At 32.9% G+C, this 128,531-nt stretch overlaps 12 protein-coding genes, 2 long non-coding RNA genes and 1 pseudogene across 31 annotated transcripts; 7 read left to right on the plus strand and 8 right to left on the minus strand.

Moving 5' to 3' along the window:
• Positions 1 to 9,667: 9,667 nt before the first annotated feature.
• LOC103491165 (putative white-brown complex homolog protein 30) lies at positions 9,668 to 22,050 on the plus strand. 2 transcript variants are annotated; one of them, XM_008451000.3, is made up of 14 exons: positions 9,668 to 10,348; positions 10,424 to 10,500; positions 11,208 to 11,489; positions 12,144 to 12,207; positions 12,300 to 12,446; positions 12,661 to 12,695; positions 16,493 to 16,566; positions 17,050 to 17,948; positions 18,389 to 18,685; positions 19,016 to 19,486; positions 19,979 to 20,127; positions 20,436 to 20,725; positions 20,889 to 21,022; positions 21,629 to 22,050. In XM_008451000.3, exons 1-14 carry the CDS (start codon positions 10,116 to 10,118, stop codon positions 21,783 to 21,785), a joined length of 3,309 nt encoding a protein of 1,102 aa, XP_008449222.2. In that variant the 5' UTR covers positions 9,668 to 10,115; the 3' UTR covers positions 21,786 to 22,050. The 2 variants fall into 2 exon arrangements, with proteins under 2 accessions (XP_008449222.2, XP_008449223.2); XM_008451001.2 differs by lacking the exons at positions 20,889 to 21,022; positions 21,629 to 22,050 and having other exon boundaries at positions 20,419 to 20,610.
• An 804-nt stretch (positions 22,051 to 22,854) lies between these two features.
• Positions 22,855 to 31,945, plus strand: LOC103491166 (uncharacterized). Of its 11 annotated transcripts, none has more exons than XM_008451002.3 (9): positions 22,981 to 23,130; positions 24,518 to 24,600; positions 25,651 to 25,807; positions 26,160 to 26,212; positions 29,348 to 29,420; positions 29,595 to 30,223; positions 31,031 to 31,252; positions 31,331 to 31,387; positions 31,576 to 31,945. In XM_008451002.3, the coding sequence occupies exons 2-9, from the start codon at positions 24,547 to 24,549 to the stop codon at positions 31,765 to 31,767; spliced, it is 1,437 nt and encodes a 478-aa protein (XP_008449224.2). In that variant the 5' UTR covers positions 22,981 to 23,130; positions 24,518 to 24,546; the 3' UTR covers positions 31,768 to 31,945. The 11 variants fall into 11 exon arrangements, 10 of the variants coding, with proteins under 10 accessions (XP_050944339.1, XP_050944341.1, XP_050944345.1 ...); XM_051088387.1 differs by having other exon boundaries at positions 23,037 to 23,130; positions 24,509 to 24,600; XM_051088382.1 differs by lacking the exon at positions 24,518 to 24,600 and having other exon boundaries at positions 22,855 to 23,130.
• Positions 31,946 to 41,682: 9,737 nt separating this feature from the next.
• On the plus strand, positions 41,683 to 42,716 carry LOC103491168 (indole-3-acetic acid-induced protein ARG7). The gene has a single exon (XM_017045235.2). It carries the CDS (start codon positions 41,971 to 41,973, stop codon positions 42,343 to 42,345), a length of 375 nt encoding a protein of 124 aa, XP_016900724.1. The 5' UTR covers positions 41,683 to 41,970; the 3' UTR covers positions 42,346 to 42,716.
• Positions 42,717 to 42,853: 137 nt separating this feature from the next.
• LOC103491648 (uncharacterized) lies at positions 42,854 to 46,536 on the minus strand. Its single transcript, XM_008451697.3, has 2 exons — positions 44,606 to 46,536; positions 42,854 to 43,824 (listed from the first exon to the last, which is right to left on the minus strand). Exon 1 carries the CDS (start codon positions 46,154 to 46,156, stop codon positions 44,768 to 44,770), a length of 1,389 nt encoding a protein of 462 aa, XP_008449919.2. The 5' UTR covers positions 46,157 to 46,536; the 3' UTR covers positions 42,854 to 43,824; positions 44,606 to 44,767.
• Positions 46,537 to 51,356: 4,820 nt separating this feature from the next.
• Positions 51,357 to 60,728, minus strand: LOC103491169 (isocitrate dehydrogenase [NAD] catalytic subunit 5, mitochondrial). Its single transcript, XM_008451012.2, has 7 exons — positions 60,468 to 60,728; positions 59,404 to 59,724; positions 59,162 to 59,323; positions 58,988 to 59,062; positions 58,617 to 58,726; positions 58,469 to 58,541; positions 51,357 to 52,033 (listed from the first exon to the last, which is right to left on the minus strand). The coding sequence occupies exons 1-7, from the start codon at positions 60,651 to 60,653 to the stop codon at positions 51,842 to 51,844; spliced, it is 1,119 nt and encodes a 372-aa protein (XP_008449234.1). The 5' UTR covers positions 60,654 to 60,728; the 3' UTR covers positions 51,357 to 51,841.
• A 1,977-nt stretch (positions 60,729 to 62,705) lies between these two features.
• Positions 62,706 to 65,075, plus strand: LOC103491170 (phenylalanine ammonia-lyase-like). Its single transcript, XM_008451013.3, has one exon. It carries the CDS (start codon positions 62,861 to 62,863, stop codon positions 64,967 to 64,969), a length of 2,109 nt encoding a protein of 702 aa, XP_008449235.1. The 5' UTR covers positions 62,706 to 62,860; the 3' UTR covers positions 64,970 to 65,075.
• A 1,857-nt stretch (positions 65,076 to 66,932) lies between these two features.
• LOC103491171 (phenylalanine ammonia-lyase-like) lies at positions 66,933 to 69,295 on the plus strand. Its single transcript, XM_008451014.3, has one exon. It carries the CDS (start codon positions 67,011 to 67,013, stop codon positions 69,126 to 69,128), a length of 2,118 nt encoding a protein of 705 aa, XP_008449236.1. The 5' UTR covers positions 66,933 to 67,010; the 3' UTR covers positions 69,129 to 69,295.
• A 1,572-nt stretch (positions 69,296 to 70,867) lies between these two features.
• LOC103491172 (phenylalanine ammonia-lyase-like) lies at positions 70,868 to 73,393 on the plus strand. Its single transcript, XM_008451015.3, has one exon. The coding sequence runs from the start codon at positions 71,115 to 71,117 to the stop codon at positions 73,266 to 73,268; it is 2,154 nt and encodes a 717-aa protein (XP_008449237.1). The 5' UTR covers positions 70,868 to 71,114; the 3' UTR covers positions 73,269 to 73,393.
• Positions 73,394 to 76,016: 2,623 nt separating this feature from the next.
• Positions 76,017 to 78,624, plus strand: LOC103491173 (phenylalanine ammonia-lyase-like; annotated as a pseudogene). Its single transcript, XR_007822904.1, has one exon. The product of XR_007822904.1 is annotated as a phenylalanine ammonia-lyase-like (transcript).
• Positions 78,625 to 80,272: 1,648 nt separating this feature from the next.
• Positions 80,273 to 82,772, minus strand: LOC103491175 (phenylalanine ammonia-lyase). The gene has a single exon (XM_008451016.3). The coding sequence runs from the start codon at positions 82,545 to 82,547 to the stop codon at positions 80,421 to 80,423; it is 2,127 nt and encodes a 708-aa protein (XP_008449238.1). The 5' UTR covers positions 82,548 to 82,772; the 3' UTR covers positions 80,273 to 80,420.
• Positions 82,773 to 84,385: 1,613 nt separating this feature from the next.
• LOC127150589 (uncharacterized) lies at positions 84,386 to 89,347 on the minus strand. Of its 4 annotated transcripts, XR_007823008.1 has the most exons (9): positions 89,142 to 89,347; positions 88,911 to 88,988; positions 88,689 to 88,813; positions 88,529 to 88,591; positions 88,309 to 88,398; positions 87,157 to 87,350; positions 86,565 to 86,734; positions 84,995 to 85,170; positions 84,386 to 84,572 (listed from the first exon to the last, which is right to left on the minus strand). It is a non-coding gene; the product is annotated as an uncharacterized LOC127150589 (long non-coding RNA). The 4 variants fall into 4 exon arrangements; XR_007823007.1 differs by lacking the exon at positions 88,911 to 88,988 and having other exon boundaries at positions 88,689 to 88,807; XR_007823009.1 differs by lacking the exon at positions 88,911 to 88,988 and having other exon boundaries at positions 86,565 to 86,701.
• A 1,711-nt stretch (positions 89,348 to 91,058) lies between these two features.
• Positions 91,059 to 93,544, minus strand: LOC103491176 (phenylalanine ammonia-lyase-like). The gene has a single exon (XM_008451017.3). The coding sequence runs from the start codon at positions 93,364 to 93,366 to the stop codon at positions 91,231 to 91,233; it is 2,136 nt and encodes a 711-aa protein (XP_008449239.1). The 5' UTR covers positions 93,367 to 93,544; the 3' UTR covers positions 91,059 to 91,230.
• A 4,725-nt stretch (positions 93,545 to 98,269) lies between these two features.
• LOC103491177 (phenylalanine ammonia-lyase 1-like) lies at positions 98,270 to 101,420 on the minus strand. The gene is made up of 2 exons (XM_008451018.2): positions 100,922 to 101,420; positions 98,270 to 100,170 (listed from the first exon to the last, which is right to left on the minus strand). Exons 1-2 carry the CDS (start codon positions 101,314 to 101,316, stop codon positions 98,421 to 98,423), a joined length of 2,145 nt encoding a protein of 714 aa, XP_008449240.1. The 5' UTR covers positions 101,317 to 101,420; the 3' UTR covers positions 98,270 to 98,420.
• Positions 101,421 to 107,784: 6,364 nt separating this feature from the next.
• LOC103491178 (uncharacterized) lies at positions 107,785 to 108,950 on the minus strand. The gene is made up of 2 exons (XR_538019.3): positions 108,664 to 108,950; positions 107,785 to 108,174 (listed from the first exon to the last, which is right to left on the minus strand). It is a non-coding gene; the product is annotated as an uncharacterized LOC103491178 (long non-coding RNA).
• Positions 108,951 to 110,584: 1,634 nt separating this feature from the next.
• Positions 110,585 to 118,204, minus strand: EIN2 (ethylene-insensitive protein 2). 3 transcript variants are annotated; one of them, XM_008451021.3, is made up of 8 exons: positions 117,816 to 118,204; positions 116,398 to 117,096; positions 115,752 to 115,838; positions 115,482 to 115,592; positions 115,197 to 115,409; positions 114,742 to 114,924; positions 111,970 to 114,615; positions 110,585 to 111,402 (listed from the first exon to the last, which is right to left on the minus strand). In XM_008451021.3, the coding sequence occupies exons 2-8, from the start codon at positions 116,644 to 116,646 to the stop codon at positions 111,019 to 111,021; spliced, it is 3,873 nt and encodes a 1,290-aa protein (XP_008449243.2). In that variant the 5' UTR covers positions 116,647 to 117,096; positions 117,816 to 118,204; the 3' UTR covers positions 110,585 to 111,018.
• Positions 118,205 to 128,531: the final 10,327 nt, after the last annotated feature.

The following is a 128,531-nucleotide window of genomic DNA, read 5'->3' on the forward strand; positions in this document are numbered from 1 at the left end:
GTAAAATACAGACAAAGGCAAAGAAGGCGAAACACAGGGGCTGAATTGAAAATATCTTTTAGCATAGGAGACAAATATCAAGTGTCGTTGGAAACATGATAACATACCATAGAACAAAGAATGGAATGCAAGTACAGCACATGAATTTGAATAACATACCAAAGACAAATGCAAGTATACCAAAAGGGAAAGTTAGTCGAATATGGAATGGAAGGAGGAAGGCTCCATTATATAGTAAAGGGAGTATGAACCAGCAGTAATTAACCCCAACAAGAATCCCATAAAAAAGGGGATTTCACAAATTCAGTCAAACTTCAAGCAAGTAGGAGGTAATTTTTTTCAACAGAAGTACACAGTAGGCATGACATTTTTTTCAACAGTAGGCATGACATTTTATTACTTAGGCTACCAGAATAGATATAATTGAGGATGTGAGAGCAATTGAATACAACAATTGAAATGGAAGATGTTCTAAAACAAATCAAAACATGTTCAACATATGGAATTCCAACAAAATTTAGCACATTAGGAGGTAGAACAAGTTTTCATCACATATGGACAAAAAAAAAAGGAATACATGTGAAAAACAGAAAGTCAGGATGAGTAAACAAATTGAGAATACATGTGAATAACAGAGAGTGCGTGCGGATGATAGAACAAATTCGAAATACATGTGAAAAACAGAGAGCGGGGATGATTAATCAACTTCACAGACGAGGCATTAAATAAAAATTAAACATAAGGCCTAAATTAAACTCATCACCGCGAATAGGAATGAATATTGGACCGATAATAAGAAAAAAATCTGCACAAAACAATCAGATTGACCACCACAATGCTCATCATAGGCTTACCATACCTTTGGTGCACACCGAGAACCCTTGCCGTGCTCTGCCATGCCCATACTCGAATTCCTTTCACCGATTTAGTGTAGCATCTACCATAAAAATGGCTGTTCGGTATAAAAAAAGTGTAGTAAACTCGTTCTAGGACTGGAAAGAGTGGGGAGCGGCAAGGGTTTGTTCGACATACGAAGGGTATGGAAATATGGAGAGAGGATGAGAAACGTTTCGGAGGTCACGCACGTTGGTGGCAACCGATCAATGTAACAGAGAGATTAAGAAGGGTTTCGAGAAGAGTAGGGCAAAAAATGGAGCACGAAGAATACAGACATCTCCTTCGAAAGAAGACGAAGGAGATGTAAATTAATTTCAAGACGAAGAGAGAAGAGATCGGTAAACGGGAGGTAATCAGAGAAAAAAAGTGGAGATAATGAGGGGAAAACAGCACGAAAATCGCAAGAAGAACTACGACGTCGGATCGGAAAATGGTAGGGTTAGGAGAGGCGTACGACCGGTAAGGTAGTAGGAGAAGATAGGTTAAAAGGGGATTAGGATAACCCTAATCCCCTTTGAACAAAATACTTGGGCCAAACAAGGTTTGGCCCAAATTCTTTTTCCTTTTCCCCTTAAACCCGAGGCCCAAACACACCCTTATAGTTTACTTGTAATGACGAGATTGGTTAACGTACTCAAAGATCATTTGAAATAAGTACACGATCATTTAACATATATTACCATCATGTAAAATGTATAATCGGAATCATTTAGATAAACTAGTACGATCGTTTAGGTTTAACGAAACGATCGTTTGCATTTCAAACAGATATTGTTTTGATTATAGAACTGTCTATATTATTGTGTGATCTTAACCGATCGTTTAAAACAATCATGTAATTAAAAATGTGATTTCAGTTATAAAATTACTATATTATGGCCATATGGCGACTATGTGTAAAGTTTTATGGTTTGTGGGTAACAATGGTCAAAACGCGTTTTGTCAATAATCAATTTGCATTTATTAACATGTTAGCGAGTACAACAAGAAAAGACGCTTCATTTTTTGTCCCTTCATCTTCATATTCCTTTAAAACCATTCTTACAAACCATTAGATCTTAAGTTTCTCAACTTTTCCTTTTAAACTATTCCTCATTTGTTAAAAACCATTAGATTATCAATTCGCATTTATTAACCTATCAGCGAGTTTAATGAAAAAAATTACTTCCTTTTCCATCAATTCATCTTCATCATCCTTTAAAACCATTCTCACAAGCAATTAGATTTTCAACTTTTTGCCTCATAGTTTTTCTCTCAAAGTTTTCTTCATTCTGACAAAATAAAGGCCTAAATGTTGAAATTCAAGATGCTACTATTTGGACAGAAACAATAAGATTAAGAAAAAAAAAGGAAACGATGTGCAATTTGCTTCCAAAAATATCTACAAAAGACTATGGTATGCTCTTAACAACTTCCTAGATTCCGAGGCTTCTTCTGAGCCAAGTTGGAAGATGATACGTTTCACAAAGGAAGATATCCTCAGTATTTGGTGTACGATTCTTGTGAGCTTGTGCTCGAACTTGATCAACTGTACAACCATTGAAGCTGTGTAGGCATTACCAAACATCAACGAAGACCTTCTTTTTTAAGCCTTTGAATTTCTTGAGAAGGGAAAGAATGTCGAAATGTTTATCGCAATTAATGAAAACTTAGGAAGTAGATGGTTGAGGACAAATCTTTGCAAAAATAATGATGGATGGCGATATATTTGTATTAAAAAAAATTTCCATTTTCATCACGTTATGTGCATCAAAATGTTATGTAAAATTTATATAAAATGAAAACATGTAATAACGTATACAATCAATGTATAAGAATTTTTTAGAATTTCTCTGTTTTTTACCTGTTAAACATTTACATTTAATCGTTTTGCATTAACTACGAGATTGCTTAAATTGTATAACATCATCGCTTAGATGTTGTAAAACGATCATTTAATATAATTAACGTTAGCGATTAGATGTTTTCAATCGGTCGTTTAAAAAAATTAACATAATCGTTTGTATATTGTAAACAATCGTTTATAATAGTTAACTTTGTCGTTTGGTTATTATCGATCGATTGTTAGATCAAAATTTTAATTTTGAAGATCGATTATGCTTTGAAGATCTTTTTGGTTTATTATCAAATCTTTTAGTCACATAAACGATCGTTTATAGAGTACAACAAGATAGGTCATCGTAATATTCTACTATATTTTGTAATCATTTATAGTTTACTTGTAATAACGAGATTGGTTAACATACTCAAAGATCATTTCAAATAAGTACACGATTGTTTAACATATATATTACCATTACATAAAACGTATAACCGGATCGTTTAGATAAACTAGCACAATTGTTTAGGTTTAACGAAACGATCATTTGCATTTCAAACAAATATCGTTTTGATTACAGAACTATTTACATTATTGTGTGATCTTAAATGATCGTTTAAACCTATCGTGTAATTAAAAATGTGATTTCAATTATAAAATTACTGCATTATGGCCACGTGGCGACTATGTGTAGAGTTTTAGGGTTTGTGGGTAAAAATGGTTAAAAAAGTGTTTTATCAATAATCAATTCACATTTATTAACCTATCAGTGAGTACAATGCAAAAAGACGCTTCATTTTTCGTACCTTCATCTTCATTTTCCTTTACAATAGAACAATCGTTTAAAGTCTCGTGGAGACCATGGGAAGAGCTTGCATGCTATAAATAATCAATTAAGATCATTTGACATAATTACACAATCGTTTAGGGTTTCCAATGTTATCCTCTCGAACATTTTCTTAAACTATACTTTAAAATGTTGCTATCTCAACGAAGAACAACAAGATCGAAATGAAGCACATGTTGGAGAGATTGGTCCAAGTAAACTTTAGTTTTTAGAAAGTATTTCGTTTATCAGTTGTTTAAATAAACGATCGTTTAACTGAAATATCTGATCGCCTATCATATTTCAATGATCGCTTATCACATTTACACGATCATTTAGATAGGATACATTATCGTTTGCTTTTGTATACACGATCGTTTAGCAATCGATTTTTTTATTTGTTTATTAGAATCAGAGTCAGAATCAAGGAAATAATTATACTCATCACTTCCAAGATGATCTTCATGATGATTTTAATCATGACAATATGGAGAAAAATAATGATCAGCAGAATAGAGAAGATATGATCAACAATGAACAACCATATGTTGAAGGACGACATACTCAAGAACTTACTGTGGAAACTCAAAGGTTAACATTTCATTCATTATTTACTGCTTTATATTGATGAAAGTTGTTTACATTTTAAATAAGTAACAATTGTATTTTTCTTTTTCTCATTCTTTTTTCTTTTCTCATTTTGTTTAGGGAACAAAAAACAATATCACCTAAATATCAAAAGGAATCAAGCAGTGATATTAGCATAGACGCAGAGATGCAGACTTGCTATTAACTATAAGCAATATATCCGATAATATGAATGCTCAAAGTCAAAAAGAAAAAAACCTGCCAGAAATGATTACTACTCTTCCACTTATGAGTCAACCACTTCCACTTTTTGAGATACTACCATCAAGTACTCTCAAAGATCTTGCATTAGCTCTATTGGAACAAATTTTAAAAATTCACGAACTGCCACCATCAATTTCAGATGTAAATGAAGAATGTCAACTGGTATGTATAGATAACAACTATGTAGTCCTTTGAATTAAGAGTTTGTTTCTTATCTAATATTATGCATTGTAGAAAATACAAAAAAATGATCAAGCAATTACTTTAGTTGAGATACAAAAAGAAAATCAACCAGTAAGTGAGGAACAAATTCACGAAGTGCCACAATCAATTTCAGATGTAAATGAAGAATGCCAACAGGTATGTATATACAACAACTGTATAGTCCTTTGAATTAAGAGTTTGTTTCTTATCAAATATTATGCATTGTAGGAAATACAAAAAAATAATGAAGCAATTACTTCTCTTGAAAATGAACAAGTAACTGAGAAACAAAGTTCTACAATTGACTTAGAATTTGTATTGGTATGTATATATAAGAACTCTGAAGTACTTTGCATTATTATTATTATTATTTGTTATTTAATATTGTGTATTATAGGAAATGAAGAAACAACAAAAACCAATAATAAAAAAAGGAAGCTATGTAAAATAGAAGATAAAAATGTGTCTAATCAACAAGTTAATCCACCCATAACATCTACTAAGGTCATATTAAAACCTACAATACCTGTCTCAGACGTGAAATTGCGAAATGTAGGTAATTATGATCTCGGGTGGCCAGTGGATCCAAAATTGTGGAAGACATACTTATCTTGGAAGAGATCTAGAAAAACAAATAATGAAGAGAGGAAAGTACTGTTCACAATCAGAACGAAGGAATTTTTCAAAACCCTTAAAGAAAACACATGGATACTGGAAGACGTAAGTACTCTTTCCAAATTTCATTTTATATATAAAACTACACGATCGAGTACCATAGTATAGAAAAGAATGTTGTAAACAATCACTTGTCTTTGCTAAACAATGGCTTGTTTTTTGATAAACTATCACTTATATTCACTAAACGATCGTTTGATTTTTTTGTAGACCATGGATTTGTTATTATACCACGTGCAGGATAAGATGTTCCATATCAAGAACCTTTGCAAATATACTTTTACAGCACTAGATTCGTCACTTATTGTAAGTTATTATTCTTTTTTTTTTTTTGTATAGAAGTTAAACTATATGATTATATTTTGACTAATTTTTTTATTTATTCTTCAAGACTGGCATCAACAAAGAACTCATAGTTAGGCAACGACTTTTTGATAATCATCTGCTGACAGCAGATAATAAGGAAGCTAAATAAACAGATACAACAACACACTTAGTACTATGGTCATAACCAGATTTAGATTACTATTTTACTTCAGCTATTGGTGCAATAGAAGATAAAGTAGGTTGGCCAAATGTCAACTACGTGATTGGCTGCATCAACATAAAAAAACACTGGATGGCTCTTGCAGCTGATTTGAAAAAATGCAAGATCTATGTGTTTGACTCAATGCCAAACTATATTGAACAAAGACTAGTTGATGAAGCTGTTGCAATACCTGCACGATGCATCCCCTCATTGGCAATTGCTATTGGAATACCTGTGCAAAGAAAATGTGTCAAGTATGGCCCTTGGCTAGTAGTAAGATCGAATACTACATTACAAAAAGGTGGTTCATTAGATTGTGAGATTTTTTGTGCCAAATTTGTTGAATGTTTATAACAAATGCAGATCATGATTGTCTAAATATGGATAACATGAAACTGTTTAGACAGCAGTATGTAATAGAATTTTGGACAAATAAATTCTATGGGTAAATAAAATGTTTGTTTCAGTTGATGTAGATGTGCAGTTTTTACTTTTGAATTTTAATCAACTTTTGAATGAATGTTTGTATTCGTTTAGATAGATATCAGAAAACAATTGTATAAAGATATAAAAATATTTGTGTAAAGAAATGTAAAAGATCGTGCATATAGCTTTAAACGATCGTTTATATGTACCACACTAATGTCTAAAGGATCGCGTATTTTCCAATTAGTCTAAACGATGATTTAGTAAAGTATATATGTAAACATACAATTATAAAGCATACACGATCAAGTGATGCAAATCACATGATTATATAGTAAAGTCTAAACGATCTTCTTAATACATGTAAACGAAAATAAGCGATCGTTTATATATACCCCACTAATGTCTAAAGGATCGCATATTTTCCGATTAATCTAAACGATCATCTAAGACATAATACAACACCACGTACTTAAGTCAAACCGATTTTGTAAACTATATGTAAACGTACAATTATCAAGCATAGATGATCATATAGTAAAATCTAAACGATCTTCTTAATAAATGTAAACGATATTAAACGATTGTTTATATATATACCAAACTAATGTATAAACAATGTTAAATCTCCACCAACTTTAATATAAAAAACGTTTATACATGATAATGAAAGAAGGAGATTACACATTGTCATTAATTGTTCAAACCTTGCTTACAAGTCCTACTATTATGTCCTTTACGATTACAATTGGAACATCTCGTTAAACTACTAAATTCACCAACATATGGAATTTTTTGTTTTCTTGGTATTCTAGCTTACCGTTTGAATACTGGAGGTAATATTTTCATCACATAATCTACAACTCTCTAATTGAAATAAGATCCAACAGGTTGAATACAACAATTGTATGCTGCTAACAGTGTTTCTCTATAATAAAACTCAGATACATAAGAATAGGTATCTAAATTAAGCATTCATAGAACCACAAGAGCATGCGCACAAGGAATTTCTTCAACATCCCATACTCGACAACTACAACATCCCACATTTAACTTCACAATAAACTGTTGATTTTCATCCGTTACTTGGTATTCAATTGTACTAATTAGATCAACTTAATACATAAAACAAATAAGGACAATTAATAAAATAATAAAAAAATAGATTTTAATCTCTGTATAGATCAGATATATATAGATAGCAATCTATCTGTGCCTATCTCAGGTATAAATTCTTATTTCCACGTAAACAATCATTAAAATCTTCAAAAATCTTCATAACGAAATACATAATGGCTTACATTAATACCTACATATTCTAAACATTCTATCTTGACGTCGTAATATATAATTCTTCACGAAATTTTATAATCAACTAAATAGTTCAAACAAAAAACAATATTTCTACATAGTGAAACTAAAATCATTGAGACGATATCAACAGAGTAATATAGAAGATCTTGATTGTCCAAGATGACAAGAAGATAAACGATGTTATCGAAGATGATGAATATGAAAGCGAATGTTGTCGAAAATTACGAAAAAAGCAAAGATAGATATATAAAAGACGAGATAAATAACTCGAAAACGATGATCGTGAAAAAATCGAGAAGAAGAAGAACTATCAAATTTAAAAGATCGTTAGAAAAGAGTAAGGACAAATAAGGAATTCTAAAAAAATAATTTGCCTTAATAGACTTGTTATACGAACCGTAAATAGTTTATAGTTTTGTTATATTCATGAAAATTTCCCTTTTAAATTTTGAGTTTGATTTCAATTTAGTTCATACATTTAAAAAATGGTACAATTTTGTTTTTGAGATTTGAGTTTTGTTTTAATTTGGTATCTACACTTTCAACCCTTAATTTTTATGTCAAATACACACTTACTTTTAAATTGACATAATACCTGTTAATTAATTTAAAACAATTATTAAGTGAAACATTAAGTTAATTTTAATAGTGATGAAAAATTTAACCTTTTGGTGAATTAGTTAAGTTTAAATTCAAAATTCAACCCCTCCCTAAAATTATGCCAAAATTTAACCTCTCACCCTCGTCGTTTTTTATTTCCTAAATTATTTACCAAAAAATCACACATAATAAATTAAGTTTACGTTATCTTAATTTTAACATTTTTTTTCTAAATTATTTATGAAAAGTCATTAATTTAGATTCTCAAGATTCTGTCATGTACATGTATTTGTTGAGATAAAAAAATCAAACAAAACATCACATATCACATATTTATAAACAATAATTCTTAACTAAATAAAAAAATATTATATTGTTTGAACAATCCCTAAATATATGTCATTAGTTGTAACATTCCCTAATTATTAGGGTACAAAATATAATATAGTGTATTAATTTTAGATTCTTAAGTTGAATTCCTAAAATTCTGCCAAAGATCAATCCATTAATTTTAGATAATTTATTTTGTTGTGTGTTTATTTAAGTTTGGAAAGGGAAAGAAAAAATAAAAAAAATATATAAATTTTATAATATTATAATATAATATATATAATATGAATTATATTATTATTATTATTATTATTATTATTATTATTATTTTATTTTTTTAAAACCCTAAATTCATCATCATCTTCTTCATCTCAGCCGCAGCCCCTGCCTCTCTTCTCGAGATCTCCGACGACAATCTCCCTCTGGCGACAATCTCCTTCCATCGAAGCCGCCACCGTCACCTTAGTTCTCCGTCAAGCTTCTGTTTGTCGTTAGCCCAAGCCGCCACATCTCGAGCCGCTTCCCTTTCCGTCAGCCATATCCTCTACGTCGCGACATTTGAATATGAAGCGAGTGGATTGTGTCTGCTCCAACCTGTTTGTCCACGAAGCTCCGACCGCCGTTGTCGCATCTCCACGAACCCAGCCACAGTTACGATCTTCCATTCGCATGAAGCTTGTTGCACCATCCATCCTTTTCCGTAGCACACTGCCGCACCAGGGTGTGCTCTCCTCGTCGTTGAAGAAGCCTTCGTCCTCGAGCAGTCATGTCCCAGTGTGGGTGCATAGTTTGTATTAATTATAAAGGGTATTTGTGGATTCTGTTAAGGGTATTTGTGGATTTTGTTACAAATGTATTGAGAAATCACATTTGTCGATTAGGCAGAGGCATTTAAGGCATTGTTCTCTCATTTATTATTTAAAATTTATGTTTTGCTATCCAAAGTAAACCTGCTATTCTTTTTGTCAGCCCTTTAAAATATCAAAGAGATAAATGTGAAGATTCAAGGTCTAATATGTAATTTAGCGAAAAAGGGAGAAAAACCGAGTCGGTGAGACCGTAGTTGTTGAACCGTATGTTTTTGGCGGTTATAATGGTCCAACGAGCGGTTGTTCATCTCGCGCCACATTGCATCAACAAAACCGTTATTTGTATCTTTAATAATAATAATAATGAAAAATCATTCTTTTCAAATTCTCGAACAGTTTTGCTTCTCTCCATCTTTTTAGCCACCCATTCCTCCCCGCCATTTCTTCATCCCCAAATCAGGGTTTTCTTTGGAATTTCCATGGCTTCCATTGACCTAATTTCAATAAGTCTTTTAGATTTCTCCACCTCCATTGCAGTTCCAACTTCCGTATCTTCTTCTTCCTCAACCCAATTGCATTTTCTGGTACCCGTAACTTCATTCCCTCTTTTCTCAACTCAACCACTATGGATCCCTTTCCATTACCTGCGTAATCCTACCTTTTTTAGTTTCCTCTTTCCCTTTATGCATTACTCGGAATCTCCTCCTCTTCGCTTTGCGTTGCTGATTGCGATGAAAACCTAGAGGGAGTATCCGTTTCATTGCCATGGTTTTGGTTCATCGCAATTTTAGCTATATATGCGAACTTTTATTGGGGAATTTTAAGCTATAGGAAATGCGTGTGAGGAAGATAATTGGGTGCTGTGTATTTCGTATGTTGTTGTTTATCGTCATTGTTCTAAGTCGATTTCCAACCATTCGTTGTGTGGATGAAGATGATTACCGTCAGAATGGTGACCCGGCATTGCTTTCTTCGATCACAAAGATAGTCAATGGTCGGATCACGAATATGACACGCATTATGAGCAATGACATTGGCAAGAATTGGGGGTTCTGTGTAAAGGATTTGTGCGTATTCATTGTTTTAATTGTTTTTGTTATATTCAAGTTCTTAACTCGACAGTCTCCTCCGCTTTCTACTAGGGATTCCGACTGGAATGGTGCATTCAATTATGAGGGCAACATTGGTTTCTTAACTTCGTGTATTAAGAAGACAAAAGGTACGATATTCTAGGTTCAGTTTGTGTTTGTTTGATTTTATAAGAAGGTTATAGGGTAAACAAGGAAGAAGGAACATAACCCTGATGGAGGGCTAAGAGGCCATGGGTTCATTCATGGTGACCCCTAAGATTTAATCCTAGGAGTTTTCTTAGCACCCAAATGTTGTAGGGGCAGGTGAGTTGTCTAGGGAGATTATTCGAGGCCTATAAGCTGGTCGGACATTCACAGATATCAAAAAAGAAAAAAAATGGAAAAGAAAATAAAAGAAAAGAAGTTATAGGGCAAACACTATATCTTTTCTAATCTTTGATTATATCATCTAAAGAGAGAATTTTAACAGAGGTGGGCACAACAATTATACATCAACTGTAAGAGCAAAACTGAAAATTGAACAAAAACGCAAGAACCAGACTTGGCATAGGTTGGATCGTTTTGGGGATAATGTTCCATATTTACCTATGAATTCAAAATCAAAAAATAAGTACTATAGTAGTTATGACACTAAAATGTAGATGACATATCCCTCTCTTTTAGATGTCAGTGGCTGTCTCTTTATATATCTTCAAGGCCACATTATAAATTCAAATGAAAAAGCTAGTTGAATTGATTGAATTTGCTTATATTATTTTTGTTTTCTATTTTAATTCCTTACTTGGTAACATATTTCATACATCTTACAACTTTTCCTCAATTAATTTCTTAACAGGAGATCTTACAAAAAGACTGTGTACTGCAGCTGAGCTTAGATTCTTCTTCAGCAGTTTTGGCACGAGGGGGGAGAGTCCAGGAATCACGTACACTTACATAAAACCTAACAAGAACTGCAATTTAACTTCGTGGATTTCTGGATGTGAACCAGGTTGGAGTTGCAGTGTTGGCAAAAACAAGAAGGTTGACCTTAAAAGTACAAATGTTCCATCTAGAAGGGAAGACTGTCAATCTTGTTGTGAGGGTTTCTTTTGTCCTCAGGGTCTTACATGCATGATACGTAAGTATGTGACTAAATTACCTCTTATTATTTTTCTGCCCTCCTTGTTCTGATCTTTGATGAAACAGTCCTGTCTACTAGAAGTACTTTCTCTACAGTTTTCCACAACCTCATTACTATTTGTGGATCATATAACCAGAAACCATAAAGAGTAGAATACATACTGAAAGAAGTAATTTTGTGAACAAATACATAAAACTTTGAGCTGAAACTGTGATTACATTGTATTTCCCTAACCAGGAAGATATTTTGATGTACTCTGAACTAATTTTTTTACAGTTTACTTTTTAGTAAGTTGTTATTCAACTTTCAAGCTCTTGCCAGTATCTTTAATGATTCATTGTGGGTTATGTTCTAATTTGATTCACGTAGCTAAAAAGTGGGGTTGTGTTATAGAAGAACTTGAACTAAAAATTTATCTACATTATATTTCCCTAACCAGGAGGATACCTTGATGTAATCTGTACCAAATATTTCTGACAGTTTGTTCTTTATAAGTTATAATTTATTTTCAGTTTCTTTCCTAAAATTTCTGGTAATTCAGTTGTGGGTTACGTTATAATTTGATTTACTAGCTGGTCTGAAAATCTTGAATGAAATATTTGAACTAGCGCCTAACACATTCACTCTTTTCCCCCCAAAAATCAAATGAAGCTTGCCCGTTAGGATCTTATTGTCCTCTTGCAAAGCTGAATAAGACAACTGGAACATGTGATCCGTAAGTTCATATCCCTTGTCAAAGTTGTTTTCTGATGAAATTACTTAATTTTATATAGTCTATATATTTCAACTTTGTGATATGATCTGTAGATATAGTTACCAGATTCCTCCTGGACAACCTAATCATACATGTGGAGGAGCAGATTTGTGGGCCGATCTTGGAAGCAGCAGTGAGATTTTTTGTTCTCCTGGATCATACTGTCCTACTACCACAAGCAGAGTTTCTTGCAGTAGTGGGTATTAATCCTCATCTGTGAACTCTCATTATTAGTCATATATCTCATGTTGAATTGATATCTGCAAGAGTCTAAAAACTTAATCGGTGAAGAGCTTAAGTTCATATTAGTATGTGATATTTACTTACTTCCAAGTATCTAGTTTACATTAGTATGTGATATTTGGTGTCATTCTCATAGTGTCGTTCTAATCTATGTTCCTACTTCTATGTCAGGCATTACTGCCGGATGGGTTCCACTTCTGAACAACGTAAGTAGTGCAAGTTAATTTTTGTGGCGTACCATTTGTTATTATTGAAAGTAGAGATGAAGAACAGACACAAGTTTTACGTGGAAACCCTAGTTTAGGGGAGAAAAACCGTAGTGCAATTCTTTCTTATTATTTTCTTATAAAACTAATGATACAGGGGAGCATTAATTTATAGGCAATAGAAGCCTAATCAAAATAATGAAAGATAATTAGATCAACATAAAAGACTAAAAAACCTTTGGGGTCTCAACATACAAGCCCGCTAATTCTAACGCTCCCCCTCAAGTTGGACTGTAAATGTCAAAAGATCCAACTTGCTAACACAAGACTCGAAGCTCTACTTGAAAAGCCTTTCTGTGAGAATACCAGGAATTTATTGGCTGGAAGTTATGCCATTGTTTCTTGCAATGCTCACAGACAAGAACTGGTTTTACATTGTGCTTGTCACTGCCACTGGTAAAGGACCTCGCACTAAAAGCAATGGAGTCAATAGTTCATAGCACTTGTACGATCCTCATCAAAGCAGATTTCAGAACAGACCACATCAGGGAGGGAATTGGTCTCTAGCCTAGTATTCGCCCTCAAACTACATCAAACTTAGGGTTAAGACCAACAAGAAAGCCATAAATCCTGTAAATCTCTTCAATTCTAGAGTACTACACACCATTACTAGGATTGCTCCAAACTATTTCTTTGCATAAGTCCATTTTCTGCCAAATAAGAGAGACCTCGTTATAAAAAGGATGTGACATCCATGGTTCCTTTCTTGCACTCATGAACTTGTTTCCATAGTGTGTATAGGCGAGAGCATTCTAACATTTGGAATATAGTTTCTAGGTTGTGTCCCGAATATCCTTAGCAGTTGCTGCAACGTACAGTAAGGGTTTGCCAATCTATGGCTCCATACTATTGATCAATGTGAATCCAAGAAGAGAGTCATCTCTCTTCCAGTATCGTTCCTGTAGGTCTCCCGGTGGAGGATGAGGTATTTTCCTTGTCAAAAAATCAAATTTATGTCGTCCTTCAAGGACCATTTTTATTGACTAAGACCATGAGAAATAGCTATTGTCGTTCAATTGTTTCCCTGAAAAATATCCTGTAGGCTGTGCCACTGTATTAGTCGCATAAGAAGAGGATAAATTGGGGAATGAGGTTATTGGATTCTCAGAATACATCAGTAAAGGTGTATGAAGGCTTCACCAGGAGTGTTGGATGTCGCCCCTAAGGTAGCTTCAATTGTTGCAATTTGCTGTCGAAGCCCTTCCAGTTGATGGTGAGCTATACTCGAAGAAGAAGAGGAAGCTTGCACGATAGGATTGGAACGTGCCAAAGATTCACCAACCTCAATTGTTAAGTGAATTTGAGGATTCCTAACCTTTGAATGATAACTAGTGTTTGCAGCAGAACCAATGGGTGGCAACGCATACAGATTTGACTGTAGAAGCAGTGGTGGCTAGACGAAATTAGGTGGTAGCACATGAAGTGGCATGTGGGGGACATTATAGGTCACAGATGAAGACAAGGGTGGTAGAGAAGGATTGGCCAGCGTGATTTGAACTGGATAGGCTGGTTCGGAGGTTCCCAACGGCGGCGCGTGGAGGTGCGTACGATGGAAAGGGTGACAAAATCATGTTGGCTGGCGTTGTCTGAAGGCAGCAGAACCACTCATCCATGGCAATGCTGATCTGAGCATTGACGGCGGCAGCGACGACAATGCTAATTCTGATGGCTATCTCCTCTGTTTGGTTTCCATCAAAAGTTGTGTTTTCTAGGGTTTGGTCAATATCATGCTCTGATACCATATTGAAAGTAGATATGAAGAACAAACACAATTTTTACATAGAAACCCTAGCTTAAGGAGAAAAACCACGGTGCAAATGATTCTTATTATTTTCTTATAAAACTAATGATACAGGGGAGCATTAATTTATAGACTATAGAAGCCTAATTAAAATAATGAAAGATAATTAGGGCAACATAAAAAGCTAAAAAACTTTTGGACTTTCAATATACAACAAGCCTACTAATTCTAACAGTTAACAACTTGAAAATTGAAATGATATTAAGTTAATTCTGTTGAAGTACGTGGCACCTTTTAGTTGATCTACTTGCATAACATTTATCGTGGGTTCTTTGTAATGGAAGTTGCATTGGGATGACCCTTTTTAAATATGATGTATGATACAGGAGAAATATAACTGTAAAAGTAAAGACATGAAGTTGATGGGAAGTAGAATTTGAAATGAAATTTTTTGGTGATGCTGATCTGTATAATTGTTGAAAGAGAAGAATACATAGGATTTACAAAGTACTCCAGCGGCAGACTGCTCTTCCAAAATGAAAGGGCCTCAGACCCTTTCCTATTCTGGATTGGAATGTGATGCCAATCTAAGCCTTAGGAGAGTAAGGAGAAGTAGATAAGGATAAGATAGATCAAGCTGAAAAAAGGCCTATACAGAAAGTGGCTTTTAAACAATTTGGATAAGGATAGTATATATATTAAATGAATTGGAGACAGTTGAGATCGAGCATTTATTTAACCACTTAAAACCCTTTATGATTCCTATTCCTCCCTTATTTCTAACTATGAGTGTGCAAATGACGTTGACAATCATAATGAATAAAAAGGGGGAGAGGGGGATGCCTATCTAGCACCTCTAGATGCTATTATGAAATTAAAGTATTTAAGCAACTACAAACTCATACAAATTTCTCTAGATGCAAATTTGTTGCATGATGTCTTGGTTATCAAGTGAACTTCTGGTAACTGTGGATGAAGCATAGCAAATTTAATGAAGTGTATTCTAAAGAGTTTGATTGATAGTTGGTGATTGTTTGACTTTATACTCCTGTAGTAGGGAGGGCTCTACTTGTTTTATGGTTTTTAGTACAGTTGTACGGTACTGACATTAAGTTGGTGAGACATCATTTAGAGTAGGTGTTTTAACAAGGTCTACATCTCACTTTGTTGATCTGGTGTCTAGTAAGGAAGGTAGCATAGTTAGGATATGATGGTTTTCATCTTTTATTGCATATTTAGCCTTCAGAATTTGGTTTCGGGACAGTTCATTTTGGTAATAGAGAAGAATGCATGCCATATGATGTGTGAGATAATGCACTTAGCTTAGATGATAGCTGGACATAGGGTATTGAGACAAATAGAATAGACAAAATTGAGGGACATCATTGAGAGATATGAATATAGGAGGTGGGAAACATAATGAGCTAATGGTAACATATTATTTACTTTCAACATTTTCAAAGAGCCAACCAAAACTGGGTAACATACATAACTAGAAATTTGAATGAAAGAATTATATTCAAGAAATTCTCAAAGTAATATCCAAGGACAAAAATACAAAACAAATTCCAATAATAATATTTTCCTTTTCTGTTCCATATTCAAATTTCATTGTTAAGGATTTATTGTGCTTGCTTGTATATGGAAAATAAAAAGATCCATGACTGGCAAACTTCCTTAGAAACTCATTAAGGCTTCAAAAGTTCTAACTAGGAGGCTTTTGGATATCTAAAATCATTTAATCCATTCCCAAGATCTGGATACCAGCTTGAGAATTTGACATAACAATGCTATATGTGAATAAATGTACTTTGGCCCAACTTGTAATCTTCACATAAATTTGAAGAAAATGTGAACCAAGTATCTGACTTTTCGTTAAACTTGTTCTTCTTTAAAGTTAGCTTTTATTTGATAAATCTTAAATCACGGTGTAAGCATACAAGGATTTGAACATTTCACTCGATTACAATAAATTATCTTTAGTAATGGTTTGCAGCATGCTTCAAGTTGGCAACCTGCAATCCAAATACTGCAAACCAAAATATACATGCCTATGGGATTATCCTCATTGTAAGTAACTCTTCTTCTTCTTCTTCTTCTTCTTCTTTCTTTCTTTCTTTCATTCTTTTTTTTTTTTTTTTGGTTTCTCCCTCCAGTATACTTTGGAATGAAAGCTGACATCAAATCTTGATTGGATACAGTCTGTTTTGGCTGGGTTTGTAGATATCATTCTGGATGCCATACTAATTTCTTCTAAGATTAGAACTATTCATGTTCCTCACATTGCACTTTAGTAACCTTTCTTTCAGTCGTGTTCAATGACTATTTTCATTTATGATCATTCTATTTTTGGTTTAGTTATAGGTTGGAACACTTCTTGGCATAAAATGAGTAACTAATGTATACATTTATGAAACCATTTTATGCATTGTCAAAACCTCTTATTATGTCCTTTGGCTTATGTAATAGAAATTACTTTTTGTATGATATGCTATTGCATTGATTCTTCCTTGTCATCAACAATGTTCTTTGATATTGCTCACATTTTTGTAGGTTGCATTAAGTACTCTGCTGCTGATCATTTATAATTGTTCTGACCAAGTTCTTACTACACGGGAAAGGAGGCAGGCAAAACGAAGGGAAGCTGCTGCAAGACATGCTCGAGAAACAGCACAAGCTCGTGAAAGGTGGAAATCTGCAAAAGATATTGCTAAGAAGCACGCAACAGGATTGCAAGAACAATTGTCGCGGACATTTTCTCGTAAAAAATCATCAAGGCAGCCAGACCAGTTGAAAGGTTTGGGTCAATTACCACCTGTGCATCCAGGGAGTTTAGGTGCACCAGAACAACAATCTGCTACATCAAAAGGAAAGAAAAAGGATAATAGCCTCACAAAAATGATGCAATCCATTGAGAGTAATCCAAATAGCAATGAAGGCTTTAACTTGCAGATTGGAGATAAAAATATCAAAAAGCAAGCACCAAAAGGCAAACAAATACATACTCACAGTCAAATCTTTAAGTATGCTTATGGTCAGCTAGAGAAGGAAAAAGCAATGCAACAGCAAAACAAAAATTTGACTTTCTCAGGAGTGATTTCGATGGCCACTGATACTGAAATTAAGACTAGACCTGTGATTGAAATAGCTTTCAAAGATCTTACTCTGACATTGAAGGGGAAAAGAAAGCATCTAATGAGGTGTGTCACAGGGAAGATTATGCCAGGTCGGGTTACAGCAGTCATGGGTCCATCAGGGGCAGGAAAGACAACCTTTCTTACCGCTTTGGCAGGAAAGTCAACTGGGTGCACTATGACTGGTTTAATTCTTATAAATGGAAAACCCGAGTCCATCTATTCATATAAGAAAATTATTGGTTTTGTACCACAAGATGATATAGTGCATGGAAATTTGACAGTTGAGGAGAACCTCCGATTTAGTGCTAGGTGCAGGTATGTGAATTTTCATTAAAAGAACTTTACCATTTTTGACCTAAATATCAAATCATTTTCGCATACTGCACGCACTACAACATGAATGGTTTGGTGACTAGAGTGTTTTGCAATTTTTAGGAGTTAGGACCTAGCACTTTATTGGATGCTCTAATTATCCTGAATATTATTTAATTTTTGGATTTTCTTATCTATAAGCTTTATCACCATTTTGAAACCCAAAACTAATTTCCCCTTGCCTTTGGTTGCATGCTCTGTGTAATTTAACTGTAAATAACTGGTGATGGTTCAGATAATGATAATTTTCAATTGTAACTGCCTTTCACCCTCTACAAAAATATAAATTTACACCAGTTGGTTGGGTCTGTTGAAGAAACAAATATGTATGTTTGGTTAAATATTGATTTTTTCCATACTGATGTATCTTTTTTACTTTGTAGGCTGTCGGCTGACATGCCAAAACCTGATAAAGTTCTTGTGGTAGAAAGAGTTATTGAGTCCTTGGGACTACAAGCAGTGAGAGATTCGCTTGTTGGAACAGTGGAGAAAAGAGGAATCTCTGGAGGTCAAAGGAAACGAGTTAATGTTGGGATTGAAATGGTCATGGAACCTTCCTTATTGATTCTGGATGAGCCTACCACTGGTCTAGACAGTGCATCCTCTCAGTTACTTCTTCGTGCACTTCGGCGGGAAGCCCTTGAAGGTGTGAACATCTGCATGGTACTTCACCAACCTAGGTTTGTATAGCATCCCTTCACCAATCCTATGCAGAACTTTAGACTGCTATTCCTCACGATACTTAGTTCAATACTCCGTAAAATATATCTCAGCATATTTATCTTCTTCTTCGTGACATCAAACCTTGAAATCGTAGGTTATCAATAGACAATTCCTCTCCCACCGAATGGGCTCTTCATGTTTTGCCATGAGAAAACCTTCCTCCCCTTCTTCCTTTCTAACTACTACTAATTTTAAAAAAAAACTTGTTAATTCAATATTACTTTTACTTTGCCTTATTTGGTCCTCTACAATCATGAATAAACTTGTTTTCATTTTTGTGGAGTCAGCTATTCGTTGTTTAAGATGTTTGATGATTTGATACTTCTCGCCAAGGGTGGGCTTACTGCGTATCATGGATCTGTAAAGAAAGTGGAAGAGTACTTTGCTGGCATAGGGATCACAGTGCCGGATCGTGTTAATCCTCCAGACCATTTCATTGACATTCTTGAGGGTCTGGTGAAGCCAAAAGGCGTGACTCATGAACAACTTCCGATCAGGTGGATGCTTCATAATGGTTATCCAGTGCCTCCTGACATGCTGAAATTATGCGATTTTGATACGTCTGCAAGCGGTTCAACTCATGGAAAACCTGGTGATGGAGCTGAAGAACAATCTTTTGCTGGAGATTTATGGGAGGACATGAAGTTTAATGTTGAAATGCAGCGTGATCATATACAACAGAACTTCTTAAGTTCTAAGGATCTATCTAATCGAAGAACTCCTGGTATAGCTCGGCAGTATCGGTATTTCGTGGGAAGGTAAAGATTATAACTACTACTGGATCATTCTACTTTGTATGCCTCAAGTATGATTTTAAGCCTTGAGTTTGGGTTTATAATCATATTCTTACACTAACTCAAGGCTTATAATCATATTATTCTAAGAACACTTTAAAAAAAACGTTAATCATTCAAAATAAATGTATAAACAATTAAGATCACTTTTAGAAGCATGAAACCCAAACATTAAAATGATTTATAGTTAAACATATTTTTAACAGATTTAATTATAATTAAATTACTTGGGCTAAAAGCATTTTCTAAAATTACTAGCAAAGATGCTTAGTGAAACATTGACAAATGTGGAACTGTACAGGAATATTTCAAATTTGTGCTTGAAACTTTCCTGTTGGTTTGTCTTATTGAATAATTTGCAACTGTCGACTTCTTTATGTTTGTGTGTGCCTGTGTCTTTTTTAATCTCTTTAAAAATAATAATTGTTCTGTATATGGTTTTTCTTGTTTTGCCAGGGTGAGCAAGCAACGACTGCGAGAAGCTAGAATTCAGTTAGCTGATTACTTGATGTTATTACTTGCGGGAGCCTGCTTAGGAACTCTTGCTAAAGTGAATGATGAAACATTTGGTTCCCTTGGCTATACTTTCACCGTTATTGCTATTTGTGAGTTGCCAGTTGTGAAATAAATAACTTGTAGATTGCCTTTAAATTTACTGTTTATCTTGATTATTGCACCAGTGGAAGTGGTCCTGTTTGTTCTGGATTAATCATAGTCCTGTTTGTTCTTTTTAAACATATATTTAATAGTTAAGATCACTTGATTATATGCAATAGCAAGTAATAACTTCTTCATGATCACAAGTCAGACAATGCATAGTCTGTATGCTTGTTACTGTCTATTAGAAGTTCATCCCACTATATGTCTTATGTCACATGCTCTTTGCTTATTTGCAGCCCTACTCTTTTTGCAGCCCTCCTATGCAAGATCGCAGCACTGAGATCATTTTCTCTTGACAAATTACAGTACTGGAGAGAGAGTGCATCGGGGATTAGCAGTCTGGCACATTTTCTCTCAAAAGACACACTTGACCTTTTCAATACAATCATCAAACCACTGGTTTATCTGTCTATGTTTTATTTCTTCAATAATCCCAGATCATCCTTTACAGATAACTATGTTGTTTTAGTCTGTCTGGTGTACTGTGTGACGGGAATGGCTTATGCACTTGCTATCTACCTTCAACCGGCTCCTGCCCAATTGGTACATACTCTTAATTTACAATGCCAACTAATCTCATGCAAATTAGGATTGCGGCATTATATATGCGACTTGGCCTTTTGGGTATTATATATAGTGTTCATTATTTGGTCTGAAAACAAAAAGTTGATTCTCCATAACTATATCGTAATTCCTCTTCTTGCAGTGGTCAGTGCTTCTTCCTGTAGTTTTGACGCTCATTGCAAACCAAGATAAAGATAGTCCAATAGTCAAATATTTAGGAAAGTTTTGCTACCCTAAGTGGGCACTCGAAGGCTTTGTCATTGCAAACGCAGAAAGGTAATTTTTTTCCTCATCCTTTCGTTCTGTTCAGAATATAGTCTATTTAGCATGTTTGTTAGAATGCAGTCTATTTAGCATACTTCAACTTGCACTTGACAAACAAAAACGCTAGTAAGAAATATTCAAGATGTACCCCCAGTCAATATTGTCATTGAGACTGGATCAATATACAATATCTATGTTGAAAACAAATACTAGACTGTCTTGAAAATAGGTAATAAAAATCATAAGTTGGTTCAGAAATTCAGAAACATCAAATAATTTTAACCAGGCTATAAGTTTACTTCTAAACAGGACTTATATATATAATCTCGTCGCACATTGATTGATATGGCTATAGACGAAAGCAGCTTAAAATATATAATATTTGGTTCAGGAATCAGATAAGAATAACTCAACTGTGTGTTTTTACTTTTTCTTATTGAATGAATTCAGTAATTACTTTTTTAAGCTAAATATAATTAATTGTTTGTGATGGAACCATGACCTTGATCTTGGTTATAGATTTCATGTTAAGATAAAACTAAAACCACTCTGATTTGAATGATTATGCTGTATTATGTATTGAAAAGCTTGGTGTTATGATTGCCTTATCTTCCTCAGGTATTCTGGTGTATGGTTGATTACGCGCTGTACTTCACTGATGGAAAATGGCTACGATCTTCATGACTGGCATCTTTGTTTAATGATGCTCATTTTGTTTGGCCTACTCAGCCGTGCAATTGCTTTCTTTCTTATGATCACTTTCAAAAAGAAATGAGCTTAGTTAGTTCTTTTGTTTTCCTAAGTTTCATTTGTAATGCATGAAAATGTCTTAGCAGTAGGAACTGAAGGCCAAAATTGTAGAAGATTTGTACAGATTAGATGCACATTCTCAAAGTAGATTATACAGGGCATTACATATTGTAGCTTAATGTCCATCTCTTGGTACAGCACCGTTGACATGAAATAATCCAAATTATTACCATGTAATGTATTATTGCTTTTGGTAAGAAATAACAATCTTATGATCAAGAAGTTTGGAATTCTGTTTTCAATATATTTTGATACTGATTTTCTTTCCATAGGTAAAAGATTTATAATGTTTGAATTTCGTTTCTGCGATTTTATAACTTAACAACAAAATGTAAAGTACGAGATTAATAGATTAAGTATTTACCTCTTTTACTGAAGATTTTTAGTTTTATATATTTTTTACGACAATAAGTAAGTGGAATAATCGATCTTTTAATTTTACTATTAATAATACAAATAATTGTCACCTAAATAATGTTCACTTTTAACACTTTTTGAACTAACATTTTACCTATCTATACTTTTATCTATCTGTACTTTTATTACCGAATTTGAAGTAGTGAAAATTTTTATAACCAATTTATTAGATTAAATTTCAGTAATTATTTTTCTAAAGAACCATGAGTTTTTCTTCAAAATTTTGTATATCAAACAGTAGAAATAAATAGAATTGACTCTAAAATTATCGGATGAATCGAGAGATTGAAATGTATTAATAATCGAGAAATTAATACCATTACGTGCTGTATCAGTGTACTGTGTATAAGTCTTAAAATGATTTTCTAAATCGTCTAAAAAACAAAATTTCTAAACATCACACACTTCAATATTGTTATTTTTTTGTGCGTATTTAAATATTCCAATGCATTTATCTACTTTTTTTTCTGGCTAAAAAATTGTAGAGTAGATGAAAAAAGAAAAAGAAAAAGAAAAATCAAAAAAAGAAACGGGAATGCCGAACGGAATGGGATCGACGCGGCAACCTTATCCTGTTAAATTAAACCGGTCCAGAACGGTCCAACGCCGTCAAAACGGCGACGTTACGTTACATGCCCAAGTCAAACCGTAAAACCGCTTACGAGATCCACGTGTATTGGAGCCGGATTTCAAACGCATATAAATTGGTTAAGAGAAACGGGAACAGAGAACGTTTGAATTCCGGCGAACAGAAAATTAAAATCAATTTTCTCCGCAGTTTGGCGGTTTTAAAAAAAACCACATTTCTACTTTTCCGGTTTCGATCCTCCGAACACCATTCGCTCCCCAAATCTTCTCTTCAACCTAAGCTCGGATCTTCACCTTCCTCGCTGGTACTTCTCTTCTCCTCTGCGAATTTCGAGTTGGTTGCTTTCTCGTTTACACTCCGTTCTAGCTTCTGCCACCTGGTTAATGATTCTTAGTTTTTAGTTAGCGAGCTCTTTGACGACTTGTAGTTTGTTTTAATTTACTGTTTGTTTAGCTTCTGGGTGACCGTGGAAATTGAAGATTATAAGTGCTTCCTTTCTGTATTGTTTCCCTATTCTATGGCGTTAGATTTGACTTTGTTGATTAGTGATAGCTAATCACTAATCATAAGTGTTTCCTTCCTGTATTGTTTCCCTATTCTATGGCGTTAGGTTTGACTTTGCTGATTAGTGATAGCTCCTTGCATTCCACCTGCCCTTTCTTCTATTCTTACTTCCACACTCGGATACTTCATTTTCCTGACCTCAGAATTCGAAATTTGAAGTTCTATTCTGTCTGAACTTTATCTTTTTCCCTTCTGTATTATATTCAATTACTGTTTGAGAATATTTCTTTTATGAATCTTTAGTGAAGTTTGGTCAATTTTTAGTTTCTTGTTGTCATTTTCTTTTGCATTTCATGATTATTTGAAGCTTATGCAGCTAATGCAAGAATTAGGATATTTAGTTTTTTATTTTATTTAGGAGACGTCTATAGTGCATATTAACTAGAAAAGGTAGAAGATTTTTACTTGATTATGTTCCGTTGTTATTATTATTATTATTATTATTTGATGACCGATTTAGTTTAACAAGTTGGTTCATTTAAATTCTTCGAATTGTCTTTTTAAACTCGATTAATAAATCTGTGAAATTGCATGTTGTGGGTCAACATGTTCTGTATGGTAATTGTGAAAGCAGAGACATATACAAGTAAAGGAGTGGGTTCAGTAGTTACCTAGAAGGATTTTAGGGAGATATATCTTTAGTTATGTGGCGTGACTGGTTGTAGTATTAACTGTAGTTTACTTTAGTCATTATCAATGCTAGCCAATGGTTGCTAATTAGAGCATAGTTGAGTGGATAAAGTTCCTTGATGGTTTGATACCCACCTCCGTAATAGTTGATGTCGAACTAAAAAGAATAGTAGGCAGCAGCTGCCAGCTACTAGCTAGCGATTATTTTTTTAGAGTCTGTATCCCTTAATGTCGTACCTGGAAGTTCAATCCAAAAGATGAGAAACTTCTTCAAATGTAACTTGTGAGTTACATCATTTTGAAAGAAACAAACTTGAAGTGTACCTTTTCAACTTAATATCGCTGAAGGTATCATGTCCTAACATATTCGAACGAGAAAGTAGAAGACTTCAATGAAGTGTTTTATCTCAGTAGTTGATGCTCGTTCACAGCAATAATTATGTTCATATGCCTTTTTTTGTTGTGTTAGAGCTACTAATTCGTATCAGGACATGTAGGATTGATTGAGCTTAAAAGTAAACAAATTATGGATCAAGAAGTGCATTTCTGCCAGAAGTTCACAAATATGAAATCTCATTGGGTGAGAAGTTTTTTATTATCAGGAAAGAACTTTTACATGTAAATGTTATTCATTGAACACCTCAAATGCATACCTTATATTGCTTGCCTCATCCTTCAAACATTGACATGCGTGAATGATTTTAAGTCTAAATTATTAGAGAGTTTTTGTCATGATGGAGGACAAATACAATGCATGGTTCCAAGCTTCCTTTTTATCATTATGTTTGTATCGTGGAAATATATGACCTTTGATTACATGATAATATGAGTACCTTTACTTGTCTATCCTTCTTAAACGATGAAGATTTTCTTTGTAATTATTTTCCGATACGATCTTCATTTGTATTCCATTTCATAATATCAATGAATGTTTATATTTCCTATATATAGAGATAGAGCAAAGATAATTTGAGCACCTTTGTAGGTCCTCAACGATTTTTATCCCAATATCAATTTTATTTCCTTTTTTTCCTGCATCATATATATATATGATATAGATATATGTATGTACGCATGTATGAGATAGAGAGAGAATGCAGATGTAAATGTGCCATAGAATATTTAGGTGGCTATAACTTATAATTATAAGTAGAGGAAGCTATAAGCGTGGGAGAGCAATTTTGGAAGTAGTTAGTGGAAGAGTTCTCGCCTCTTGACGTGCTTGGAAAACTTGCAATCTTCCATCTTGATTTCAATACTATAATTTGGTAACTTTCATTCAGTTTGTAAGTTTATGGGATAGTCTAGGCCTCTTCAAGGTTTGGGAAAACTTGTAATTTTCGTTCAGTATCACTAACTCTTTTTTTTTTTTTTTTTTTTTTTTTTTTTTTTTTTTTTTTTTGTGAATTTCCATTTTGATTCTTGTTGAATAGCGGTTCTTTCAACACATATCTCCTCTCTAAATTACTCCACCTTACATTTTTGAATTTGGGGTGATTTTTCATCAATTCCAGATTGACAATTTGTACAATAAGATATTCTTCTCCGCATAATCATAATTTTTGCCTCATTGTTTTTGTCTAGATATTGCCTTTCTGACTTGCAACCATTTTCAATTTTCTCTTCATAGGTAAAAGTGGAGGGACCTTTTCTTCCTGCACCACTAAATGATTCAAATGAAGTTGAGGATTTACTTGTGGAGTCTAAAAGCGAGCATGTTTTAGGAAATTGTTTGAGAGTTCAAGATTTCTCTTGCGACTTCGGCTATGGAATACAAACAAACGGTGGTGAATTCTTATGATCTATTCCTTATGCTTTTATTGGTGGCTTGGTGCTAATTTGTACTATATTCCCTGAGCTTCCTCCGTCCACGTTGTTTCATCTTTAGCATTAGTTGAAAACTGTAGTCTTATCCTATTTTCTCTATACGTTCAAGATATAAAAAGGGTCTGAGACTCCAAATTGGTCTGAGGTGAATATGTTCAGGAAACCTTTCCTTGTATGTGGACAAATCCAGATTAGTGATGCCAACTATCAAGTTCAACGCAGACTGCATAGACATTTAATTTTTCTTTCCAATAATTTTTTTTACAGTAGTAAGTGATCTAATCCTGGCCAATTTCTTTTATTATCTATAAGGTGGATTGGATTCTAATAGCAAGCAGGGAGGCGAACATGAACTTAAATTTGGAGTATGCTTCTATCTTTAATGATATTTTCTTGTTTGCCAATTGATCATTTCATGTCATAAAACGGGTCTATTGCCTATATTTGTTACAAGGATAATGAATCATTTGGTACTTGCCTTTTGGTTTTTATCATTCAACAGCCAATTTCTAATCCCATTGGAATTCTGTATATCTAACTTCCCCTCAATCCCCTTTACACCCAATGATTACTCAACAAAGGATAAAACTTACCTTTCCATGGCTCTGGACATGTCAAATCATCTATTCCCCCCAAGCTTTTAATTATGTCAAAGAAAGGCTAGTTTAATTGAAAATACAGGGGGGTTGGAGCCCTCCTTCCTACTTGAGTGAACAAAAAGGTACTTTCTTTGACTATGAGGATGCTTCCCTATTCCAAGAATTTGGGATTCCTCTTAGTAAATTGGATGTGGTAGCAAGGTTCAACCTTTGAGGATCAAATATGAGGAAGTATCGATATTGGTGTTTGTGTGCTAAATGGTTGCTTCTTAGTCTCTTACCTCTATCTTATTAGAAATTTTCTTTCCTCTTTTGAACCCTAAGGGCCTAAGTTTGTCTCCCTAGGAATCTTACATTAAGTTTTTTTGCCTATGAATCCTTCATGAAGTAGTCTGGCTTCATTGCTTGCCAATAAGAATTTAAGACTGGTGAATGACCCAAAAAAGTGTGGAAGAATAGTCCTATGGAGGAAGGAATAGAGAATAGAAAACAAAATTCTCATCACTATTAATTATTTTAATTTTTATGAGAAATTAAGCTTTATTTGAGTGAAAATGGAAGAATACAAAATCAACTGAGAGCCGCATAAAAAGACAAGCCTAAAATCTAACTTCTTGAAGAAGGGAAGATCTTTGTGTGCCTTATTTCTCCATCTATACTTTGTATTCAATAAAGAATTTGCATTTTGTGGCCTTGGTGTTGCTTTCCTATGATCTTTCTTCCTTGATCTCTTTGGGCTTTTGCAACTCCCTATCTGACAGAAGCAATTGATGTGGCAGATCGCCTCTTTATTCTTTGAGAGGGATTTATTATTTTAGGGAGGAGGTCCATTAGGTTGTGGTCCCTGGACCTTTTTATCCTACCTTAATTCACTAGTTGCTTTGGAGGCTTCAATCTTTTCTCCTTTATAGGAGAGAAGATTAAAAGTTCAATAAAGGTTAATATGTTTGAGGGAGAGTCACGCTGCATTCTCTATAGAACCATGACCTTGCTTTCTCCATTGCACTCAGTTCCTTGGATTGTGTCTGAATTCCTTCATCCTTTATCTCACTCTAGCAATCGTTATCCTCTGTATGAGGCAGCACGGGGATCTGAATCATTTTCTGTGGGTGTCAGTTCGTGAGCCACCTTTGAGATTATTTGTGGAGGTCTTTTGGTGTTAGTGGGTATCATAATTAATATGGCCGGTCTTTGTTGGCAGAGGTGCTCACAGGGAGAAAGGGAAAAATGTTGTGGTATGCAAGTTCCTTAGAAATTTTATGGGGTACTTGGCTTGATAGGACAAAGAAATTATCAGATCTTTGGGGATTTTGGAAATCTAAGGAGGAGATTTGGGAATTGGTGTATTTAATGCTTCCTCTTGGGATTTGGTCAATATATCATTTTGTAACTATGACATTGGTCTTGTTTGTTCTTTTGGACTGGAGCCCTTTCTGTAGTTAGCATTAGACTCTTGTTTCTTTGGAAGCCCTTGTATTCTTTATTTTTTTCAATGGAAGCTTGGTTTCTTTTAAAAAAAATGTATTCAAATATCAATAGCGATGATTATTATCTCAAGGTATTTTGACTTCCTTGAAAATAGTATTTTTGATTTGTGCATTACAATGGGACCTTTGTTTGGGGGACTCCAAGATTTCAATTGTCTGTGTCGTTAGTTGGTTATTATTTGTTAAGCCTTTAAAATATTATCTCCTGGGTTATTTGTGTCAGGTTGGATGCGAGACGTGTATCCTTCCCACTATTGGTCCTAATCAATGTGTCATTGTTTTAGCCGATTGAAGTGTGGATGATTGCTAAGGAAGGACAAAGGCATGGGTATTTGAAGAAAGCAAGTGTTTTTTGGTAGAGAAAACGGAAGTTAGAGTGAGAATAAAATTTTGGGTAGAGAGTCTGGAAAGATGGAGTGCCAAGAATTTTAGATAGAAAGAAAGCTAGAGAGTGCTAAAATTGCAGGTAGAGAAAAGTTGGAGTGAAAGATTAGAGATAAATAAAGTTAGAGAGTGACTGTCAAATTTTAGGGAGAGATTAGTTTTTCCCAAAATTAGGGTTGGAATGGGTGAAACAGAAGGGTACTCTTGATATTTAAAATTATAGTTATTTTATAGATTCACCGTCAATCAATTTTCCAAAATCACGCACAATATACTACTCTCAAAATCACATATGTTCAAATTTTCTCCCAAAGAGAACGCTTCCCATGACAGACCAAAAAGGGAAGGACTTCCCCCCGGGGGGCTAGGGAAAATGGAAAATTATGATCAGGTCGTGGGTGTGGATCTTTCTTCAAATGGAATGGCCTTATCTTTTGATTTTTTCTTTTTTCTTAATGGATTTTACACCATTGCCAAACATTTTATTTTAGAAGGGGGTGGCAAGTACCTCTGGTCAAACTTGCTCTCACGAGATGCAAGATGGCTGTGATCAACTCTTTTACAGAAATCCTCTTGAGAGGAAAAGCTAGCATCTGCTAAAGCTCTTCTTTGGAAGCATACAATTTATCACTTTTATAAAATAATCTTATGATTGACTCTTGGGCGTTTATTCCTTGAGGCCACTTATGTAAAAATTTGTTTGGGAGCAATAAGAAAGAATTCTAGAACTCTCACATTTTCTTGTATGTTTTTCAGAATTTAGTTAGATTTTTACTCTGTGGTGTACTTTATCCAAGTCCTTTAGTCACTATTACACTTATTTGATTTATGCTAGTTTGGATCCTTTCAGTAACCTCTGGTTTCCGTAGGAGTTTTCTTATCTACTTTTTTCTATTCCTGCTTTTGGTTTCCTGTAGAGGAAGGAAAAAGAAATGCAAAATAGATTAAACTTGAAAATGTCATAACTCTGATTCAGATTAGTTTTATACAATTGTACTTTAATTGATTGAAATGAGATGGAATTTTATAGGATCTTGATCAGCTGCTGGATGATGCCAATGAAGTAGGGGAATTCCATGCTACAAACAATCTGCCAAATACATGTGAAGTTTATCTTCCCATCATATATTTAACTTTACGTTAGTCTTGTGTGGTTGTATGTTAACAAATTTCTTATGTGGTTTACCTTTTTAATAATCTCGAGTGTCTGTTTTCCCTCTCTTTTTTTCTTTACCCCTGTTTTGCCTTATCTTTGATTATGTATTCTCAAAGCACAGATGCCGAAGTTGCTGAAAATTCTTTCAGACAAAATAGGAGATTTCAATTGGGAAACTCAAGTTCAGAGAATAAATCTCCGGGACCAAGCAGGATTGATACTGATGCTTTTGGAATATCAGAATTATCAGCGACAATGGTAATGGAGGCTGAATTCAATAATACACCTGTTGAGAGGGGTTTAACTCATGAGTTGTCCCCTGGTCTGGGGACCAAAGGTAGGTGTGTAACACCACTTGAAGGCAACATCTGTGGTACAATACTTGATAATAGGAACATCCATAAGTTCAATACTAATGAAAATTATATAGAAAATGGCGATTTATCTGATGAAAATGTGAAGGGTGATATTGTGGCAAACGAACTTGCCAGTTGTTCAAGGGAGAGGAGATTGCGTAAGCCTACACGAAGATACATTGAAGAATTTTTAGATTCAAAGTCTGAACATAACAAGGGAAGGCGAAAACTTCCTAGAAAAGATAAGTACCTAAAAGTGATGTCTACTGAAGAATCCTATCACATTAGACATGAGGTACAAATGATGCCTAGAAGTGATTCACAATGTGGTACGTCTGTTCCAGTGCAGCCTAAATCTGAAAGAAGACATCCAAACAAGCATGTGCCAGTTTCAGTACGAGAGTTTCCTCTTGATATCTGTTCATCCTGCCAATATAATTACCATTGAGATTTCTTGGTCTTATTTTCCTTTTATATATTATTCATTTTTCTAATGGTTCATTTGCCCCAAAGCCTTTCTACATTTAGAGCTGAAACCACTTTAACGAATCATGCATGCATGACTTTTTTTTTTCTTTTTTTTACATATACAATTTTGTCTGTCTACACGTTAGTTATAAATGGAAAATTTTTGTGTCTTTTCCTGCAGTAACATCAAATTTTGCTGCACCTCTGCCAATCACCATGTATTGAACCATTCCGATCATCATCTTGTTGTATATGTAGGCATATCTTTGATAGCTTCCTATTAAGTTCTAATTCAGATGCCAATATTCATCACTGTAATTTTAGTATAAAATTAGAACTTCAAAATATATTGTAATTATAAATTTTGATCGATTTAGAAACAGTCCGACCTCAAAGATGGGGTGGGTCAAGAAGGGACTAAACGGATCTCATCCTAGGATAAACTTTTTGAGTTTGTGGTAATTTGAGTGGCTTTGACCCTGAAGCTTTCTTTGTTTATATCTGGGGCATTACTGACCTGATTTACTGACTGGTGAAATGCATTATTCTGTTGTGCAGTTATTACTTTATGGTCTTCTCCCTCACCTCCCCCCAATGCAGTTGCTTATCTTCCCCCTTCCCTATCCTCTGTATCTTTTTTGGCTATTGTATTTGTCTGTGCTCAAGACCCCAAATACATGGAACTAATTCTACTGTATTTCAGAATTTTAAGTTATTTCATTCTACATCACAGGGATTTCTATCGGAAGATGAATCATCTGCAACTGAGTGTAAGAATGTTTATTCATCTGCTAGAAGATGTAAAAAGTATGATAGGAGGCGCCAGAAGATGTGGACCCTTACTGAAGTAATGCGATTAGTTGATGGAATTGCCGAATATGGAACTGGCCGCTGGACTCATATTAAGAAGCATCTATTTGCATCTTCTCCTCATCGCACACCTATCGATCTCAGGGTATTTCTCCATACTCTATCCATCCTGATTAACTTCACTTTAATCCATTGAATTTTAGTTATCTCGATCTCCCTGCAGGACAAATGGCGAAATCTTCTGAGAGCTAGCTGTGTTAACATACAGAACAAAAAAGGGGTGAGCCCTTCGTCTTTTGTGCTTTGCCTTTCTAGTGAATGTGAATTGTTTATGCCATAGATGGACTTTTTAGTGATGTTTTTTGTTCTTGTTCCAGCTCTAGTGAATTTTATGTATGCAAAGCATTTTTAGCATGCTTTTAGTCAGTTGATAAGGTATTCAATTACCACACTGTTTTAACTATACAGGTTGAAGGGAAGCAGACACATGCCTCTCGTCCACTACCAAAGTCCCTGCTCCAACGTGTTTATGAACTGGCCAATATCTATCCATACCCAAAGGAGCGTGGTCCAAAATCAGTCAAAGCAATTACACCTCCCATGGATCTTATTGAAAGTAACTCTTTGTCATTCAATTGGGGGCGGAAGAAGTATGAATGACTTCAACTTTGGAAGCAGCAGAAATTCCTTTGCAGTCAGAGGTTGAAGTCTAAGTAATACATATAATTAGACGTAAAAAGATCTCTGTTTCTGTTTTGACCCTTTTGTAACGGTGATATGCACTTTGAAATTGGGAAGAAAATCTTTTATAAAAGCCACGGAGCTAATTAACTGAAAATATCTAGTATGATCCTTTCCCTTCCCTCCTCTTCTTTTAAGGTTCGATTTTTTAGGTAAGTCATAAATTAGATCATATACGTTTCCTAATACCAATTGTTAATTCTCGAGAAACTAGAGGAAAGGAAGTCGCGTTCAAGTTGGAACTAATTGCTCAGATGAAGGAGAAATCAGCATACATCTTTTTATCCATTGTACTAATGTTTGCCTCTACTGAAGAAAACAACCACCCTTGTATCTTCTACTAATTCTTACTCACACATGAGTGAGGTAAGTATACTTTTATTATTCCATGTTCTGCAAATTGATTATTACTCTAATTCTTTCAAAGTATGTATTTTTTGCAGTCTCAATCAACATGCCAGTTGACTTCTCTGGATTTTTGTTTACATAATGTATCATTTAGCATCAGTGCCTTCTTATTAATAGCTTTCTCATATACACATGCATAAACATAGACCATTGTCTACACTTAAGGGGTTACCATTAGTAGTCCTTTGGATTTTCTAGACAGATGGTATCGATTACAGCAGGACGGCTCTACCTTCATAACCTGCCTACTCCTTGGAACATAGGAACACTGAAAGCTAGAACATAAAGAACTAGGACCTCTCTGGTACAATATATCAAATATTATATATTGCTCTTCTGAATTTGCAATAGTTACCCACTTCCGCCATTGCCATTATCATTGTCATTTCCTTGCGAGTTGTTGAAGTACTCTCGAGGCAATGAATGATGGTTGCTAATGCCACTTTCTGGGTGCTTGAAATTGCTCTTTCTGCTGTTATTTTCTTCAACTTTTTGTGCTTGTTTGAAGAAATATTGGTTTCCTTGTCCATGAAGTCCTCCCAACGCAATCCTTCTTGAAGTCGCTGAGCAAGTATGACTCAATATCATCGTTGATAAGATAAGTACCAAGAACTTCATCCTGGGGTTTTGAGTATCGTAGACTTAGATTCATCAGAAATAAGGCTGCAGCATTTATAGGACAGTTCTTAAGTTCTTAGATTTGATGAATAATATTAAAAAATTCCCCTAGTGGTTTTATAATTGAAAAGTTAGTATTAAAAATTGAAGTATGGAGTCTCCACCAGAAGACTAAGACAAGATATAAAGTCTTGTATGTATTTTTAATTAATGAATGAGTTTGGTTGAAATGTTATTGTTGGTCTACTTTATCAGCCTCAACAGGGAACATCCACCTTCGTAATGGAAATCTTTACGAAGACCTAAAAGTTAGTTAGGCATAACGATGTTTCCTGTTTGAGTTGCTTCGTGATGTCAGTTTATACATTACAAACACAAACAGTAGTTTCTCACAAAGTTCTGCAGCCAATCACCACTTCAAATAAAATATCATGCTTAAGCAACCTTTTATTAGTGTTATCAGTCTGTGCACGTACTGAAATTTGAGAAAGTGAAAGCAGAATTGGATTAGACAAAACAGGAAACTGTTCAGTTGAAGTGCTTTATGGGAAGGAAATGTTGGCCAAAGTAAAGCTTCGTAGAGACTTTTAGCAGGATCTTAGTAAATGATATAAAACCAATGATTTTCAGCTAGCTTTCCCGTACGATTTCCTGTGACATGCACTTTATTATTTTTGTTAGAATGAATACATGTTCCATCTTATTTTCACAGTCCTCTAAACTATAATATATAGAACTGCTTCATTGGTCTATGAAAATGTTTTGGAACAAATAACTTCATTTGACTGTTTTTAGCATGTCGTGAAGCCACAAACTGAATTTTGAAATTTACATCCTCAATAAGTCACCTAAAAGATGAGATCAAACCTGACCTCTTAGCTCTGAACTCTAGGTAGGAAGGTCGTGTTAATTAAGGTTTGTTTCATTTGCATTTTAAAACAAGGAAGTTCGTAGGTGTTGAATTTAGTTACCCACCCCAAAGTTCTGGATTTGGGAAAGAATTGATAAAATTTCTAAGAGTTGTGATTTGTATATGTCAATTTGATGATATACCCTTGAGAGATGAAGATATTAATTTCAATCACGCAAGTTTCGGAACTCCAGAACTATAAAACAAACTGTATTATCTTTACAATTGTTATAAACAAATCATGATTTTGAGAGTATAATTGGGCACGATTGGTGGGATGAAAACCTCCAACATGATAGTCATTATAGTGTCAGTCATATGTACTACATATCCTAAATCCTTAGACCATTTATCCACCAATAGAGAGCTTGGACCAAAGTCTCTGGCCCATACATAATTGTATGCAACCAATGATATAAATTTGCATCATTTAACATGCATTTGAGTATCTTCTTAGTTAAAGCACGTTGAGATTCTGTTGGATAATTTAGTTTTTGTGGTTTCGGATCTTTTGTCTTTCTGAAAACCAAAACCATTTCTTTTTACTTAACTAATGATCTGTAACTTTCATTCTTCACCTTGTTTCCTTTCTACATTATTACATTTATGAATGAATGTGATGCTACGCTTGGTAATTTGGCGATTGTTGCATGGATAAACTTTGTTTCGGTTTGTTTTTTTAGTTAACACGAGTTAGAGATTAGTTTTGTCAACTTTTGAAATCATAATAGGTTAGAACTATTCTCGACTTATCCATTAAAACATATTAGGTTTGCAAATAATTTTTCTCTATTCAAATTTAATAAAAATTTTAAAAATATAAACATGAAGGAAAACAGGAGCCAACAGTGAGTACTGGCAGATTTAGTATAGGCCTAGGGGGCTTGAACCCCTTCTCAACTTTACCGTCTTATGTACTATATATAAAAGAAAAAACTGTTTAATTTTCAATATTTATTGTTAGCTTAGTAGTTATTATGACTATCAGCTCCTTCCAATCCAATATATTTTCTAAAGGGATTGAAACATGGAGTTTCAAGAAAATCAAAATACCTCATCCAAAACTATGCAATAAATTAGTATTGGATTATGTATAACATATTCCTGGAGTAGCTTTAACAGTAAAAAAATTGCTATGGTAAATGAAGATTTTCTTTACTGAAGGAAATTTAGGAATGATCTTTTTTTAAAAAAAAAAAATGTGTCACAAAATCTTCATTTAGCACTTTAGGTTATGGACAACCTTAGTCTCTAATCTATGGGGAAACATTATCTTATGGGCTTCCACTCTATGAGAATTGACATTTGCATTTTTCTTTATGATATAGTTTCTGAATTAAAAAATAGAACCGTGCATGTTATAGATTGATTGATCGATTGTTTGTTGGCTCATAGATTGAAAGGAGATATCAATTATTTTGTTTTTTATCAACACGTGTGATCTAAATAATAGTATAAATTAAAAATTGGCAAAATCAAGAGTAAATAATGATAAAATATAATCGTGTTACGAATGGGAGTTGGATTTTGTAGGTCCGTTTGATAATTTTTCAATTTTTTTAAAACTTGTTTTCGTTTTCTCAATACATTGGCTTTCATTTTCAAGATTTTGGCCAACTTCCAAACTTTATTCTCAAAATTTGGAATAAACTTTGAAAGCATTGTGTGATGATCGACCAAATGATTTCAAGATGATAGTTATAAAAATATTGTATATATTTGAACATATTTGATCAATGTCATATTACTTATACAATGAGAATATAATCTATCGTAGTTAAAGTAAGTTTCATTTGGTGGTATTGATATGACCTTATTGATTTGGTATATTAACCTTATTCTTTGAGGGTCGAAGGTTTAATATCTCACCATGTAGTTGTATTTAAAAAAAAAAAATCTAGATACGTATACATAAATATTGTAGTATTCTCAACAAATCACTTATCAAATCTTGAAAATAATTTAGACGGAAAAAAATCCACAAAAGTGTTTTATGTCAAAAAAAAAATCTGTAATAAAAATATTATATTTTTCTTTAGTGAGATATAAAAAAATTCATATATAGAAAGCTATGATTACTTAATAATATGTAATAATGGAAATGCATATCTTGTAGAGTGTAGTTTTCTAACTAGAACAACCAAAATGCTAACTATATCAAGATTTTTGGAATATTTGTATGTACATTATTAATAGTGGTTCACGTTCATCCATATGCTTATGGTGTTTGTAGGTCAAATAATCCAAGTTGGTAGTTCTAAATATCCCTCACTCTATACTACACATGTATTTATTATATATTTTTCGTTATATACACATGCACTGTCGGTATTAAAAAAGAATGATATATAAACTAGCAAGTTGAATGCATGCAACTCAATGAACATCGTATAGAATATCACAAAAAATCGTGATAAAAAATTCTAACATGTATAAAAATAATAATAAAAAAAAGAAATTAAATTTTTATTTTTACTATATAGTTCAATTTGAGAAGAATAGTAATAATTTTATAGAAAAAAGAGAAAAGTGAAAAGTAGAAGAAATAAAAGAGGAAAGATGAAGAAAAATATATGTATATATAATTGGGGAAAAACATATGCTTCCAAGGGGGAAGCATGGGAAGTTATTAATGGGAAGATATGGGGCAAAAGTAGTTGAACAAAGGGCCTCAAAATTAATATATATACATATATAAAACTTCAAAATTATAAATGGAGAAAAGAAAATGGCAGCTTCCTGACCTGCAGGGTATGTTATCACTTACAAAGTACAGCTTGTTAGAACTGAGCAATGCACGTGCACACACTACACATTCATCTCAACTCAATCATCTTAACCCTAATTCATCACCATTTTCCTTAATTTCTCAATATTTTCTTTCTTTTTCCTTTTTTTCATGTGAATTTTCGACCACCACTCTCTGGATCCGACGAAGTATGTATAGAAAGTACTTCAATATAATCTACACTTGATTTTTATGTACCTTAATCCTCACATCTGTTCTCTTGACGAGAAGTTTGGTTCCAAATAGAAGTATACAACAATTGAATATGTAATTATTTACAGTATTCTCAGCCATTCATCTTTCAAAAAAAAAGTGATATCGACTACCCAAAGTTTTTAATTTCATGGTCAAGCGTACTGTATTAGGTTGTCGACGAACACGAGCATGAGTTGACCTAATTGTAAATAAGGAATTTGATAAAAAGGGTAAAAAAAAAAAAAAAAAAAAAGGAGTTCTATTCACATGTGATAGTCACAAATCTAAGATACACATACACCCGTATACTCTATATGATCAAAGTGCACATAAACTAATCCAATAATCCAAACAACTGTGAATTAAAAGAATTTGAAATTCTCACGCAACCATACAATGATTAAATGAAAAGGTAATGCATATTGAAAGTTCCAATTCTATTAATGCTGCTCGTTTTTTTAGTTATAACTTGAGCTATACTGACTTCAATTCACTGCTTTAATATAAAACAGGGAGATAAGGATTTTGGGTCCATGGTGTTTTAAACATGGGGTCTTTCTCCATGGATGCCAACTTAGCTATAGCTAAGCTAAGCTACATCTCTATTCTCTCTCTCCTTCTCACTCGCTCCCTAAAGAAGAATCTTCGAGTGTAAGAGAGAGTTTGAGTTCTTGGAGTGGCCCAACTTTCATGTGCTTCATTTCAGTGCCTAAAACCCCATAATTTTTGCTATCTGCTTGTGAAAGTGGGGAAGGGTTTTGCTCACTTCAAAACAAAAACAAAAAGCTTCTTGGGAGTTTGATCTTTCTATTTTATATAACCTTCATTCTTTTGCTTTGCTTTGCTTCAAAAGTTTTCAATCCTATCAGATTATTATATGCAGAGAGAGATGAACTTATAAACTGCAAATTAAATTTGATTTTCTCTCCCTCCCATTATTGCAAAAGTAGATGTCTAGAGAAAAAAAAAAAATGAAATAGGTTGAAATTAAAAGGAGCCCCTTTTTGGGGTAATGATTCTTCAGGTGACCCCTGAAAGTATTATTAAATAAAGAGTAAAGATTAAGTACAATCGAGTTATTATGACTTTTTTTTTTTTATATATATATATAATTGGTAATATGAAAAATCTAGTTATTATAACTTTTTTTATATAATTGGTAATATGAAAAATCTACTTCTACTTATCGCATGTCACATCAATGTGATTTTAAAAGTAACGTAGGACCTTTGACATTATTATAGATTCTATAATTATTTGTCAATAAAAATTTATAGCGTAAACGAAAAGAATATGATACTAATATATAACATTTGAAGGTAAAATTTAGTCCATTACTACGTGTAAAATTTTATTGGATAACTCATTCACAATATAAAAATAAGTGTAAAACAAACAACACTAAGTTTTTTTAATAACTAAATGAAGTATTCAATCTTGTTGTATCCATCTCTCTTATCACAAAGGGAAAAATATCTTTAAAGAAAAACTTACCTTTCATCTTTTAAAAAGAAAAAGTTACTACGTGAATGAAATAAACATAAAGATGAATGCAATTCGAGATGTACCAACTATTTTATTATATTTAATTTTGGTGATTTGTGTGTTTGCAAAGTTGTATATGATAGTGACAATTATGTGTGGGTGCTGGGAGTTTATAGAGATTTGCATGAAGAGGAGCATTTGAGAAATGAGTGAAAGGGAAAAGTGATTTTTGAAGGAAGAGAGAGCAAAGCCAAAATGAAAAGAAACCACAAAGTACTTCATTCTCGTCCTTGGGAGATGAATCAATGAGCTGTCCTATGCTCATACATACATATATTAAATGAAACAAACCAAACCAATCCCCTATTCCCACAAAAATTTTCAAACCGAATTTTTTAGAAAAGAAAATTGTTCTAATTTATTTTTCATTTTTTCAATAAATTTTAAACTTCGCCTTTGTAGTTTTAGTAAAACAACGAGAATATATTTTCGAAAAAATTTCTAACACTATGGTAGTATGGAAGTATCTTATACCTACCACTATTTATTATTGTTAACTATATTGACAACATGTAAGAATGGTGTGAGATCCATCAAATAAATTGATATCGTATTTATTTATTGACGGTTCAAATGTTGAAGTACTTGAATTAAAGACCATTTAGACATAGGAAACGATTGTAAATTGTAAAATATATTGGTAAAAAATAATTATAAAATATAGCAAAATTTTAGAATCTATTAATGATTGATACTAATAGTCATTGTTATGACAAATATCATCATTTACTAATCTTCACTCATACCTCTTAAATCAAAAGAGAAAAAGGAGTTAATTTCTTAAAAAAAACCGTGATAGACGACAAAATAATGGAAATTCAAAAGAAAATTAAGAGTTTAAGGCCCTCCAAATTTCATTTGGTTTCTTGTTTTGAAAGAGTTGAATGGTGACCCTATTATCAATATCATTACCATGAATGAGTAAAAAGACGTTGAGAAAAAGTGGTTTTGAATGTTCTGCAAAGTAGAAATAATGTGAAATATAATCATAAGGCATGGCACAGTAAAGAGGTTTCTAAGCAGAATATTGCAAATGGGAGCATATAGGATTAGGTTGGAATCACAATAAAATTATTGGGGCATTGCCCATCCTTGCTTTTCACCACACTTTTATCATCATAATGCCTAAAAATTCACTTTTATGTTTCAATTCAACATATTTTACCAAAAGAAGAGAAAAAGGGAAACTCGTTATTCCTCTAACATGTTTCATCTTTCATGACTTGCCGCTTGCTTTGTCTCCTTTTGTTGCCAGAGTTTCTCCATATGGAAGGACAATGAATCACTGCCCCCAAAAATCAACGACACATAAACTTTACTTCAATGGTAATTGACATGCACTCCTTTGAATTGAAAAGTTTGCTCTCCCTTTCTTACTATTCTTGCGATTCTACTAAAAGAAACTTAAAGAAATCTTGGTATGAATTATCCATTTTATTTATTAGGATAGCTGTATAACCATCAAAGACCGTTAAGTGACTAGTTCCTGAAAATTTAGAGCCATTGAGGACAAATAAATTATTAGAGTTATCATTTTTATCTACGCTTGATGCAAAGAAAAGATATTTTAAAATAATGTTGGCTAGAAACACAAGTCCCATCAATCCATAATGGGAGCATTTCAGTCCTTTTTTTTATTTCATGTATTGTTTTCATCTCATTATGCACATAAAAGGAAATCATATGAAATGAGAACAAATTAAGGATTTTTTTAATAGAATAACGAACAACCCAAATGATTTTAGGTTCAAGTTGAAGGAAATTATACTTTAAAGCTCTACATAATTATTTGAAGCTACACTACTAGAAGGATCCTTCTGATCAAACTTAGAACTCTATATCATAGGTCTTATCCACTTTGATAAACGAGTACAAGGGACTGAGTCAAAGTACAAAATTATTATGAAATGGGACTACATTTTCCTCGTAAGGAGAATATTTTCAGCTTTCATTCTTTATATACGAACAGACTTGAGAAGAAAATTTAAAAAAAGGGTCCAGATACGAGGAACTGATTTCTGAAAGGAACCAAATCTAGACTTCAATATGAAAACAAACAAAAATATATGTAAAATTTATTGAAGTTCAAGAAGAAAGAGGTTTGAAAAACTGAAATAAAAGTTATGTTTGAGTGAGAGTGGCCCATCACCTGCACCCAGATGTAATGCTGCAGAGAAGCTTATCCCAAAACAAAACCTTCTGCAGCAGATGAAAGAAAAATGGATGCAGCTGCTTTCTCTGCATAATAATAAGATAAGAATCCCATAAGGTAATGTTTCAAATAAACGTAACTGTACGGCTATAGTACACCAAAATCACATTCTTCATAATAAAAAAGATATAAAGATTCTGATGAAGTACTAAACATCTCATGGTGCGCTCAAATCAATCCAAATATAAAAAAAGATAGGAGCAACAATTTAAATACGACTCAAGAACTATGAGAATAAGACAAGTGATGATGTATTTTTTTCATTAGAAATACACACTTTGCTTTATGCTGATTCTGACGTATCAATATTCTCAATTTTAACTATGTTGAAATGATTTTGCAAAATAATGAAACTTGGCAAAGGCTATTTACTAGTATGGTATAGGAGCGTGTCTACTTTCTTATGGGGTTCATTTCTAAGCATATGTATATTATTTTGTAGTTTGTTTCTACTGTAGAATAATAGATCCCAGTAATTTTTTAGATTTAAAAGAACAGTGTTATATCTTTTTTCAAAAAGTTAGTTGCAGTTATGTAGTATATTGTCATTTCCTTTTTCTATTTCAGACAAAAAAAATTTGTAGGAAGTGCTCCCAACACCAATATAACTTGGAGTAAACATCAATATCTATAATTCCCTTGTTTTTACAACGAGAAACATAGTTTTTGGGGCCTAAAATCAAACCAACTACCAAATATAGATGAGCACTCATAGTGATCAAGAACAATGATCAAACAGTTATCCAGAAAGTTACTATAATGAAAATTCATCTTCCATGAGCAATAATGCATGAAGTTTATCAATAAAAAGTGGCTTAGAAGAGATGAATTCACATCTATGAGTGTGAACAAATTGATATTCTACAATATCCAAGCTTAGAACTTAAAAGTCATAGAAATAAGTGGAATCGCCACTAAGCCCAAGAAAGTTATCTCCATCCCCTCTTTCAAATCTTATCTCTTGTCCACTCCAATCATGTGGGTCCATTACAAATTTAACTACAAGAACTTTGGGGGAAAAAATCAGTCAACCATTACACCATGCTTTGCCAAAAGAAGAAAGAGATTTCATATGGCAGATCCATCTATCTCTCTCTTCCCCATTTGGAAAGATAAATATTTTTCTATATTTGAATATATAAAATCTCTCATCTCAAAAACTATGCCATGAATGTTCGTACAATTCGTATCATTTAGAGATGCAATAATATAATAAAGTAAATCGGTACAGCACGGCAAAGGTGCATCTACTATAATATAAAATGCACTGTCAAAGAGAAAATGCCATACAGAAACGAAGCCCACTGCTTAGCTATATCTATCATGTCAACCATTTAATAGCCTTCTCCATCCACTCTTATATATACCTATCAGCATCTCTTTAATACCATACCTCTCTCTATCTCTCTTTCTCTCAAATTCACTAGCTAAAGCTACATACTGAATATGAAGAAGGGGAGGTTTATAAGAGCATGTGCAAACAAATGGAGGAAAATAGGAAGTAAAGTTGTACCTTGCACAGCCTGTGAGCACTGCTGCCAATGGGTTTTGTGGTCTCCTTTGCATGAGGATTGCTTCATCCCACGAGACGTCCCGAAGGGTCACTTGGTTGTCTATGTAGGTGAGAATAAGAGAAGGTTTGTAATCAAAATTAGCCTTCTCAATCACCCTTTGTTCAAGGCATTGCTGGATCAAGCACAAGATGAGTTTGATTTCACTGCGAACTCCAAACTCTGCATTCCTTGTGATGAGAACCTTTTCCTTAGTGTTGTCGATCGTGCTAGCGCACCTGACAACCGGCAAATCCCTTTGCGTCTTTGAAGATAGGTTGTTGTCGAATTTCATTTATTCTGAAGATCTAAATCCTCTTTGAGAATGCTGATATGTATTTAGCCACGATTTGTTGTATACTAATGTAACTTGATTAAAAAAGTAGTGTTACCACTTGGGTCCTAATGCCACTTTATAAGAAAATAGTGCCTTTAGCAGCAAGTTGCTGAAAGTTCTTCACAGCCAAAACAAATCAGTTACCACCAAATATTGCATATGCTTCAACATATTCAACAAGTCACTCGAAACAATTTCCTCTGACTTATGCAACCCGGCAATCAAATGGAACTATTCAAGCCTATTTTGCATCCTTCTCTCACACCCTTCACATAATCAGCCTCATCTGGAACATTTTCTGCAAGTAGTAATAATAACAACAATCCCGTAAATGCTGTTTTACAGTATTTTTAAAGCTTGCAAGCTATTTGCATCATCTCCATAACTAATTTCTACGAGCTCCAACCATCATCTTTGATCACAGTAAGACAATGGGAAACAGTGAACACCATTCTCTGTCCCTCCTAGTCTAGACTACTAGATCTATGAATCCGTCTATATTGGACTTGACAAGCTCTCAGAGCTATGAACTCAATTATGCATATGAAAGTTCAAAATGACAGCTTTTACTGCTTCACACACCAAACAAAATTTGTCTACCGCATATTTTTGTTCATATACAAAGCTACTTAAAGTCACAAACTTGACCCACCAGACATGATCTAAATAATATATAAAGGCGTTATCCATTTTATGTCCATACAATTCAATCTAAAATCTCGAACTACCTTGACTAGTAATTTACTTGTGATAAATTGAATTGAATGAAATAGAAATTAGGGCCTCTAGATCACAGATATGACTAGTAATCAGGTCAATCCCCCAAAACAAATGAACTGTAAAGATTGCCAATTTCTTTGCAAGAGAAATCCAGATACAATTGAACTGATGCATGCAGATAGTCTCAAGGTTTGTTCTTGAGGGATCAAGTCTCAAGGTTCCTAGTGACTCATTGTGGCCTCTTCTTCCGTGGACTCATGATCTTTCATGAGCTTCCGATGCATAGTTAATTTAGACACCAATTTTGATAGACGTAAATGGACCAACCCAAATTTAGCCAAGTAATTATGCCACCATACCTAATGCACTAAATCAGGACTAATAAACGTAAATTGGCCAAGTTGAATTTAAAATAAGTTCATGGGAACTCTGGATTGGATTTCTCATAAGATGCAAATACGTGGTAAATATTTTGTTGTCTTATTCTTACAAGAAAGAAAAATGCTACCCATAAATGGAAGAAATGTAAAAGTTGAGGAAATCATCATAAAGTGTCGAGTTATTTATAACAAGCAACGAAGTATGACACTTATGATCAATAATGTCTAAATCAGTGGCAGGATAAAAGGCCTTGATTTGTTCCAGATATTTCAGGTAAAGGAAAACAGCTCCAGAAATAATCCATTTTCTGTCCTACAAGAACAAAGGACAAATGTGATTTAAAAGGACCATAACGGATGCAACATTTTAACTCCAGGAAAAATTTTCGAGCTCTTTGACCAAGGACCACTTTTGCCCAATTGCCTAGTAATACATCTAGAACCTTTCTGCATATCTCGAACCACAACAGCAAGTATACTACAGAATCAGACTTTTAAAAGTCAGATAAATTGCAATTACTTTAATGCCAGATAACCAACCCACACCCAAAATCTGCAACAGTGATTGACACCCCAATTACATTCTCTAAAATAAAGAAACACCCAAATTGTTGGACATTGCATATGTATACAAGAGCTATGGTACAAAGAAAACCAAAGATCCACGCTCTCAAACGACTTGACTGTGAACCTAAAATTTCACTAAAGAAAAAATTAGCTCTGACCTCTGAGGAAAAACCCATGGCTTTCTATCAAGCTAAACCCACTACAATTTCAAGGTTTTATATATCTTTACCAAAGGTTGGTGGAAAGTAAACACATGTCAAATAAAGCTTACAAACTGCATAGTATTTTTCAGACAATTAACAAGTCAACTACGATTATAGCCGTTTCAGTCTGCCATCATAAAATTTAGAAGTACAACAGATAGTTTCTTGCATAATGAGAATTCACAAATTTACGGCGCGAGAAACCAAGATCATCTCAATTTCTTTTCTTTATAGATTGCAACATAACATCTTCTACAAGCCACTAAATGCGATCTACAAACAAAAGAAATGATTTCATTGCCAATATACAATAGTATATCTAACCTTGTATCAAGTAGCACAACAATTTTCTGTGGACTACAGAGAACAAAAGTGATCTCAATCAGAGGGCCATCAGCAAGGGTTACAGATTGATGTGAATTAATTTTAAAGCCCATATTGATACAATTGGAGCCTGCATTTGAAACTCATTAGAGTTACCTAATACTACCTAAGTCCATCAGTTAAACCCTCTAGTTCTCTCTGACCAAATCTCCTTCCCTGTTCGTGGGCGTCTCTACATCTAGCTGAAAGGTAGAACACCAACCAAGTAACCATAAAATAAACCTCCACGACCGACTGGAAAGCCATGGCAACATATTTTCCCAAAGTTCGACCTATAACCGCCCTCACTAGCGGGCCACAAAAAATAGCTTCCAAACAATTTATTTGAACAGCTTGGTTCAACATGATTGATAACAAATAGCAACCTTCCTTCACTATTTCTCTTCCACTTCGCCTCGAATCTGCAAGAACTGCCCAAGCATCCACAGCAAATAGGAAAGCTAGAAGTGAATCCATCAAAAACCATGTGGATATGAATCCAGATATCTCCTTCTCAAAACCTTTAACCCAAGGAGACATAATTGAAAATGGCATCAATTTTAACCTCACAAATAGCTTGAAAAATGAGTATTTGTTTTCAATCTCACCAAAATACCATAGTCCAAGAAGCTGAGTCAATGCATCTCTCACTGCCCATTTCATGATAATAAACCCAGAAAGCCGTTTGAGCCCCAGCATTGTTCCATCACAAATTATACCAACCAGTGAACTAAACCTCCCGGTTAGGTCATTAACAACTGAAATAAATACCATTCCTAAAACCAATGTATATGTAAGAGTAAAGCTAAGTATAACCCATCCATACACCGCAGACAAGAAACTCACCATAAAGAACAGGGCAGCTGTTTCCAAATTATCAAGCTCCAATCCTTTAACAAATTGTAAATTCACCACTCGGTTCATATCCTGTTGACCGTTAACATTTTCCCTCTCAAGATCTCCATTCCCTTCATCCTGATTTTCAGCACCATCTTCGTTCACATCCAAAGATGTAATCCGAGCTCTAAATGCAACTCCAGAGCGAACAACCTCCGAAACGCTAATCCCATTATCGACCACGGAATCCGAAAACCCTACCATCGAGTCAAAATGCGTGAACATCACAAAACTGCGATTAGGGGAAAATCCATTACCGGCACCAAAGAGCCTGCGATCGTCATCTCCGTCGCCGGAGAATAAGTCGTCGTCCAGCGTTCCGACGCGTTTGAAGTGGAGAAAGGGATGACGGCGGCGGAAGCGGCGATCGGAGTCGGGAGATCCGACGCGGTGACTTTGGTTAGGAGGAGGGTCGAGGCGAGAGAGGAGAGCGTTGAGAGAGGGGTCATGGTCGATGAAGGAGGTGACACGGTGGGTGCCGTTTTCGACGAGTAAGCGGAAGGAGAGAAGGAGAAGAGAGAGGAGGAGGAAAGTGAAGAAGTTGGAGAAGAAGGAGGAGGAAGCTTGTTTGAAGAGATGGGTCGTTGAACGGAGCCGGTGAAGATGATCGGTCATGGCGGTTATCGGAGTTTTTGCTACGTGTTGTTCTGGCGAGACTTGCGGTGGCGCATAACATTTCGAGTTCTTCACGATCGGCCAAGCCAGCAGTTCGTTATTTCTATCCACGCGCTATTTAAACGGTTGTGCATGACGCGCTCTTTTGAATCCAATTCCCAATTCCCAATTCCCAATTCCCAATTCCCAATTCCCAATTCCCAATTCCTCGGTTCGTTGATATTTGTAAGGTAAAAGGAAAATCAATGGAACAGTAAATTACCATTTGAGTTTTTATAGTATAATACATAATTATTTGGTTAATATAGTTTAGTTTAGTACTTCTATGAGATTTATTTAATTTGTATTTAGTTCAGTTTTATTTAATTTATATGGTTTTAAATGCTCCAACGTAGTCCATTTTATATTTATACATATTTTTTGTGATTGCATATAAATTTAAGTAAAATAATTGATTCAATTCAGTATTCTTTTTTTTTTTTTTTTTTCTTTTTCATATATCTTTAATTCATTTAAAATGATAAAAGTCATAAATATGATTGAATGAGGAGACAGATCATCGTATTACTTGGAAGAAACTTTAAAATATAATATTAATTAATATTTTTTTTAGAAAATTTGAACCTATAAGTGAATCTTTTTTATTCTATATATATATATATTATATGTCAATTCAACTAAGTTTATTAATTAATATATTTAGTCACATGTTTATAATATTTGGGAGAAATTATGTGTCAATGGTGTCTTAAGTCGTGTACAACATCTTTTAGTCATCAATAGTCAATCCAAAGAATACAAGTTTAGATATTAGTTGTAATTACACCTTCTAACTTCGAATTATAAAAATTGGTTTTGAAAATTGTCTATCTTATAATGTATAGCGATAGAAATTAGACCATCAAATGATAAAACTGAACTCTCAAATTTATTTGATGGATATAATTCCTAAAATTTTATAAGTTCGATGTTATAATTACAATTATCACCATTCACCAAATATATATTTTTACATTTTTCATTCTTTAAGAATATCATATAGGTCGGGAATATTGAATGGTTGCCAAACATACCTATATTTTCATATTTCAATTTGTCCAACATTAATGCTTGGATGAATCAATACATTGTACAAAAATTCATGATAAATTTTAAAAATACAATTACTTAGAATATTATTTTTCTAAGAAATTTCAAATATATTGTTTTTTTCATTTCCTAATTGAATTACGAAATCCTTTTCCCTAAAGAATATATCAATATCATGACATTTATATAAATCATGTAATAGTCATAGTCACGGCTTCACCTTCCAATACTTTTTCAAAAGTTGTAATTCAAATGTTGTATTGGAGATTTTGGATGGGTTTCACTCAATCAAGCAGGTAAAATTCAAGCCCTCTCATAATTCAATAATAAATGTAGCTACTAGATACACACTTCTTACTATAAAACATTAGTATCCAAAAACAATTGTGAACTTATATCAGATCTTCCTCATTTTATCAGTTTGGTAAACAATGCATGATTTATTTCGATTTTATTTTGTTAGTATAATCATTCCCATATACCATCTTTAACTTTTCTCTTCAAAGTTTGTAATTTTAGATTATAATTAATATACTTTTAAAAATTTCGAACAAATGATCGACAAATATTAATTTTTCTTAAAAAGTTTGAAATTTGGAAAGATTTTTTTTCAAAGCTTTCTCCCTTTTGTTTATTTTTCCTATTCAAAATATTATTTTCATTTAAGGAAGTTCTAAAAATATTTGATAAATATGGTAGAAAAAATTCTCCATGCAACACTCAATTAAAGATATGGATAAATATGAAAAATTGTTAGAATTTTATTTTTAGAAGTGTAATAGTCTATTGCATTTGCATCCTTATTTGAAAAAAATAATTAATATGAGAAAAATACACGTCGTTTCTTTTTTAATATATTTTTAAAAATCTGATTAGTAAATCAAATCCTAACTTAAATTAATGGATTATTAGTATTTAGATTTAACCACTTAACCTTGGTTTCTTTCTAATACAATACTTTTTATAAATAATCCAATCTATCGCTACTAAAATAAAAAATTATATCAATTAAAACTATCTATTTTTACTCTAATTTTGAATGAATTAATATCATTTTTTTCTTTAATATCATACACTTTAAAAGCGTAAAGAATTTATATCAATTGATTTATTTTAAAAAATTAGATACTTTAAATAAGATTATATTATGTAATATTCAATATATATTAATATATTTAGAAAATTACATATTCCTTTGGGAACAAATAATATTCCGAGATTGCAAAATGGAAGGATTTAAATTATGTGCCGATGGTGTTTTCATTTTTGTTGAAAAGTTGGAAATTTAATAGACTAGTTTTAAGCATAATAATCTCTACAAAATAAAATCTATCTTATTCATCTTTGTTTGAAAATAAATGTAAAAACCCACTAAATAATTAATATGAAAAAAATATATATCAATTTTTTTAATATATATTATATCACTCTTATAAAAGGTCAGGTTGATTATAACTAAATTAAGACTTAGCTCAGGCTTGACATACCTAATTCATACATTCTTATAGATAGAGAAAAAGATTAAAGCTATATCTTACTCTGATTTTAAACAAATTAATATCATATTTTTCTTTAATATCGTACATTTTTAAATTTTTTCTTTAGAAAAAAAAAACAAAAACAGTGATACATCATATAGTTTTCAATATATTAATAAAAATTTTGTATCAATTGATTTCTTTTAAAAAAATTAGATAAATTTCAAAAAAAGAAAAAAGAATAGTGATACATCACATAGTTTTCTATGTATTAATAAAGAATTTGTATCAATGTACTCTTTTAAAAAAAATTAGATAACGTAATTAGAATTCACTTTAAACAATATTACATTGGGGTCTTTTCAAAAATATAAAAAAAACGGTAAAATATTGAAAAAAAACTCAGAGACCCACCATATATAATACCAAAAATACTCCGCTTTGTCAATAGCGTAATATATTTGTCATCATCAAGATTTGGGAGATATGGTTACAATTCATACGATTTAGATAAGAGTACAATTTATTTAAATATGACTACAATTTATATTTTCAATTCTATCGTTTAATTTTGTTATACGATCGTTTAATTTCGTTATATTTAAATTTGGTTAAATGATTTTTTTTTCAAAATTTGGTATAGGATGTTTTTATTTCTTTTGTACACGATTAGATTTGTTTATCCGCATAGTTCACTTGTTTTACGTTTTCATTTGGCTAGTCCAATCTAAAAAATTTTTTTTCAAGATTATCTTTTATTTTTTTTACATTAGTTACTCTAATCTAAATGATTTTTTTCAAAGGAGAAAGACAATGGAAAGAAATTGCAGCGAAAAAAAAAGAGAAAAAGTAGAAGGATGATGGAAAAGCGAAAAAAAATGAGGAAAAGAAGAAAAACGATGAAAGATTAAACGACGTAAATAAAGAATTGAAAAATAAGAAAGATGATGGAAAAAAATTATGAAAAAAAAATAGGAAAGAAGAAAGACGAAATACAACGAAAGAAATAGCAAAACGAAGAGGAATGACAAAAAAAAAAAAAAAAAATGGAAGGACAAACCCGCAATATTTAAAAAATGGGGCTATGTTATACGAGCAGTTTGTTAGATTTAGATAAGTTTCCCATTATATTATGTAATATCCTAATATATAAATTAATAAAATTAGAAAATTATATCTTTCTTTGCAAACAAATAATATTCATAGCATTCAAAATCCAACGATTTCAAATTTATTGGAAAATTTTGTACTTTAATTTCAATTTTGGGAAAAAGAAAAGTTATTTATTTCTTTTTAAGAAAATGAAATATATGGTTTCTTTCGTTTCTAATTTAATTTAGTAATTTATTTGTTGTATAAATCTAACATCCTTCTTTTTCCAGAGTTTGTAATGGATCTTCCCGATCACTTTATATTGGAGATTTTGAGCCGTTTCTCTATCAATGAAGTAGGTAAAATTTAAGCCCTTTCAAAATTCTATAACAAAACTAGCTTAGCTACAATTCTCATTATAAAACATCAATATTCGAAAACTAACATGAACTTATCTTAGATGACTTCCTCCCCCAATCTCTCAAATCCAATGCCTATGTCTTCCTTTGTTTCTCCACAACCCAACAACAATTCTCCACCCTCGAATTTATCTTTGAGTTTCCTCCCCGCTAGAAATCCTCAAATCCGAGCTGTGCTCCAACTTTCCACGCAGCAATGGAAAGGACTTCCTATTCCTAAAACTCGATATTGCCATGTATGTTTTTTGTTTAAATGCTCTGCACTCCAAAATCTTACGTTTATCCGGAGATCAAATTCCTTCTAAAAGCACTTTGCCATTTTGCTACACCATATGTGAGGTTTTTTATTCGAAATCTTGATGGTGGAACTTGGATGATACTGTACATGTGGTTATGGTAATATAGGATACTGTACATGATGATTATGGCAATATAGCTCAAGGATAATAAGTGCCGAAAGAATAGGGCATAAGTGGGACACAACCACTACACTATGGAAAATTAAGCATTATTTAATATATAAATCCGCTGGTGCGGGAGACCATAGTTAACGAGTTCGAGAATACAAGGGAAAACGATATTCTAATGCGAGAGATATAGTTTAAAAGAAGTTGGATTTTTCAAGATCAATGCCTACGACTCTTTAAGGATCGGATATTCTGATGACGTGGTTATATAATCTGAATGTGATGTTCTGTAGTATATAGAAACGGAAGAGTGCAATTGCAAGAAGTTGGAACAAAGTTATTGTCGGTGGATTTTGAGGGTTGATTCCTCCCACGGCCAAATAAGCCAAACATTCGAGTTGAACCTTAATTCTTTAAGGTCGGTATTCTATTAAAAAAAAATAAACGATGAGCAGATGATGATGTATATATTGATTTCATTTTGTTAGTATAATTATCATCACCGTTTAGTATTTAATTTAATTCCAATGTAAAAATATGAAAGAATGATAACAAAACTACAATTATCTATTTGATACTCAAAAGTGGAGTAATGAACTCGAAAGAGTTATCATGATTTTTTAACTGTGAGGTTTACAAATTTATTGGACAAACAAGAGGTAGAATTATCCAAAAAATGACACCAAGAAAATGATATAGGAAAATAAGTAACAGCTTATCAAAACATATCATAAATTAATTTTGTATGGCACCATACAATTGTGCACACAGCTTCAAGGATAATAAGATTGCTCTTTTTCGTCTTTTACAAACTATAGTGATAAGACTAACATAGACCAAAAAATGGGAACAAAAAAAAAAAAAAAAAAAAAAAAAAAAAAAAGAAGAAGAAGAAGAAGAAGAAAAAGAAAAAAGAAAAAGCCATGTTTTCGTAGAAATAAAATTTAACAGATCTCAATCATCTGACATTGCACGGCTGATTACATGAACAGGGCCATTTTAGTTTTCCTTTGGTATGGCTAGCAAAGGATCAATGGTTAAAAAATAGTAGCACCCTTGGGATAAAGCTACTTCAGAGTCATCAATATGATCTGAACTTATTACTCTTCAGAGAAACTATGAAAAGATATCAAGGAAAGCCTCCAGAAAAGTTCCTCAGAGACAATACCGCAATGTAATGTAAACAATGTACACCATTCCTCAAAGATGGTCACAGATTGCATCGGTGAACTCAGTAGTTGATGATGAACCACCAAGATCGGCTGTTCGATACTTCCCTTCTGCAATGGTGTTGAGGATGGCATCTTGGATTCGATCTGCTTTGTCCTGAAGCTCTAAATGCCGAAGCATTGTGACAGCGCTCAAAAGCAAAGCAGTTGGATTTGCCATGTTCTGTGCAAGTTTAACCATTCTTCAGATACATGAAAAATACCTTTTAATAAAGAAAGTGCATTTATCAAAACATATATTCAACCTCGTCGATTACTTTTATATTGGTCGAGCTTTGGAAAAATGTGCGAATTTGAAGTCCTGTTAATTGGATTCTGATAGAACTCCTTTCTAGATTTAGGAATTCTTCTTTATTACAGTAAAGAATTACAAACAGAATTGATGAATTATCAATTCTGCAATACACTGACTTGACCTTGCTCTCCAAGAATCAATCGCAAACTTACGACAAAAGTTTCATAATTCTTTTCCCGCCCAAACTACCTAATTATATACAGCAACTCACCGACTCTCTCTCCTTCCACATTTAACACGTGCTTACTAACTATTTGTTTATTTATTTTTATTTCTCCTTTTGTAAACTTACTTGATTGGGGATCTAACATTACTTCCCCCTTTCAAATTTACCTTGTCCTCAAGGTGTAGGTTAGAATAAAGCTTCTTCATTTCATCATAGTCTTCCCAAGAAGCTTCATAATCCGGTAGGCCTTGCCAAGCAACCAAAACTTCCCAATTCCCAGATTTGTCTAGCCTGTACTCTTGAATTTCGTCAGGCTGAGAATGCCATTCAAACTTCTCAGTCACATGCTGTAATGTAGGTAATACGCTCGTTTGATCACTCACAAACTTTTTTAATTGAGAGACATGGAAGACAGGATGAATAACAGCACCAGCTGGTAATTCCAGCCTGTATGCTACCTCACCAATTCTTTCCAGAATTTTGTAAGGCCCAAAATACCGTGATGATAGCTTTTCATTCCTTTTACTTCGCAAAGTAGCCTGTTGATAAGGACGAATTTTTAACACCAATTCACCAATTTGAAATTCAACATGTCGCCTCTTACGGTCAAGCATACAATTTCATCTGTTGCTATGCCAACTACAAATGTTCACGTAACGCAGCTAATGCTATATCCCGTTCCCGTAACTGCTCATCGACAGACGAATTCGAAGTGCCCCTCTCTCCGTATGATAACAAAGTTGGCGGCTTACGACCATACACCACTTGGAATGAAGACATATCAAGTGCTCTCTAATAAGTGGTATTGTACCAAAACTCGGCCCACGACAGCCATAAAATCCATTCCCTTGGGCATTCGTTACAGAAACACCTAAGATAAGTTTCCAAGTCCCTGTTTACTACTTCCGTTTGTCCATCGGACTGCAGATGATACGCCGTGCTTTTTCGGAGTTTAGTACCCGCCAACCTAAACAACTCATTCCAAAAATGGCAGAGAAACACCTTGTCCCTGTCAGAAACAATGGAGGAAGAAAAACCATGCAATCGAACTATTTCCTTCACAAAAATATCCACTACCGACTTAGCTGTATATGGATGTTTTAAGGCTAGGAAATGACTGTACTTGCTGAACTGATCTACTACAACTAATACCACATCACATCCCTTTGCCTTAGATAAGCCATCAATGAAACCATAGAAATATCACTCAAACTTGACGGGGAATTTCCAGTGGTATTGACAACCTAGCCGGTGACAGAGCCAAACTTTTATTACGCTAGCAAATCAAACATGCTTCACAATGTTTTTTAACGTCAGACTTCATTCCCTCCCAATACAACTCGCTATTCTTTTATATGTTCTTAGAAAACCAGAATGTCCTCCCACCACTGAATCATCAAAAGTATTCAACATTACTGGAATTAAAGATGAAGTTTTAGAGATAACCAACCGGTTTTTATAATGCAGGAAGCCATTCTTCAACGAAAATTTACTGTCTTGTGACCCCCATCTTCACACAAAGTGGTCATGACTTTCTGTAATTTCTCATCCTTCTCTACCTCCTCTTTTATAACTTTCAAATCAACCAGATATGGGGCTGAAATAACATTTAACTGAATATCCGGTGGTTTTCTCGACAAGGCATCAGCTACCTTATTTTCCAGACCCGGTTTACAAACCACTTCAAATGAATACCCCAGCAACTTAGATACTCATTTTTGATACTATTGTTGAATAACTCTCTGCTCCAACAAAAATTTAAGTGACTTCTGATCTGTTTTTACAACAAATTTCGCTCTCAGCAGATAAGGCCTCCATCTTTGTACAGACAACACAACAGCCATCAACTCACGTTCGTACACTGGCCGAGCTCTATCCCTCATTGACGAAGTATGACTATAGAAAGCAATGGGTCTTTTTGACTGAACTAACACTGCCCCCACTCCAAAACTAGAAGCATCCGTCTCAATTTCAAAAGGATGGTCAAACTGGGTAATGCTAATACCAGTAAAGACATCATCGCAGATTTCAACTTCAATAATGCTTCCTCAGACTCTTCACTCCATTTAAATCCACCCTTCTTAAATAGTTGGGTTAAAGGAGCAACTATAGATTCATAATGTTGGACAAATCTCCTATAGTAGCCCGTTAACCCAAGGAATCCCTGAACTTCTCTTATGTTTGTTGGACACGGCCAGTCAGCAACTGCTTTAATTTTATTAGAATCAACTTCTACTCCTTCCCCTGATATGGCGTGTACCAAATATTCAATCTTTTGCTGGGACACGTTTTCTTATTAGCAAATAAAGCATGTCTTCTCTATGTAAGAAAGACCTTTTCAATATGCTCAACATGGTCTCTCTCATCTTTGCTATAAATCAAAATATCATCAAAGAAGACCAAAACAAACTTTCTCAAGAATGGTTTGAAGATATTATTCATCAAGGCTTGAAAGGTAGCCGGAGCATTAGTTAATCCAAACGGCATAACAAGAAACTCATAATGACCCTCATGAGTGCGAAAAACCGTTTTTGGAATGTCCTCATCAACCATTCTTATCTGATGATACCCTGATTTGAGATCTATCTTTGAAAACACGGTTGCGCCGTTCAATTCATCAAATAATTCCTCAACCACGGGTATTGGAAACTTATCAGGGATCGTAGCTTCGTTTACTGCACGATAATCGACACAAAAACGCCAACTACCATCTTTCTTTTTGACCAATAGAACTGGACTCGAGAAGGGACTATTACTTGGCCTAATAACCTCTAACGATAACATCCACCAATCTCTCCATTTCTGCCTTCTGTTGAAAACCATATCTATATGGTCTTACATTGATTGGATTAGTCCCTTCTTTTAAATGTATTTGATGCTCAATTTTTCTCCTCGGCGGAAGCTTCTCAAGCCAATCAAACACATCTTCAAATTGCTTCAACATCATTTGCAGAGGCCCAGTTATTGCTCTGCTCAATCTCTTCACAAACTTCTACCGCTCTACATTCAATCAAAAACCCTTCATCCTGATCCACCTAAGTCTTAAACATACTCTTGAGACTAATTCGAGCTTTGGTAAGACTAGGATCCCCCTTAACACAGATTTGTTTCCCTTCGGCAGAAGATGTGAGCGTTAGATTTTTCCAATCAACTACCGTTACCCCCAAAGAATGGAGCCATTGCATACCCAAAATAACATCAACCCCTCCAAGCTCCAAAGGAAGAAACTCTTCCTTCACACTCCAATTCATTAATTGAATTTCTACATCTTCACATACACTTTTGCCTTGTATTGCTGTTCCCGATCCCAATATGACTCCATAGCGAGCAGTTTCTCTGATTGGCAATTGTAACGATTTTACCAACTTCTCAGAAATGAAATTGTGAGTAACCCCACAATCTATCAAAATGATCACTTCTCTTCCTTGCAACTTGCCTCTGACCTTCATTGTACCAAGATCATTTAATCCAACAACAGAGTTTGTAGACAACTCTGCAAAAGCCTTCTGCTCCTCCTCCACTTGCAGCACTGCTAATGTCTTTTCTTTAGTTGCATTCTCTTCAATTATCTCATATTCCTCGCCCTCCTTTATCACCACAAACATCTTCAGTTCGCGTAATTCCTTCATTTTACACTTATGATCAGCCGAGTACTTTTCATTACATCTAAAACAAGGCCCCTTCTCTTTTCAAGCTTGAAATTCGGCATCGGGTAATCTTCTTGAATTAATTTCTTTTCGAACTTCGGCAGTATTAGAACTCCTCAACGTGATGGTTCGCATAGGAAAGGAAGTGTTTCCTTTATTGTCAGTCGCATTGTTGCTAGTCGTTCCTCTGTTAGTTGCTGTGGCCTGAGGGGGATATTTTCCGCCCGCAAAGCCATTTAAATTTGCTTCGTTTCGAATTAATTCTCTATTCTCAACAAGCTGTGCAACTTCCATCATTTCAGCCAAACCTTTCGGTCAATAAAAGGCTACTTCTGCTCTTATCCACGGAAATAAACCATTCATGAACGTATCCTCGATTGCAGAGTCTTGAACATCACATAATGGCGCAACTAACTTATCAAACAAATTTCGGTACTCATCTACCGTGGTTTCTTGTTTAATTTGGAGAAACTTCCTTAATATCGTCCCATCTCGTCCCATCTCTGCTAGATCTAAACCTTACTAACAGTCTTTCTTTCAGATTCGACCAGCTAAGAAACTTTTCTCTTTCTTCTTGAGACCGATACCAATGTAAAGCAAGGCCATCGAAACTTATTGTAGAAACCAACATTTTTTCAGAATCAGAAAGCTTATGGATTTGGAAATACCTCTCAGCACGGAAAAGCCATGAATCTGGATCCTCTCCGACGAACACTGGCATTTCAACCTTTTTGAATTTATTTCGATCCGGCGCAACTTCATCGATCTCTGTTTTTCTTTCATTTCGCCGTCCGCATCATTTTGGTCCGATACAACCGATTTGCTCGTTGTCGCTTCTTTCTCTTTTCCTTTATTCGTCACAAATCACGCGCAATTGATTCATCATTTCAGTCGCTAACTGTAGACCGATCTTTCGCCACGGTTTCCATTATCATCAACAGCATTTGTTGCTGTTTATCGGACTGCGATCGCATCGTCTCTATGTTCTTCGCGATATCGTTTAAACTCAGTTCAATGATCAGCATCTTTCCTAACTCTTTCTTCATCAATGCGATCTCCTGATCGATCATCTCAAGCCGTTCTTCAATTCTGGTCTGAACCATCCTTCCCTCGATCGCGGCTCTGATACCAATTTGATAGAACTCCTTTCTAGATTTAGGAATTCTTCTTTATTACAGTAAAGAATTACAAACAGAATTGATGAATTATCAATTCTGCAATACACTGACTTGACCTTGCTCTCCAAGAATCAATCGCAAACTTACGACAAAAGTTTCATAATTCTTTTCCCGCCCAAACTACCTAATTATACACAGCAACTCACCGACTCTCTCTTATTCAACACGTGCTTACTAACTATTTGTTTATTTATTTTTATTTCTCCTTTTGTAAACTAACTTGATTGGGGGTCTAACAGATTCATTAAGAAAGGTAGAAAAGAATATACTATCTTGGTTTTGGTATGAGATTTCAGGTTGAACTGCATGTTAAACTTCTAAATGACTCTATGAAGTGAAATTTGAAGATAAATGTCAAGGAAAATATGTAGGTTCCCATGAATGCTACCTGAGATTCATTTTGTACTAACATGTTTTATTGTTATTTTGTTCTTTATTGGAACATTACACGTGCTTCTCAGACCTTTGTTCTCCACTTTCCTAAGTAGAAAATTTATTCCTGATTCTGATATATAGGGGGCTACCTATCAAGGGTATTAAGTTGGTATCTAAAAAAATAACTGCGATTAAGAGAAAAGAGGTTACTCTTCATCCTGTATTTTCTATCTGTTCTTTTTTGTTTCAATTTTTTTTAGAAAAAAAGGTTTAAGAGATTTTAGCAATTTTTCATTTAGGAAGAAGTTTTTCCACAAACATTTTCTCTTGCTACTCTGCATTTTTCTACACTTTTTCTAATCTCAGGTCTACACACTTTAGTTTTGTCTTTTAACTTCTACTGGCAATTTAAACAATAGAATGGATTTTAATATCATTTCCTACTAATAATACTCACTTGGTTCTATAATTTAAAGATATAAAACTTATGATGAACATATTCAACAAATGAAAAATTGTAATTTAATATAACCAAGCAATTCCATGTCAAACATTGTAATCCATCTGTCTCAAGCATTAAACTTCATAAATAAATAATATTCTCATGTTTTTTTTTTCACATAAACATTAAGCAATTCCATGTCGGAAAGCGATTAGTCACGTAGCATCGATCTCCAAGGTTGTCAAGATTATTGATAGAAAAGAGGAATTTGAAACAAATTATTAGGGCAAGAACTAAATTGACACTGCTAAGCCCTATGATATGATGCAAATTAAAACCTAGAAATAGTTTAAAAATCTATAAATAACTGATAGCAATACATACAAGTAACATACAGAACAATGGACGTTCTACAGCAGAGAAATGTGATCAAACAAAAGAATAAAAGACAATGCAGACATGCAAGGCATTGATCTTAAAGTTATGAAGCCTAACCTTTCCAGCAATATCCGGTGCTGAACCATGCACAGCCTCAGCAAGAGCAATACCTCCCTCACCAATATTACAGCTGCATAATATAATGTTTTTTAACGTTAGATAATCTGTAAACTTACCATAAAAAATAAAAGTGAGGCATCATTACCTTGGTGTTAATCCTAATCCTCCAATCAGACCAGCACAGAGATCACTAATAATGTCACCATAAAGATTCGGCATAACCAATACATCAAAGAGTGCTGGATTCTTCACAAGCTGCACAAAGTAGAAACACAATGAAGACCAGTTCCATCTGACTTACACTTTGCATAACAAAAGTCAAAATTCAGTGAAATTTTATTGTGTGAAAACTCTTTTTATGATCCCAAATTTCATCATCAAATCAGTTAATTATCAGAAACACATTCTGGAGAATACACTAGAAGTTGTAGATTGACCCTGCCGGACCTCCACATCAACTCTAGGAATTAATTCCCCTACAAGTGCTATGATTATTGAACATGAAGTAACCCATACCATCATACAGCAGTTATCAATGACAACTTCCTCATACTTTATCTCAGGATACTTCTTTGCAACTTCTCGACAACACTGAAAGTGAAGACACGAAGAATATTTTAGATGAGGTCACCAACGCCCGGTGGAAAGTGCATATGAGAGAATAGTTAACAATTTGAAATTTCGTTGCACCTTGAGAAAAAGACCATCAGTTTTCTGCATAATATTGGCTTTGTGAATTGCAGAGACTCTCTCCCTCCCATGAGTTTTGGCATAGTGAAAAGCATATTCTGCCACCCGTAAACTTGCTTGACGGGTAATGATCTTAAGGCTTTCAACCACACCTCTCACCACCTATAGCACGCAAGAAATTCTACATGTAAATCACATTGAGATTGTTTTCCGTTACCTTGATAGAAAACATAGATGCTTACTTGATGTTCAAGTCCACTGTACTCCCCTTCTGTGTTCTCACGGATGGTGATAAGATTTACATTATCATATCGAGTTTTATAACCAGGTAGGCTGTAGCAAGGCCTCACATTAGCATATAAATTAAGTTCCTTTCTCAAGGTAAGGTTTAAAGAACGATGGCCTTTTCCAATTGGTGTGGCCATGGGTCCTTTCAAACCCACACCATTACGTCTCACTGATTCTAAGCTTTCCCATGTGAGGAAACTTTGAGTTCGAGGATCTATTTCATCCCCAACGTAGTGTTCTTCCCATTCGATGGGCACATCAGCAGTTCTAAACACCTGTACAGGTGAAAAATGAAATACATCACACAACGCCGTGAATATCACTTAGGCAATCAAAAAGACAAAGAAGAAAATATCTCTTAAGTTATCCATTTACCCAGAAACTTAAGTTAATGGATGAAGATAATTTTAACATTATATAGTCTAACATTCCCTCTCACTCGTGGACTTAGAATAGGCAGACCCAACAAGTGAAAATCAATATTAATTATGAAAAAAACATCATAGCAAAACAAAGGACCTCCTGCCCCGATACCATCGACCCAACAGCTTAAGCTAAAGGACGAAAGTGAATCTAAATCTAGTAGAATATCATCAAACACAGTCATAAATCACTGATTGACCCTAGCTAATGGATGAAGGCAAATTTACTATTATATTGACTAGCAGTCTTTGTTTTTAATGCTCCGTAAAATGGTTAGCGCAAGGAATTTTCCTCTTATTTTCAAGAGTAACTGAGACACTACTAAGATTTGGAAAAAAAACGGCAGTACTCTTGAATCATCATCTAATAATAGAAAAAAAAAAAAAAAAAAAACCCAACGACATGAGCAAAAGAAACAAATTCTCATAAAATAGAACACAAACTAAATACTCCCCAACACCATACGATCAAACGTTGTAGTAACAAACTCAGATCAATTGTCTCGAATTATTGCAAGGGAAATTCCGACAAGGTAGAAAAAACGGGACAATTATCGTAGTTAAACAGAATTGAGATCATGGAAAGAAAGCAATACCTGTTTGACGGACGCCGCAATTTCGGGACCAATACCATCGCCGGGGAAGAGAGTGGCTCGGATCGGAGTAGTTGCGGAAGAAAAAGCCCTAAACGGGAAGGGAGAGGAAGAGGTAAGGTTAGAAGAAAGGGAGAAGATCTGACCCGATTGGCTTCTAAGGGCGCGTTTGAGGAGCTGCGAAGCCATGATTGACGACGAAGAATTGAAGAAAAATAATCAAAGAGAATGTCTTAACCAAAAATGTTTTGTTAAATAACAAATAAATTTAGTTTTTATTTTCTTTAATTTTATAAACCAAAAAAGGGCCGTTTGAACGAAAAAGCTTAAGATTCTTGGGCTTCTTCGTGGGCTTTTGGGCTGGACTGATGCCCAATTTAAACTTTTGACTCCAAACGAAGAAGAATAAATAAATGTCATTGAAGTTTATGCTAATTTTTTTCTTTTTGAAAGAGAAAGAAAAGAGTTTATGAATAAAAATTTATCATTTCTATAATATCCATAATTGAGTAATTGAATACCATTTATTTATGGTAATTTGGGTGATTGCTTACAAAAATCAGAATCGAGTTTTTTTTTTTTTGTTAAAAATCGAATTTTATTCTAGATTATTTCCTTCTCTGATTTTTTGTCCATAGAATTAATTCTATGTACGATTTTTCATTTTGAAAAAAATACAAAGTATTGATCTAATTTCAAACAATGCAATAAAGGGAGGCAGAGGGCTCAAGCTTTGTAGCCTCTCATTTTCCTTTTTTTGTTAGCTACGCTAAAGTGAGTTTAATGATAGAAATTAACATCTTTGATTTTTTTTAAAAAAAAATTAGGGATTCGATCTTATATTTAAATAGTCATTTTGTTGGAATGATTTTGTCGTAAGATTTGGTATAAAAAGCTTTTAGTATATTTTAGTAAAAAAGCACCTACTCTTTTTCTTGTTTAAATTCTGTGCACATTTGATGAAGGAGTTGAATTAGAGCAATAAGCAATAAACAATTTAACATAAGGTTGTGTTGCAATACTCTATGACGCAATATTGATACATTGATATTTCAATTTAAAAAAGGAAATAACACAAAATCATTTTTAAAATTTATTGAAATTACAAGTTCTAATATTTTACATTTAAAAATATATAAAGCATCACAGTGTAAACCATACTTAAAATTATATATCATTGTCTAATAGGTATCAAATTCAAAACCAAACATTGACATTAACAAATCGATAGGACCACTTGACTTGACTTTATCAAGTCGCTAAACTTCATATTTTGATGAATACAAAATGGATTTTGGTAATGAATGGAACTTCCTCTGCTTGCTTCCCAAGTTTCAACCATATCAGCAGATAAAATTCTCACTACTCAACAAAGTTGTTTTGATCTTGTGTTAGTATAAAAGTTTGACGCGTAAGTTCGTATGTTTATGTATAATATCATCATCTCTAAAAGTGATATTTAGTGTTTTTATCATTGAGTCAACTTTCGGATAAACTTTTTAACTTTCGTAAATAATCAAACTTTTTATTTTGTATATAATTTATCTATGACGTTTTCAAAATTTTAAAAAGTTAATATATATATATTGATCATAAGATTAAATTTGTGTATATCAAGATTAAACCCTAAATTTAAAATTTTATGTTAAGTAGATGTGTGGATTTTTTTTTTAAAATTATCAATAGATCAAGAGGCTAATTGATAAAAAATTAAACGTTTAGCAAATGTGTTAGAATTAAAATTGAAAAATTAACAACTAATTAACTATTATTTTTAGTGTTAGAGAATTATTAGATACAAAATTCAAATATTTAACCTCTTTTAGATATAACCTTAAAATTTTTAGCACCAAACTTGTAATTATCCGTTTATTTCGATTGGACCAAATTACAAATCACATTTAGTTTAGGATAGTTATATATATTTAAAGTCATATAATAAACCATATACAGTACTTTAGTATTAATGGTCAATATGAACATATATTCGACTAACATAAATTTTTACTATAAATTGAGGGTAAAAGTTCAATTCTTCAACACCACAATCTATAAAAGAAAAAGGATAGTTGCAATGAATTAAACGTTAATTAACAATTATCGAGGGTCGATAGTTTGATCCTCCAAATTTTGAATATAGAAAAATGAAGGTTGGGAGGTAATTTGAGTATAGAAAATTAGAAATCTTAAGTTATAAACTTCCACGTTTGAAAATCACTCCCACACTGTACAAACAAAACCCAACTGCCTTATTTGAATCATTTGCTCTCAACCAACCTTCCTCACCAACCGCACACAACGTTGATCCAAATTTCTATTAATAGCATCGTTTTCCTTTCTCCTACAACTCCCACAAAAACAAAAGACCAATATAGTTCTAATTCCTTCAACTAAAAATGGCCCTATTCAAAACCAGCTCCATTCATGACCCACTCAATTGGGGTGTGGCTGCCGATTCCCTCAAGGGAAGCCACTTTGATGAGGTGAAGCGCATGGTAGAGGAGTATGAGAGGCCCCGTGTCCAGCTTGACGGTGAGACACTCACTATCTCTCAAGTTGCTGCTATTGCTACTAGGACTTCTGATGTTATTGTCGAGCTTTCAGAGTCTACTAGACTTGGTGTTAAAGCTAGTAGTGATTGGATTATGGAGAGTTTAAATAAAGGAACCGATAGTTATGGCATCACTACTGGATTTGGTGCTACGTCTCATAGAAGAACCAAACAAGGTGAGGCCCTCCAAAAGGAGCTTATTAGATTCTTAAATGCTGGGATATTTGATAGTGGGACTGAGTCAAGCCATACTTTGTCCCACTCGGCTACGAGGGCAGCCATGTTGGTGAGGACTAATACCCTTCTTCAAGGCTACTCAGGTATTAGATTTGAGATTTTGGAAGCCATAACAAAACTTTTGAATCATAACATCACTCCATGTTTGCCTCTTCGTGGAACTGTTACTGCCTCTGGGGATCTTGTTCCTCTTTCTTACATTGCTGGATTGCTTACTGGTCGACCAAACTCTAAAGCTACTGGTCCAAATGGTGAAAATCTTGATGCAAAAGAGGCTTTTATACATGCCGGTATTACTTCTGGGTTCTTTGAGTTTCAACCTAAGGAGGGTTTTGCTCTTGTCAATAGCACTGCTGTTGGTTCTGGATTGGCTTCTATTGTTCTATTTGAAGCAAATATTTTAGCTGTTTTGTCTGAGATTTTGTCGGGCATCTTTGCTGAAGTTATGCAAGGAAAGTCTGAATTTACTGACCATTTAACCCATAAATTGAAGCATCATCCTGGACAGATTGAAGCAGCCGCAATCATGGAACACATTTTAGATGGGAGTTCTTACATGAAAACGGCTAAGAAGTTGCATGAAATGGATCCTCTTCAGAAGCCAAAACAAGATCGCTATGCTCTTAGAACTGCGCCTCAATGGCTTGGTCCATTAATTGAAGTTATTCGGTTCTCAACAAAATCCATTGAGCGAGAGATTAATTCAGTCAACGATAACCCTTTGATTGATGTTTCAAGGAACAAAGCTTTACATGGAGGCAACTTTCAAGGAACTCCAATTGGAGTTTCTATGGACAACACTCGTCTTGCTATTGCTTCAATTGGAAAGCTCATGTTTGCTCAATTCTCAGAACTCGTCAATGATTTCTACAGCAACGGTTTGCCTTCTAATCTTTCTGCAAGTAGAAACCCAAGCTTGGATTATGGGTTTAAAGGTGCTGAAATCGCTATGGCTTCATATTGCTCTGAGCTTCAATATCTCGCAAATCCAGTGACAAGTCATGTTCAGAGTGCTGAGCAACACAACCAAGATATTAACTCTCTTGGTTTAATTTCCTCGAGAAAAACTGCTGAAGCCATTGACATTCTAAAACTCATGTCTTCTACATTTTTAGTTGCTTTATGCCAAGCAATTGACTTAAGGCATTTAGAGGAAAACTTGAAGAGCACTGTTAAAAGCACTGTAAGCCTAGTAGCACAGAAGGTGCTGATAACGTCCTCTAATGGTGCACTTGATCCTTCAAGATTGTTCGAGAAAAACTTATTGAAAGTTGTCGATAGAGAGTACACTTTTGCCTATATAGATGACCCATGCAGTGCTATTTATCCATTGATGCAAGGATTGAGACAAGTTTTTATTGAGCATACACTTGCTAATAGTGATGATGAGAATAATGCAAACACTCCAATCTTCCAAAAGATTGCTATTTTCGAAGAGGAATTAAAGGCAACTTTGTCAGATAAAGTTGAAAGTACAAGGTTGGCCTATGAAAGTGGAAATGCGTTGATTAAGAACCAAATTGAAGAATGCAGATCTTACCCATTATATAGATTTGTGAGAGAAGAGTTGGGAATAAAATTATTAACCGGTGAAAAGGTGATATCTCCAGGAGAAGAGTGTGAAAAAGTATTCGCAGCTTTGTGTAAGGGAAAAATGATCCATTCTATCTTAGAATGTTTAAAGGAGTGGAATGGTGCTCCGATTCCTATAAGTTAGGCCATTGTGTGATTTGTTTGAAAGATGTCAGTGCCCCTCTTTTGACGATGATCCATAAAGTTTTTGTTATGTTTTTCTTATCTTTACTTTTAAGAATTGTTTCCTACTTGTTCGAGTCTTTCCTTTTCTTTTTCTGTTTTTTTTTTACAATAAGTGCAAGTTTTTTCCTAATAGACAACTGGAGGGGAGGATTTAAACAGTCTTATGATAGTTGAACTAAGTTCATAATTTCTTTCTTTTTTTGCGACAAATACATGTTAGTATATAAATAAAGATAGTAAGTATAGTAACATATTTTAGTACCGAAAAGGTTTAATAACCTATTCAGAATAAATTTATTTTTAATGTGTTTAACTTCCTGCGACTTTTTTTATTGTGCTTTTTTCCAAAATTTGGAAAAATGTCCATTATTGAGATATGACTTTTTTTTTATATATATATATATATATACCATTAATATAGAAGTAGAGAAATCAGAAGAAGAAGTTGGGAAAGAAAAAGAAATAGAAAATAGAAGTAAATGAAGGGAAGAAAAGATTGTTGGGTAACTGGACAGATAGCCCACATAGAAGAAGTGATTTTGAAAAGTAGCTAACAACTTTTTGTCTGTGAAAACACAGCTAAATGTATATTGCATACAACATACCAAATAATTGGACAAAATTACAAACTTAACATTTTGTATTTAAATCATATATGATGTAAATTTTAAAAATTAAACAATATAATCAAAATCAAAATGGACTGTTTCCAAATAGTAAAATTTAAGAATTTAATAATTTTTTATTTTGAATCTCTCGTTGATACACATTCTTTTCTCTTTTTTTAACAAACAAGTAGAAAACATTTTTATATACCATTTTGCTAAATAGATATCTTAGGAGTATTTATTATTGATAAATTATTTTTAAATTTTAGCTACATTTATAAATTCTTTTGTCAATTTGAAAATTTAAAACTATCCTCCAACCAAAATTTATATCTAAATTCTTTGATGAAAAAAAAAATTAAACTAATGAATTGTATGGGAATCTGTAATTATTTGAAAAATAGAAAATATATCAAAAATAATTAAGGCTCCAAAACTATTTCATTTTTTGTTTTTAAAAATTAGGTCAATTTCCTCGTCATTTTTTATAGTAATTTATATTTTTTTAAAATACAATGATTGATTTTTTTTAGCAAAATTCTAAAAGTAAAAATAAATTTTTAATATTTTTTTTAGTTTTCATATTTTGGTTTGGTTTATGAGACCATTGGTAAAATATAGATAATACATAAAGAACTTATTTAGAGGAGGAAATAGAGTATATACTTAATTTTTAAAAATCAAAACAAAAACCAAATGATTATCAAACTAAACCTACCTAATTTTTTTTTCTTTTTGAAAATTATAGATTCTAAAATACATGTAAAGAAGTTCATGAATTTTTAAGACATTATTTTTAAAGTACACAGACTTTACACTTTCAAACATCAGATATATCCTACCAACTTTGGATGTCACATGTTGAATTCAAAAGATAATAATTAAAGAAAAAGGCATATGATCAAACCAACCATTCAATTCTAAATATATCTTTATCTCTCATTTTTTGAATCCATAATTGCGCACCTTCCTTCCAAGTTCCAACTACCATCCAAGAAAATAGTTTTGATGATTTTTGTTGTGGATATTCATTCAAAAAGTTAGAGTAAAATATTTGTTATAAAAAATCCCAAATAAATAACTAAACACATTTTTAGTTTAGTGGCTACCGAGGAAGTGCTTTTGGGTATAAAGTAAAAAGAAAACATATATAACAATAAAAGTCAAGTCATCAAATTTGACCTTTTTGAACAACCGTTTAATTTCTTTTCTCTCTCCTTTGTTCTGCTTCCACGATCCTTCCTCACCAACTCCTCTCTAGAGTTGATCAATTATACCTATTTAAGCACCATTTCTTCCTCCATCAATAGCTCAATCATACACAACAATTTTTCATTCTCCGTTTTCTTATTCTTTTGGATTTCATTTCATTTCTTTCTTTCATACCTATAAATGGCACCGATTGAGACCATATGCAAGAGCTTCACTCATGATCCACTCAATTGGGGTGTGGCAGCCGAGTCCCTCAAGGGAAGCCATCTAGATGAGGTTAAACGTATGGTGGAGGAGTACCGAAGGCCCCTTGTGAAGCTTGGTGGTGAAACCCTCACCATTTCTCAAGTAGCTGCTATTGCTACTCGGGATATTGATGTTACTGTTGAGCTTTCTGAGTCTGCTAGAGCAGGTGTTAAAGCTAGTAGTGATTGGGTTATGGAGAGTATGAATAAAGGCACTGATAGTTATGGAGTTACTACTGGTTTTGGTGCTACCTCTCACAGGAGGACAAAACAAGGTGGGGCTCTTCAAAAGGAGCTTATTCGATTCTTGAATGCTGGGATCTTCGGAAATGGTGTTGAGTCGAGTCATACTTTGTCTCGTTCAGCTACAAGAGCAGCCATGTTGGTGAGAATCAACACTCTTCTTCAAGGTTACTCAGGTATAAGATTTGAGATTTTGGAAGCCATCACCAAACTCTTGAACCATAACATCACTCCATGTTTGCCTCTTCGTGGCACAATTACTGCTTCTGGCGATCTTGTTCCACTTTCTTATATTGCTGGATTGCTCACTGGCCGACCGAATTCTAAAGCTGTTGGTCCAAATGAAGAAAGCCTTGATGCAAATGAGGCTTTCCAACGAGCTGGTATTCCTTCTGGATTCTTTGAGTTGCAACCAAAGGAAGGTCTTGCTCTTGTCAATGGTACTGCTGTTGGTTCTGGATTGGCTTCTATTGTTCTCTTTGAAGCAAATATTTTAGCTATCTTATCTGAAATTTTGTCAGCTATTTTTGCTGAAGTAATGCAAGGAAAGCCTGAATTTACTGACCATTTAACCCATAAATTGAAGCATCATCCTGGACAGATTGAAGCAGCCGCAATCATGGAACACATTTTAGATGGGAGTTCTTACATGAAAACGGCTAAGAAGTTGCATGAAATGGATCCTCTTCAAAAGCCCAAACAAGATCGTTACGCTCTTAGAACTTCACCGCAATGGTTGGGTCCATTGATTGAAGTTATTAGGTTCTCAACAAAGTCTATAGAGCGTGAGATTAATTCAGTCAACGACAACCCTTTGATTGATGTTTCAAGGAACAAGGCTTTGCATGGAGGCAACTTCCAAGGAACTCCAATTGGAGTCTCCATGGACAACACTCGCTTGGCTATTGCTTCAATTGGAAAGCTCATGTTTGCCCAATTCTCAGAACTTGTCAATGACTTCTACAACAATGGTTTACCTTCTAATCTTTCTGCAAGTAGAAACCCGAGCTTGGATTATGGGTTTAAAGGTGCTGAAATTGCTATGGCTTCATATTGCTCTGAACTTCAATATCTTGCAAATCCAGTCACAAGTCATGTCCAAAGTGCCGAACAACACAACCAAGACGTCAACTCTCTTGGCTTGATTTCTTCAAGAAAAACAGCCGAAGCCATCGATATTTTGAAACTCATGTCTTCCACCTTTTTGGTTGCTCTTTGCCAAGCAATTGACTTGAGGCATTTGGAGGAAAATCTCAAGAGCACTGTTAAAACTACTGTAAGCCAAGTAGCAAAGAAAGTTTTGACCACAACCTTCAACGGTGGACTTCACCCGTCGAGATTTTGTGAGAAAGACTTATTAAGGGTTGTTGACAGAGAGTATACTTTTGCCTATATAGATGATCCATGTAGTGCCATTTACCCACTAATGCAAAAGTTGAGGCAAGTTCTTGTTGAGCATGCACTTGCAAATGGTGATGACGAAAAGAACACAAATACTTCAATCTTCCAAAAGATTGCTACTTTTGAAGAGGAACTTAAGGTAGTTTTACCAAAGGCAGTTGAAAACACAAGGCTAGCATATGAGAATGGAGAAGCACCCATTAAGAACCAAATTGAAGAATGCAGATCCTACCCTTTATATCAATTTGTGAGAAAAGAGTTGGGGACAAATCTACTAACAGGTGAAAAAGTGATATCTCCAGGAGAAGAATGTGAAAAGGTATTCACTGCTCTATGTCAAGGAAAGATGATTGATTCTATCTTAGAATGTTTGAAGGAGTGGAACGGAGCTCCAATTCCCATATGTTAGATCACCCTCAACTTGTCTACAGGATCCGTAGCCTTTCATGATAACGAAAGGCTTTGCCTTGTGTGCTTTTCTTTTTTAAAATGTTTTTTTTTCTATCTGTCCCATTTTAGTTATATTTATATATCGAACAAAAATACAATTTAATTGATTACATAATTTGGAGAATCTATGGTTAATGTGTTCATCTCTCTGTATTTTATTTAATTTTCTTGGCTTCCATTCTGGTCATTTTTCAAAGGTCAATTATTTTATTATAGAAAATAAAGTGTAAAGAATTTAGGACAAGATTTACTCTTTTGATTCTTTTGATAGGTATCATTTTGGTCACTTATGTTTTAAAATATGATCATGACATTGCTATTTACATATCGAAACAATAGAAAAAATGTTTAACTTTGAATTTTTCATGGGATGATTTTAACATAAAAGTGATGGGTAGGCCAACATTATTACTAATATAATACATAGTATAATTCAGGTTTAGCACTTTGTGATAACTAATTTTGATTTTTTTTAAAAAAAAAGGTTAACTTACAAGAAAATCATTAGGCATGAGGGTTAAATAAGTGGACTACAAAACCCGTTTAAATTGACTTAACAAAAAAAATGTTTTCTCAATTTTATTTAAACTCTTTAAGTGAAAATTATTTTCAATACACTTTAAAAATTATTACGTGTAGATATCAAACACTCTAATTTTCTCTCAAATGACTTATTTTTTAAATTAAATACTTAAAAATGTGTTTCAAACACATTGATTCTTGTTTATCTCAAGTTGTTGAGTTCGTACTATTTTAAAAGTATAATTGAAGCTAAATTCTATTGAAGTTGGAAGACCATTATTATCTCTTTCATGTCTAATACCTTTTTCACTGTCTTGTCGATGTGACACTTCCTATAAATTCTCAACCATGCATACCCAGTATATTCCTAAATTAACCATGAAATTGTACAAAAATTTAAGTAAAAGAAAGATATATAGAAATTAAGAAAAATATTTGGATAGACTTTGTGTTTTACTCCTTTTTCAACTCTCTACTTGAATATTTGATTAGAAGTTAGATATCGGAAAAGCAAACAAACCTTAGCTTAACTTATATATATATATTTAGAGACGAAGAAATTCCAAATTCAAATTAGATGACATTCAATAAGTATATAGAAAAAAGAATTGACACGTTATCTCACATTCAAGAAGTATTTAGAAAAAAGTTAACACATGACAAACACTTATCGTTAAGGAGAATAAATAATAATAATAATAAAAGAAAAAACAGATACAACTAATTCAGAGAGTACACTGATCATAACATTTCATTACACATAAATTAATCACCAAAACACATTGAATTGAGATTTCAAACACAAGCGGCTACGCTAAAGCCAACAAAGACCATTCGGTCCACTCCACTTGAAAGTTGTTATTTTATTCTTTCAACCATACATATATATATAATTTTCTATATACCACAAAACAAACAAAATAGACTTTCCTTCTCTACGTGGCTTCTTCAACGCCCATCTTCTCCGAATTCACCAAACCCTCATATATTACGCACACATTACTTTTCACACCCACCCACCCACCCTACATAATACTATATATATTTATTATTGTTGTTATTATTATTTCAATCGTTCAATTTTGACCATTCAATATAAAATCACTACTCATTTCTTTATTTATTTTAATATATACTTTCATTTCCCATATTTGATCTCTTTCTCAAGTCCCAACTACCCATTTTGTTCCGTCTTCAAAACCACAAGTTGTGTTCAGTGGCTATTTTCACCACTCTTCCTTACCTAATACTAAGACAGACTCACTTTCGATCTCTTTGCTTTGTGCTTTGATTTTTGAAAGCTTTCCTCTATTTAAACCACCCTTCAGCTTCCACTGCTTCAACACTCTACAAATTGTTTTCATTTCCTTCATCAATAATCCTAAAAGAAGAGGAAAAAGAAACCCATTTTATTTCATTCTCCATGGCACCTGCCCAATTGGAACAATTTGCTCACCAAAATGGGTCGATGGAGAGCTTTTGCACAAGCCATGTTGTTGATCCACTCAATTGGGGTGTGGCGGCTGAGGCTCTCAAGGGAAGCCATCTTGATGAGGTGAAGCGGATGGTGGATGAGTATAGAAGGCCTGTTGTGAAGCTTGGGGGCGAGACTCTCACCATTTCTCAAGTGGCTGCTATTGCCACTCGTGATAGTGATGTAGTTGTGAAATTGGCTGAGTCTGCTAGAGCGGGTGTTAAAGCTAGTAGTGATTGGGTGATGGAGAGTATGAATAAAGGAACCGATAGTTATGGTGTAACTACTGGGTTTGGTGCTACATCTCATAGAAGGACAAAACAAGGTGGAGCTCTTCAAAAGGAGTTGATTCGGTTTTTAAATGCTGGAATTTTTGGAAATGGAGCTGAGTCGAATCATACTTTGCCTCATTCAGCGACAAGAGCAGCCATGTTAGTGAGGATCAATACTTTGCTTCAAGGTTACTCGGGTATTCGATTTGAGATTTTGGAAGCTATTACTAATCTTCTCAATGAAAACGTTACTCCATGTTTGCCACTACGAGGAACAATTACGGCATCAGGGGATCTTGTCCCTTTGTCGTATATTGCTGGGCTACTTACGGGTCGTCCTAATTCCAAAGCCATTGGGCCTAATGGGGAAACTCTTGACGCTGAGGCTGCCTTTAAACAAGCTGGTATTCCTTCTGGGTTTTTCGAGTTACAGCCCAAAGAAGGTCTTGCTCTTGTCAATGGCACTGCTGTAGGTTCTGGGTTAGCTTCTATTGTCCTATTTGAGGCAAATATTCTAGCTGTTCTATCAGAAGTTCTTTCCGCTATCTTTGCTGAGGTCATGCAAGGAAAGCCTGAATACACTGATCATTTGACTCACAAGTTGAAGCATCACCCTGGTCAGATTGAAGCCGCCGCAATCATGGAACACATTTTGGATGGAAGTTCTTACATGAAAGCAGCCAAGAAACTACATGAAATTGATCCTCTTCAAAAGCCTAAACAAGATCGCTATGCTCTTAGAACTTCACCACAATGGCTAGGGCCATTGATTGAAGTAATTCGATTTTCCACCAAATCTATTGAGCGAGAGATTAACTCAGTTAATGACAATCCATTGATTGATGTTTCAAGAAACAAGGCTTTGCACGGAGGCAACTTTCAAGGAACACCAATTGGAGTTTCCATGGATAACACTCGTTTGGCCATTGCTTCAATTGGCAAGCTCATGTTTGCCCAATTTTCCGAACTTGTGAATGATTTTTATAACAACGGTTTGCCTTCTAACCTTTCTGGAAGTAGAAACCCTAGCCTAGATTATGGGTTTAAAGGAGCTGAAATTGCAATGGCTTCATACTGCTCTGAGCTTCAATATCTTGCAAACCCAGTGACAAGTCATGTTCAAAGTGCTGAGCAACACAATCAAGATGTTAATTCTCTTGGCTTAATTTCTTCAAGAAAAACAGCAGAAGCCATCGATATCTTGAAACTCATGTCATCCACATTTTTGGTTGCACTCTGCCAAGCAATTGACTTGAGGCATTTGGAGGAAAACTTGAAGAGCACAGTTAAAAGCATAGTGAGTCAAGTAGCAAAAAAGGTATTAACCACATCCTCCAATGGCACACTACACCCATCAAGATTTTGCGAGAAAGATCTACTTAAAGTCGTTGACAGAGAATACACATTCGCATACATTGATGATCCATGCAGTGCTACTTATCCATTGATGCAAAAATTGAGACAAGTTTTGGTTGACCATGCCCTCACCAATGGCGAAAATGAAAAAAACACGAACACTTCCATCTTCCAGAAGATTACTGCTTTTGAAGAAGAACTAAAGGTAGCTTTACCAAAGGAAGTTGAAAATGCAAGGTTGGCATATGAGAGTGGAAATTGTAAAGTTGCAAATCAGATAAAGGATTGTCGATCTTATCCATTATATAAGTTTGTGAGAGAAGACTTGGGAACAAAACTATTGACCGGAGAAAGAGTGATATCTCCAGGAGAAGAATGTGAGAAGGTATTCACAGCTTTATGTCAAGGAAAGATGATCGACTCTATCATGGAGTGCTTAAAAGAGTGGAACGGGGCTCCTATTCCTATATGTTAGAAGGATATAAGATTGAATTTACATTTTTGCTATTTTTTAAAATTTTACTGTCACATTTTTATGTTAAGAAGTTCATATGATTAATTAATAAAAAGTCAGCATAATAAGACACTGTTGTTGTAATAGCCCCTTTTGTTCTAAAACTTACCTTTTTCTAATAGTTATTTTGAGTGTTAGCAAAGAATTTCTATTCATTTTCAGTACTTTCATATACTATTTATGAATATCTACGATACACCGAATTCATTCTATGTTGCAATTCAACTATTACTTTCAAGTGCTCTTATCCCTTGAAGCATATGCATAATTGATTTTAAATATAGGTAGTAATATACTTTGATTAATAATTTTAAATTTGGGTTTAATTCACTTTAACTAAAATTGAGTATAAGAGAATCATTGATCACGTATAGATTGAACATTTTTTTATTGAAAAAACGTATAATAAAGAGAGGTTGAACTACCAATTTTAAGAAATTGAGTGCATGTTGGCATCAAGATTTAACTTAATCAAAACTTAGATCAATCTTTCCCGTCATTATTGTTTACAATATATTTAAATAATCATAATTAGGGTCAAAATAAGCTTATAAAAGTCACACTTAGGTAACTTCCTTAATCCAATAAACTATATGTCTTCTATTGTACTTAGACAATCAATTATACTACAAAATATTGCTTATATATAATTGAGAAATTATTATTCAAATGCGTTTTTTAATATCCTCGCATAGGGCATCAAATTTATACATAAAATATGGATGATTTTGGATAGGAAGAGGCAACCAACTCAAATAAACACATAACAACAAAACTTAAAAAAAAAAAACAAAATTTAAATTGAAAATAAATATAGTTGTAAATATAACAGCTAGATTTATTATATTAGTATATATAATACTTTTAAAGAAAAAATGTAAATCTAGTAAAATCTATTAAAACTTATAAACAATATATAAAAGTCTATCATCGATAGATTTTGTTATATTTATAAATTTTTTAAAATAAAAATATTGCTAAATATTACTATATACATGATAGAATTATTGTTGAAATATAATTACGGTTGAAAATAACACTATTTCATGGAAGGATGGGTTTTCTTTGTTAGGGTGACAGAATTGAAGAGGTTAATTTTTTTTTTTTTTTTTTCATTTGAGAGGTTAATTTTTCTTTTTTTCATTTTGGCAACAAAATTAAATAATGAATTAAATTATGAGTAAAGATAGGAGACTATTATTATCATATGACAAATTATCTACCAAATTAATTAATTATGATAAAACTAATCTTAGTTACAATATTAATTAGCATCCATTTAAGTTCACCAACCCCTTGTCTCTCTCTCTCTCTCTCTCATCTAATTATTAGTATTCAGCAAAAAAATTTACGGTCTACTTTACTTCAGTGATATAATATTTAATGGGTTGGAATTATTAAACTTTACTATGAATTCAAAGATGAGGCATTCAAAGATGAGGCTTTCAATCATATTTCACATTAACGACCATACTATATATATATATATATATATATATATATATATATATATATATATATATATATATATATATATATATATATATATATATATATATATATATATAGCAAATATGACAAATTTGACCCTCACCAAACTCCTTCAACAACAAAATAAATAATAATACTAACGTATAGTCTATAGACTTCCAATTCTGTGGATATATGGAATGCCAATCATTGCATCATTAATAATCAATCTCCTATTTTTTTCCAATTTTATTTTTTATCTTATGTATTTCAAAAATAGTATTTATTTAAATTTTTTTATTGTTGTTTCAATCTCTTTCTATTCATTTCAAATTACCTCTTTTTGTTTCGATGATTTTTTTAACCTAATTTTCTTAAATTAGTAAACCTCAACATCTTCCTTTTTTTAATTATAACTATAAATTTGTATTAAAAGATTTACATAGTACATAAAATTTTATAAATTGGAATTAAAATAATCAAGTTTTAATAGTGAATATTTTTTGAAAAGTTAAAAAACAAAAATAAATCAAAATCAAAAGAGGGAGAGTGGTATAATATTTAAACTTTGGTTTATTTAGAAAAAGAATTACTAGTTCACAAACTTCAGTACCTTTGACTGATCTAAAATTTATTAAATTCCTTGAAGTTGAAATATTTATACACCAATACTTCACATTTACTGAATAAAAAAATATTTATTTAATTAATTGATCTATCCTAAAATTCAGATGTGCAAAAGTATGGTTGTCATAAAAAAAAAAAAAAAAAAAAAGCCACAATATTTTAAAATAAAATAAAATGTCAATCGATAACTCAACCAAAATATATATCCTCAATTAAAAATATCACAAGTCCATATTTAAATTACTCCACATGTTATATTTAATGAAAATAAATAAAATTTAGAAAAATGATATCCTGAAAAGAAAAGTAATATCTAAGTAAAGATTTTTTTTTTCTTGAAAGAAATGGACAAGAAATTCACACATAACCACCAAGGGCCTAAAAACTTTGACCAATTGAGAATTTTATATGAATCTTCTTTGAACCATTTTCACACCATGTGGACTCTACCAACTACTTTACAGTTAGCTCTTTCTTCTTTCTTTCCTCCTCTTTTCCTTGACACTTATATTACCTAACACACCTCAGGAGTTAGAAATAAATTCTCTACATCTCTGTATAAACACAAGCTAATTAGTTACACAAAAAAATACCTCTATATAAACACAATTTTCCACTACCAATCTCCACAACCCAGAAATCAATTCTCTAAGTCTAAACCAAAAGACAGAAGCTTAGTTCTTCATCTCTAATACCCTTTTCTCTTTTAAATCCATTTTTGTATAGAAATGGCATTTGCTCACTTTCAACAGAAGAACGGTTCAGTGGAGAGTTTGTGCATTGGCCCTAACGATCCACTCAATTGGGGTGTGGCTGCTGACTCTTTCAAGGGAAGCCATCTCGATGAGGTGAAGCGCATGGTTGAGGAGTATCGGAGGCCCATTGTCAAGCTTGGTGGTGAAACTCTTACTATTTCTCAAGTGGCTGCTATTGCTACTCGGGATTCTGATGTTATTGTTGAGCTTTATAAGTCTGCTAGAGCTGGTGTTAAGGCTAGTAGTGATTGGGTTATGGAGAGCATGAACAAAGGGACCGATAGTTATGGTGTTACTACTGGATTTGGTGCTACTTCTCATAGAGGGACCAAACAAGGTGGTGCTCTTCAAAAAGAGTTGATTAGATTTTTAAATTCGGGAATTTTCGGAAGTGGAGCTGAGTCTGATCATACTTTGCCCCATTCAGCTACTAGAGCGGCCATGTTGGTGAGAATCAACACTCTTCTTCAAGGCTACTCGGGTATTAGATTTGAGATTTTGGAAGCGATAACCAAACTTTTGAACCATAATATAACTTCGTGCTTGCCTCTCCGTGGAACAATTACTGCTTCTGGAGATCTTGTTCCTCTTTCTTACATTGCTGGATTGCTCACTGGGCGACCCAACTCCAAGGCCATTGGACCAAATGGAGAACGTATTAATGCCAAGGAGGCTTTCCAACAAGCCGATATTCCTTCTGGGTTCTTTGAATTGCAACCTAAGGAAGGTCTTGCTCTTGTTAATGGTACTGCTGTTGGTTCTGGATTGGCTTCTATTGTTCTCTTTGAGGCAAATATTTTGGTCGTTTTGTCCGAGATTCTTTCTGCTATTTTTGCTGAGGTCATGCAAGGAAAGCCTTAATTTACCGATCATTTGACTCATAAGTTGAGGCACCACCCTGGTCAGATTGAAGCGGCAGCAATTATGGAGCACATTTTGGATGGAAGCTCTTACATGAAAACAGCCAAGAAGTTGCACAAAATTGATCCCCTCCAAAAGCCCAAACAAGATCGATATGCTCTAAGAACTTCACCTCAATGGCTTGGTCCCTTGATTGAAGTGATTCGATTCTCTACAAAATCTATTAAGTGAGAGATTAATTCAGTCAATGACAACCCTTCGATTGATGTTTCCAGAAACAAAGCATTACATGGAGGCAACTTTCAAGGAACACCTATTGGAGTTTCCATGGACAACACTCGATTGGCCATTGCATCTATAGGGAAGCTCATGTTTGCTCAATTTTCGGAACTTGTCAATGATTTCTACAACAATGGTTTGCCATCTAATCTTTCTGCAAGTAGAAATCCGAGCTTGGATTATGGATTTAAAGGAGCTGAAATTGCCATGGCTTCATACTGCTCTGAGCTTCAATACCTTGTAAATCCAGTGACAAGTCATGTTCAAAGTGCTGAGCAACACAATCAAGATGTTAACTCTTTAGGTTTAATTTCTTCAAGGAAAACAGCTGAAGCCATTGATATTCTGAAACTCATGTCGTCTACATTTTTAGTTGCTCTATGCCAAGCAATTGACTTGAGGCATTTGGAGGAAAACTTGAAGAGCACCGTGAAAACCACAGTTAGCCAAATGGCCAAGAAAGTATTGACCATATCCTCTAATGAGACACTTCACCCATCAAGATTTTGTGAGAAAGATCTACTCAAAGTCGTCGAAAGAGAGTACACATTTTCTTATATCGATGATCTATGCAGTGCTACTTACCCATTGAGTCAAAAGTTAAGGCAAGTTCTCGTTGAACATGCACTCACAAATGGTGATAATGAAAAGGTTGCAGACACTTCAATCTTCCAAAAGATTGCTTCTTTCGAGGAGGAACTAAAGGCAATATTACCAAAAGAAGTTGAAAATGCAAGGTTAGCCTATAAGAGCGGAAATTCTAAAATTAAAAATCAAGTCAAGAATTGTAGATCATATCCCTTGTACAGATTTGTGAGAGAAGAGTTGAAAACAAAAATGCTAACAGGAGAAAAGGTGATATCTCCGGGAGAAGAGTGTGATAAAGTATTCACAGATTTGTGTCAAGGCAAGATGATAGACTCGATATTAGAGTGCTTGAAAGAGTGGAACGGTGCTCCAATTCCGATTTGCTAACCCATTTTACAACACAGGAAACAGCCAACACAGATCATGCCTTCAACCAGTAGCGGATCTATAAAATATATTGAGAGAGGCAAAAGAAAAATATGAAAAAATAGATTACATAGCTAAGATTTGAACATGAGTAGAAGGGGGTTGACAATTAAAGTAACCACTAAGCTAATGATAAATATTAACAATCAAATAGCTTTCTTTATATATATTATATAAAGACAATAAAGTTGAGGGGGGCTCAAACTCCCCTGGACCTATGCTAGATCCGCTGGTGCCTTAGATATTTATTCCATTTGACTTGTACTTTCTATTTTTTCCCCTCCTATCTTATTTTATTTTACTAAATTGAATAAAGGCACAGTTTCTATTTGATAAATTGTTACGTATTCCACCATAAATTTTTATACTTTTCTTTTTTATGGATTTTATAACAAAAAAAAAAATCGTGGGAATTCGAAATCGAAATCAATTCTTTTCCAAATTTCAATTACTCAATCGTGGTAAGTTTTTAGTAATTTTAGTTTTGACTTTCCATTTCATTTAGTTCAGATTTTAATTTAAATATGCCTTTTAACTCTTGGTTAAAATTTATTTTTAGATCTACACATTCATAAAAGTATTGAATCAATGTACTTACGTCTTTAATGATAAAAATAGTGTTGAGATAAATGAGATTATTTTTCAAAAATTATTTTGGTCAATTAGTAATTTAAGATAGTAATAGAGCAAGTTGTTTGAGGATGTCTATTTCCATTAAAAAACGTGTTAGATATTATATTAAATTCATGCATTAAATTAAACTAAACGTAGGAATAATTTCTTCAAAACCGAAAATGTACTTAACAAAGAAAAAAAAGAATCAGATATCTGGTCCTTCTTGTGTTTGGAAGCTTTGTGTTAAAAATATCTTTCATATTTATTAAAGGTATAGTAGAATATATTTGAGATGATTATTCTCAAACGAAAACCCATAAATCAAATAAAACAGTGGCAGTTGGCTACCTTTTAATTTTATTATTCTCTGAATTTTATAATTTTATTAGATCGACACATTGTTTCATCTAATTGTTTTATTATGATTAGTTCATGTAGTTTTTTCTTCTTATTTTTATTAGAGTTGAGTCTTCAAAAAAATTGTGAATATCACTCTAATCACAAACGTAAGATAAAAGAAATTATTTTTGCTAGATTTGGTCCTTTTATCTCTCATTCATCTTAGTTGGTTAAATTGTTAAAAAAAAAGTTAACTTTGTCAAATTATTTTAGAAGTTAATTTCATATTCTTCAAAGAAAGATTATATGTTACCATTTACCTTGATAAATGTTTATAAAATCATCATAGGAAGCCAAAAAAACATTAAAAAAAATTAAGGTTTTTGAAAGTCGTTCTTCAAACTCAAGTTAAGTAAGTGTTACAGATTCCTAGTTATCACCACATTGTCTCAAATCAAAGTCATGTCAGTTTTTTCCATCCAACATTCTAAAAAGTTCTCAACTTGAAAGATAATTTTGAAATGTTTATGAAAATCAAAATTATAGCGTCTAATATTGTGCAACTTGGTAAAGAATAGTGGTGTTTTTTAAACAAATGACAAAATCATTTTGTTCTATGGGCATGGTCGTCCTTTGATGATTACTTTTAACCTACCTTGAGAACTAAAAAATAAAAGATAATTAACCATCATCAAATTGATGACATATTAGCTAGACAAGAGGAGAGCAAAAAGTGCTATATTAGAAACATAAAATAAACAAATAAAGATAGGTATTAAAATGGAGGTTGGATGATGGACATCATACAAAACCAAACCACTTTAAAATGGGTTAAATAAAATACTTTTTGTTTCCCATTTAATAAGTTATTGTTGCATTATAATTATAATTGAAATTGTTAATTTCAATTTGTTACAACTTGTCTTTTGAAAAGTTTGTCTTTTTTGTTTGTAATCAAACGTTCATGGAGAAAAAATTGAGACTATTTCTATTTAGTTAAAAATATTTGTCACTAATTTATATATTGAAACAAGTAATTTTTTTACTTGAATTTTGATTGATACAAAATGAAATGAAGATTAAAAGAAATAACAAAAACAAATATGATATTATTTTTATGTTCTATAGTTGTGACTAGTTTCCTTTTGCGGTATTAGCATATAGGAATTGGAGCGCCATTCCATTCCTTCAAGCATTCCAAAATTGGGTCGATCATCTTTCCTTGGCATAATGCAGTGAAAACTTTTTCACACTCTTCTCCTGGAGATATAACTTTCTCCCCAGTTAGCAATTTAGTGCCCAACTCTTCTCTCACAAACTTATATAGTGGGTAAGATCTGCATTCCTTGATTTGGTTCTCAATGGTGGCATCTCCATTTTCATAAGCCAACCTTACGCTTTCCACTTCTTTGGGTAGAACAGTCTTCAATTCCTCTTCAAATGTCCCAATTTTTTGAAAGATTGAAGTAGCTAGGTCTTTCTCACCCTCTCCGTTATTTAAAGCATGTTCGACAATAACTTGCCTCAACTTTTGCATCAATGGATAAGTAGCACTGCATGGATCGTCAATATAAGCAAAGGCGTATTCCCTATCAACCACTTTGAGTAAATCTTTCTCGCAAAATCTTGATGGATGAAGCGTGCCATTAGAGCTAGTGGTAAGGACTTTCTTCGCCACTTGACTTACTGTATTTTTAACTGTGTGCTTCAAGTTCTCTTCTAGGTGCCTCAAGTCAATTGCTTGGCAAAGAGCAACCAAAAATGTGGCAGACATGAGCTTCAAAATATCAATTGCCTCAGCTGTTTTCCTCGATGAGATTAAACCAAGAGAGTTCACATCTTGATTATGTTGCTCAGCACTTTGGACATGACTAGTTACAGGATTTGCAAGATATTGGAGCTCAGAGCAATAGGAAGCCATGGCGATCTCAGCACCTTTGAATCCATAATCCAAACTTGGGTTTCTGCTTGCAGATAGATTTGAGGGTAGCCCATTATTATAGAAATCATTGGCAAGCTCTGAAAATTGAGCAAAAAGAAGCTTTCCAATTGAAGCAATGGCCAGACGAGTGTTGTCCATGGAGACTCCAATTGGAGTCCCTTGGAAGTTGCCTCCATGTAAAGCCTTGTTCCTTGAAACATCAATCAAAGGGTTATCGTTGACTGAATTAATCTCCCTCTCAATAGACTTTGTAGAGAATCGAATAACTTCAATCAATGGACCCAACCATTGGGGTGAAGTGCGAAGGGCATAGCGATCTTGTTTAGGCTTTTGGAGAGGATCCATTTCATGCAACTTCTTAGCCGTTTTCATGTAAGAACTTCCATCCAAAATGTGTTCCATGATTGCAGCTGCCTCAATCTGGCCCGGATGATGCTTTAACTTATGGGTCAAATGATCAGTAAATTCGGGCTTGCCTTGCATAACTTCAGCAAAGATGGCAGACAAAATCTCAGACAAAACAGCCAAAATATTTGCTTCAAAAAGAACGATAGAAGCCAACCCAGAACCAACAGCAGTGCCATTAACAAGTGCCAACCCTTCCTTTGGTTGCAACTCAAAGAACCCAGATGGAATACCAGCTTGTTGGAAAGCCTCCTTTGCATCAAAATTTTCTCCGTTTGGACCAATAGCTTTAGAATTTGGTCGGCCAGTGAGTAGTCCAGCAATGTAAGAAAGAGGAACAAGATCTCCAGAAGCAGTAATGGTTCCACGAAGTGGCAAGCAAGGAGTGATATTATTGTTCAAGAGTTTGGTAATGGCTTCCAAAATCTCAAATCTAATACCCGAATAGCCTTGAAGAAGAGTGTTGATTCTCACCAACATCGCGGCCCTCGTAGCGGAGTGAGGCAAAGTATGGTTTGACTCAGCTCCACTTCCAAAGATCCCAGCATTCAAAAATCTAATCAACTCCTTTTGGAGAGCACCACCTTGTTTGGTCCTTCTATGAGAAGTAGCACCAAATCCAGTTGTAACACCATAACTATCAGTCCCTTTATTCATGCTTTCCATAACCCAATCACTACTAGCCTTAACACCAGCTCTAGCAGACTCAGAAAGCTCAACAATAACATCAGTGTCTCTAGTAGCAATGGCAGCCACCTGAGAAATAGTAAGAGTTTCACCTCCAAGCTTAACAAGAGGCCTTCGGTACTCCTCCACCATGCGCTTCACCTCATCAAGATGACTTCCCTTGAGAGCCTCGGCAGCCACCCCCCAATTGAGTGGATCACTATGGGTATGACACAAGTTGTCTTCAATGTTTTGAAAAGAAGCCATTGTTAGAAAGAATGAACAAAAGAAAGAAAGAAAGAAAGAATAGCACAACTGGTAATGTGTGAGAGGATTTGGGGAGGTGGGTGGGGGTTGTGGAAAAAGAAGAAGAGGAAAGGGGTTAAATAGATCGAGTAAGGAAAATGGTTAGTGTGTGTGATCTAATTTTGAAAAAAGCAAAGGGAATTGGTGGGGTTGGTGAAGATAAAGAAACAATAGATAGTGAAAGTAAGCAATACAATACAATAGAATACAATGGCGCATATCATATCATATATATATAATATATTGTTCAATTTAGTCGTAGGTGCGCTGTGGTGGGCGAGACCAATAGGAAGCGAAAGTTCATCATCAAGTCTTGTGGTTGGTGCAAAGAAGTTGCATATAATAATATATGTATTTGTATTTATGTTTTCATTGGTCAAATTTGGGTGATCGTAGACTTCAATTTCTTCCTTTTTTTTTTTTTTTTCTTTTGAAGCACTTTATTAAATTTAAGTTATTTATTACAAAAAAAATGTGTTTTCAACATTAATCCACCGGAAAAAATATATAAATGTGTTTGATTTCATGCATTAAAATTTTTTTAAAAAATAGTTGTAAATATAAAATTTAGATTCAAAATAATTAAGTATATAACAACATTTTTAAAAAAAAATTACAAATATAACAAAATTTAACAAAATCTATCGAGTCAATCATATAGCAAATATTGATCTATCACCGATAAACTATGAGAATGTATCAGTGATAGAAGTCTATCAACGACAAAATTTGTTATATTTACAATTTTTAAAAAATATTGCTACATACTTAATAATTATTCTAAAAATTATTATCCATCGTAAATATTTTTTTTTAATTAAAGATATTTTTATTTGGGTCAATGTATTTCAAATAACAAGAGTGTGTGTGGTGTGTTATATCCTCAAAATTGAAGTTGGATCATGAAAAATTGAATGGCTTCTATTTATTTAAGAGGATATAATATAATTTGATAAAATATTAATATTTTTCTCACCAAACATTAAATTAGTTACTTTTCAAATCTCACCAACCCTTGACGTCCGTTAGTCATACCAAACATATATATATATATATAATAATAAAACAAAATAAAATAAACCCATTAGTTATTTACAATTTTATTTTCTAAATTGTATAAGTATTTTTTAAACAACACAAGGAAATACCTATCATATATTTGTATGAATTTGGGACGTGTATCATACATTTAAAAAAACTCTTATATCAATTTTCTTTTACATCACCCTCCATACACTAGTAGAAAAAGGACCTACGATGACAGTTAAATGCTGTCATTAAAAGCTTTCGTGACAGTTTTTTGCAGTCATTGATGCGGCAGTCATAGAAAGTATTTTATGACAGTTCCCCAAAACTGTCACGAAATGTGGTTTTTCATGACATAGAATAACTGTCACGAATTCAATATCTTATGACAGATTATAACTGTCATTATTTATTTTCGATGACAGTTAATAACTATCATTGTTTATATTTTATGACATCAGATAACTGTCATTGTTTACATTTTATGACAGCGAATAACTATCATTGTTAATATTGTATGACAGATATTAAATGTCATTATTTATCTTTTATGACACTTATTAACTGTCATCATTTCAGTTTCCATGACATTAATTAATTGTCAATAAAACTTTTTTTATGACAATTTTTTTTTTACATTTAAATGTCTTAATTTTGTTTTTAGTCACTGTTTTGCTTGCACTATTTTTTTATTGAATCTTGTTTTTCATGTTACCCTACCATTACACAGACCAATACAATCACGTATGGAAAGAAACAGTGACGCTTTGATATAAAGAAACATACACTTTATAATTTCGCTTTTAAGTGTTGGTACATATATGGTTTGTTACGAACAAGCTAGCTATTTAAATAAGTACATTTAAACCGGAAATTTTCCTACCAAACCTACAAAAATGCCTATACATCAATGAATTGCCACAAATATGGTTTCGCTGCTCCAATAGATTCGGACAAAACCTAGTAAGAAAATAAAATAAAACAAAATTAATTCAACAATACAACACATTCACTTCAGCAACACAATACACATTCATTTCAACAACACAGCACTTACACACTTCAACAATAGTAACTTCTAAGCTTGGCAATAAATTATTCTTTTCTATAATAGGTGTTGAAACTTAGCAACTCATATTTTATTTAATACCACTCCTTATTGCAAGAATAATTATGACTATCTTAAAGTTAAAAAGTTAATACTATTTCCATGGCTTGACATATCTTCAACAAGCAACCATTTTGAAAATTTTTCCTTCATCATCATAATCTCTATAACCCCATACACCATAAACAAATTAACATAGAAAGGTATACTATCATTCATAAGATTTAAAGACAAGTTAAATATAATAATTAATGCGAAAACATTTACTCATTACCTCAGATTTCTTAAGATCTAGTTAAAATCATTCAAAGAAGAAGAAACAATGGAGAGCAGGAAGAACTAGCTCGAAACTGGAGGTGGTGGCGACATTGGAACCACTTGATTCTCTTCATCATCCTCACATTTGGCAACAGTGGAGCAGGAAGAACTAGCTCGAAACCAAATTCAGTCCTATTACAAAAGAGAAGCTGTTATAGTCATGTTAATCTTTCATTAGTTATTTCCCAAGAACCTAAATCTATTTGAAAAGTCGATACCCGACCTAAAGTGTATGATTTGAATTCTCAAATAAACCATTTCTATCCTGAGAAACTACTAGAAAACCAATTCAAGAATTCAAGAATTCTCCTAAAAAATAAGTAAACAATTCAAGAATTCAAAATAAAATTGGCAAACTCACAGACGTCACTTACATAACAATTAATCTTACTTAAAAAAAACGACTCGCAACCTTGGAAACTACAAAATAAATTATAAATATACTCATCACTTGGTTGAGTTCAACCTGGAGCATAAATTAAAAATTACTACTTGGACTACTAAAGTATGTGTAGAGCTAGAAGATAGAAAAAGAAACAAAAGGCTTCGCCAATGAAAGTAGAAGAGAAATGAATCTTATAACCTAACTTCTACAGCAATTGAAGTTGTTTCTCAATTATCAAGCAAAAACTACAAAGGCAAGTGCGTACTGTATCAACTTTTCATGTTTTATCTGAAGAAGGAAGAGATAAGAAGAAAAAAGAAACAATGAAAACAGAACCTAACAAAGGAACAAAGCAGAAGAAAAGAACAGAAATATGGGAAAATAGTCCAAGAAGCTACAATAAAGACCTCAAATTGCTACAAATAACTTAAAAAGGGTCGTAAAAATGATTTTGAAAATGAGCACCAACAAGAAGCTTTGATCTTGATAATTTCCAAATGGCTCAACCATGAAGAAAGTTATTTTGCTTACTTGTACAAGTGAGGGCTTATAACCCAACTTCAAAGAAAACATATTTAAATCTTGAAAAAGACAGCAAAGAAAACCATAGCTCGCTTGGCATGTTTCTTCTTATATCACTGCTCATCGGCAAAAACTCAAACATCTTCAAACCATAAACTCGTTTCAAATGGAAATTTCAACATATCTATATAAAGAAAAACATCGAAAAGCTAATCGAAATCTCACAAATGTGCAAGAGCGAAACGCTCGAGGAAAAAAGTAAAACAAATGCATACAGAAGTTTCAGCACAAGAGATTACTCGCGAAAACGATAATGCATTTACACAAAAAGGCACATACACTATACAGTAACCACAAACATCCTGAACTCCGAATAATGAAGCAGAAAACCGTTATTCGAAGACTAAATCCTCAGAAAAACTTATATTCCCAACGTAACACATCAGGAAACAACCAAACACAGAGATAGAGAGATTTAAGAATCATATCGAATATCGAAATCCTTCCAACAGAAACGAAAATCAAACTCATAACAATCACAGGAGCATAAAAAAAAACAACGCTGGAACATTGAGGAATTTAAAAAAAAAAAGGCGAAAAGAGAGGGAAAGGATATTACATCAATCACGGTTTCGTGTGTTGTTGCTCTGACGGACTGGTACGTAGGTTCAGCATCTACACAAATAAAGCAAGAAGAAATGGAGAGAGAGTGGAAATGTGAGAGATCACGGATCCTTAGGATTGCGGACCACAGCACTGCATCCATGGTAATGAAGAAAACTGAGGAATCTGTGGTTCAGTGTCAAAGATTGAAAGAAAATTTGAAGAGAAGAAATGGAAGAAGGAAAGCTTACAGTGCGAGAGATGAAAGAAAGAAGAAGGAAAATTGGAGCGTACGTAGTTGAAATACTTTTGCCGGCTAAACAATCATCTATTTATTATGAGAGTTATTCTTCCCTTTCTAGAAATTAAAGCTTGGCAATAAGTTATTTTGCTTACTTGTTTCATCAACAGAAGCCAATAACAACAAATTTAATTGTACTTGATTGCAACTATTCAGAAAGCACACAAGCAAAGGTTCATATACAGGAAATATATCAGTAATACTCATCAACAAAGTCATTTCCTATTTCTTAATTAAGCAGGTTGCTCTATAATTTTGATAGATATTTGTGAAAAAAAGTTTTAATTATTGAACAAAAACTTTATACCTGGTAATCCTTTAAAAACTTCCCAATCCTCCCAAGTCAACGACTCCACTTTGTTTTCTTGAATTCTTAGCACTTCATGACGAACCATTGCGTAGGAAACATAGTTACGAATAATCAACAGTAACTTCATAAACCAAGCCTCTCGTAGGTCCATTAATTTGATAGGAGACCCAAAGGATCATCCCTCCTATCATCTACCATCAAATGAATAATAAACAAAGTTATACAAGATACAAATCAATGATGCCACTTTAAGAACTGAATTTATGAAAGAGTGATCAATTGACCATTTTGAAGTAATAAAGATACAACTGATGAAACTTAAAATAACATATGTAGGCATACAACTGAAAATGCTCTTTAATGCCCTATGTAAGCATAGTTGAACCATTATTAACAGTCTAATTAAAAACTGAAAAAAAATTATTTTATATATCTTAAATTGGAATTTGGAGAGTCAGAATTAGCTTAGCAAAAAAGATTTTCCAAGCATAAGTAAAGAAAAAGAAAGTTATATACAAAATTGTAGAAAATAAACAAGAAAAAGAAAAAAAAAATCTGTTTTTTGGATAAATGAACTGTCATAGTAGACCCAATTTCTTGTAGTGACTTGTCTTCCTTAGTAACATAATGATGTCATAGAGCATTCAAAGCTTCATCTACTATATGTCATAGAGCATTCAAAGCTTCATCAAAATAACATTATAGCTACTTGACATTTGTTTTTCAAGCTCTTCACGGAAAATTTTGAGCTCTTTCTAGTTTACAACTCGTGTATTCCATATCAATTCAAGTAAATACAGATCATTATGCTTCCTCTCCAAAATCTTATCACAACACAATACAATAGCATTCAGAATACAAGTTCATTAAATAATGAACAAGGAGAGAAATGATTGAATGAGGCCACAGTGAGAGCTCAAAGTTTATCTTTCTAATTCGATAAATAGCATTTTGAAAATGAACTATTAGCCCTTCTTTTCTTTCCTTTCTTAGATCAGTTCAAGCTCTACATTAGTTGAGGTTTGTTTAACATAGATTATTGTCCAATAAATAGAACAATGTTGTTGAGGTTTGTGTTCATTATGAAGCTTTTATTTAGAGGTATGAAAATTAAAGAAACACACATAAATAGACATAAAAATTAAGAACCTTATTGTATACACAATCTTTGTTCTGAAACAAGCAACATCTGCTACTGCTGCAACATTGGCGTCACGGGGCTGGCCGTGATCTACCAATCTGTTATTCATTTTCAGTAGCAAAGTTAAAAAAATATAAGATTTCTCTTCACTCAAATGCTAGTTGAAAGGGAAAATTATCTTTGAAAGCTAAGTGTTTGTTTTTTCGACTCATCCTCCTGACTTTTTACCTTGGAGGCTCAAGCTCAGATAGTTCAAGCAGAGTTCCATTCTTTGTAGTGAAATAAACTCTCCTGATTTAGCAATAACAAAGAATTAAGTCTTATTTCATCATGAAAATTTAGACACGCAGACACGAAATAAGAAGAGAATGAAAAGAAAAAGCCTTACATTCCATCATGAGAAACAACACCAACCAATAGTTGGATTGAAGAGGCATGTTCTTCACTAGTTGTTTAATCAGTTGTTGGTATTAATTCATCCCAAATTGGTTAAGAACCATCATTGATCTGCAACTAAGAAAGAAAACGGAAATGACTTCATCACTATCAAGACCCAGTACTCTCTAAAGTTTTCATTCACTATTTTGCCAAAATTGATTCAAGTCTTTACGTCTTTCACTTTTTCCGACTTCTTGGTCTACTTGAAACCGTCATACTCTTTCTTCAATATGTTATTAATCTGTCCAACCTTGGTGCAATTCCCATTTCAACGTCAAATGGTGCGGTAAGCCCATACCTTTTGAGGGAGATGAACTATTCCCGGCAGCCATGAAAGAAAAAGCAAAAAAAAAAAAAAAAATTCTTCGAGGATTCAAGAGAAGGGAGATGAACTAAGACTTACAGAGGGTAGCAGCAGCGTTGACGGAGAGGAGATGAGGCGTTCAAATCGAAACGGTAGCAGCTGCCGGTGACGTTGGAAGACGAAGAAGTTAAGGATAGCAGCAGCGGCCGGCGGCGTTCAGGGAGGAGACGGGAAGGGAGGAATTTTGCGTTTGAAGAAGAAAGGGATGGAGGGATTTTTGCGTGAGGAGATGAGGGTTTTGGTCCCTTTTCTTTCCTTTTTTTATTTTAAAATTAATTTTATTTTAATAAATTTAAATTAAAAAATATTTAATTAATTTTTTTAATACCTTTACATATTATGACAGTAAATAACTGTCATGTATTTGGAAAATCCGAAAACGCCGCCTTTTCCCTCCAAAAACGCGCTCTTTGACATTTAATGACAGTTATTTTTTTCCCTCCTTTCAATTTGGGATGGAACAACTGTCATAGTAGGTAGTTTTTCTTGTAGTGATATTTAATTTGAAATATAATCTGCATACATTTATTTTGAATTTAGAAGCTTCATAAATTACTATATTTAAAAAAAAATTAGTAATGCATTCAATTCTTACGGAAGTGTAGATTTCTTTCAAAGAAAATAAAAATATTTGAAAGAAATGGGATTAAGAAAGAGGAAAAGAAGTGATGGTCAACGCTTGGTTGAAAGGCAAAGGAAAGCGGAGATGAGAAGGAAGGAAGGAAGGAAGGAAGGAAGGAAGGAAGGAAGGTGCAGCACATTTTTCAAATTAGGAAATGCATGTTTTCGTTGACAACTCAACGCCCTTACTTAGGCAGCATAATTAACAATTAATTAACATCATTTTATGTAACTTCCTAACTCATTTTTATTAACAAATTAATTTACATATTTCTCATTTCTCATTGTGATGCACATATTCAAACGGAAAACACATTGCATTCTTTTTTTTTTATATTAACACATTTAACTATTTTTATCTACACTACTTTCTCCTCATATTTTTATAAATATTTTAGTTCATTGTCCTATATTTGAAAAATGTCTCAATATATTTTAGTTTTTAGTTCAATTTTTTTAATACAACAATTGTAGAGACGATGGATCGAATGAAGTATTTACCTTGAAGTGTATGATCATGTCAATCAATAATGATTGTGGAGATAAAAGTTTATTTTGATAATTCAAATATTAATTTAAAGAAGTTATTAACACAACTTTATAGATAAACTATGTTGTAAATTAAAATAAATTGCAGTTATAAATTATAAAATTAACGTCATATGAATAAGTGCTTAATTTGATAAAATATCATGTGCCATCTTTGGTAGATAACCGTTGCTGTCTTCTTTTATAGATTCAACTTTTGAGAGTTCCATTTGAAATGTAGAAGAAATGTAATAAATTCTCAATAATTTATACAAAAATTAAAGTGTAATTGTAAGTGGTTTGTTTGTTTGTTTGTTTGTTTGGAAAAACCTCTTTTTTATTGTATGAAATTGACATTTGAATACAATTATCAGTAATCTAATATGTAGTACACTGTTATTCCTACGTAGTACTTTATCAATAATGATAATAACTAATATTATTTTATATGGATCAAAAATATTTTATAATTATGACCTATTAAAATGACCATTGCTGATTAGTAATTGCTATGCATTATTTATTTATTTTTTTATGTAATATACCATTTAAATTTCCTATATATAATATATACATATATCTAGCACAATATTACATTTAACATTTTAAGTCTATGTGATTTATCATAATTGACCAAAATATTTATAATTCATATAATGAAAATTTTCTTTTAGTGGTATTTTTCTCAGAAGGTAAATAGTATGTTTTTTTTTTCTATTTTTGAAAAAAAAAATCCCTAGATTTGTTCAGCTTAAGATTATTTTTAAGAAAGAGAAAATTTTAACTTTTTTTTAGTAAAAAAAAATATAAGAAATTTACGTTAAATATTAATTACGGAAACTTTTTCCAAATATTACACGTTGATGTATATTTAAAACTGAAAAAAAAAAACAGAACAAAATAATTAAGGCTAAGGGCTTGTTTTTCTTATCCATCAGTAAATTGAACAGTTGGATCCTTCGGTTTGGTTGCAATATAACTAGCAGATGGGGATTGGAGCACCATTCCATTCCTTCAAACACTCTAAAATTGGGTCGATCATCTTTCCTTGGCAAAGAGCCGTGAATACCTTTTCGCACTCTTCTCCTGGAGATATCACCTTCTCTCCAGTCAACAATCCAGTTCCCAACTCCTCCCTCACGAACTTGTACAGTGGATAAGATCTGCATTCTTTAATTTGGTTTTCAATTGTGGATGTTCCATTTTCATATGACAATCTTGCATTTTCTACTTCTTTCGGCAAGATAGCTTTCAATTCCTCCTCGAAAGCTCTAATTTTTTGAAAAATGGAAGTGCTTGCATCCTTTTCATCTTCACCATTTTCCAAAGCATGTTCAACAAGAACTTGTCTTAGTTTTTGCATCAATGGATAAGTGGCACTGCATGCGTCATCGACATAGGCAAACGTATATTCTCTGTCAACTACTTTTAGTAAATCTTTTTCACAAAATCTTGATGGATGAAGTGCACCGTTAACACCTGTGGTGAGAACTTTCTTGGCCACTTGACTTACTGTGCTCTTCACTACATTCTTCAAGTTTTCTTCCAAATGTCTCAAGTCAATTGCTTGGCAAAGAGCAACCAAAAATGTGGATGACATGAGCTTTAGAATGTCAATGGCCTCAGCTGTTTTCCTTGATGAGATTAAACCAAGAGAGTTGACATCTTGATTATGTTGCTCAGCACTTTGGACATGACTAGTAACAGGATTTGCTAGGTATTGGAGCTCAGAGCAATATGAAGCCATTGCGATCTCAGCACCTTTGAATCCATAATCCAAACTTGGGTTTCTGCTTGCAGAGAGATTTGAGGGTAGCCCATTATTATAGAAATCATTGACAAGCTCTGAAAATTGAGCAAAAAGAAGCTTTCCAATTGAAGCAATGGCAAGACGAGTGTTGTCCATGGAGACTCCAATTGGAGTCCCTTGGAAGTTGCCTCCATGTAAAGCCTTGTTCCTTGAAACATCAATCAAAGGGTTATCGTTGACTGAATTAATCTCCCTCTCAATAGACTTTGTAGAGAATCGAATAACTTCAATCAATGGACCCAACCATTGGGGTGAAGTGCGAAGGGCATAGCGATCTTGTTTAGGCTTTTGAAGAGGATCCATTTCATGCAACTTCTTAGCCGTTTTCATGTAAGAACTTCCATCCAAAATGTGTTCCATGATTGCAGCTGCCTCAATCTGGCCCGGATGATGCTTTAACTTATGGGTCAAATGATCAGTAAATTCAGGCTTGCCTTGCATAACTTCAGCAAAGATGGCAGATAAAATCTCAGACAAAACAGCCAAAATATTTGCTTCAAAGAGAACAATAGAAGCCAACCCAGACCCAACAGCAGTGCCATTGACAAGAGCTAGCCCTTCCTTTGGTTGCAACTCAAAGAACCCAGATGGAATACCAGCTTGTTGGAAAGCTTCTTTTGCATCAAGACTTTCTCCATTTGGACCAATAGCTTTAGAATTTGGTCGGCCAGTGAGCAATCCAGCAATGTAAGAAAGAGGAACAAGATCTCCAGAAGCAGTAATGGTTCCACGAAGTGGCAAGCAAGGAGTGATATTATTGTTCAAGAGTTTGGTAATGGCTTCCAAAATCTCAAATCTAATACCCGAATAGCCTTGAAGAAGAGTGTTGATTCTCACCAACATCGCGGCCCTCGTAGCCGAGTGAGGCAAAATATGGTTTGACTCAGCTCCACTTCCAAAGATCCCGGCATTCAAAAATCTAATCAACTCCTTTTGGAGAGCACCACCTTGCTTGGTCCTTCTATGAGAAGTAGCACCAAACCCAGTAGTAACACCATAACTATCAGTTCCTTTATTCATACTCTCCATAACCCAATCACTACTAGCCTTAACACCGGCTCTAGCAGATTCAGAAAGCTCAACAATAACATCAGTGTCCCTAGTAGCAATGGCAGCCACCTGAGAAATAGTAAGAGTTTCACCACCAAGCTTGACAAGAGGCCTTCGATACTCTTCTACCATGCGCTTCACCTCATCGAGATGGCTTCCCTTGAGGGAATCAGCAGCCAAACCCCAATTGAGTGGGTCGGGATGAGCAGTAATGGTGCAAAGGCTGCTGTCATTTGTTTGATCAATGGGTGCCATATATGTTAAGGATGTATATGAACAAAAGAATACAAAGAATGAAGTGTGCTTTGAGATGATGATGAGATATTGATGTATCTCTTGGTTTCTGTGAGAAAGAGGATTAAGAAGAAGGGTTTAAATAGAAAGAAGTGTTAATGGAGAGAGCCAAAGAAAAATGGTGGGGTTTGGGGTTTGTGTGTGGTAAGTAAGGAGCGTGGTGGAAGAGGGTGTGGTAGTTGGAAATAATTTAAAAACAAAATAATCTTATAAATAAATTATATTTGAAATCATCAACATTACCTAACTTTTTCTCTCATTTTCAAACGTCAAATTTGATGACTTTTCTTTAGGTAAAAGTATGGAATAAAATAATTAACATAAAGGAGAAACTATATATTATTAATTCATACATATATACTCTTTAATTGTTGTAGGTTTAACCCATAAGAGAAAAAAAAATAATTAAATGATCTCATCATATTAATTAAAATCTTAAAACTTTTAAATTTTAATTAGTTTAGATTCCTTAAAAAAAATGTATATTTTTAAAATTAGATTGAAGGGTAGAGTGAAATGACCTGACTCCATTAATTAGGTAGTAGAGGTTTTTTCTATATCTTTTCTCTTTTACTTATTGATTGACTTTGCATAAAAATGTTAAGATTTTTAAATAATTGATATATATATAATCATTAATTAAAGATTTTAATATATATACCATCAACACATACATTGATTTTTTTTTTTCTAAATATATATTGTATAAAAGTTTGAATGAGAAAATATAAACATGGCATAGTTGAATTCCAGGTTGATAAAATTTTAATCTAATTAGAAGGGTTGTGGGATATTTAGTTAGCAAATATTATTTAACATTATCAACTCTTATAATGTTGAGTGAATAAAATTTGACCTAAAAAGGTCATCAACTTGCGCCTCCAAAAAGGATTTGGAAATTGAGAGAGAGAAAGGGAGTTGGTGAGAATAATTTAAAGGCTTTTTTTCTTTCTTCTTCTTGTTTTTTTTTTTTTTTTTTTTTTTTTTTTTTTGGAGGAGGGGGGGGGGGGGGGGGGGGGGGGGGGGGGAGGGGTCAATTTGCAATAATTTAGAGAGGAAGGGAGTTGGTGAGCTGAATTTAATGGTTGGTGGAGTTCTTTTTTTTCCTTGGAGGGTTGGTGGTAGAAGTAAAGGAAAACAAAACACCATTATGTTTTCGTTTCTTTTTTCTTCTTTTCTTTAGTTTGGAGAAATCTCATAAAGTAAAATTTTGTAATTTTAAAAGCAATTTGAAAATAGAAAACGATGTATTTCTTTTTTTTTTCATATATTGTACTAAATCGTAGCAGGTTTATAAATTGAATTATAATTTAAACCAATGTTTAACATATGTTTAGTGTATTATATTTATAATCCTTATAGTTACTCACTAAAAGTTAGGTTGAATATAAATCATTTTTTATTTTGTATAATTTTATTACTTCCTATTATTATTATTATGTATTTTATATTATTTTTATAGAAAAATTGTCAAAAATAGAACATTTGACAAAATATTACACTTTTTAGATAATCAAATGTAATGTAATAAATTTTGATATTTAGTAGTTTTGTTCTATGGAGTGGGAATAGGTTGTCAATTTTTTCTACTTTTTAAAAAATATCTATAGAGCAAATGATATGTATTCTATAGAACAAAACTATTAAAAGACAAAATTCATTATACTTTTTCTATGAATAGTAAATATTTTGTTAAACGTTTTATTTTTGACAACTTTTCTTTATATATTACATATTTTAATTTATCAAAATAATTGAATTTATAACCTGAAATACTATATTTATTAATGTTGTTGTTATTTTATATAAATATTTATTTTATATTTTCAAACTCAAAATATGAATATATAGTTAATTAAGTATTAAAATCTTAAATCGTTAGACGGAGTATCATTGAACTAAGGTCTCTTTGATTCGATCTTTGAAAAAAGATTAAATCAATTACCCTGAAATTAACCTCACTCTAGTTTTTTTTTTTACTATTCCCTAAGGTCAAACAAAAAGTCAAAATCCAATGGTGGACTTCATAACAATTTTCACATTGCTAATTTGGTAAATCAGATAAGGAAAGAAATAGAAATAAGATTTTATTTTAAAATGTATATTTAGTGTAAAATCAAAATGGAACCAAATATGGATATTTTAATGAAAAATAATGTGTATATGATTTGAGTTGAGACAGGCTTTGTAGTACCTAAATATAGGTCAATAAGTAGTAAAGTTAAGTTTTATTTAGAACAAATTTAAGCAAAATGAGAGGTGTGTAATATAATTAAGTGAGTTGTTATTGCATATTTGCGCATATAAATAAGCATTGCCATGTATTGAATTCTTCATTTCACTAATTTCATTCATTTTTAAGAGAATATATCCTATTGAAGTGAGTATGATTAATCGCTAGATCAACATCCACAAATTTCTTCTTCTTTTTTTTCTTTTTTTTATATTATTCTTTTAGATTTCACAAATTTCTGATAAACGAATATTTAATAGTTAAATTTCAAGATAGCAAAAAATAAAAAAAATAAACGTATAGTTCAATAAGGTCAGATATTTTGGGAGTAAAATTGATTAGGGGCCAGGCTTACCACAAATTATGTGGACACCCCCTTTACATAGTGCAAATGAGGTCACCAATGTAGGCAGTGGGCCTTTTAATAATCCCTTCATGTAAGTATATATGTTTTGAAGTCCCTCTCCTTTCTATTTTATATGCTCTCTCACGCCCAATTCCTTTTAACGGGGTGTTCGGCGTGTCGATTCGGAATCAAATTGTTGCAAATTAAATGTATGTGGACATATGAAATTGGATTTTGATGCCTCGGCTAAAACTATAAATAATTGTGTTTAAGATGCAAGATTTAGAAATAGAGTTTCAGAAAATCAAGTAAAGTTTGTTTTAGTCAAGTGGCCATATTTTAAACCTTCTTTATCAGAAGAGTTTAAATAAAAATAGATTTTTAAAAAAACATTTGTTTTATGTCAATGCAAATAAGTCCTAAGTTTCTAGTTAAATTGACCAAAAAAAAATGAAAAATGTTATTAAACTAAAAATAAACCATGATTTATGTGATATATATTTACAATTTTCACTATATTATCAATATATTAATATAATAATATTTGACTTATAATTGAGATCGTAATAGATTGGTTATCAATTTTAACCTAGGAAAAACAAAGAACAGAAAAGAGATGATAAAAAAAATGATCTAATAATAATTTATTATTAAAAAACTCCCGAAGAAAATATAATCGAAGAATGAGAAATATATATTTTAAAAAATATTGTTGTGATTACATCAAAGGAGCATTTGGAATGATTCAAACAAAGTTTTTCAAAAATTCATTTTTATTAATTTTGTCAAGGTTAGCAACGGTCTCAAAATTGGTGGTCGGAAGTTCATCGGCGAAATTGTCAGAAATGACACCCAATGGTTAGCTGACGATGGTCATCAGGGATGGTGCCAAAGTTGGAATTAAATCCATAGAAAAGAGTGTAGGAAACCTTGGTGAAGATGGTCATCAATTAATGGTGAAGACAGTCAGCGGTCACCAATGATTAAGACAATTGATTCGTCGTCAACCATCATGACAATCGGTCGCCAAGGGTCATGGCTATTGGTCAATTGACCATCACTACAATTGTTCGTTAATAGGCATGACGATCGATCATTAACGATAACTATTGTTCGCCGACAATCAAGATGTTCACTCGATGACAGTGACGTCCAAACTTGTAGGTCACCTGCAATCATGATGATTGATCTCCAACGGTCAAGACGATTGATAATCGACTATCAAGACGATTCGAAGGCAACGATGAAGATGATTCGAAGTCAACGGTCAAGACAATTGATCGTCATGACTGTCGATCAATCACGATCAGTCATCAATGGTTGATCGTGAAGTCATACAATATTTGTTGTCAACGGTCATCAATACTTACTAATAAAAGGTTTAAATGAATTTTTTTCCAAAACATATGGTATCCAATTAAAAAAAAACATATTCCAAACCCATAATTTGATTTCTTAATTCCAGAAATTTTATTCCAAATGTTCAAACATGAATTTGATTTCAAATGTCAAACTTTCTTAATTTCAAATTCATGGACCAAACACACCTAAGTATTTCCAATGGATAATGAACTTCCGAAGTGTCCAAACAAGAATTATAAACGTTTTTAACTACTCCCTTCTTCCCACCCATTTTCCCAAACCCAAAACTCTTTTTCCATGTTAATCAAATATTCTCAACTACTTTTTTTTCCCCCTTTTTTTCTTAATTTCACAGTCAAAACGTATTTTTTTAGGTAACATGTGAAGTTTGAGAGAATTGCAGTTTTGATTTTTTTTTTTTTTTTTTTTTGTTAAGAATACCTGTTGAAATTAATTAAAGTTAAGTTCGACTTGACATGTTCTTGTTCTTTTGATTGAAAATATTGGAGAATTGAATGGGAAAATGGAATGATAAGTTTATGACATAAATGTTTAATTTGATTGATAATGAACTTAGTTAATTGAAATTAGTGGGTCAATTGCAAAATTTTGAATAGATGATTGAAATTACAATATTTAACCCAAGTCCCAGTTTCGATTTGAAGAAAATAAAATTTTAATACAACTGGGTAAAGTTAAATTTTGATGATTTCTTTTTTTTTTTTTTTTTTTTTGAATAATTTTAAACATATAGTAGAAGATAAAAAAGAAATCATTAACCATTAAAATAGTAACTAGTGTGTTTATAACTCAATTGGTGTCCTCAATTAATTACCCCTGCCTATTATATATCACATAATGGTATAAAAAGATATTAAAATTATTGGTTCAAACCATTTGAATATTCAAACCACAAAACGACATTTAAAATGGAAAAAGGTTTGAAATATATACTATTTCGTTGTACAAAGAAACATAAATATAAAGACTAACTTATATTACATGAAGAAAAAACGAATAAAATGCATGAGAAAGCACTGTTGGTTTTCAACTTTCATGGTCATAACACTCACATTAGCAAATAGGAATTGGAGCACCATTCCATTCCTTTAAACACTCTAAGATTGGATCGATCATCTTTCCTTGACATAAAGCTGTGAACACTTTTTCGCACACTTCTCCTGGAGATTTTGCCTTCTCTCCTGTAAGCAACTCGGTTCCTAACTCTTTTCTTATAAACTTGTAGAGTGGATATGATCTACATTTCTTAATTTGATTTTGAACTGTAGGGTTCCCATTTTCATAAGCAGACCTTGCACTTTCTACCTCTTTAGGTAAAACAACTTTTAGTTCCTCTTCGAAAACATGTATCTTTTGAAAGATTGAACTATTGGTGTTCTTCTCGTCTTCTCCATTTGCAAGTGCATGCTCTACAAGAACTTGTCTAAACTTTTGCATTAATGGATAAGTGGCACTGCATGGGTCATCAATATAAGCAAATGTGTATTCTCTATCAACAACTTTGAGTAAATCCTTCTCACAAAATCTAGACGGGTGGAGAGCTCCATTAGCACCAGCGGTAAGGATCTTCTTGGCCACTTGGCTTACTGTGTTCTTTACTGTGCTCTTTAGATTTTCTTCCAAATGCCTTAAGTCAATTGCTTGACAAAGTGCTACTAAAAATGTTGAAGACATGAGTTTCAAAATGTCAATAGCTTCTTCTGTTTTTCTCGAGGAGATTAAACCAAGAGAGTTAACATCTTGATTGTGTTGCTCAGCACTTTGGACATGATTTGTTACTGGATTTGCCAAATATTGAAGCTCGGAGCAATAGGAAGCCATAGCAATTTCGGTACCTTTGAGTCCATAATCTAAACTTGGGTTTCTACTTGCAGAGAGATTTGAAGGCAAGCCATTGTTGTAAAAATCATTAACAAGCTCAGAAAATTGAGCAAAAATGAGCTTACCAATCAAAGCAATGGCCAAGCGTGTGTTGTCCATCGAGACTCCAATTGGTGTTCCTTGGAAGTTGCCTCCGTGTAAAGCCTTGTTCCTTGAAACATCAATCAAAGGGTTGTCATTGACTGAATTAATCTCCCTCTCAATAGACTTTGTAGAGAATCGAATAACTTCAATCAATGGACCCAACCATTGGGGTGAAGTGCGAAGGGCATAGCGATCTTGTTTAGGCTTTTGGAGAGGATCCATTTCATGCAACTTCTTAGCTGTTTTCATGTAAGAACTTCCATCCAAAATGTGTTCCATGATTGCAGCTGCCTCAATCTGACCAGGATGATGTTTCAACTTATGAGTCAAATGATCGGTAAATTCAGGCTTACCTTGCATGACCTCAGCAAAAATAGCAGACATAATTTCAGCTAAAACTGCTAAAATGTTTGCCTCAAATAGAACAATCGAGGCTAACCCCGAACCAACGGCAGTTCCATTGACAAGAGCCAACCCTTCTTTAGGTTGCAACTCAAAGAACCCAGAGGGAATACCGGCTTGTTTGAAAGCCTCCTTTGCATCAAGACTTTCTCCATTTGGGCCAATAGCTTTCGAATTTGATCGACCAGTAAGCAATCCAGCAATGTAAGAAAGAGGAACAAGATCTCCAGAAGCAGTAATTGTTCCTCGAAGAGGCAAACATGGAGTGACATTATGGTTGAGAAGTTTGGTTATAGCTTCCAAAATTTCAAACCTAATGCCCGAGTAGCCTTGAAGGAGGGTGTTGATCCTAACTAACATGGCTGCTCTTGTTGATGAATGAGGCAAAGTGTGACTCGATTCAGTGCCACGTCCAAATACTCCTGCGTTCAAAAATCTGCATAACAAAAAAATTAAAACGTGACTAACGTTTTATTTAATAGCCCAAATTTATTAAGAAAAAATCATATGTAGTTTTAATATACTTTTTTACGATGAATTATTGTATATAGCATAAAAAATAAAACTATTTACAAAAGTATCCTTATTGATTCTAAATTGAGGTTATTTCAAATTTAGTGATCATTTTAGCTTTCAAATACGACATTAAAGATTACACTTTTGTGATCAAATGCACCTATCTCAAATATTTCGCTCTCCATCTTATACAAATAATTCTATTTATAAAAGCTCGATCATCATAGATGGTATAATTTGATAAATTTGTCATAAGAAAATCTCTCTCCTACAGACTATTAGAAAAACTTTATAAATCAAAGAGACTAAAATCTAATAAATTATAGAAACTAATTTTTTTTTTGTTCAAATTAAACGTAATCTAAAGTTAACCCTCACATCCTAAAAACTTATATCGAATATTAATACTTCATTCAACCCGTCTGATAATGGGTTTGAGGTTACTATGGTAATAATCATAATATTTTTATATGAAAATACATTATAATTTCATGATAATATATTAAAATTTATTTATGCATATATATATATAATAATTATAAATTTATAATAGATTATAATATATGTTCTTTTAGAATACATCCAAATAGTCTATAAATAAAGAAAATATAATAGGTCAGAACTCACTTGGCGGTAAAAATTCAAAGCAGCAATGAAAAAGGAATATTTACCGTATGAGCTCCCTCTGCAGAGCGCCGCCTTCTTTAGTCCGGCGGTGGGAGGTGGCACCAAAGCCGGTGGTGACGCCGTAGCTATCCGTTCCTTGATTCATGCTGTCCATCACCCACTTACTGCTCGCCTCAACCCCGCCTCTCGCCGACTCCGACAGCTCCACCACCACGCCGGAATCCCTGGAGGCGATCGCAGCCACCTGGGATATCGTCAGAGTCTCTCCTCCCAGTTTGACCACCGGACGCCGGTACTCCTCTACCATCCGCTTCACTTCTTCCAAATGGCTTCCCTTCAACGACTCCGCTGCCGCTCCCCAATTCAACGGATCATTATTACTGTTACTACGGGCGCCGATGCAAAACTCGACGCCGTTTTGGTAACCGGATTCCGCCATGGGAAAATATTATTGTAAGAAATATAGAAAAGAAGAAGAAGCGGAGAATGTTGTTTGATGGAGGAACTGAAATCTTTAAATTCAGATTTGGATTTCCTGAGTTAACGATGGAGGTGGGAGAAGCTTAAATAGAAAATAACGTTGGTTCGATTACGATTTTGCCCCCACCCACTCGATTTTGCACTATATTTTAGAATGTTGTTCTATTGCCAAATTTACAAATCTAGCCTCCAACTTATATAATTATAATAAGAAAATTTAATAAGTTTGAGAGTTTTATAGTACAATAGTGGTGCACTCGGATTGAATTTGAGACACAGAATTTTTATTATTTATCCTAGATTGCATCTATTTCTCTATAATTCTTCCATACACCATGTTATTTGATTAAACATTCACATGTGGTATTTTTTTCTATAACACTATTTTGTTTATGTGTAAAGGAAAGGAAAGGGGGCCTTAAATTGGGTGTAACCTCATTGTTCTTGATAACACAACTAAAATCCCACATCGGTTAGATATCCGATCGTGAGTATATAAGTAAGAACTACTATATTCATCGATATGAGACATTTTGGGAAGAAATCAAAAGCAAACTCATGAGAGCAAAGTGGACAATTTCGTACTATCGTAGAGATATTTTAGAAGACTCACTATCTTAATTAATGGTACAAAGTCAAGTTAGGCAATCACTATTTAAGGGAAAACTTGTATTAGTATTTTGTTCGAGGGGGAGAATAGCGCGGACAGCCTTAAAGCACTTTCTCAGTTCTTCCCGTGTAGTGGGCTTGCTTTGCGCCTGTCTTTCTCACTTAGAAGGGGAAGCGTAGCGGACAGCCTTAAACCTTTGTTCATTGATTATTTATCTTTTCTTTCTCCTACGCGGAAACGGAGCCGTAGTGTAGCGGACAACCTTAAAGCACTTCGCAATATTCTTTGCGCCTCCTACGCAGAAACTTGATATTTATCCTTTTCAATATTCTTTTCACCTTTTTCAGTGTAGCGGAGCGGACAGGATACCTACCTTTCTTTCTTTTCTCTTTTCCAGCGTAGCGTAGCGGTGCCTTCGCCCTTTGTATTTGAAGCATAGCATAGCGGTGCCTTCGCCCGCGGAGTGGTGGCTCCCCCGATTAATAGAACTTTGTCTTTGTACTTTGTACTCTGTACTCGAAAATCAAACGGAAATCTTCGATAATACTTTGAGCCTTTGTTTGGAATTTGGAAGCGGTGGCTTTGCCTCGCAATATTCTTTGCGCCTTCTACATATTCTTTGCTTTCCGCAATATTCTTTGCACCTGCAGATTTCTGTTTTCCAGCTAGGCGTCCCTTCTATATATTCTTCGCGCCTTTCTTTTCTCTTTTCGCAATATTCTTTGTCAATATTCTTTTCACCTTCAGATTTTCAGCCGCTACGTGGGACCGTGACTAAAGTCTTACATCCTTTAGATAAAGAGAATAATTATGAGTATACAAGTGAGGACAGTTATCGTTTTGGTTTGAGGTATTTTGATTTGAAACCAAAAGCAAAGACATAATAGTGTGTTTCCAAAGTGGACTCATACCATCATCATGGAGATATTTAGAGGGTTCCATTGTCTAACAATTGTTATTATTGTTATTTGAAGGGTCAAATTTCGTTTGAAAGCTAAACTTTTACGATCGAAAATTTTAACGATAAATTATAATTACCTTGGTTGTGACCCTTTCTCTTCCTCTTCCTCTTCCTCTTGACCCTCTTTCTTCATCTTCTTCTTCTTCTCCTTTTTTTTTTTTTTCTGTTATTTTAAAAACCACTTGGCCAGAGAACAACCGTTCTCTTAAAATAAGACAACGGCTATTGAAAAAATGGAAAACAAAGAGATACTCTAACGAGTCAAACTATACGTCTATACCATTCTTATTTTAGTGTTAACTAAATATTTAATTTGTCACAAAATATCCAATGCCATATTTCGAAAAAATGATCGTATAAATTTTGTGGGTTCAATAAAAATATCTCTAATTAATTTAATTGAAATCGTTCTTTTTTGGTTTATTGTTGATATGATTTTAATATGAAATTTACTTAAGTTAGATATTGGGTGGTTGAGACCGCATGAGATTAGAAATGTACTATTGAAACAAGAATGAGGTCGATATTTCTTTAAAAATTAACAATTATATAAAGAAAATTCCAAAAATATCTTCGCCAGCTTTGAAATTGTTTAAAATATTTTTTTTTCTACGATGATGGAGTACAAAGATAAGTGTAATAGCTAATGTGTAAAAGTAATTAGAATGGATTATGCACGATATTATTGAAGCTAACTACAATCGTTGTTATCATCTACTTATAAAGATATTATTAAAATCGTTGATGTAGCTACTTTTTGTACATTAACTAATACATCAAATTTATATGAATGATATTATTTTTAAAACACAATTACACAGTTGTAGTACAATTTATAAAACATGTCATGTTCAAGTAAGATCGTACTTGAATGTTATTATAAATGATGTCACATATATGTTTAAACTTTACATATTAATTGTCTCGTTACTTTTCATCACGTTTAAAAAAACAAAAATATAATTACAATGATGTCTTTGAATTTTTAAAATAAAAAATTAAATCAAAAAATTTATGAAAATTTTAAAACTGAATCCTTAAAATTACATAATTATATAATTATATTTATTATTATATAAGTTTGAATATTTAGTTTATAACATTTATTTCGATTGAATTTTAAACACTTTTTAGGAGGCAAGAGCTTAGAGGTTAGAGGTTAGAGGTTAGAGATGGGAGTGGTGTGAATATAGGTTTGGAAGTGTAGGTCGGAACTATCACCAAATTTACCAAAAAGAAATTAGGGAACAAAATGGGGATGGTGTATGGGTGGTAGGTGAGATAGTGGCAGAAGACCCCCACAAGGGAGATTAGTTGAAATTCAATCTTCGCCCTTAGTTTCAACATATTTTAAACAATATCTGGCGGCTAACGTTCATGCAGCGTGGCATCCAAGTGGATTGCTAGTGGACGTAGGTTGGTGGAGTGGACATATTACTTTTTTTTTTCTTTTTCCATTTTATTAACCACCAAACAAATGTGCCTTTCAAATTAATTATTCTTTCTTAGAGTATTTGTTTTTTTTTGGCCCAGCATCAGACTGTAATATGAATTTGTCGCTGCCTCTAAAATATATATTTTATGTCAATTGAATTATATCGATCTTAATTTTTTATTATCGTTGTGGGTAATAGAACTACTGAAATGGATTTGAGTCCATTTCAAAATGTTGAGGTCGACCATACTAGTTTGATCGACAATCGATCCCTCACATGTTAGATGATCTAGTAAACCCAAAGTTTTCTTTGATATAGATCGAAAAACATAGTCCTATAAAGTTAGATTATAAAATTAGTATATAAATAAGCTACGTAAAAGGTAAGTAGGTTTTCTCTTATTAAAGTTCCCATTGATTTAAAGCTTTAAACTTCTTCTAACTATCAAAGCAAATGTGTAGCAATTGCCATATTCATGTAAAGATAATTCCTTTTTGTTATGCAATCTAAAACCCTTCCCCATTTTAATAAACCTTCACAAAATCTTGGCATCAATATAGTTAACCTTCAAAAGATTTATATGTTCTTATGTTTGTAACTTTGTCATGTTATTGTTGTTAAATTACTTATTCGACGATCCTTATTAAAAGAGAATATTTAATTTGTAAATAGCCAAATTTAAAGAATTTTTTTATATAACTCAAAAAATTAATTGTAATTAAGATAATAACAAGAATTTAATTCAATTAATATTTTCTTGCATTCGAGGACAAGAGATCTTAAATTCAAATCATCACGTTTGATTGTATTAAAAAAAAATTGAAGGAACGCGAGAAAAATACGAGTGTATATATATATATATATAAAAAAAAAACAAGTGATATTTGAATTTTATATAATGAAAATATTAAATTGGCCAGTGGGTTAATAAAATTTTCTTTAATTGGCGAATATGTTTAAAATCTGAAAATTAGGATCGCAATATTACCAATGTGGACCACACTTATAATATTACCAGACGACATGTGAGCAATATGTTGGAAAACTTTCCCTCTACCAATCGCAATATATAAATCCAAACTCATATCATTATACAAATTCAATAAAAGCTCAAAACACACACAATAATAATTAATCTAAAAAGCTTCAAACTGATGAGAAAACCACAACTTACAAAAGACAACACAAAGTTTGATCTGGACATCCAATATATTTTATAATATATGGTCAAAATCTTAAATAATCTAATTCGTTTCTAATAGAGGCAAAAATATAGTAAAATTTAAAAAGAAAGTGACTATAATATAATTTATCAAAATTGAGTAACTTATAAGAAAGGGTAGCATATATTTATCAAAATGTAAGGACTGAAAAAGTAAATTTTAATTTATTACTTCAGATCTATACGGGTTACCCTTCAGCATTAAAAAAATGATGATTTATAGCATGGGGAAGGAGTTTTTTTCACGTGCTGGATTGAAATTTAAGCGCCACATCTTTGGCAAATATTTTACAAGATTTTTATTTTCTCTTTTGTCATCACCACATCATGACAGCATGCAGTCAGTGAGTGAGAAATGTAATATCACAATTATATAGATTTATGTAACTGATCCGAGATATAATAATTTAATCCTTTCCAAATTATTTTTAAATACAACCAAATAAATAAGACAGATTTTTTTCAAAAAAAATGTCTTTACCCTCTAAAAGAAATTAAATGTAATATTTTATCTAATTTTTTCTAAATTTTTCTATTAGCAGAGAGAAATTATGAAGATGACTGAGCCTCCAAATATCACGGGATAAAAGTTTTTGAATTTTTTTTTTTTTATTTTTATGTATATAAAAATAGATATAGATGGAAGAATCTTGATTACAATTGTTGAACATAAATGAAAGTTAATTTGGCAAATATTGTATCAGGCAGGGAATGTTGTGGCCTTATTGGAATCCAATTTCCCTTTCATTCAATAAATTAAATAGATATGAATCCCTTGCCATTCATTTCACCTACCAAACATTTTAAACGGTCAGGATCGAGGCCTTACCTCATTGTTTTTTTGGTAGCTGACGACCTCACCTTTTCTCAATAACAATAATCTATATATATATATATATATATATATATAGGATATGGTCAAATAATAAACAAAATCTATTAAATAACTTCTTCTTTTTCATTTTTGTTGTGTAATGTGTAATTTGTGTTTAGGGTTGGGTCGAATCTGTGTGGTTGCAAAAAAACAGAAATCTATATGCTTTAACTAAATCACCCCTTTAAATAAATAAATTGGACAACTATTAAGAAAATGATTTTAGGTATCATTTTGTTTTAGGGATATCATAGTTTCTTAAAACGTGGACGTCTAGACTAAAAGTATTCGACATCTGAAAATTATTATCGAGTATTTTAAGATGTCCAAATGAAGGACATCTTGAAAGTTTTTTATGTTCGAGGTATGTGTCTAATTTAACAAAATCTTACAAAGTCACGATGATTATACGAGGATATAAAAGGTCAAACTTTTTTTGTCACTTACCTTGACCAAAACTCACCTTATCTAACATATTTTTCCCTTAGTTATTTAGCATTCTCACTCTTCTTTTTTCTATTTCTTACTACTTTCTTATGAAACACAATTTTCCGATTTTGGGGGAAGAATATGTTTCTTTTAGTAATTGTAAATTCATTTTCAATGGAATCAAGTAAAAATAATTATATGTTAAAGACTAGAAAGAATTTTGGGTAGACTTTCATCATTTTATGTATAGGAACTACGTACTACTCTTCTTCAAGATTTTTTATAAGAATTGTGGTAATGTATGAAAAGTTCCATGCCCAAGTAAATGCAAAGCCAATAATTCAATATAACTATTCTCGTGAGCTTTGATAACAGATTAAATTTTTTGATATAGAAAAAAGTTTTTAGAAAAAATATATAATTCTTTTTTAATATTCTTAAAGATGATAGACGGAGATAGGTGTATGAATGCAGTAGATGCAACAACTCTTTCTCTATAGGACATCTCATGTTTTTTGTTTTTTACAAGGTTGTATCTCTACCCTACAAGAATTTTTACTTTTATCGATGTAAAAGAATGTCTACCAAAGTCCAAAAAGCGTCGGCGTAAGTTATGCAAATGCATTTTTCTCTATTAGCTAGCTAGCAATATTAATATTCATTATTAGCTTATTCTAGACAAGTCAAGGAAGAGCATCATAAATGATTCATAATATTCTTGCATAACGAAACCGTACAATTCGCAGTTTTATTGATAGATACTCGACTTAATTAAGTACCATCATTATGATAGGTACTAAATTTCTCACGTTCTACCAAGTTTAGAACTCTACATAGATATAAGAAATATAAAACTAAATTTATATATGCATGGCAACAATAAGCTCAAACAATATGAACTAAATTAAGTTACAATGTCAAATTCATTTATTTAACTCTATACAAATACTAAAAGTCCAAAATAAAACTTTAGTACCAACAAAGAAAAAACATTCTCGAAAATTCACACACACAACTTAAACTTACTAGTACGAGCGTTGTATTGGATAAATCAGTTGGGCTTATCTTGGGCCCCAAGTGGGGGAGCGGGAGGCCCATAATAAACTGGAAGTTGGACTGCTTGTCTTCGTCTACGGGCCCTTACTAATAGGTAAACAGTAAGGCCCACGATCACAACGAACAACAACATCCACAGTGGAATTATCACCACGTACCCCATCTGAATCAACGGATGCTTTTGTTTGTTTTTTTTTTTTCGAGATTATCTCCTTTTTATTATTTTGTCCTTCGACATATAATAAAAAATAAATATTGTTAACTATATATCAATGTTTTTTCTTTTTTGTTATATTGTAATTATTGTTACAATTGAGAAGATATTCAATTTTATATTTAATATAATATTTATTTTATAAAAAAAAAAATCCTAAATTATGATATATTAATGTTGATGGCTTCGTTCATTGTTAACTTCACCTTTACTAATTTATTGTTCAGATTTCAGAACCGATTTATCTTTAATTCTAAAAAAAAAAATAGTTTCAAAGTTAGATAATACGAGAAGATGAGATTTCAGAAAGAATACAAAGAAATTAAAAATTAAAGATAAGATATAATATAGATTGTTTAAAAGGAAATAAAGAAAAGGAAAGGAAATTATTCGTTAAAAATGAAACTAAAAGAAAGATTGAGAAATAAGAGATGAAGAATAAGATCAAAAGTATAGAATAAAATTAATTAAGGAGAAAAAAAAAAAGGGATTAATTATGCTTACCTTTTTTGTTTCAGCAAAACCTAGGAAGAAGCAAGAACAGACCCAGGAAGGAAGAAGAAGAAGAAGAAGAAGAAAAATTGATGAAGAGAAAAACAAATTTCTAATTTTATATATTATATTATTAATTTGTAAGAATATATATATAAAATAATGTGTTTGTAAAAAAGTCCAAAGGGGTGGGGGCTGTGAGGTGAGGGTTTTGTTGACGTTTCAAAATTTTCATTTTATATTCTTTTCTTTTGTCCATCAAAATCACAAATAAAGATAGAATTTTAAAGTCTAAATAATAAATATGTTAGAAAATTTGTAGTGAGAAAAAGATGATTGGGTAGTTTTTTCTAAATACTTTTCATTTTGCAAATTAATATCTTGGTGGAGAAGTATAAATTTATGAGATAAACTTAAAAATAATCCATATTTGTTTTAAGACCACTAATGTTTGTATTGTTAGAAGCTAAGCCCTTATTTTGGGAGTTTAATGGGGGAGGAGGCCCATATGGTGTTGAATCTTAGATGAGTTTTCGAATAATACTATTTGTATATAACTATTGCTTTTTCCTACACTCTCTTATTGGACTTTAGAAATAAACGAAAAATAAATATTATTTACTTTTTTTTTTTTTTTTTTTGAAGTAACTGGAAACAAATTTTAATGTGATTTGGTTTTAAAAAATTCGAAACAGTTATAAAATAAACCATTTAATTTTCATTATGACAATGTTAATGTCTCAAGTATATCATTTATTTAACAAAAGCAAACTTATATGCCATTAATAAATGTTAAAAGCCATTATGTAAAAAGGTTAATCACATAATCAATTATTTATTAACTTGTAGAATTGTTATTTTTATTATTTTAAGAATATTACCAACTTCAACGTTTAGCTTTTCCTAATTCTCCTAACTGTTGCTAATCTTAAATTTAATATTCCATTTTAAATCACTTTTCCCAAATCCATTCTCAAATTTCCATAAATTCAACAAAATTGGTTGCATATAATTTTTTTTAATAATTATATAATGGAAATTAATTAAATGACCTCCCTTTAAATATTATCACTCCAATTGCTTATATTACTTCATATATATTATATATATTTCTCATATTCTTAAAATATCTTTTTAGGGCACCCTTGTTACAAACACCTAAAAAGGTGGTTTTGTACCAAAAACATCTTAACAATTTAAAAAAAATCCACATAGATTAAAAAAGTCAATAAATAAATTCCTATTATGAAACTAATTAAAATACTTTTTATAAAATATTTATAAATATAACAAACTACTATTGTAGGCAAATAGCATGATCCGACGTAAATATATTATAGTTTGTTATGTTTTGTAAATATTTTAATTTATTTTTCTAATCCTTGAAAATATAATATAGCAATGTACAAATATAAAAGAGAAAAGAGAAAAAGGATAATGATTGATTAGTCACAAAATGAACATTTATAAATTTATTATACAATAATAAATGATATCATGTATCAAAGCAGCAAATGAAAACAGAGACATTCCATGTGGAAGTGTAATGTGAGGCCCCATAGGTTCACTTCCATTATTAATACAATGTCTCCTTAACAGAGAGATATTCCCAAATGGCCTGTTTTGTGCATTTTCCATCAACCAATTCCATTGACATAATGATAAACCAAATAACAAAAATTTAACCACATAAAATTGTTGTAGCTGCCTAGGAACATTCAAGCATCTTTTCAGTTCCAAAAGAAAGAAAACCCAGACTATAGAATATCAAGATATAGAATATCTAGATATGAACCAATTCAGATGATCTGAATCGACAAAAACAGTAAAAAAAAAAAAAGAAAAAAAAGAAAAAAAAAAAAAAAAACCCGAGAGGATGTAGTTATCTTTTGACTCACCGAAACGGGCAACAAAACAAAGTTTCTGCATCATCTAACAACAAACAACAAGATCTAAAATAGCTTTTGTGGAAAGATATTTGAAATGTTTCAGAAAGTTTTGCACAGACAATATATACAGCACATTAGCCTCTGTCTGCTATATACTAACATTTTTTTTTTTTTGAACTTTTCAAAGTCACCTTGTGATCTCTCCTCCAGCAATTACTTTGATACAAGTAACTAGTGCAACCATCATAACAATCAACTTTGGGTTTGCACCAGTTTCCTGAGTTTTGCTGCAACTAAGGGTCCATTGAGTCACATCCTAATCATTTTTAACATGTGAGAAGAAAATTCGCAGCAAAGAGCCTTGATAATGTTTTGAGAGAGAGAGTAAAGACCAAGATGAGGGCATCTCGTTCCGAACCATGAGCTGCTTTCCAAAATTAAACAGCTGGGTGATTTGATCACCATTTTTGGGTAAATACTATGAGCTATAAGGAACGGATGTTGCTGAAAGCTTGCGTGAGATAGATGATACTTCGTGAGTGGCAACTGGTTTATTGGATAATCGACGCTTGTAGCGTTTGAGGACTGAAGCCAAGTTCTCCTTCCCCTTTGGGAAAGCTACGTCACCGGCAGCTGTACCAGTTCGGCCTTTTCGGCAAGAGATGGCTATCTCCACATCCTTGACCATATCCAGAAGCATTGCCGCAGTGGTGCATTTTCCCTTGCCAGGTTTTGCAGCAGGAGGCAACATTCCGTTTGCAATTTGTGGGCTTGACCTCTGCTGGAATGCTTGGGGAATTTGAAGGCAGAAGCATGGCGGCATTGGTACACGAGGCTTCGAAAATGCAGGATCGATAATACCCTGAAAGAATGTTTGTCATTAGAGTTCACAAGGAGTAAAAGAAAAATGACAAGAAAGCAAATCAGTGGACAGTACACCCTCATTTCGCAATCTTCCATGACGGTCTAAAAGGAAAATTTGATTACAATTCCTATGACATGCACATACGAGTTGTGCATATTGTTTTAAGATGGAAAAGCATGCTCCTTACTATTTGTATCTTTCATATTGACTCTAAATGGAGCCAGTAAGAAGCACATTATCAAAACCACCAAACACTCGGGCCAGAAGAGATTAAATCAACATATTCTGAAAATATCCGTATGCAAACGATACAAACTCTCAACCCAAACACTTAGGTCAGATGCATAAAACAATTGATCCCATTAGAATATCTGTAACTCATATAATCCAAAACTACTTCTGGCCGTTTTGATTGCAAAATATGTCTGCCCTACAACTGATCAAACTCTCAACTTATGTAAATGGACATGATCAACTAAGACCAAAGGTATTTTCAGTAAGAGACTTTTACCTGACACACTAGATTATATGCTAGTGATACAAAGACAAATAGACAATGTTTACCTGAAGACGATTGAGTACATAGGTATATTTTCCCCACAGTTCAGGCCGACTTTCCATAAGTGAGAGATCCAGAATTCGGTGAATGCACCATACACCAAAACTTACAATCAGATCTGATCTCCAAATACAACCTTCTCCACAATGAGGTACAGAGGATATAGAAACATTGGAGAAATTTGTATCGTTCTTCATTCCAGAACCTGGTCTCCTATCAGGAGAAAATGAAGGAGATTCTTTCATACGGACCACCCGACCCATCTCCCTTGCCTCAGCTTCATAAAGAAATTTCTCCCTGGCAGCTACACAGTCAATTAGTTCCTCGTCAGTACCATCACTTTGCCCAAATAACCAGTCTGATCCTTCCAATTTAAGAAGTTTGACAATGCAGTCTCTGAAGGACTGGAGAAGCCTGGCCTCTGAATTAACAACGAAAGAAGCTTCTTGACTAATTGAATGCAGCCTCCCAATTCCTTTACTCTCGGAGTTGCTATTTTTATCCAAGCCAAATTGCTCAGAAGGCTGTCTATGCCAGAAAGATCCAGAATCCAAATGAGGATTCATTTGCGGTGATAATGCACCACTGTAGACATTTGCAGGAGATAGTTCATCAAATGCTAAAGGAGCGACTGATCTTGATCCAGAATTTGCAAAGGACACTCCACGAGCTGTTATTTTACCAATTGATGTTCCATAAACAGTTGCATTATCCCACTGAGAACTCTTATCTGATGTGTGCTGATCACGGTGAATATCCGGCAAGCTATGGTATTTCTTTGTGTTAGATACACTCACTAAATTCTCACCAGTTCCAGAAGGAGAAAGATCATAATATTGCCTTTCAGATTCGGAAGAAGGTTTCCTGGATACTTTGATGTTGGAAAATCCTGGGGGAGCAGCCTGCTGACAAGCACCTAAGCCATTTTGCAACTTTTGCCCCATTGCAAATGCAACTGAGTCTCGCAAGCCTGCACCACCACCACCCAAGGTATGATATTTAGAGCCTGACGAATCCAACTGACCATTCGAATTACCAGAACTTCTGTCCTTTGCCATTCTACTCAGGTAAGTTAGCTGATAACCATGGACTGTGGCAGGCTGATAATCCCAACTCTCAGTAGACGGCAAACTGCGCAAACTAGAATATCGCTTCACTCCAGAGTCCAGAGCATTATGGCTAGAATTATTCACATACGCATCCCAAAGCTGCATGTGGTTAGACCACAATGGTTGGTTCCCCTTTTGTATCCCATAGGGTGGTTCTAACCCACTTTGTACCCTCTGACTCTTGGGGGAGTCGTACAAACTGGAAGAAATTGGATCAGATGTTTTGCATCCAAGAGGTGATGAGTGAGGAAAATCTTTACCAACAGCATCCAATTTCAGAGAGGTAATACCCAGCAACAAATCTAGTTTCTTAACCTTTGCATCTTGAGTAGCCACCCCATGGAAATCATACAATTGTCCCCAAAATTCATCAAGTATTCCAGTAAGTTGGCGCCTTGCAGCACGCCCAAGGCCAGCTAACCTTGAAAGACTACCAGTGCCATTCCCACCTTCTTCGCTTTTCCCACCAATACTTCTAAAAGAACCAGGACCCTCAGATGTTGAGGATGGTATATTCCCAGAAATCTCTTTCATTGACTCTTCAGCCTCCCAGTTATCAACCTCATAATCATCCTTCTCAGAACGCAAATCACCATCGAGTCCAACAGTCTTTTCAACGGGCTCCACTGGCTCTATTTTTAAGACCTTTTTGTCAGCCAATGTTGAATCAGGAACATCGCGAGTCACAGTTGAGGATGAGACTAACTCCTCAGTGGATTCAAGTTCCTCTTGTACATATTTTGGGGAGCTTGGAACTACACCACTAGATCGATTCTCGTTTTGATTAACTGAACCAAGAACCTGATCAGGTTCCATAATATTTTCAGGCAAATTAAAATCAAACTTTGTTGTAGATAGGTCAGAATGACTTTCTATAGGTTCGGCACTGTTTGAACTTTTCCCCAAATCTATGTTTTCCCTCTCTTCAGATGAATCAGGTATAACTTCTGGCATATCCCAGTTCAATACTTCAGCATCTAATTGGGCAATAGTAGTAGCAGATTTTAATGGAGTAGCTGCCAACCATAGCATCAGACAAAACGATGAACAAGCAGTAATAAGGAGAACCACAAATGGGATTGACATACCACTCCCCATGTTCCACCTCAAATTAACTACCCAATCACTGTTACCAAAAATCATCTCTACAACAAATATAATTTTCAGTCCTAAGATTCCAATAAAGATACCAATTGCTATAAATTCCACAAGCTGCGATATTTTGAAGGCACCCATTATTGTTCTTGATGAAGCAACACGATAGAGGGGAATCACAGAAGATGGAAGCAATAGAGCTACCATAACCTGAGAAAATATAAGAAGTTGATACATCCCTTCAGCGCCTGAACTCCAGACACAGCAGAGCGCTGGAATAATGGCAATAATCCTAATTGTAGCACAATGGAGCCAACCAGGAATATCCAATTTTAAGAAATTGGTCAGGACAAGTTGACCACCAAGACTCCATGTGAGAGCTGTGATTTGATTTGATAGAAACAGAACGAGTAAGAAGAGAACATATACCACTGAGCTCCCAAATACCTGCATAATTTGGTGGGAAATGGAGAATAAGATCAATACTTATTACAGTAAAACTGTGCTAAGGAGCAAGTAAATAAAGAAAAATAAATTTAAAACGGAGGGAGGGAGGGGGGGACTCTAGAACACCTGCTCCACTAAAGATAATGCATCTGGAAAGGTGTGCAAAGCAAGGCCACTGCTATAGAATACATTTGCAGCTGAGTTCATGAGAACGTTATTCACCACATAGATTCCACTGAATATGCAGAAAATAGCAAACAAATGATTGTAACACAAAACTTCTTTGGAAATATTGGGTGGACTCTGGTGCTGCTGCAAAAAAATATTGGAAAATCATTATAAAGCAAATGAGGACATCCAAATTTATATTATGATGAAATTTAAATGATTAAAACGTTTGAATCCCAGAAGTTTTTATCGAGATGAACTTCCTAGAATGACATCCTAATCTTAAGATATTGGTAGGCAAAAATCATCTGATTGGACTTTCCTTGTTTGCACATACATTGACTAAGAAAAGTAAAACATTTGCAATTTTATGCTCAATCAAGACAAATGGCGATAGAAGAAATGAGAAGTACCTGCACAATAGAAGAATGCACATAAAAATTGTGAGGCATGACACTTGCTCCAAGAAGACTCATAAGAGTAAAGGCACTTTCCCCGTTTAACCTTGTCGGCATGAGATTCATGGAAAGTGGGATTTCAGGTTGACTGATTAATACTCCAAGAACCAAAGAGAGCAGTACAAATCCCGCCATACATATATACAGGAACTTTGCCCTGCCATCTTCCTAGAAAATAGAAACCCTTAAGATATGCATCAAAGAGACAGTTATGCATGATTGATTAAAAGTTTTATTTACCTGAAGGTCAGCAAAAGGAGGAAATAAAGCAGCAGCAACACCCGTCAAAAGGACACATGTGAAGAGGTCCCACCCAAGTAGAAGATTAAGTCCATGTGAAATGCCCAAGATCTAGCATGTTGTTAAATTGACATGTTAGCTTTAGAATGAAGTTGAAGAATTAAAATATGGTGGAATTAGACCATGCTTCACTAAAAAAAATTCTTAACAAAACTGAATCACAGGTTTGGCTGGAAGCTGGAATAACTTAGCAGAAACAAAATAAAATACCATGTTAAGGTCTAACAGAATCACAGAAGCCTCTGCTTGGATTCCCAGGAAGAAACATGTACACTTATCATACTCCTCGCTGCATATCTTTGGTATAATCAACAAAACAGAATAGGGTAAATATGTCAACCTCCATTATCATTTAACAACTAGTAGTCAAGTAATTTTAAAATAACAAAAATCAAACTATAGCCATGGCACAACCCAAACCAAAATGGAAGAGGCATAAAGTGAAGGTTACAAGCTAACATATCAAACATCAACCCTAAACTGTAAACAGAAAAACAGAGACAAGCAGCAGAAATTGACAACGCTTCTACACATCTATTTATTTATTTATTTATAAGAACAACAACTTTCATTGAGAATAAATGAAAGAATATACTGGCATACAAAAAACAAAGCCAACAAAAAAACAGGGGACCCCTCTAAAAGATAATTAGACAAAGTCTTCAAAATTGGAGCCTAATGAGAAAGAAGAGAATAAAAAATATAACCAATTCTCCAGTAAAAAATTTATCAAAACTAATATAGGAGAAAAATCAACATCAACATGGTAATATATCCACAAAGGACAAGAAAAGAACAGCAGTGAAGTTACACTTCACAAGTAAAAATGCTAAGGTCACGAAGACAAATAAATTACCTGGGCAAGACCTCTTCCGGTGACTACACCAATGCTAGCTGAGAGATACTGGCATAAAATAGCAGCAAGATTGAAAAGAAGCACTAGCACAAGCAAATCAAAGCCAAACCGAGCACCTCCTTCAACAGTTGCTGCCCACTTTCCAGGGTCAACATAACTAATTGAAACCAGGAGTGCAGGTGCAATGAAAGGTATAAACCTATGAATAGCAGCCGACTGATGAGTTGTACGCAATGTCGTAGATTCCATAGTACCAATGGAGATTTTCCACAAAATAGTCTTATGGAGTAGGGAGCAGTGTAAAACGTGGCTAACAAGTGCAAAAAACTACAAACTTACTGATAAGCACCAAGATAAGCAATTACATCACAACTATTTGTGCCACTCTTTTACTAACTAGAAAGTCCAATTGAAGAAAACAAAAATCATCCGTTGTAAATAAACCCTGTTCCTTCATATTTTGCAAATATAACATGAACATCCATCATTGGTTCAATAAATATAGTTCTAGCTCATTATATGTCATCAATTCCTCGGTCTAATAGCACAAAAATGCTCGAACGGTAGTTGTGGTTATCTTCCTCAGCATTCTTAGAATGACATCCAAGTGAATGGCACTCTAGATTGATGTTGAAAACTTATTAGAGCAACTTCCTATTTTCAGAAAGCCACCAGCCACACCAAAGCCGCGCGGATGACCTAAATCAATAGAAATAATGAGAAAAAAAATAGTTGTTTATGTAATAGGAGACAATAGATTGATAGGATCTCAAAATTACAATAATAAAGTAGAAATAAAACTTTACTATAAAGACAACAAAATTGTGAAATCATGCATAGCATGAATCTTTACGAATCAAAATTTGAAAAAGAAGCTAATTCACCACAAAATCAGTTTAGCAATTAAGAACAAGAATTCTACATGTTAATTAAATGAGTAATCCTAATAATAAATAATCTTGCCTGGCCTTGGCCTTACCACTTTTTATTTCTACTTACAAAAAGTCAGGACCTAAATGCAGACCTATAGTTCAAAATTAATAGAGCTCATTACAATTCAAACCCTAACAAGTCAAAATAAAAAAAAAATAAAAAATAAAAAAAAAACAGCTCAAGAATCACCGGGAAACACAAATAGGGTATCTCAAATTTGGGACAAAAGATAAACCCCAACCGAGAATCCAAAAGCTGCTATCCCAAACAAATTGGCCACCAAAAAGGAAGATCAGAATAAAAAAACAACGGATCCGATGCAAGCGAAAGGTGAAAGAAAAGGAAAAGAAGTAAAACCCAAGCTTCAAAAACACAGATTGATAAAAAAAAAAAAATAATAAATCCACATGAAGCTGAACAAAAAAAGAGGTAGGGTTCTAAAATTCTTTGTTGATTTCGTTGCTGTTACTTCTTTTGATATTCACCTGGGTTTTCGTATTGGCTTAATTTGTAGGAAATCTCATCTCATTGAATCCATGAATTCAGTGTGGACAGTAGATCTCATAGATGCTTCAGAAACGCCACAGAGTTAATTGCATATGCTTTATATATAGAAAGAGAAAGAGGGAACAGAGTTTTTGTGGGGGAAAGATGATAGGGAGAGAGAAAAAGGGAAAAAATTTTAGATAAAGTTACTGGTGGGCTTTGAAGCTCATCTGGAGGAGAGAGTTTGTGTGTGAGAAAGTGCAGAAACTCGCACACCCAAAAATAAAAATTTAACCTTTTTCATTTATAGCTGATGAGAGTGATAGACCGCTTTTGCTTCCACACTCCCTATTTTTTTCTCTCTCGTTTTTCTTTTTCTTCCCCTTTTCTTCTTCTTCCTCCTCTCTTCTCAACCTATCTTTTCAATTTTTCTCTTCTTCATTTTTTTTTCCAAAATATCATTCTGTTTTTTAAAATTCGTTAAATGGTAACTTTAGCCTCATAGATTTTTTTAAAGAAATAAAATTTAGTAATTAAAACAATTCAAATTAAAAATGAGAGATTTTAAAAACAACAAAACAAAACTATTTACGAAATAATTAGACTTTAATTTTGATATTTGGACGATAATTCCTAAGTAATTAATGATATCTCATTCTAAAAATGGAGATTCAATAAATTAAAACTTTTGAAACTGTGTATATCGATTAAATTTTAATTTTCTCCAAATTACAGATTTTAGCTTTGTAACTTATGAATCTTTTTTCAGTTTTTATATGTTCATTCAGTAAATTTAAAATTTAGTAATTGTTATTTCAATAATAATAATATTTTAATGCAAGAAAAAATAATATCATCTAACAATAAGAAAATAAGAAACTAAACTGTATTGACTGATTTTAAGATTCAAATTAAGAACACATTTGACCCGATTTTTTAGTATTAATAATTGAAAAAAAAAAAGTGTCTAGAGACTTAGAAAATAAATCTAAAATCAAAATAGACTTTAAATAATTTAAAGTAATCAAAATAGAATAAAACTCAAAATATAAGATTGAAAATAGTATTTTAAATAGGTTAAAAGTACTATTTTGGTCCACTTATGTAGATACACCTAAAATTTTAGTCATGCAACTCTCCCTTCAGATTTTAGTCTATTTCCAATAAAGGTAAATTTAGAAAGTTACTTTATTTTTTTTAGAAAAAGAAAATCTTTTTAATGTTTTTCTTTATAAAAGAAACACTATTTATTGTTAGTTTTGGGCTGTAAATTTTGAAAATCTTCACATAGTGTATGTTTCTCATTGGGATGAATTTTTTTTTTTTTAATAAAAATAAATATAGATAAAGTAAATTTAGAATTTAATAAAAAGTAAAATTGAAGAAAGTGGAAAGTAAAAAATAAAAAAGAGTTATATTTATATATTATATAATATTGGAAATGTGAAGACAGCTCATGGATGATGGAAACCTTTCCTTGTTTCAGCAAACTTTAGGAATGCGTATTATCCCAACGGTACGGTCAACTTCAACCCAAACGACGTGTCGGCACAACTATTTTCATTTTCCTCTCATTTTTACTATTTCCTCCCTCGATTCCCTCGCATTTATGCCCTCTTTTTTTATTATTTATTATTAATCCTCGAGATTTTCCTCCTTGCTTGCTTTCTTAATTCGTTTAACTAATATATGTTTTAATTTGATTAGTTTCTTGTTTTGCATTTACTAAAATGGTTTCATTGGAGCTTTTCTATTTATTATACTTTTGTTTTTAGAGCTTACATTTTTCTCTTTCCAGTCTATATTAATTTTTTTTAATATAAGTTATTTCATTTTGCTTTCTTCCTTTGGTTCCATAAGTTGAATTATTTATGGTTCAATTTCATTAATATTTAGTTATTTACTTTTATTTATGAATTTCTTTTTCGTGAAATTACTTTTGAGAATGTTTTTATAATTAAATTTTGGTTTGATTAACAATTTGAATATTAGTTCAAACTTTTTTTTTTCTGAGATAAGTGAAAAAATAATAAGAAGTTTAAAATGAGATTGTTTTTTAGAGGAGTAAAGTATAGTAAATAACCACACTTTAAAAATAAATTATTTTATCCAATTTTACGAATATGATATATAATGAACAAACAAAAATGGATCCATCTCACACCTCAAAATCAAGCTCCACTAGAAAAACACCAATGAAAAACAAAAAACAAAAGAAGACTAACAAGACTGAAGAAAATAGAATCAAATCCTAAGTAAGTACAAAAGACAAAAGAAAGAACTCGAGAAAATTCTAAAACTACATGAATATCGTACTCTTTTTAATCACGCTGTAAATTTATTTTTATTCTAATATTCTTTTAATGTTAGTAGACGATATGCTGTTTTATTTTTCTTGACATGAAACTTATATATATATTATTATTATTATCCTGCTTGACTCAAGTTGAGTCAAAATGCACATTTCTTTATCAAACTGCAATTTGGGTAACTGTTTGCATTTGTTAAATACTAAAATGACACTTTTCAAGAAAAAGATATTATATCTTTAATTTGTCTATAGATTATGATGTCCAGTATCAACAATCATATAAAAATACTTATGACTTGATACTCTATTGGTTAGATTAATGTATTATTATCCTGAATATGAAGTTAAATGTCTACAGTATTTAGATAGACTCTATCATGATTCATCATAATGTGCTTCTCCAATGTCAACAACATTAAATCATTGCAAAGAATGTATCAAATCTATTGGATTTGTCCCATTCTTTAAAAGATATTAGAAACTTTACATGAATTCAATTGAATTGCAAACTCATTCTTATCCATTCTTAAAGATGTGTTTTGTGTGAGTTGAATCATAAAGTTGGAGTTAATAAGTTAAAGTTAGGAAGTGTGTGCTTGAGGTGCATGGTTGTAAGATGAATTCTTCGATAAGTGTATAAATTTTAATAATACATGTTAATAAGTTGAGTTATGACATGAAGTTAGGAAGCTTAGTGAGCCATGGTGCTTTGAAATTAACTGCAAATGGGAACAGATATCATATCAGTTAAAATTTCCAAGGGATTAAAAAAAGGGAAACGAGTGTTGATGTCAGATAGATATCCCTCACCCAAAAAGTTAGTTCAAGAGATAAGACTTCTCCATACCTGTGAGACTCAACATCCCATACTTTATAAAGAAGTATAATAAATAAATCTGTATTTTCTAGAGCAGCAGCACAAATATATAAATGTCAAAGAAAAGGACACAAGGCACAAATGGGGCCATGAGAAAGCTAGTATTAACCTTTAGATAGGTGCAGAAAAACAAACATTTTTCACTTTGACAATATCCCTCTTATCCAGAAAAAATAGTATGCGGAGCACAAATCAACACCTAGTACGTAGGAGAAATTATTCAAAGAGACTATTACAATACAATTGAGAGTTTTATACTATTATATATTTAAATATATAAGAGAAACAGCAAGTAGGGTTACAAATTTAGAGTTAATTGTTACTATAAAATAGTCACATTGCACCAACCTCATTCAAAATACTAATAATTTGAGGTGGTCTTCACAATATGGCTGGTGTCATTAAATGAATGAAAGAAACAATAAAAGCACCTCATAGGTAGATTTACAAATTCTCATCCAATGGTTATCACATTCAAAAGATCAACCAAACTTATTACCTTACTCATACTGTGTAGGGTAATTATTTAAAAACGTCGTCACAATGATCTACATTCGATGATTATTTTGAGACAACGTAATCCCATTTAAAAAACGAACCTTTACTCGTACTATATAGGTTCGGGTAGCTTATACCAAAATAGTTGGGAATTGGGGACTAAGAGTGGATGGTTTGGCAGGGGAAAGGTTTGGTTTTCTTTGGTCGTGGCATTTCATCAAACACATGGCAGGTTGAAACAAAAGAAGTTGGGCAGCAGAGGAGGCAAAAGGCAAGGCAAGTTCCTGTCAAGAAACTACTTGACCAAGTTGAAGATAACCCAAAATCCAGATTTGTTTGATTAGAAATGGGTCCACATCAAAAGAGGAAAAAGAAAAAAAAAAGTTGAAAAAGAAAAACAGAGAGAAAGTCAAAAGGGAAAATATCTAAGTGTTTAAGAAGGAGAAGGAAACTGATATATTATATTGATGATGGAGTTAAGGAGTTTACGTTTGAATCTGAGAGTTAAAACTTGCCTCTTATCGTAATACAAATCCATTAAATGATAAGGTACAAAAATTTGTTTGGAAGCCAAATCAGAAAGAGAAATGGTGGGTTCCATGAAAATGGGTGTTTTCTTCTTTCTTATTTTAATGTACAAAATTCAAACAATTTTTAATACTTCCATGTGGACCTACTCTCATGGTAACTTAGCTAAACCATCCTTGAATATTCATTGGGATTTTTCTTATGAATACTCTACTCCTCATCACCACAGTTTTAATTCCAATTTAAACCTAATGTGATATTTCTGGAAAAATAATAAAACGATCGAGTTAATAATAAATATTTTATAAATTTTGAACAAGTTAACCTCTCTATTATTTATATTATATTTATATTAATTATATTTCATTATTTAATTTTGAATGAAATTATCGTTTCACATTTCATGGTGATTTCAAACTCATAAAAGTAGAAAAATATTAATAAAAATATTTAATTATATAGTCATGACAACATCGATCGTTGTTTGACTATTACGACATAATCACGATCAACAATTCAATTCTTTAAAATTAGATTAAAAAAAACTCTACAAACAATTAAATACTTTGTTTGATTTGTGACAATGAAAATTCAATTATGTTTTGGCACCAGTGTGATCCAACATATAATTGAAAATGTGAAAGTTGTTGGATTTTAATTTGTGTATATTCATTTATCTTATTTTAATTTATTTATGATATATCGAAAAATTTAATCTCACACTTTATTGATGATATATTTTCAAGATTTAAATAGAATGCTAATGATCTTTTTTTAGAAAAAGCAAAGTTTTAACACAACTATGAAAAGTAGTAAAGTTTTATATCTATTATTGAATTAATGTTATTTATAGAAGTCTATTTATGATTAAATGCAATAGAATTTTGTTATATTTTGTAACCGTTTAGTTTCTTAATTAAAATAAATAACTCTAATTTATTTTTAGAAAATAGTAATGTGAGTAGTGAATTTTCTTTGTTAATGGGTTCTTTTTTTCTTTTAAATATTTTTGATTTAAGAATTTATTTTTCTAAATAAATATGAATGGAGAGATAAAATATGGAAAAGAAATGGCACTAATGTCAAAACTTATAAAGTACATTTAATAAAAGTTTGGTTTTTTTTAAAAAAAGAAAAGAAATAATGGTGTAGATGCAACATTCGAATAAGGAGGGTATTATTTAATAATTTTGATTAAAGAAGTAAGGTTGCAACCCCAAATGAAGCAAACAAAAAACATTTAACAAACTCCAACACGTTCATTGAACTTTAGCCATTCATATATTCATTTTTTTTTAATTTATCTACATATAACACGTCTAATTAATTCATATTTATACATTTGACCCCCATCCAATTTTCAATAACTAATAATAATAATAATAATAATAATAATCTCATATATCAACTCTATATTATAATAACAATTCTCTAAACCCATATATCATGTGCCCACCCACCCCTCAACTATTTTGTTTCTAATTTACATTAATTAATAACTATTATTAATATGTGTAGTAATAATATTAATTATTAGGATAATTATGTGTATTAGCTTTTATTTATTTTTATTTTTTTTTTCCATTTTTCTTGGATCACCATGGCTCCAAGAATCTAGTAATTTGTTTAATTTTTGCATTTAGTTTGAAAAAGATTCAGATTTATGGGGTTTTGTAGCAAAGTTTGGTTCATTATATTTTTGTTATAAGATGGGATTAATTGTTGGTTCATTGTATCTTATATATATATTCATATAAACTACAAAAATATGTGTGTTTCTGACTCAGAGGACACATGTTGGAGAGCATCATTATAAATGATTAATATTATGATTATTAAACCTTTCTTTATTATTATTATTACTACTACTATTCATATATGTACTTTATTATATAATTAATTCAACCTTACTTAAATAATTACTCTTCACAAAACACACAACTGATTTATTATCATTATTTTATTTCGATTAAGATTGTTTTTTATGCCCATTTTTGGTGGGTCCTATGATTCAATAAGGCTAGGATTTGACTATTTAATTTGTGCACAGTATCAAAGAACATGTGCAGCTTTGGACAAATTTAATGGCTTTTTAATTTAAAATTAGAGTTAATTAGGTTAGCGAAGGAAGTCATTAATTATAATTTCAAAAAAAAATCACTATAAAATATGCCGATACTTCTTCATAATAATTTTTCAAGTTTATTGTACAATAATATTTTAAAAATAAAACAATTAATTTCATCATACATAATATTTGTGTAATATCTCGTCCTTTTTTAGAATTAATTTTATATCAAATCTATTCTGTTTTGAATGTTTGATTTTATAGAAAAAAGGAAAAAAAAAATTTGCCGTGAGAAGTAAGCCCCGTTCTGTAGCCTATATAAAGGCCGAGTGAATAACTGTCAATTTTGGCCATAGTTGTTCGGGCCCATTGGGCTTGGTGCTCCACACGTGTCTCAGCACCCAATAGGCTCATCGAACCGATCTCGTTACCGAGTCCGTATTTCTACGGCGATGGCCCGAGGACTTTCCTGAGTCTGACTTCTAAATTGAAGGTTCGACCCAATCACTCTATCCCACGGCGCGTGAATAGCAACTTCTTAGTTATTTTATTAAGCGATATTTTTGTATGTTTTTTCGATGTGGGAGCACTATATCCCAAAGCAAATCTATGTACGAAAACTACGAAATTGGCTAAAGACGTTAAAGAAGTCTGACATAAAAATTTATATAAATGGTATCTGTGAGAGCTTTCTTTTCCAACAAAAAGAAATATATATATCAAAGTAAAATTAATCATAGCCACCATTGTAAAAAAAATAATCATTCTTAGCTATAGTTTTTATTGATCAAACAAGTGGCATGTGTGTTATTATTTCTTGAAAACTAATGGATTATACTTCATATGTTATTTAATACGAAGAATTCGGGTATTGACTAGGTATGTGATAATCTCTCTCAAACGTATAACTTCGTCATTATTCTATTGAAAATGTGACTAAAATATCATGTTACCAAGAGTAGAACATGATTTTTCCTACTAAGGGGTATCAAAGTTATGTTAGTGGAATTCTCAGATGTTGAACAAATTAACAAATTGGTGATTTATTTTTGAAAGATGTAGTCATTGTGCATTTTGTGAGTGCAACTATATTAGATAGGTAGTGTGATTCGATGACGTAGATTTAGACAAATAGATGATTATTTGCAGGAGATTTGTCATTCAATTGATGTTTAATCGAATGAAAAATTGTTGAAAATGGAATAACAGTTTAACATTGACCAGATATCAAGAAATCATAAATATATAAGTTAAGAGAATCATCTATAATAGAAATAGAGTATTTTTGATAAAATAAAAAATAAAAAACAAAATCATGATAATTTATATCCAAATAACATATCCTTGCAAAAGATCACTGTCATAAACAAATTATCAATGAGTATCATGATTGAGATTTTTTCCATATACATTAAATTTATACAATTTTATTATTAGTATCAAATTTATTTGGGTTGAGCAACATCAATAGATTGTAAGCTAATATACAAATTAACAGTGTGATCTTTTGATCTAAACTAATTTAGTGATAAATCTTCCATTATTCAAAATTATACTATACATCACTATATTTCTTATGAAATAACATTACTCTAAGACATTAATTTAGTACAATATGTAGTCTAATAAAAGAAAAGAAAAGGGAAAAGCCAATAAATACCATTCACATGTTGGTATCAAATTTTCTAAGTCAACATGAATGATAATTAAATCATTATTTACATTATAAAGCGTATATATATTTTTTTTCCCTATTATCGTAGTTACTTAAATTACAAATCTGTCATATCATTTTTACTCTTCATTGCTATATGAACTCTAAAAATAAAGGTCAAGATAAACTTGATAACTTTGAAATTTTTTTGTATTGTTGCAATAACAATATCTTTAAATAAGTCACTGCAAGAAATCAGAGTTCTTCCGACACACAAAATTTTATTGGAGAAGAGACTTTGTATGCTGAGATTGTAAGGGACTTCGACATCCAATTTCCCTATTTAACTCCCTTCTATATATATATATATATTCAATTAACTCCCAAATTGACCCATAATCAACTTTAATTTATTGGACCCCATAAATTTCAACCCTCTCTAATTTGATAGCGCAAATAAAAATATATGATAATACTTCTTTTAATCTTTCAAAATATATATATATATATATATATATATATATATATATATATATATATATATATATATATATAACGTTTGAAGGGTATGATTATAGTATCAAAATTTTGTTATATCGGTGAACTTCTACTTATAAAATCAGTCTAACAAACACGAATATCAAACATTTAAAAAAGTCGAAGGTAATTAAAAGGTGGCCTCCACTTCACATTAAAAGTCGTCTTAGTTTTGAAAACGAATGGAGCTAGCTATCGGCGGATTCGGTCGGGTCGGTTCTCAGTTCATGGAGGAATCTTGTGATGGTCTGCACAAATGCTTCATTATCATTGTAATTTTGTTGAAAATTACTTGAGGTTGGTTGGGTGGTAGTGGTTGATGAATTATTGCTTGTTCTTGGCCTCTACATAATAACAACAACAACAATATAATCTCATGGAGGGAATCTTTCACATCCTACGTAACACTTATATAAATTATATATTTTTTTTCTTTAATATTTGGAATAACTTTCTTATTTATTGTCACAGGGTCGCAGAACACCTTTTTTTTTCTTTTTCTTCATCCAACAAATGTTGATTACAAGTTGGTAAGTTAGGTTAATTGTGGGAGAGAGCTCTTACCGAGGACGTTCGTCGACGTTTTGACAATCTCGTTGCCTTCTTCTTGTTATCCATCATCTCAATCAATTGATCAAACTGGAAACATATCAAAATGATGATATAACTCAACTAACATCAAATATGTACTATCAACTTCGAGATTAGAGATTCGATCCTTCCATCTCTATATATTATTATTATAAAAACGAAAATCAAACAAAGAAACAAAATAAGTTAAAGACGTGCAAATAAACATCAAACTTTTTTTTTATAAGAAAGTAAATGAAGAAATTATACTACAACAGTAAAATTAAATTAGATGGATCAATGCAATATCAATAGGGGATGGTTTGTTTACCTGTTTGACAATAATTTGGTATTTTCTTGCACATTCATAGAGTCTACTTTCATCATCAACACTTCTTGACATTGTCAAAATCAACTTCTTTTCTCTAATCTAGTTAATCTCTCTTCTTTGGGTATTTGAAAAAACCTTCGACAACTTTAAGGTAAACACATTTGTGGGTATAAATAATATTAATGTATGGGTGAGGAAGGGAATTGCATGATATGTTAATTTCGAGACATATAAAGAGATTATTTCAAGTATATTATTGTGCCGTTACTCACCGTCCATTTAGCACAAACATGGAGAAAATATGAACAATATGATCACCTTTTTCTTCCCTTTCTTATCCAAAATTCTCTTTTATTGCGTAATTCAAGGTCATGATCATTTTGTTCATGTTTCTCCTAAAACCCCACTCTATTACTCTGTCTAAACAAACTTACATACCTCAATGGGTTAGGTTATGATCACATTATCTTGATTATATTTGATGTGAAAATGTAATTAAGATAGTGCGAGAAATTAAGCGAAACGAAAATGAAATCGTGAAGCACGAAAACGATAAAAAATAGGTTTTGATTTGAAAGTTGTGTAAACATAATAAGTTTGGTATATAACAAATCAAATTCAAAACATAAATTTTGGGTTATATATTACATTACATATTCATCCTATTACATATATGTCTCCAAATAACCTACACAATGTTTTTGTTTAACTTTTCAAGGGTTTAATTTTGAAAATTATTCATTTTAGAAAAAAAAAATGAAGTATTTTAAATCATACAAAATAGATTTGAAACACTTTTACAATTTATTTTAAACAATTTTTATCAAAATAAAGTTTAAATTGAAATTAACTTCTTTTAAAAAAGATCTCTAATCCATTCAAACAATTATTAACAAACTCGTAATTTTTTAATTATAGTTCAATTGATTAATACATATGGATGTCTATGAGAAGAGATCGGGTATTCAAATGATCTCTTTATTTTCGAGTGTCGTGATGAAGTCGAAAAAAAACGGAAACATATTTGAAAGATATAGAGAGAAGGGAAAAGTGTTGGGAACATTTCTTTCACTGAACCTACTTGCCATATATAATCAAAGCTTTTGGTAGTGCAATAAAGAAGAAAAACGACGTAGACTTGCATGTAACTGACGCCGTAATTTTATTTCCTGTTCATTTTAATCATCTCGCTTTTATATATATAATAAATATTGCTTTTATAACTGATTCTTTGGTAAACTTCAATTTTTCCCCATTTTAATGAATCTTTTGAATTTTATATTGGTGAACTTGATTATCAAACCAACCATGTGTTGCAACAATCATTCTACTTTCATTTTT

This window comes from Cucumis melo, chromosome 8 (assembly GCF_025177605.1).
Source record: "Cucumis melo cultivar AY chromosome 8, USDA_Cmelo_AY_1.0, whole genome shotgun sequence".
Taxonomy (NCBI): Eukaryota; Viridiplantae; Streptophyta; class Magnoliopsida; order Cucurbitales; family Cucurbitaceae; genus Cucumis; species Cucumis melo.

Bases quoted from the DNA above. Each gene is read 5' to 3' on its own strand.
- LOC103491166 (XM_051088382.1), top strand. From the start codon at position 22,870: ATGCCCAAGTCAAACCGTAAAACCGCTTACGAGATCCACGTGTATTGG. The intron at 23,131-25,650 runs GTACTTCTCTTC...TTCTCTTCATAG, and splicing joins GATCTTCACCTTCCTCGCTG to GTAAAAGTGGAGGGACCTTT. The intron at 25,808-26,159 runs GTGAATTCTTAT...ATTATCTATAAG, and splicing joins TGGAATACAAACAAACGGTG to GTGGATTGGATTCTAATAGC.
- LOC103491172 (XM_008451015.3), top strand. From the start codon at position 71,115: ATGGCACCTGCCCAATTGGAACAATTTGCTCACCAAAATGGGTCGATG.
- LOC103491175 (XM_008451016.3), bottom strand. From the start codon at position 82,547: ATGGCTTCTTTTCAAAACATTGAAGACAACTTGTGTCATACCCATAGT.
- EIN2 (XM_008451020.3), bottom strand. From the start codon at position 116,646: ATGGAATCTACGACATTGCGTACAACTCATCAGTCGGCTGCTATTCAT. The intron at 115,410-115,481 runs GTAAATAAAACT...TCTATTTTCTAG, and splicing joins CTCCTTTTGCTGACCTTCAG to GAAGATGGCAGGGCAAAGTT. The intron at 114,616-114,741 runs GTGTTCTAGAGT...CAAATTATGCAG, and splicing joins CATTATCTTTAGTGGAGCAG to GTATTTGGGAGCTCAGTGGT.
- LOC103491170 (XM_008451013.3), top strand. From the start codon at position 62,861: ATGGCCCTATTCAAAACCAGCTCCATTCATGACCCACTCAATTGGGGT.
- LOC103491165 (XM_008451000.3), top strand. From the start codon at position 10,116: ATGCGTGTGAGGAAGATAATTGGGTGCTGTGTATTTCGTATGTTGTTG. The intron at 12,447-12,660 runs GTATTAATCCTC...CTTCTATGTCAG, and splicing joins AGAGTTTCTTGCAGTAGTGG to GCATTACTGCCGGATGGGTT. The intron at 12,696-16,492 runs GTAAGTAGTGCA...AATGGTTTGCAG, and splicing joins GGGTTCCACTTCTGAACAAC to CATGCTTCAAGTTGGCAACC.
- LOC103491168 (XM_017045235.2), top strand. From the start codon at position 41,971: ATGAAGAAGGGGAGGTTTATAAGAGCATGTGCAAACAAATGGAGGAAA.
- LOC103491648 (XM_008451697.3), bottom strand. From the start codon at position 46,156: ATGACCGATCATCTTCACCGGCTCCGTTCAACGACCCATCTCTTCAAA.
- LOC103491177 (XM_008451018.2), bottom strand. From the start codon at position 101,316: ATGGCGGAATCCGGTTACCAAAACGGCGTCGAGTTTTGCATCGGCGCC. The intron at 100,171-100,921 runs GTAAATATTCCT...TTTGTTATGCAG, and splicing joins CTGCAGAGGGAGCTCATACG to ATTTTTGAACGCAGGAGTAT.
- LOC103491176 (XM_008451017.3), bottom strand. From the start codon at position 93,366: ATGGCACCCATTGATCAAACAAATGACAGCAGCCTTTGCACCATTACT.
- LOC103491171 (XM_008451014.3), top strand. From the start codon at position 67,011: ATGGCACCGATTGAGACCATATGCAAGAGCTTCACTCATGATCCACTC.
- LOC103491169 (XM_008451012.2), bottom strand. From the start codon at position 60,653: ATGGCTTCGCAGCTCCTCAAACGCGCCCTTAGAAGCCAATCGGGTCAG. The intron at 59,725-60,467 runs GTATTGCTTTCT...TCACCTGTACAG, and splicing joins TTGCGGCGTCCGTCAAACAG to GTGTTTAGAACTGCTGATGT. The intron at 58,542-58,616 runs GTAATGATGCCT...TATATTATGCAG, and splicing joins GGATTAGGATTAACACCAAG to CTGTAATATTGGTGAGGGAG.